The sequence below is a fragment of the Equus caballus genome, chromosome 19 (assembly GCF_041296265.1).
Source record: "Equus caballus isolate H_3958 breed thoroughbred chromosome 19, TB-T2T, whole genome shotgun sequence".
Lineage (NCBI taxonomy): Eukaryota > Metazoa > Chordata > Mammalia > Perissodactyla > Equidae > Equus > Equus caballus.
In genome coordinates this window covers 61,833,940-61,978,118 of record NC_091702.1, presented here as the reverse complement: position 1 = coordinate 61,978,118, position 144,179 = coordinate 61,833,940, and the positions used below count along the sequence as shown (strand labels likewise).

The 144,179-nt window shown below is 36.9% G+C and overlaps 1 long non-coding RNA gene across 1 annotated transcript; it reads left to right on the top strand.

The window, feature by feature from the left end:
• The first annotated feature begins 62,786 nt into the window (after positions 1-62,786).
• LOC138919007 (uncharacterized) lies at positions 62,787-143,167 on the top strand. The gene is made up of 3 exons (XR_011428882.1): positions 62,787-63,048; positions 107,501-107,665; positions 138,465-143,167. It is a non-coding gene; the product is annotated as an uncharacterized lncRNA (long non-coding RNA).
• Positions 143,168-144,179: the final 1,012 nt, after the last annotated feature.

The following is a 144,179-nucleotide window of genomic DNA, read 5'->3' as shown; positions in this document are numbered from 1 at the left end:
TGTAGGGGACCATTGATCACTGAAATAACAGCTGGTCCGTGTGTGTGTGTGTGTGTGTGTATGATGTAGATTGGTGTTTCCACATGTGTGTGTCTGTTCATGCTGTGAGTGTGTGATGGTAAAAACTTCCAGTGCGCTGATACCTCACATCAGACTTTGCAGAAAATGGTAACTGACATAGTCTTGGGCATATTTTAAGTAGATTTGTGGAATTCAGGAACTATGTTTGTTTTAAATTTAAGCCTGATGTGGTAAAAATGTAAGAAAAAATAGATTTGCAAAAGTAATGCTCTAATACAGGAAGCAGGAGAAGATTACTTTTTTGTTTGCATATTATAATTAATAATACAATATTACTAGTAATTTAAATTAATTATAACTCCAGTTATCCTGTTTACTCACTGTATATAGAAAAAGGCAATTTCCATTTGCAAAAATAAATAATTTGTTTCATATTCATTCTCTCTCACGTTGTGGTCATTGTGAGATCGATGAAACTTCCATGTCCAATTCAATTAGCCTTTAATATAGTTATGGTAAAAAATTCCTGATGATAATAACGACCTTACTGGATTGAATATGGTGAGGTTCCGTTGATGGGGTCTAAAACATTATTTTAATCAGGACTGAAATACTTGCCTAGATACTAGAATCAGTCAAGCATATGGACATGGCCATGGCTTTAGTGTATGCTCTTAAAAATATGTTTTAAATGTCCCTTCTGGAGTCTACTGATTTGTAAGTAACAATTTTTAAAAGTGCTATTTTCTAGGCCAATGCTGAAAAGGTGAGCATGCCCATTCCAATAAATACTGCAATAAAATTAGTAAATGGTGTTTTCTTTGGGAACTGCAAGTAGATCTCGAGCAGCATGTTTCTCTTCATACAAAATCCCTGGTGGTGCTTCCAGCCTTCCAGCCTTATTTTAAAACACGCTTCCTGGGCCAGATGCTCTTTGTAAGAGAGACTTTCACAAATTTGTCTATTTCAGGAAAAGCAAGCGTGAGAGAAGTGAGAGGAACAGGTGATGGTGTTCGCTGCGATTTTTCTTGGCAGAAATTATGAGGAATCTAATGTAGTTGAACTAAGTAAGCCCTTTGGAAATTAAAGGAAGGCACATCTTCTGATTCTGCACAAATATTTCTACATGTAAAAAAAAAGCTATCGGAAAATTGCAAACAATTCTTTCTGGTAGAGAAGAGCTGAAGGAAATTTTTCAGAATAATACAAATAATATGAAGAATAATACGGGCAACTGGAATATTTGGGACGGTGAGCTTCTTTTCTCTCGTCACAATGATTTGGGAGAGACGGGCACTTGAGGTCATGGAGGCGGGAGAGGGTTGAAGACTGCAGGTTCCCGTGGGTCTCGGGCGTTCACTTCAGTGAGATGGGAATCAATCTATTGAGAGTTCGAGAATCAAAATTTCATTATCAGTCATTTTTTTGCCGCTTTATTGAGGTATAATTCACAAATAAAATAAGATATTTAAATTGTACAACGTGATGATTTGATACATGTGTACATTGTGAAGGGATTCCCCACACGGAGTTTATTAACTCATCCATCGCCTCACTTCTTTTGTGTGTGTGTGAAAAGTCTAATATTCTTAAAGGATCCACTCTGGCCCTGTGGGAGTAGGCTCTAGGAAGGTGAGGGTAGAAGGTGACCCAGTGACAAAGTCTGCTGTTATATGTTTGCGCATTTCCATGCTTGGAAGTTTTTCTTGCCAGGCGTTGCCGTATGTTGCTCCTTACTTATGGCTGCATGAAATCCTTGTCCACAATTACATCACGTGGTGTTCTGTGGTTTTCTTCTACCTTACAACTGATAAAAGGCATCATTGCCTTGAGGAAAGCTGAATGACAAAGGTGAGTGACAAGGTAATTACAAAGAAGCTCCTTCAGCGTTTTATAAGCTTTAATTGAGTCCTACGGTATCCTTCTGTAAGGCACAAATCCTATTAAATCCATGTTGCAGAGGGTGAAAATGAGGCCCACTGAACACCAACCAATCGACACAGTTCTAAGATCAGAATTATTTTTCTCCATTAAAAAAGAGGTCATACTTTTTCACAGATGAAAAACTGTTTTTATGTGCACCACTTATTTCTTACTATCTTCCTGGTGTTCAGTTTTTGGCTTCTAGATTTTCTCCTCCAGGAGAGAATTGGGATGTAGAGTCCTGTGAGGTGATGAACTGAGCTGGGAAGGTCACGCATGGTGGGTGAACTGTTGGCGATTAATTGCTTGCGGCCGCTGTCACTGCTGAGCGCTCGGGCTGGTTTAGCTTTGCTGGTTCCATTAAGCCTGTAGGAAGAGAAGCATTTGAGCTATTGGAAACTCATTCATGTAGCTGAAGAGAAGGGTAGGGATGTGAAGGAACAAACTGAGTGGCAAACCCAGAGATTATAAGGTAGTTCATCATTGTGAGAGGCAGTTTAAATGATATAAAAGTCACTTGGAAATTGGGAAATATTGCTCACACCCTAAGATACGGTCTTATCTTCTCCCTCTCCCATAAAATGTGCAAACTCTTCCTAGCTTTTCCCACTTTGCACACGCTCCTTCTGCCTTCTGAGTTGCGATTGTTCCTGAACTGCAGCCTTTCTACCTAATCACCTAATATTGATTATTTCAGGATTTTTTTAAATTCATTTTATCAAAAATATTTGAGATTGTCCCTTATATTGAGATCTGTGCTCTGCACATGGGAGTGGAGAAGGTAACACAAGGTCATAGTTAAGGGCACAGGCATGGAAGTCAGACTCTTGTGTTTAAACGTCACCTCTGCCATTCAGTAGTTATATTCCCTTGTAATCATCACTGAACTTCTCTGTGTCTCATTTCTTTAGTTATAAAATGGGAAGAAGAAGAATAACATGTACTTCATTGGGTTTTGTAAGACATAAAATGGATCATACATAAATAGAACATAATATGTGCTCAATAACTATCATAGGATTGTTGTTATTGTCGTGACTATTACTATTATTTTTATTTTTTTTACATAAGGCATGCCCCTGCCTCAAGGAGCTTACAGTCTACCCTGAGTTTAAAAACTAAGCCTCTCAAAGGCAGTGTGACATATGTGGTAGAATCATTAGTTCTGTAGAAGTTCAAAATAGGAAGGGGTGAGTAATGAGCTGCGGTGAGCAGAGAAGAACATGGCAGACTTTAAATGTGGACTAAGTCTTGGAGAATGAACTGTCTTAGAACTGAGGTAGAAAGGCTGCAGTTTAGGAACAATCGCAACTCAGAAGGCAGAAGGAGCGTGTGCAAAGTGGGAAAAGCTAGGAAGAGTTTGCACATTTTATGGGAGAGGGAGAAGATAAGACCATATCTTAGGGTGTGATTAGACTACGAAGAACACCAAAGGCCGCATGGATGACTTTGAACGTGATAGAAAAAATACAGGAGGCCTTGGAAGCTTTTGAGCAGAAGACTCACATAATGAGAGAAGTAGAATAATACGGCGTCAGAGAGTTGGACAGGTGCAGAATTGCATTTTGAGTAAGCAGCTCTGAGGCTGATTCCATAAAAGAGTTCCCAGGTATGAGGACCCAAAGCTACAAGGAAGGCAGAGGTACTAAAGATTAGAAATATTCCGAAACTCCTTTATAGCCATAATGAGTGATCGGATGTAGAGGGGAGAAACCAAAAAAGACTGGGATGAATGAGAGTGGCTCCAAAATTTTGAACAAAGATACCCTGGAAAATGTTGATAAAGACTGGGAAAATTTGAGAAATTACTGGAAGGAGGGGGAGCGGAAGATATGTTGGTGAGTTCAGATATGGAAATGGCAAATTCACTACGACAGAGCAGATTCAAGTGGAAAATGTCATGCATTGGACTGGAGTTCAGGAGAAGTAATAGAGATATGAAATATAATATGGCAAAGGTATACAATTTCTAGCATTTATTCAAACCAAAATATTCGCAACATGTTCAAGATAGTTGTTCCTATTATAACATCCAGAAGAGTATGGAAACCCAGTTAAGGATAATTAAAAGCTATGAACACAATGAAATTGTTTGTATTGTCATATTAAGTCAAGAAGTTTTAAAATACTAAATATTTATTTAATACTAAAAATTGTAAGTATTTTAAAAAATCTCTACTTTAACACACACTTTTCTTCTTTCTCTGCCTAATACCTGTGTATAAACTAACTCGCCACCATAAATACCTTCATACCCAAATTTCTGTTCTGAAAGATGACTCCTGGGGTTTTTCAATCTTTTATGTCTAACTTGAATACCAGATTAAGACGTCCCATTGGCACCTCAAACTCAGTATCTCTTTAAGATTACTTTTCTATGTCCTTCTTTTTCCATGTCCTCTTGCTCCCAGCTCCATGTTCCTTGTATCTGGAGGATACCATCAAATTTGAAATCTGAGAGTCTCCCCTAGTTCCTCCTTCTTTCTCTCATCTCACATCCACTTCATCACCTAGGCAACTGACGCTATTAGCACATATATGCGCTTGTCTCTTTTGCTTCTTGCTTATATTTCTTAACTGGTCTCACTATTTTCCCATTAGCTCCCCTCTAACCCATTTTTCACATTACAATCCACATTGATCTTTATAAAACACAAAAGCAAATTATGGACTATCCCTCCTGAAAACTCTGCAGTAATTTCCCTACCCTATCATGTTGTAATTTCTGCTTATCTTACCCACATTGCACTCTAGATAGTAAAATCTCAAGGTCAAGGCCATGCCTGTCTTATTTCTACTATTTTTCCAAAACTAAACTTAGGACATAGCACAGATTAAATACTCAGCAAATATATACTGAATAAGTGATTGAAGAAATAATAAATGAAAAATCATTCAAGTTAAAATGACTGAGTGAAAGAAATAAAATAAATGTTGAAATCAGCTTAATTGGAAGAAGAGTGTCAGATGATGTCTAAAGTCCCAATGAATTCTAGTTGAACCGAGGAGATTGGTAATAAATGAAAGAAGGTATAAGAAAACCATTTTAAGCGCTGGCCTTGTGGCATGGTTGTTAAGCTCATGTGCTCTTCTTCAGTAGCCAAGAGTTCATGGGTTTGGATCCCAGGTGTGGACCTACACATCACTCATCAAGCCATACTGTGGTGGCTTCCTACACACAAAACAGAGGACGATTGACACAGACATTAGCTCAGGGACACTCTTCCTCAGGAAAAAAAAAAGAAAACAATCTTAATAATGTATATAAAGTTTATTGTTTATTAAAACCAATTACTCTTTCATCTCTTAAAAATCTAAATAGAAACAATTTTATTAAGTAGTTTAGACTGAAAAAATAAAATAATATGAGTCCATCTGGAGAACTGACATGGAAAACTGTGGTTTCACACTGATTATTTCATTCCATTCCTTGGTTCCTATCTCCACAGAGCACTGAAATAAATACATTTGGGTTTTTTTCTGGAAATTAGTCTTGCCCTGTGAGGGTTCAAATCGAAGGCACAGGTGGATGAGCAGATACAGTACTTTATGCTAAATAGACAAAGCCAGTTATGTTTTTCAAGTTCTGGAACTTGCTCTTTACATTCCCTTAAAGAGGTTATATCTGCTCAGGGAAGGTAACGCCAATAATCGAGTTTATTAGATGTGTATATAATTAAAGTTGATAGGCCTTGAGTGGGGTCTGGAGAGCCCTTCAATGAGGAAAGGGCATGAGATTTTAAAGCTTAGACTTCATAAAATTTCTTCTGGTTACTCAGCTACATTTTGTACTTTCTTTTCATTTCAGGGTAAATTCTAGTGTACTTCAAATACATAGAGTGTTACTATAAATGCACTATAAGTTTCTTTTTTATTGCCATGACATATACCTTATGAAAATCTCCTTTAAAATTCTCAAATTTTGTCTAGCACATGTAGAAAAAATGGAAGATTTTTAATATTTAAATTAATACTTAATTTTTTAATAATTTTAAATTTAATTATGGATAATATTATGAATTCAAATACCTAGAATTTAAAAGCACAGTTTAGGACATGCTCTGAAGTATTTAAAATTTTACTAAAATGTATCTTAATCCCATTTTGTAAAGTTAAGAATGAATGAATTCTATTTTATGCTGATAGCAACTGATGAGGTTTCTCATGCAGGAGTGGTCTCTCACTTCAGAAATTCAGTCGTGAAATTTCAAACCCCATCCTGTGAGGTTGCCAGGAAGCATTACCTTCAGACTTCTCAGCCCCACCCCCAGAGACATAGCTTCCTTAGGAATGCGGCTAGATTCTGGGAGGTGCGTGTAGCACCAGTGAAGTATTTGAAGGTGTCTCTGGTGGTAGACTCTCAGGGTACGTCAACAGGATTGCCGTGCTCCTGGGCTATACCTGAGCCAGAAAATCATATTTACAGTACTTCCCCACACTCTGGGAACCACAGACATTCCTGCTTCATTCTCACACCTGGGGTGTGAGAAATTCTGTGAGACTGTCTCTGGTAATACCTGTCTAAGTGCATTACGTTTGACCAGGAGAAGGTTCTGCCTGGGGCAAGGATGACTGGTATTGCTGTGCCATCTCTCACACAGTGCTCTGACCCTTCTACTTCTCCTCCTCTGCCTTGATCAGCACATCCTTATTTATAATGGGATTTGGAGTAGAGAGACAAGCCCTATCATCTCTTGCTTCTTTCAAATATTTTTTTTTTCCTAGGAAGTGAATCCTCTTAGTTTCAGTAAGAGCTTACCAAAACAAAAGTCACAGAAATCAAGCTTCTTTGTGCTCTTTGCCATACAATGTACCCTCCCCTTGGCAGGAACATAGAACCCCGTCCCAATTACCTACCTGTAGTGGAATAGGAAAAAGCGGCACCATGGCGGGAGAGCGGCTGCAGATCATGAAGGTCACACACTGAGAGTAAGGGAGAGTTTTTATGTTTTAATTATGCAAGTAAAATATATTCAGAAACGTTTTGTCCAAATATCATCGGGCTTAAACATATTTTTAGATCAAGCATGTACTTTCTGATTCAACACAATGCTCCAAACCTCTAATTTCTTCAACATAATTACTTTATCTATTTATTTTACGTTTGTCCTTGTATTTTTGTAGTTATTTGGGTCTAAAACATTATCTGTGACATGACTATCATTAGAGAAAATAATATGTAGGGAACTCAGTATGCATAAGAATTATTATGATCATATTTTGCTTGATTCATTTAGAAGCAGAATCTCCATATCAGTGATTCTCTGCCGTGGAGTTTTACCCCACCATGGTGTATCAGAATCTCTGGAGTTCAGGTTCAGAAGGACGTGTGGTAATAAAGCATTGCTGGGCTTCATGGGGATTCCTTTACCATCGCGATATTACTTTTCATTTCCTTAAACTTCCCAATAGAAAAGGCTCAAGAAGTAATAATTAGAAATGATCTGTATCTATATCTATCTATCTACACACTCAATACAAACGTATGTGTATGTGTGTATGTGTCTGTTTATCTGTCCGCCTTTACACAGGAAGCAGTAGGTGATCTGAGATAATCTATGGTTTTATAGGTAGAACGTTACTGATACACAGCTATATATTAAAATGATTCTACAAGATTAGAGAGTAGCAGAAATAAGTGGTCTCACTGTGGTGGAAAGAGTGATACCAACAAAAATTCCAGTTTATTCAAAAAAATCTTGTTTATTCTTTCAAATCTCCTTCTGAAATTAAAGGTGGGAAAACACCAGGTACAATATTTTACTCATTAGCAGTAGAGCCAATTTGGCTTCCGACTGAAATCCAAACTAATAAATTCTTCCTAGACCAGCTTCCCTGCACATACTCACATTTATATTAAACATTATAAATTATGGTCCACAAGGACAAGACTTCTTTCTTTATTCCTTTGCTGATCCCCAGTGCCAAAAATAGTGTCTAGCACATAGTATGCATTTAAAAGTATTCGTTGAATAAATACCTGCATGCATTTTGCTGTAAACATATGGAACACTGTGACACTGTAGGTAGGGATGCAGATGTATAAAAAACTGTAGCTGTGTGTGGGCACACATTTGCGTGTGTGTCTATGAAGGAGTGTAAAGTTGATTTAAAGTTTTTATGTTTTAATTATGCAAGTAAAATATGAAAGCATTTTTCTTCTGTAAACATTGAAACATTATGCTGTGTGTAAATTTGACTCTCCTTCCTTATGAATAGTAGCCACTGGTATCACTTTGTTGTCAATGCCTTTAGTCTTCCTCCAAGCATTTAGAAAATTTGATATGTTCAAATATGACATATATTGTACATAATACACCATAAAGACAATTTTGTAGGAGTTTGGGAGTTATCTATTTTAGGTTAAATATATCATAATATTTTTATCAACCTGTAACTTCTTTTTGCTCTCAATAATATGTCCTAGAGATCCATCAATGACGGTTCACATATCTCTCTAAGTAAATCCACATGGCATGCATAAGTTTGTGTAGTTCTTCTCTAATACAGATGCACACTGATGTCATATCTAACATTATGTCATTGCAAAGAATTAGAATAATGAACCCACTTTCACACAACTTCGTGTGCATAAATTCCTCTAGGAAAAGTTCTGAAAATTATTCTTCTTAGGGTCTATGCATTTTCATTTGTAATCGTACAGTCAGATTGTCTTCCAAAGAGGCTATATCACGTTACTTTTGTAATATATGAGTAACAGTTTCTCCACTCTTGCTAACCATTATTTTTAATCAAAATTTAAATTAAACTGTGCCAGTACAATAGCTTATCTCATTTCAGTTCCTTAATTACCATTAAGGTTAAACATTTGTTTAAATTATTTAAAATGCATATTTATTATTTTTAAACTATTCATAATCCATGTCCCATGTCTTTTTTTTGTTTTCTTGTGACTTTATAGTTTGTTGCACATTCAGGATATTCTTCCTCTATCTATTACATTTGTTAAAAATATTTTCACCCAGTCCATTTCTTTTTCTTTTAAGCTTATGTATGATGACTTTGGAAGTTATAAATTTTAACTTAAAGTTCATAAAAATTTTGTCCAATCTTTTCTTTTTTGAATCTTGTTGAATATGAACTTCCTTATTCCAAATTCGAAAACGTAGCCTCTCTATATTATTGTGTTAATATATATAATACATGTACACAATATATACAATATACATACATAATTGAGGATTAAATCCAAGAGAAATATTTTGATTGTTATTTTATTATTTTGTCCTCTTTGATGTATTTGATTTGATAATTTGTATTCATGGTTTTTGCAGTTATGTTTGTAAGTGAAGATGACTGCATTGTTATTTTCTTAAACTATCTTTATCTAATCTGGGCACTGAGAATACACTATCCTTGTAAAATGACTTGAGTCACCTTCCTTAATTCTTGTAACAGATTGTGTAATGTGTATTTGATCTGCCCCTGGTGGTTTGGTGAAACTTGACTTTAAAACTGCTCCTGCGGTGTCTTCTTTGTTTAATTTATACGTGTTTCGCTCGGGAACATGCAGGTTTTAAATATTGATTCAATTTCTTTAAATAATTTTATTCTATTAAATTTTTTATTTATTCTGATAATTTGAAGATTTATAAAATTTTCTGAGTTTTCATATTTGTTGTTATTACTTGTTCATAGAATTCAATTGTGATTTTTCAATCAATAGTGTATCTACAGTTACGTTCCTTTTGAAAATCATAATACCTCACACTCTGCTTTGCTGTGGACATCAAACAGTGTTTCTGAAAATTTACATTATAAAACTTTTCAAAGAACCAGCTCTTGGTTTTGTTTATCGTAACTAGTTACTTTTACTTTTTGCTATTTTTCATCTGCTAAAGATTTTGTAATTAAGTATAGTGTAATAATTATGCAAGATAATTGATATGAATGTAAATATGTCAATATTGTCTTATTATTTGCTGTGATTTTGCTTGCTATAGTAGAAAGTATATTACTAGCTGTATACTTCCACCTTAAAAATGTATCACAAGTTATTGCAATTTTTTTCTATCTTTCTCATTGAATTTAAAATCTTTGACAGCAGAAATTAAATATTTCTATGCCTAGTATTAGCACACTACCTGAACATTTTAAATTCTCAATATTTCTTTTATGAAGTGAACAAATAACCTTAATAAAGAAATTGTTTAAATTTTACTCAAAACACCCTTTCTTTGAGATTTTAAACAAGTTACCTTGAGTCTCCATCTCACATATGATGGGTGGTCCAAAGTCTTCCTCTAAATATCTGTAAGTTACCAATAGCTCATATCAGCAGGATCAATTCCAGCTCTGGAACTTTTGCCTGATGAAATGTCGCTATTCATGCTTCAGTCCTGCTATTGTCTCTGTCATAAAGAGAATACAACCGTGTTCTGCAATGCCTTTTTTGAGTTGTTACCCCCTCTTCAACTATTCACACAATTCATTTATGTTTATGGTAGATTGTACTGAAAGTTTAGGGGCAATGCAAGGTTTTTACATGCAGCGACATCAACAGCTTTAAATAAATAAAAAACAAACAAAAATAGTAAAACTCAACCCATATGACATCTACTGTGCATCAGCATAAGTGATTCATATATTTTAGCTCATTTGATCTTCACAACAAACCCACGAGATGGATATGATAATGATTCCTACGGCTTTTCATCTGAAGAAACTGAAGCAGACAAAGTTAAAACAGAGGTCTCACAGCTAACAATTGTGGCCCTGGCATGTAAAATGTGCTTTTCGTTAGAAATCTTTGAATACACTGTTTACTTTTGTCACTGCTTAGAACTTTTTACTAGGTGGCTTTTCCCAGAGTGGCAGCCCCCTGCTATGTTCCGTTATCCACTCTCCATTATTCTCCACCCACCTGTCTACTCTCTTCTTTCCCCATCCCTGCGCATTTCTGTTGATTAATTATATAGAGAACTTAACTATCTCTTTTTTTCTGTCTTCTTCCGTACATCAGAGATTAAGTCCACACTCAACAATAGTTGTAGATTTATTTCCTATGCAAGGATGGTCCCCTGCCTATGAGGAATTCAAGCTTAGCTGTTAAAATAACAATAACTTTTTCTTTCACCTACAATATGTAGATACAACTCCCATTGCTTTATTCAGGATCTGGTTAACTATATTGCTTTACATTAGCACGATATAGCTTCCCGAAAAACATTTCTTTTTCTTAACTTCCTGGCAACTTGGGAAATATGGTTGGTTACACAATGAATCTGGTCTTTTCTTTCCCAGATGTCTAACATGAGCACAAAGCATTGGAATTGGTGCAAGTCAGAACCAAGTCCATTCATACTGACACGGCCCTAATGAATAGGAGGATTCTTTGCATTCAGCTGAATACGCTTACAGTTTCTATCCACAAATTCTAAGGCCTCTATAGTGTTAACAGTTTACAATAAAGTGAAGCAAGAAAAATAGCTCTAAGTGGGAATGACAGAAAACAAGATTATGATACTGACACAAATATGTAGATTATCGAGCTATGTGGAAGAAATTGTGGTTTTTATCTCTGTAAGTGGATATTTAGTGAGGTTTTATGATGGATACTATTAAGATTCTACACTGAGCACCCCCCCCCCAAAAAACACCAAGTTTGTGTATAGGATGTTTCAGTTTAAATAACCCTAAACCATACATGGTTGTTAGATGCTAAGTAGAAAGTACCTTAATTTGATCAAGAAATGAAAAAGCAGGTGATCAGAGGGGTGATCAGAAACCAGACCAGAATATGAAACTGAGCAAAGTCTGGATTTACACGTAGTATTTTACAGTCTTATTTTCTGATGTGCGCTCCACACAAATGTTGCTATTACCCTCGAAATGTAGGCGAGGATGGCTAACTCGGCACTCTCTTCACCTGAATGATAACGCTCCCAATTCCCCCAGACGACCCAGGTGAATAACTCAGTGGGTATCCTCCTGAAGTTTCCCCCGTGTTCACAGTGTATAGTGTATATGACATGGATATAGACCTAAAATACAGATAATATAACTACATACATTTTTGTCACAATTTGCTCTTTTCAACATGCGGTTATTTTGTACACACTTTTATGCGTTTTATTCTATTTTTTAAAATTTCTTATTTTTATTTATTTTTAAATTGAGATATAATTGACCTGTCACATCATTTTAGTTTCAGATAGACAAACAATGATTCAATATCTGTATGTACTGTGAAATGTTCACCACAATAAGTCTAGTTAACGTCCGTCACCCGACATAGTTACAAAAACGTTTTTTCTTGTGTTGGGGACTTCTAACATCTATTCTCTTAGCAACTCTCAGATATGCCATACAGTATTATTAACCACAGGTACCGTGGTTTACGTTACATCCCCAGGACTTATTTTATAACTGGAAGTTTGTACATTTTGACCCCCTTCACCCACTTTGCCTGCCCCCTGACTCCCTGCCTCTGGCAACCACCAATCTGTTCTCTGTATCTATCAGCTTATTTTGTTGTTGTTGCTGTTTAATGCCACATATAAGTCTTTGTCTTTCTCTATCTCGCTTATTTCATTTAGCATAATACCCTCAAGATCCATCCGTGTTGTCACAAATGGCAAGATTTCATTCTTTTTTGTGGCTGAGTGATATTCCATTGTATACACATGGCACACTTTCTTTATCCATTCATCCATTGATGGATACTAAGGTTGTTTCCATATCTTGACTATTGTGAATAATGCTGCAATAAACATGCGACTGCAGATGTCTTTTCAAACTAGCGTTTTTGTTTTCTTTGGATAAATACTCAGAAGTGGAATTGCTGGATCATACGGTAGTTCTATTTTAAGTTTTTTGAGGCACTTCCATACTGTTTTCCGTAGTGGCTGCACCAATTTACCTTACCACCAACTGTGCATAAGGGTTCCCTTTTCTCCATATCCTTGGCAAGCCTTGTTATTTCTCGTCTTTTTGATAATAGCTATTCTAACAGGTACGAGTTGATATCTCTTTGTGGTTTTGATTTACATTTCCCTGATGATTAGTGATGTGAGCATCTTTTCATGTTCTTGTTGTCCATCTATATGTCTTTGGAAAAATGTCTATTCAGATCTTCTGCCCATTTTTTAATCAATTTTTTGTCTTTTGCTATTGAGTTGTATGAGTTCTTTATATATTTTGGATATTAACCCCTTATCATATATATGATTTGCAAATATTTTCTGCCATTCAATAGGTGACCTTTTAATTTTGTTAATGAACATTTTACTTTTCTTTGTAAGATCTTACAAAATCTCACCCATCTCTATTCTCAGCCTGTCAACTTGTAGAGTCCTAGTCTTGTTAATAGCTGTATTATTCCATGGTGGGCATATAATACATTTATTTAACCATTTCTCTATTACTGATGTTTATTTCATTTAAGTTTTTGTGCCATACTAGACAAATGTTCTTGAATACCTAACTTTTCCAACTGGTGTATTTATTTCTAAAGGATAGATTTCCAGGAGTAGATTGCGCTGTTGGAGGCATAAGCATGGCTTTTCTCAAAGGATGTTGCATGAATGCTTTCTTGAAAGAATGTAAAACTTTAGTTTTATCGAGTATATATGATACTATACTGTTCCCTACATCACCAACTGCATGTATTGTAAACATATGCTAATCTAAAAGGTATAAAGATAATAGCACATTTTTTCTACTACATTTCCCTTACTTGTAGTAAGTTTATCTTTTTATACTACCTGACCACTTGCTCTTCTGTGATTCAATATTCATAGGTCTTGCCCAATTTCTCATTGGCTTTATGTATGTATTCACAGACTGCAAGTCCTCGTTTTATAATATAGATATCATACATTTGTCTGTCATTTTTGTTGCACTTTTTTTTTCAAATCTGCCCTTTTTATTGACTTTGTATGGTCTGTTTTACCACACAAAGGCTTTTAATGTTTACATTGGGAAATACGTCCTTTCTGTTTTATGGCTTTTGTGTTTTTAGTGTTCTCTACCATGGAGCGTGCTTCACTGATTTTTGTTTTCTGTTTTAATCTATCTGGAACTGATTTTGTAAATAGTTTAAATAGTGTTCCAATTTTACTGCCTTTTAAATGGGTAGCTGGTATCATTTTATTTCCGACTCAACTGTCCTTTTCCCACTGATTTGAAATATCACGTTCTTCGTCTGTTAGAATCTCATTTTGGGGAATCTATTTCTGGATTCCGCAGGTCACTGTCTGTAGAGCTATGTTCTGATAACTGAAAAGGACACTAACCATTCACCACTCTATTTCTTCACACATTTCTTAACTCTTCACCAGCATTTATCCTTCTATGTGACATTTAAAAAGAATGAATGCTGTTTGAAATAGAAGATATTTTAATTACCAAATGTTTTAAATTTGTACAATATATTAAATTTCGCCAAATCTATACTAATGATATTGTTTTCACATCCAAGAAAATGGTACACATAGTGTGCACTAGTCACTTGGTAAGGCTAGCTTCCTACCTTTCAGTAGAACTTATACCTTTCTTTGTAGGTGCTAGGCCCTTGTTAAATTTAATCTTTAAGAGTTATAAATTTTTCACCATTGTGAAAGCAATATTTTCCATTTTATTTTTCAGCACTCAATTTAGTGTAAAGTTCTTAGTTTTCTTTTGCTTCTAGCTTACTTAAGATATAATTGGCATAGAATATTGTATAAGTTTTAGGTGTGCAACGTGATGGTTTGATACACATATACATTGCAAATGATTAGCAAAAAATCTTTATCACCTCACGTAACTTCCAGTTTTGGGGTTTTTGTGTTGGTGGTGAGAAGATTAAGATCTACTTTCTTAGCAACTTTCAACTTCATAATACAGTATTGTTGACTATATTCACCATGCTGTGTATTAGATCTCCAGAACCTATTCATCTTTAACTGGAAGTTTGTCCTCTTTGACCAACATCTCCCCATTTCCCCCACTCCCAGCCCCTGGCAACCACCATTCCACTCTCTGTTTCTATGAGTTCAGTGTTTTTAGATTCCACATGTGAGATCATACTGTCTTTGACTTATTTCATGTAGTATCATGCCCTCAAGGTCCATCTCTATTCATGTTGTCACAAATCACAAATGGCAGAATTTACTTCTTTCTCAGTCTAACATTTATATATGTATATATATAGATAGATATATATATCTCTCGCATCTTCTTTGTCTGTTCCTCTGTTGATGGACACTTAGGCTGTTTCTGTGTCTTGGCTATTGCGAATAGTGGTGCAATGAACATAGGAGTGCAGATACATCTTTGATATCTTTCTTTATTTCCTTTGGATAAATACCCAGAAGTGAGATTGCTGGAACATATGGTAGTTCTATTTTTGATTTTTTAAGCAACCTCCATACTGTTTTCCATAGTGGCTGTATCAATTTACATTCCCACCAACAGTGTACAAGGGTTCCCTTTTCTCTGCATCCTCACCAGCATTTGTTATCTCTTGTCTTTCTGGTAATAGCCATTTTAATAAGTATGAGGTAATATCTCATTGTGGTTTTGATTTCCCTGATGATTTGTGATGTTGAGCATCTTTTCACCTGCCTGTTGGCCGTTTGTATGTTTTCTTTGGGAAAATGTCTATTTAGTTCCTTGGCCCATTTTTAAATGTGATTGTTCTTTTGCTCTTGAGTTGTATGAGTTCCTCATATATTTTGGATGTTAACCTCTCATCAGATAGATGATTTGCAAATATTTTCTCCCATTCCATAGGTTACCTTTCATTTTGTTGATTGTTTCTCTTGCTGTGCAGAAACTTTTTAGTTTGATGTAGTATCACTTGTTTACTTTTTATTTTGTTGCCTGTACTTTCGGGGTCATAGCCAAAAATATTGTTGCCAAAACAAACGTCAAGGAGCTTTTTCTCTGTGTTTTTCTCTAGGAGTTGTGCAGTTTCAGGACTTATGTTTAAGTTTTCAATCCACTTCAAGTTAATTTTTGTGAGTAGTATAAAATATGAGTCCAGTTTTATTCCTTTGCACCTAAATATCCAGTTTTCCCAAGACCATTTATTGAAGAGACTATTCTTTCCCCATTGAGTATTCATGGCTTCTGTGTCAAATATTAGTTGACCACCCATATATGGGTTTATTTCTGGGCTCTCAATTCTGTTTCATTGGTCTATGTGTCTGTTTTCATGCAAGTATCATATTATTTGGATTACTATACCTTTGCAATATAGTTTGAAATTCAGAAGTGTGATGCCTCAAGTTGTGTTCTTTCTCAGAATTACTTTGGTTACTTGGGGTCTTTTGTGGTTCTATGCAAATTTTAGGCTTATTTTTTCTATTTCTGTGAAAAATATCATGGGAATTTTGATATGGATTGCAATAAATCTGTAGATGGCTTTTGGTAGTATGGACATTTTAACAATATTAATTCATCAGATCCATGGACACAGAATATCTTTCTATTTATTTGTGAGTTCTTCAGTTTCTTTTATCAAAAGTTAAACTTTTGTACTTATTTAAGATGCCCAACTTGATTATTTATTAAATTTCTAAAATGACTTGGGATCTATTTATTGGCATATTATTCTGTTCCACTGGTTTGTCTCTTCATGTAGCAAAACTACACTATTTTAATTATAGAGATTTTACTGTCTAACTCCTGTTAGGACTAACTCCTCCACATCATACTTCTCTCAGAAATTTTCTTGAGATCATGATAAATTTGTAAATTAAGTTAAAGGGAATTGACACATTTGCAGTATTGAATCTTTCTAACCACAAACATAATAAGCTTTGTCATTTGTTCAATTCTGTCTTTTTGTCTTTCTAAATATTTTAAAATATCCCTTAAGATAGATTACGTACATTCTCAGGTTTATGACTCTCTCTCTCACACACACATGCCCATGTGTATATATGTATAAACTCTGTAGGCTATGATAAATGGAGTCTTCTTTTCATTTTTTCTTTTCTTAGTTTTATATATAAATATATGTAGTTATATATATTATTTACTGTTATATTCTGAATATTAATTTTATATACTGTTAATTGGCTAAATTATTTTACTTCAAGTAGTTTTTTTTTAATCCTTTGGTGTTTATATTTATATAATTATGTTCAACTGCAAAACAGATAGTTGCACTTTCCTTCTACTTCTTGTTCCTGTCATGTTCCCCTGATTTAACTGTAATACCTTTTACATCACAAATGTTAAAGAGTGCAGCTTTAGTGGACCCCTTGTCTGTTCCTGACTGTCACGAGAAAACTTCTATTACTTTTCTATCAAGTACAAGTTGACTTTTGGGATTTTATGTATTTTTTATATTAAAAAAGTTCCTTTGATTCCAATTTTCCAGTAGCTTTCATAATAACGGATGTTGAATTTTCTCCAATGCTTTGTCAACATCCCTAAAGAGAAGTATATATTTTTTTCTTCATAAATTAATTAATATGACTCACTGTTGACAGATTTCTTCACATCAAATCCCACTTTTCTGGATGCATCTCACATGATCACCATATATTATTTTACAGATAGATTTAATTCTATGTATTAATATTTTACTTGAGATTGTTGTAATAATATTCATATGTGAGATTAAACTACAGTTTTATTATTTTGTGGAACATTTATTAAGTTTTTGCATTAATGTTATAATTGTCTCATAAAAATAAGTTTATAGTTTTCCTTCTTTCTTCATGCTCTAGGCTTTTTAAAGAACATTGAGTTTATCTTTTCTTTAAAAGTTTGGTCAAATTTAACTCTGAAACTAGCAACGCCTAATGCTTTGTTATAGAGAAGCTAATGTAAAACTCTACTTCTATGACAATTTTCTGTTTTGACTTTCTATCTCTAGTGGGTCAATTTTGCAAAACTGTATATTTCTAGAAGACTCTCCATCTCATTTGAGGTTTCAACTATATTCTAACAGCAATGAAGGCAGAATCTCTTTTTATTTAAAAAAGCTTCTTCATCTTGGAGTTTCACTTCCACCTTGCCATTTCTCATTTTCCATATCTGTGCTTTCTCTCTTTTCTCTTGAACTGGGTAAAAATAGTTTGTCCATTTTGTTGATTTTGTAAATGCAGTAGGTTTACAATTTATTCATTAGTTTTACAATTTTTATTTGTTTTCTAACTCAAGATTTTCTTTACTTTATTAATTCCTTACTTTGACTCTCCCTTCTCCTAAGAGAGGGACCTGTTTCCTTTCCTTTCTTTCTTTTCAAAAAGTTTTACTAATTTCTAATTTTATTTCTGTCATGGGGCAGGGGATCATAGATATATATCACTGCTGACATACAATACAGATAGAAGGTAGGGTATGTTGGAAGAAAATGTACAAGGAAAGAAATAGCTGAGCACAAACAGTCCAGTGAGTTCTCATTTCACAGCATGGGCTGAGCACAGCTTTGCTGAATGCACTGTGAACAAGCCTCCAGCTACCTGGGCATCAGATCAGAGGCCTCCAATATCAAATATGAGCCCCAGTCAACATTATGTTTGTGGTTTAGCCTAAGAGAGTCTGGGGGACATTTAGTTTCTCTAAGTAATAAAGGATAGATGAAGGAATCTTGAGGCCCATAGGTAATGCTAGTGTTTCTACATTCAAAGGGCAAAGGCCTTCGTTCCAAGATCCCGGGGGAATAACCTTGCATGCCAGAAATGTGGACATTGACCAATGGTTTTGTCTTTGCACAAATATCCTCATTCAAATTGATGAACTCTCCAGGCCGGCCTTGTGGCACAGTGGTTAATTTCGCAAGTTCCACTTCGGCAGCTCGGGATTTGCTGGTTCAGATGCCGGGTGCAGACCTATGAACCACTTGTCAAGCAATGCTGTGGCAGGTGTCCCACGTAAAATAGAGGAATATGAGCACGGATTTTAGCTCAGGGCCAGTCTTCCTCAGCAAAAAGAGGAGAATTGGCTACAGATGTTAGCTCAGGGCTAATCTTCTTAAAAAAAAAAAAAAAAATTGATGAACTCTCTGCTAAGCCACCAAAAGGAGAAACGAAATAAGCCTCCAATGCCATCCAAATCTGTCTCTTATCAGTTGCAACATAGTCAAAGAAAGCTATTTGTAATATTTATGTTTCTGCAGTTTATTTTTCTTCATCCCCTATCATATGCTCAAATATCATGATCTTGAAGAGAAGGTTTATTCCTCACATTAGATTATAGAGATTGATATGTACTTATGAAATCTACCTAATTATTAATTTCTAGGTGTGAGAGAAGAGCATTAAAATCTGTTCTTTTTTTCCATCTATGTTTATCGTTCATTTCCTTGTAGTCTTTTTTTCATAAAATATGCTGTTTATTTGGTGCACTGATATCAATAACTGTTATATGTCGATGCAAATAATCCATAAACAATCTATAAATGAAAATTTGGAGTGAGTTTATTCTGAGTTAAATGTGAGGACCATATAGCCCAGGGACTTCTTTCCCCAAGGAAATAAGGGCACCAAACAAGTGGAGTGTACAGAGCGCTTATATATCCAAAGAGCATGTTTCACATATGATTGAAATGTCCCTTTTACAATAGTCATGAAATCGTTCTGTTGGCACAGCGATCGATGGACACAGCAGGTAGTAGGTCTGCTGTCTTGGTGGACACAGCAGGAAGCAGGTCTGTTGTTTTTAGCTGGGTGGTCACAGGGTGGGCACAGCAATCAATTCTTAGCCTAGGGAGAGATGCTTATCCTTAAGGAAATGCCAATGTGGGGGAAGTTGCACCTTTATCTTAAGGTCATTTGTTCTTGTCTTTGGGACACAGCAAATGCTTAAAGCAGATAGACAATGCATGCTCAATGGCCATGTCAGGCACTTTAGGGAAAACAAAGTCAGACCAAACTAGTTTTAACCCAAATGGCTTCCTCATATACTCCAAAATATCCTATTGCTTGCCATTTTTATTTGTTAATATAATATAGGGGAAGAGAGAGAATTCCCTCCCCCCCCTTTCCCTTAAGGTTCTGTGGCTGGTCAAATAATTAGAAAGGCAGGTTAGTAGGAGAAAATAAAACAGAGTTTAATAACATGTATACATGGAGAAACCCAGGAAAACTGAGCAACTCACCACAATGGCCAAAGGTGCCCCCTTAAATACCATCTCAACTAAAGGCAAAGAGGATGTTTGGAGTAGTGGTTTGGGACTTCAAAGGGGAATAAGAAGATTCTCATGGAGGTGAAAAGACGAATGTTTGTCAGACAACTGTTTACTGGGTCACATATAGAGAATGTGTCCCCAAAAGAATTTCAATAAGATGGACTTGGTGCCTTTCTTATTACACCTATTTTACATTATACTATAGTTATCTCGTGGTATTAGCTCCTTCCTGGGTCAAGCCTTCTATCTTCAATTCTTTTAGGCAATTTGAGGGAAGGCCAAATGTTCTTCCTGAGTCTTCCGAGCCTTTATTGTCTTCAGCTTGAAATAATCCACATACCAGTGTGGCGCATCTTGGGGCGGCCTGCCCTGAACCCCATCAGTTCCATGGGAATTATAGCTTTTAGTATTATAATGACTTACTTGTCTTATTTAATACCTCCATTTCCTTTAGTGGTTTTCATCTTGTCTGATGTGTTTTTCCCTAGTAGGAGAACCCCTAGGAGAGGGCTCCTGTGCAGGGGGTAGGAATGGGCCAGAGGAGCTTTCCCAGCTTCCCCGATTTTTATTTTCTCTGAGGTAGTTACAGTGAGGAACTCAAAACATGAAATCTTTGTATGACCTTTTCTTAGCCTCTCACAGCTAAGTCAGACTCAGGAGTGTGCTTCCGGCCTCCAGATCTGTGTTTCCTAGAGTCATTCAGGCCTCGTCTTCCAAATCAATTCTTCCGCTTCCGGATGTTTTATTTTACTGTTAGGGTAATTTCTGGGCTTCACTCCCTTGGGCTCCTCATACCTTAAAATCAGAGCCTACCTTCTCTCCTACCTATGGCATTTTTGTTCTGCTCAACTTGTTCCTCTTTCCATTTCTTCTGTAAATTAAGCTCAGTCCTGATGGGGAGTACACTTCTTAAAACCGTAACACTATTTGACCTTCTTATGTTAAATAGTTAAGGCTTTTTTGTTTGTTTGTTTGCCCTCACTTGCAGTTTAGGGCTCATGGGAAAGTAGCCCACATTTGCCTGATGCCCTTGGCCTCACTCAATCAAGTGTCTACTTGAAGCTGATTTTTTTTCCCCTTTTGGAGTTTTATTTTAATTATTATTATTTATTTATTGTGGAGGGGGGGCAACTTTAGAGTTCCACAGCTCAGAAGGCAAATTAGCTCCTCATTCATTCCTATAGGTCCTGCCAACCAACTACTCATTTCATGCTGGTCTTGCTGCTGGTGGTTTGGCCACACAGCCCCCTTCTCCATATCCTGAGGTTCATGAGGAGACCTTGTTTCATAGTTTTTACTGAAGATATTATGTGTGGAAATTACCTTCTGCTAGGCTTTGGTTTCTAGGAGGAGTTTGGTGGAGAGTCCAAAATTATGCTACCACTACGATCCCACCAACCTTGATAAAAATGTTTTTTGTTTTTGTAACTGTGGAGTCTTACAGTGGCAAAAACTAAGAGATTATTTTTGTTCACACAGTATGAAAATTTTCTGGGTTCTGTTTCATGCAATAATTTGTAAATTACACCTCTCATCCCCTTTCTCTTAAGTTGTTCAATATCAATAGAAGGAGCTACAGTCCTCATGTTTTTTCATGACTTTCATGTTGTTCCGCGTTCAGAGTCTCAACCCTCAATAGTAACTGGTTATTTCCTCTTTTTATCTCCAACCAAGTGGAAATTCCCTCTCATTCCTGGTGATCTGTTGTTATAACCATCACTGGTAGCAATTTTTGAAGCAGTGAGTTTCCTTCATTTGAAAGCAAATGAAAGCAACACAATTGCAAGAACTGGTTTATTAAAATGATAGTGAGAAAACTACTTAATTTCTTAAAAGATGAGAAAATCAGACGTGGACGCTCTGTACCCAGGAGCTATGCCCAAATCACGCAGGTTTGTTCAGTGAAGATCTTTGTGCCAATGCACCTGGGGAGAGCTATTGTAGCTTGCCCTGCTGATGTCACTCACACTGGCACTAGAAGCTACTCCTAGAAACAAAGTCACCGGTGCTTCTGAAAACTGATTGAATGTGGAAGCGCTGCTGCTACCCATTGCCTAAATGCATCTTCATGGTCTTCTGCTTCAGCTTCTGGAGTGGGCCATCTCAGTGAGAAGCCTGTGATGTGTACTAATTTTCTAGCTGCAAGTGTAGAGAAAAATTTAAAATCTCATATTTTTAGCTTCTTTAGTGGGAGATGGATTCTGTCAACAATGGCAGTGCATTCACTTTTTGAGCAGAGAAAAATGAAACCATCACTACAGCTACTACAGTAATTTGCCTCTCTCATTTGCCTTTAATGAATATTCTGATTCATTGAAAGAAACATGAACTCTATACGGTCATTATACGTAGAATGACTTTGAAATGAAACTACATGTGTCTTATGTGGGTGTGTGTGTACACGTGTGTATATAGAGAGATATTTATTAGTCAGATTTTATGTTTAAAGACTGTTAAAACAATATAATAAAATTGTAAGCAAATAAATTTTAAATTCTTTTGGAATACAAAAAGCTGTAAGTCAAAGTACATTAAAAAACAAATTTAAATGCATGATTTAACTGTAACCCAAAATGCAATTATTCGTATTTTCATTTTGCATATAGTTAGCACTACGGATAATTGAAAGAAATCCTAAAACAAAAAACGTTATGCCTGTGAAATGCAAAGCCTGTTAGCAGACAGGATAGTTATGAAATTTAATACTGACATGCTGCAAATACATTCATTTTAAAGCATAAATTAGATATTTTCACAGTCAACTTATTTCTAGAAATTTTCTTTCTAAATAAGATAGCACTTTTTCTATTTTGAAAGGCTTATTTTTTACAAGTAAAATATCGTTATATTTTAAAACCTATTGTCATCAATGTAGTAAATTTGGGCTCAAAATAAAATGGGGCAGTATTTATTGTGCTTGTGTTGTAGCTGTTTAGCCAATATTTGATTTTAGCAGCACAGTTTTTCTTAGTGTCTCTTCATTGACATTGTGCTCAATTATGTAATCCCAGACACAAGACGCCACCAACAGTCAGTCCTGCTTGGCTCCTTTTGCCATTGCCCCAATGCCTCCTCCTCACCCTCCTGCCTACTCAGGAGAAGATGGAGAAAAGGTCTCCTCTGGGGTGGCACTTCCTACAGTAGTGTCATACGCTGATTATTATTAAATACTATTTCCTTCATTCATCTTTTTCACTTTGTTTCTCTATGGGCAGAGATTATGAAACAAATAGCTCTCGGATCAGAACCAGGTGAAGAGGACGGAATGGGTCAGTGGCTTAAGAAAACTTACAAAAGTCTGATTGCTTTTGTTATATATAAAGAGAGAATTTACAATCAGCGTGTAAAACAAGAGACCAAATGACAGTTTAGAGTTCATCAGACTTGGTTCATGTTAGTGTGTGTATGTGTGTATATGTGTGTAAATTAGATGCCAAATTTCAAATTATATTGTTAGATAATGGTATTTTTAATCCACATTTTATCTATTAGCCATAAATTGTGTATTTACATTATATAACTCCCAATAGATCTTGGGAAGAGAGATCACAATAAATCTCAAAGAATTCAATATGGAGAAAATTTATCTGCAATACATGTTGCACTTTATTGTGCTTTGCGGTACATTTCTGACATTGGTGTGGAAACACGATCTGTTCTAGTAATTAAATAAGATATATTGCCTTAACTTATCATAAGAATATATTTATTAATTATTTTTATATGCGTATCAGCCTGGTTACAAATGCATGTACTTAAATTCAAATACATATAAATGTATGAGTGAATTATATTTTATGATTTTACAAATCATTAGCCTTTAAACACAATTTATATAAAATGCTTTCTATGAGCACTTCTTTAAGTTCAAAAAGGCATTAGTAATGAAATAGCAGCTTTTACTTACTAGAATCTAAGAAGCTTTTTCATTGTGGCATGCATATGATCAATACTGAAGGCAAACAGCATTTCAATTCTGTTTATTATTAAGTAATTTCACTTTTTGTGAATTTTACAGTCATCCTTAAGTCAGAAAATGAATGTAGGGCTCTGGTGTATGCCTAAGCATGCTTATGCAGACAAACAAATATGCAATCACAGATCACCAGGTCAGCAAATAATCTGTTCCCACTCTCCTTACTAGTTACGGGGAAATCTTGGTTGTAGGCAAGTGTGAAAAGGAGTATTTCCCTGTTCAGACATAATCACATGACTTTATTGAATTTTGGTTAAAATACAGTCAGACAGGATATTTTTTAAGTGTAGTAAAAATTCAAAAGCATCTCTTTTTCAATAATATTTTGCCCATTAGTGTTGCTACTGACAGGACAGAGAATAAACCGTGTCAAAGATGTCTGAAATTCTCTTTGCTATCCCAATTTTATTCCCTAACACAGGTTAGTGTTTTACACTTCACTCCTTATCAAATAATAAAATGATAAAGTAAAAATAAACACCTCAGTTATTCTTAGATTTCGGTTTCCAGTGAAGCCCTACAAAAAAGTAAAATAGAAGGCAACCATGGGTTTTTATTTCTACTTCATAGTTTTTTCGAGGTAATGCCGCATGCAGCTAAAAGATCGCCGGAAAACCATGCTGGCATGATCTATGCTCTGTGGGCCTTAGAGACGTCTAAACACTTTTATCAAATTAATGCATCAGGTAATGGGAGTACTCCAACAGGAACTAAAGAATTAGCGAGAGCAGATCTAACCTCAGGGCTGGCTTCACGGGCATGCAGTATGTGCAGTCACACAGGGCCGCACATTTAGAAGGCCCCACACTTGGTGAATGCTCTTCTGTTCACGTCTTGAAATTCTTAATAATTTTTCTTCTTTTTGAGGAATATTAGCCTTACCTAACATCCATTGCCAATCCTCCTCTTTTTGCTGAGAAAGACTGGCCCTGAGCTAACATCTGTGCCCATCTCCCTCTACTTTATATGTGGGATGCCCGCCACAGCATGGTTTGATAAGCGATTCATAGATCCGAACCTGGGATCTGAACCAGTGAACCCCTGACCACTGAAGCAGAGCGTGAGAACTTAACTGCTGCGCCACTGAGCTGCCCCTAAATTCTTCATAATTTTTGAGCAAGTGGTCACCATCTTTTATATTGTACTGGCCTCTGCAGATTGTGTAGCCAGTCCTGCCAGCATCTATAGAGAATCAGCAACTTTACAGAGAGCCCTTGGTCTGTGGATTGTTCTAAGGACCACTTGATGGAAGTGTCAGTTGTTCTAATTCTCAATTTTTCCCTTTAGCCTTCTTTCATTCCACAGCCTTTGAGCCTCTCCTTTAGGCTGGAACATACGAAGCAAAGAATATCTTAGTTATCTTTATAAACCCGATGTCTGGCACATACATAGTAAGCATTCATTAAACGCTTGCTTAAGTGAATTTAATTGACTTGCTGTAATGTTTAAAGGGCATTTATTAGAATGATAATTGTTCCTTTATAGATTTACTTTTGACACCTTGAAATTATAGTTATAAAGTTTATATAAAATATGCACATTTAATGAATAGATAGCAATTCCACTACCATGATTATTTAAAAATATACATGATAAAATGACAAATACCATTTCTAATTTTTGAGAGTATTTAAACTAAATGGAGACAAAAGAATAAGAAAAATGAAATTTAAAAAATGAATGGCTATTACTTCTCCCATGTGGAGACTAAGAATATATATGCATATCTACAAAAGAATTTTGTAGAACTCAGAACTTGAAGAAATCATCCCGACTCAGAATTGTTGAATTGTTTCCCGTGAGTTTAACCAAGCAGAGAAAATATTCCTGCTCCTTACCATAGTCCTATTCAGACCGCCTGCTTTCCCGCAGTGCTTGAATTGCAAATCTTCCTGAGCTTCCTTCAACACATTTCTTCATAAACAAGCACCTTAATTTCACATCAAAAATAGACATTTTGGGGGCCAGCCCAGTGGCATAGTGGTTAAGTTTGCATGCTCCGCTTTGATGGACCAGAGTTTGCAGGTTTGTATCCCAGGAGCAGATCTGTCACTGCTCATCAAGCCATGCTGTGGCAGCGTCCCACATAAAATAGAGGAAGATTGGCACAGGTGTTAGCTCAGGGCCAATCTTCCTCACCAAAAGACATTTTTGAAGCAACTTTATAGTTGATTTTGCTCGTTCCTTAAATTTTTATATATTTCAGGAAAGTTAATCAACTCTTTTGAAGATTGGTTTATCCAACCAATGGGTAACTTTCTTTAAATGGACCGATGAATAGTATTTTCTTTCCTTTTTTTTTTCAGCTTTATTGAGGTATAGCTGACATAAAAAATTGTAAGATATTTAAAGTGTGCATTCTGATGGCTTGATATAAGTATATATTGTGCAAAGATTCCTCTCATCTAGGTAATTAATCCATTCATCAGCTCATATAACTCACCTTGTTTTTTTTTTTGGAAAGAATTCTCTTAGCAAATTTCAATTATACAGTAGAGTGTTCTCGTCACCATACTATACATTAGATCCTAAGATCTTATTCATCTTATACCTGAAAATTTGTAGCTTTTTACCACCTTCTCCCTAGTTTACCTATCTCCAGCCCCTGGCAATCACTTTTCTACTTGCTGTTTCTACGAGTTTGACTTTTATATTTTTTAAGATTCCACATATGAGTGATACTCTGCAGTACTTGTCTTTCTCTGTGTGGCTTATTTCACTTACCATAATGCCCTCAAGCTCCATCCATGTTGTTGAAAATGGCAGGATTTCCTTCTTTCTCATGGCTGAATAATATTCCATTACATATGCACACATCTTTTTTATCTATAGATGAACACTTAGGTTGTTTCCATATCTTTGCTATTGTGAACAATGCTGCAATCAACATGAGAGTGTAGATATCTCTTCAAGATCTTAATTTCATTTCCTTTGGAAATACCCAGAAGTGGGATTGCTGGGTTATTTGGTAGTTCTATTTTTAACTGTTTTGAGGAAACATACTGTTTTCCTTAGCTTTTCATGCCAGTTTACATTCTCAACAACAGTACACAAGGATCCTCTTTTCTCCACATCCTTGTCAGCATTTGTTGTCTCTTGATTTTTTGATAATAGCCATTCCAAAAGGTGTAAGGTGGTATCTCATGTTTGTTTGCTTGTTTGCTTGTTTGTTTGTTTAAGATTAGCGCTGAGCTAACATCTGGTGCCAACCTTCCTCTTTTTTTCCTTCTTCTTCTCCCCAAAGCCCCCCAGTACATAGTTGTATATTCTAGTTGTAGGTCCTTCTAGTTCTGGTATGTGGGATGCTGCCTCAGCATGGCCTGATGAGTGGTGCTAGGTCCGTGCCCAGGATCAAAACCACTGAAACCCTGAACCACGGAAGCAGAGTGCACGAACTTAATCACTAGGCCACAGGGCCAGCCCCTCATTGTGGTTTTGATTTGCATTTTCCTAATAATTAGTGTCATTGAGCATCTTGTCATGTACCTGTTGGCTGTTTGTATGTCTTTGAAAAATACCTACTCACATCCTCTGCCCATTTTTCAATCTGATTGCTTTTTTGCTTTGAGTTGCATGAGTTCTTCTTATATGTTGGATATTAATCCCTTATCACATATATGATTTGAAAATATTTTCTCTCATTCCATAGGTTGCCTTCTCGTTTTGTTAGTGGTTTTCTTTGCCGTGAGGAAGCTTCTGAGTTTCATGTCGTCCCGCTTGTTTATTTTTGATATCTTGCCTTTGCTGTTGATATCAAATCCAAATAATCATTGCCAAGACCAGTGTCAAGGAGCTTTTTCTCAATCTTTTCCTCTAAGATTTTTAGCTTCAGGTCTGATGCATAAGCCTATTATTTTTCTGGTATGTGTATTTCGTTTAATTCAAAATGAAAATACTATATATTAATGGGATTTAGAAGAAATCTCATAACAAACTGGAACATATCTTCATGTAACCTCCTAATTATCCCTTTTATAGTTACAGTCTTGTGTAATAGGACTTGACAGAATAAGAAGAAAGAGGAAGAGAAGGAGGAGAAAAGAGAAAAAGGAAAGAAGGAAGAGGAAGGAAGAAAGGAAAGAGGAGGGGAGAGAGAGAGAGAGAGAGAAAGAAAGAAAGGAAAAAGACCAAAATCTCCACCAATCATCATATACCTCAGAATGTCCTTAAAATGTTATTTATTATCTATGTGTTAATTATTAACTTTCACTTCCTTTTAATTGCATTCTTCTAAAATTGGTCATTATTAGCTAAAGTTATAAAATGTGCTTCCTGAATGTTTCTTCATGTGAACTGATTTATAGGAAATTATGCTCTTGAGACAAACTATATTTTTAATCATAATTTGTTGAATTAAAAGTTTCATTATGAGCATTAATTTCAATGTGAAATACATGTACATATATATAGTTTTATGATTTTCATACTTCTATAGTAATATTTGTCTCTAAGACTTTTCACAGATCACTTTCCTTAAATCAGAAGGAAGATTAAACTGACCTTGGGCATGATCATGTTTGTCTGAGGAGTCATCTGGAACCATTCTAGTTAGGGAAATAATGGACAAATCATTTGTTTATATCTTCTCTCATCCCAGACTACTCTCTGATCCAAATGAGTCATAAAATATTCTCTGGATTCTGGATTTCTGGAGAGACCAGTTTGGTTCCTGAGAAAACATCAAAATCGCTACTGATAGGAAGTAGATCTCCGTCCAACCACGAAGAAACAAGGGTAATGGGGACGGGGAATTATCACAGAGTCCCTTGCTACGTATGGCACCTAAAACCATCAGAGAAAAGATAAATGCAGACAAATTCAGAATAACGCAGGTCATCCGTGCGAACTCCTACCTTCAGAAAATGATCCGTTGCCAGAAATCTTATCCTAAGAAATCTACATGGAATTTAGACTCCCTAATATACTTCTGACTGTAATTCATGAGTGAAATGTTAGGGAAACTTAATCTGCTTATCAAAATCCTCTACAACTCCTAAAAGAAAATAGATCTTTGTTCTTCTTATCATAAGAAATGAAACTTTCTAATTTGTGTTACCACTGAAGCTCAGTGGGAGTGCCTTCTCACTTATTCTGCCTAAATCACAAAAATATGCTACAGCAAAAAGTGATATCCACGTGGGTTGTTATACGTATAAATATATATGTACTGTATATACTTATATATGTGTATGTGTAGGTGGATAGATAGATAGAGACATGCAATTTTGTTCTTTCAGACTTAAATGTACTCACCTTTTTCCTATCCCAATCCTAGCTCAATTTCTTCCTTTATACTGTTAAAAATAAGCAATTGTTGGTTATGTATTTTTATAGCGACTGGAGTATTTTATATATTACCCTAGAGGTTACAGACTTTGTTAGAGATAAAAGTTTGCCTTATTTCACACCCTACATCTTTTTTTCCACTCCACTTCTGAATTTGGTTTTTAATATCTAATCCTTGATGACTTCATTTTATTAAACTATTCAAAATGAAATACAGATTAGTACATCATTAGAATCACCAAAAAAATAATATCAGACAAAAGCATTCAATGCATCGACAAGAAAAAAACAGAAGGCACCACAAACATTCTTACACTTTTATCCAAGAAATTGGAAAAATTTTCAAGAAGCTTACCACAGGAAGTCGTAAGAGTGCCTAGACTGCAGGTTGCAAGAATTGCAGTAAAGGAAGGTGTCTAAATCCTTCGTGCACGGCTTGTAACATATGTCCTCCAAAACTCTGTTCACAGTCAGCAGCACAACATGATTATCAACAGTAAATAATGTTGCCTATGAAGAAACTTTACTTAGAAATAAGCATTTGCTTCAGAGTAAGAGAGTATATTTCTCATGACATTAAAGATAATCAACTAAAACATGACTTATGTATATGGAACCAGGCGTTACTATGTATGCTCTTGAAGGAATCATGGCTATCCAATAGAACATGTTATTAATGTTTGTGAAGATGATCAATTAATTAACAGCCAGACCAGTCGTCTGAGTATTGATCCATTTTATATATACCTTTTGACTGAAGTTTCCCCCAAAAGAAAACTAATTAACTCACTAGGAATTGAATAAAGTTTAATTCTAAATATTGAATAAAGTTGCAATTTAAAAACAATGAAAAATCTGGAAAAACGTACTCCTTGATTAAAGAGGTTAAGATAAGCTTTTACCCACCCGTCACAGTCAGCCTTCTGCCCTTGCCTTTGTGAAAGATTAGACATTTACAACACCTTTAATTTCCCTTTCTTCATCCATTTTATATGTGATGGGAGGGAAGAGGGCAGATAAAAAAGAGAGAAAATGTAAAAACTTTATCCAAAATGCATAGTACCCTCAAGGGTCTACATACGTGTATATAAGCATTCTTCTGAACAGTTTTCTGAGGTGTGGAGCAGTGTGAAGTTAATTGGATAGACTCAGGCCACACTGAATTCAAAACAGTAGAAGGAGGAGCATCTCCCAAAGCTAGTCTGGGGCTGTGCTCTCACACTGGATCATACGGGTCCCCTGAAATAGGTGGCAGAAACAGTTTCACCCAACCGCTCATTGCATAATGGGCTCATGTTAAAAAACCCACTGGACAACTTGTATGTCAAAAATACAAGATTCAGTTAAATAATAAGCTATTATTGGCAATACTCTGTATCCCCAGTGCTACATTTGGTGCTATGGAACCCCCAAAAAGTAAAATGTAAAGTCATCCTTCCTCCGTTCAAGAAGCTTGAATCTGGATGGACCAAATAAAATAAATGTAATGAACTTCAATAAATTAGGGGCTTAACGAATTTAGAAAATAATTTCAGAGAAGTGAATTAATATCAATACCAAATTTGGTGCTGATTCTGTCCTTGATCATTTAGGGTAATTTTCTTTCTTAGTGGCAGGATGTCAAATACTTCCAAGCAAATATGACACATGTCAAAACCCTGTGTGAGGTTTACATTAGGCAACATTTGTGAGGGGGGTTTGCTTTTCTTTATTTACTTAAGTTTATTTTTACCTTAATAAGTATTAATTAATAATGAAGGAGATAAGAAAACTGCTGCTTTCAGTACCCACCCAGTAAAATTAATACTAACATTAATTTATTCAACAAATTTCAATTCAGCGCTTACTGTGAGCTTATATTAAAGTTGGCATTGGAGAGGTAATAATGAACAGGACAGGCACGCAGACTAGTGTCTTTTCAAGGACAGTGTTTATCAAAAGGCAATAAGTACATGAATTTATGTATTTATTGAAGATAATCATCTTTGTTTTAGAATTTAACCATAGGTTACCATAAAGATGTTCCTAAGAACTTGGAAATAAAAGGATTAAGGCTGCCCTCGGAGCTAAAAGTTAATTCAATATATTCTGGATTAAAGAAAAGACCAACAAAGTCATCTTAAAAATAAAGAATGGCTCCCAAACCTTCAAGTGTAACTTGATTGAACATATTAACGTATCCAGGAAATAATGTGTCATTCAGAAGGAGATTGTCAGTCATGGAAGCAGAGAAAGAGAGACAAGTGCAAAAACATTGGCGGCCCCCATCCAAACACTTTTCTGATCCAGAAGAGAGTGTGTTCTTAAACAATGGATGCTTTCTCAAAACCAGAATTAAGATGTAATGGTGTTAAAGGGCTTTATCTTACTATGCACACCAAGCAGATTTCTGAATGTAATTTGCTTTTGAATGGGATCTGCTTTCATAGAAAGATGTAGTCACGCTGACAAAAGTAAGTCTTATGGTCTGTGTGATGGTTTGAATTCTCATTGTAAAATAAGACATCAGCATTCTGACTTTAGACATCAGTCTCTGTGACTTTAGTGAATGTGAGTCTAACCCTGAAAGCAGCCACGCTCAGTATGCTGAAGCAATCGGGATTCAAATCTGAAAAACTGAAAGCTGGATCATGAAAAATTTATTTTATTAAGGTAAAAAATGCGTTCTATCAAAACACGTCAATTGGCTTTTCCAGGCTACAGTCCAATTTAAAGGTGAATTCCCAGCCATACGTGACATTATTACTCTAAATTTCTACATTTCCTAATGTTTTAGGTTTCTAGGTGAGAAACAGAGCTACAACTACGAGTATCAAGGTGCTGTTTTAAGATGTAAATGCCTAACTTAAACCCCATGGGGTGTGTTGCACGGATCCATATAGGCTGTGGGCATTGACTGTTTGACAGTGACTTCAGCATTCTAGGCAAGAGGCTATAAACTGCAGTGTATTGGTGGAAATGAACGTGGGCAGAGTACAGTGGAAAGACGGTTTCAGAAAAGGAACTCTGAAAACAAGTACATTCGCATGGCACAAAGTATGTTTTAGGACCTCGTGAATCAAAGTGGTCCTGGTAAACCATTGTAAATAACTGTGTTTAATAACAAGTTTTCGTGTTGGAAGCTCACCACGGGCCTTTCTCATTCTAAATGAAGGCTTCTAAAACAACCTTACCTCTTACACAGGTATTTCTCATTTAATTCTTTACTTCTAGAACCTCTCATGTGAACTTTTACTCTGGCTATGGTTCTCAAAATTAGAAGGCAGAGAGGAAAGAATGTTTCTTAAAACAATATATCAAAAACAGTGATAATTAGCCTTCTTGGGGGAGCTGTTTCCTTTTTGTCAGTATTTCTTTCAGGCATCTGTGTTTCCGTTCTTCACAGCTTTTTCCAATAATTTTGATTTATCTTTCTCTGTCATTGTTTTCCTCTTCCTGATCATTCCATCAGTCAAATTATCACGGCGAGAGTTTGTCCTCACAATCTTTCACTCAAAGTTCTAGGAGGAAGCTGTTGCCAGTGTTCGTTGTGTTGCTCTAGTCGGGACTGCGCTGGCAGAAGGCTGAGTGAACCAGAAACATCAAGCGGCTCTGTCGGCAGATTAGCTCCTCCGCGGGGCGAGGGCTGGGGAGAGGGCAGCGCGAGAAAGAAGAGAAGGGCAGATCCCTGGGCTTCCTCCCAGCCAGTGCCGGGGGGGGGGGGGGGGGGGGGGGGGTTCCAAGGGCAGAAGGTGACGTTCTATTTTTGGCCCACAGTAGCCGAAGTGGTATTACTAGCAGGACTAAGAAATTGTGTACTGATTAAGAGTGCAAAAAGTGTTTTCCCACACATTTTTATCAAGGCGTAAATCCAGACCATAAAACTTGGTTCATTTGGCAGAATGTGTTGGAAGCCCAGGATAAAGAAAAGGAGTGTCTCTCTGTTTCTATGTACCTTCTCTAGCTGCTCAACTATTAATCATTGAACAAGCTTTTAAGGTGCAGACCTAACGTCATGAAGAGCATCAGTCTCAAAAAGGCTGAAAAATGAGTAAGCCACTGAGGCAGCGCCGCTATTCCAGCCATACGATGAGATATTTCCAAAAGAGGGTGAGGGGGTCTGGACAGTGTGCAGATCCGAGGCGGTTCGGGCTCCCTCAACCAAGCAAAACGCTGACTGGTTCTGCAGCCTTGTCAGTCAGTCTGTCAAAGTTGAAATAAACCCTGGGCAGCTTATCTTTCACTCAGATTAATTAGCTACTGAGTAACACAATGACAATTAATTAGGAAAACAGTGGGCGAGATAATCCACAATGCTGTCACTGAGAAATGCACAGTCTCCCGCGCGCTGGACCCTAAAGCAGAACCTGTTGCCACATGTCCGGGATAAGCCACTGTGTTTGTGCTTGGGAGTTATTTGCCAGAGGCGTTACCTCAAAGTCACTGACTCCGTCCTGGTGATCTCTAATTTCCTGTGAATAGCTGTCAGTGTGTCTTCTAAACAATCCCCAGCAACTTCGTGTAAGATGTTTTTTGTTTGTTTTCTGCTGTTTTTAGCTAGTCATTTACTAAAAACAAAAACAATTTAAAAATTCATACTTCCCAGATAAATGCTAAATGACAATAAAATACAGGAGTTGGGGTTATAATCACTAAAAATGTTATCTTTCCGCATTAGTTTTCTATGAGAAATGTCAAATATCTCTCCATAATCACTTTTAAAACACATCACGCCATGATATTTTCTTTATGTATCCCCCACTATTATAATGAAGAGTGCAATGATATATTTAGTTTGTAATTATTCATTTTTAATACCTGAAATTATCTCTAGAGATCTCAATTAGATCTAAAGCTCTCACCTAATTCTGTTTGAACACAGCTCGGTTTAACAGATTCTGTTAAGTTTGCGTGATAATTACGGTTCCTAAAATATAACTACACACAGTGAAAGCTGTTGAACGTGGAGCAACAGCTCCAAGCCCTGCTCGCAGCAACAGGGTTTTAAAGAGCTTCCAGCTCCATTTTGCATAATAAGACCCACTGGTTGGCGGGACCCCTGGAAGCTGTACAAACAGCAGCACATCTGTTCCCTAAGAGGCGAAATGCTGCATCTCGGCTGAGATGTTTATTTTCTTTACCAGCAATGTTGTGAGGCAGCAAAGCCTAGAGCTGGCTAGAAGGAATTTTCTTTTATAGGCTTCCATACCCTTATAGGAAGAGAAAATTTGGGCAATGGTAAAGACAGCGAACCCCTGTACTTTGCTTCCTGATACTTAGTGAGTAGCCTCTTTTCATATTGGCAAAGTCAAAGTGTATTCAATATTTTGTATGTGTGAAGTCTTGAGACTGACTACAAGCTTAAGTCCACAGCAGGAAACGGAAATTTTAAAGTTCATTAATTAGTTTGTTTGAACTACTATTTCCAGAGCTAATTATTTGTTTAAATAAGAGATTCAGCCTTGACTCTTAGTGCTTATGAGTAAATGAAATGTTTTTGCACTTCACAAGCATACTTGAATTTCACATCTTGCTTTTATCCAAGCAACAACGTTCAGCCAAGACTTTCATGTAATTATACCTCTTCTGAGACATGACTTAACTTAAAGGAACAAATAATCAGCCTTTACAATAAAAATGCAAACTCCCTTAGAAATTCCATCATTTGTATTTTACAAATACCTCTGTAGTGGAAACTTTCAAGTTTGCATTTACATCCTTACCCTGCTCCTGAGCTCCAGTACTCCATTTCCAAGGGCTTCCTGAATATTTAGATATTTTCCCAGCTATTCAAAGACAACATGTTAAAATCCAAAAGTCTTTACTTTCTATCCCACAATAACTCTTTCCTTCTCCTTCCTGCCTGCATTGCATTTCATTCTTGTTGTTTTTTTAAACAGTACATGTTATTTTAACACTGTTACTCTCTCAGTCATCCAGATAGAAAAACCGATCACTCTGCGACACCCCCATCTAGTCAATCCTACTCATCGCCATCGCTACCTGCCTACTCTGAAGCTTCATTTCCTCTTTTTTACACGGGTGGAGAAATCTTCTATATTGCTTTTCCCAGCCAGTATCTGCCTTTCCAATCTGCTAGGAACAACACAGTTGTTCTACTCAAAGACCCTACTACTTACTGTGCAAAGCACAGAGACTTTAACTCTGTCATCAAGGCGCAACCCCTGCAAAGACTCAGCGTGGATTGTTGAACAAACATGAATCTGAGAGCTTCATTCCATAAGCTGGTGGGTGCCAGGGATAGGCCGTGCGCCAGAGCATCGTGATGGCTATCCTGAAGTGGCCTTTCTCCTTGTAAAGCCTAAGGGGTGCTGGGGAGCTAACCTGTGTTAATATTCTTGCTCCACTCACTCCTAGCTGGGTGACTGAGCACATGACCTACCCTCTCTGTGTCTCCATTGTCTCATCTACAAAATGATGACTAAAGGGGAGAGAAAGCACTTAACCTGATTTGGTTGATGTAAAGATTAGACGAGGCCGTATATGCTGTGTTCCTGGTCTAGGGCATTTGTTTGAGGTTACTCAATGAAGGTAAGTACAACGTTCCAGTGTCTCCAGTTAGCTGCAGACCAGATTTGCCAGCTTATCCAACTTTGAAGGCTCATTCCAACTGTTGTCTCAAGGCAGGGCTCTCTAATCCTGCTGGTTTCACTTTCTCTGACTTCTAAATCTCCATTTATCACATGCTTTACCTTGTGGTTATAATTGATTTTATTATAGTCACTGTTATTATTACGATATTCGCTAACACTCCTTTCACATAACCCCTACTGTCTTATATTAAAGCCTTACTATGACCTAGGCCTCACAGTTATTTAATCCTCATAAAGAAGGGACAATATTACTCTCACTTTACAGTTGAGAAACCTAAAGTTTGAGGGTAAATGGGAAGGTATTAAGTAGCTTGGTAGCTCACACAGTATCATTTGGCTAGTAAGTCATGAAATAAGGATCCAAATCCACATCTGCTCGACTCCAAAACCCACACTCTTAGCCTCAATTACCCTGTGGTGCTCCTGTCTTAGCCAGCCTATTTGAAGACAAATTTGCTAATGCATTACATTTATTAAAAGCATAAATTATGTTTTTATGTAACATCTCTGTAACATCCCCTCACCCAGAGCCTTGTATATGATAGCTGTTGAATACATACTTATTGAACGAATAAATCTATGAGTGAAGGTATGAAGTTAACATTGTGGAATAGAAAAGTCAGGGAGAACGCAATGGGAAGGTTGTCGGGTTTTCTGTGTGCATCATCCTCTCCAAGGAGCATAGGCAAAGAGCAATGGAGGGGGAGAGAGCCACAGACCATGCTGAAGATGATTAAAGAGAGTACAGAGCAGCTGTCAAAGCAAATATCAAGCCACATTAATAACTTTATAGCTCACCATGAGGCTGTCTCAAATATTTTCAAGAAAACAGGATCCTTGCTGTTGCGCAGAGTAAGTGAGACTAATAATCAAGTGCAGATTCAAGGAATTTTTTTCCTTGGATATCTTGAGGTGCAGAATTTTAAAAAAATAAAATAAAAAGACTCTTAAACTAATGGAAAAATACATGACTCAGAGAAAAATATTATTGCATTCCTGGTATTTTAATTTGGGGCAGAGTTGATAAGAAACAAGATCTGCAACATTTGCCACCTATTATCTAAGTTGTTTGAATAGTCAGATAATATCCCCAGACTTCTGATGCTTATCCAAAAATAACTGTGTTGTGAGGCTTATGAGCAAAAGGCTTCAGCACTCCCAAGAATTGATTTTACAAGTATTTCCACCTGTCCGGTAGGTTTGAAAGATGATCTACACGGATAAAGTGAAAATTTGAGGTCAGATGCTAGTTTCTGTACTAAATATGAAATTATTCATTTAAAATAGTTTCTGTTTTTTAAGTGGTAGCGACTTTACATATAAGTTTCTTGTGTATTAGCAACAAATTTCTGCATGATTTCTTGACTATAGTGTCTAGTAAACCTGTTTGCTCATTGATACAGTTTTTCACTGAAATAAGCTTTTGTGGGTTTTGTGCTGTGACATCTGTGCATCCGTGTATGCAGATAACGTGAGCTACAAAGGAAGCAGGAGATTTGGTCTCTGGTCTCATTTAGCTGACATTTACAGTTTGTGAGCATTAGGGATAAAAAAGCAAACACTTTTAATTACATACTGATTTGGTGATGTGAAAAAATAAATATTATCATTGTTCTTCTCAGCTTCCACTGCCCTGTTTGTTTTGGGATAGGAAAGGTAAGAGAATAGGAAGGGGAAAAAAGAAGGGTAAATGATGGGAAAGAACAAAAATTGCTAAGCCAAGTTGGAGTGCAATGACAGGCTTGTGGTTAGAAACGACTGTGATGTGCAGGATGGTGGCCCCTGTGACTCTGTAAATGGTAGAGTAGAATTGCAGTGGCTGTACTTTCAATCATGGCCTAAAATAATCCTATTTATCTGGCTATTCCTTGTACTTCACATCTTAAGTTAAATGTTGCCCTTTTGTGGATACAGGCCCTGCTGAACTTTCTAAAGGGATCCACTTGTAACCACCCACTCAAAGCTGCTGCTACACAAGTCATGATGGGCCTCAGTCTTTCCCACTGAACTTTTTGTCTCAAGAAGCTTCGCATCTGCCTGCTGTATTCATCTCTGTAGCCTTTGGGCCTGGCATGGAAGGTGCTAGGTAAATGTTTGTTGAATGAATAAAGAATGAATAAATTAGCATTCTAGTTATTATTTTCCAAAAGACAATGTCTGTATGTGATGTAGCTAGATTTATTTATTTTTTTCTCTCACACGTGGAGCATATGCTTACATGTTGGGACATGATACTTATTTATTTAAACAACTGCATTTCCAAGGCCCCAAATTTCTTGGGACAGAACCATGCATGCTCATCACTGTAAGGGAGGGCTGTAAAGGTTCTATCTAATCTCTCTATACAGTAGAGTTCTATTTCAGTCATACAGCTATCATATGATACAGTAACTTGATCTTGAGGATTCTATGTGCAATCCACTCCATAGACCTTTGCTTTTATAATGCTCAAATTGACAAAGAAAAAAGTCATAAGTTTATAGAAGGTAGACTCACAGTATGCTCAGAGAGAAAGACTTGGATTAGGTAAAAGAATGTCTGATAGCTCAACCCTGACTCAAACGAGTTTTGAAATCGGTAATCACTTCAACTGGCAGAGTAAATTGTACTTTGGTTTTTTTAATTCCTGCAAATACCAGTAGTAAAAGATTGATGCTATTACTTAGAGTTTATGAGATTGTCAAGCTTAGGGTTGCAAACATTATGTAGGAAAATAAAACTCTCAAGGTCTTTTGCCCACTAGTGAGGACCAAGAGTGAAGGTCAACTGTGGCTTACTGTCACTTGTGTGACCTTGAAGGATGTGTATCTAAAGTAAAATGATAAACTGGACCTTCTAACGTAGGTAAAGACTGTTGCTTATCCCAACGGCATTTCTTTCCCAATCTACATTTTTCTCTTTTACGAAGGATGTGGTAGGAAATGGTTAAGTAAGTGGTTATTGAATTATCTAACCTTAAGTTTATAATAAAATGTTAAAATGCTAATCCCTGGCTCTTTAATCTTTCTATAATCAGGATCACATTAGGGACAGATCTCCTATTTATTACTTTTTAATAAATCATATAATTCAAACATTTGAAATGTCTATCTATGGCCTCTAAAGAAAGAATGAAGTGAAAATGCTCACTTGGTTGGAGAACAAAAAGAGATGAAGAAAGTGTCTGTTACTTACTAAAAATATAAATAAGGGATTGAAAACACATTAATTGCTCTTCCTATTTGCAGGAGGATAGGAAGGATATTTTACATTTTATCAGTTAACTTTGGAATAAAGTAACAAAAGTGTAGATCAGAAAGATGGAACATTTACATGTTTAGAATGCTTTTCCATGAATATACTGCTATCTAGCTAATATTTTATGGTATCCTTTAGGTTAAATGGATTGGTTGCAAAGAATAAATAGATTTGGAAAAGTATCTTATATCATAGAGTTTTGATGAGATTATCCTAAAAAGGATATTTTACACACAGACTGGAGAGAACTCAGATATGTAATGTCTTATTTCCTGTTTCCATTAGAGAGAATTATGTCAGTTCAGAATGGCCAGAATACCTTTCTTTAGTCCCAGAATAAAACAAGAATTTAGGGAGTAACCAAACTGGTATTGGAAAAAAAACTTTCCCTTTTCTAACTTCTCTGATATCAATGAGAACTTTCTTACTGTTGTTATTAGCAGTCCTCGAAACTGATGTTCCTTTTTCCTTCTTATTTCTTCCTCTTAAAATAACAAAAGACTTTTGTGGACCATATTTGATTTACCTCTTTCCAGATAGCCCCCAAATTTGGGGATTTATTTTGTGAATCAATTAGAGCTGCATGGAAATCCTATTCCTTCTGTTCACGTTGTGAGGGATGCCTAAAGCCACAGGCTATGGGGGTTATTAGACATGCTTTTCTGAGGAGGAAATAGTAAAACAAAAACGGCCTGCCTGAAGTTGCAGTTTATAGATTGGAAAAAGGAACAGACAATTAAAAGATGAAGCTACTTAGGGCAAATTACTTGCAATCAAGCTGCAGCTAAATGAGCTTCTTGATGAGGAAGCCAAATTTATGTTGTTTCAAACCAAGGAGAAACATTAAAGAAGTTGAAAGGTGAGCAAAATGTTAGTACAATTGCATCCAGATAGGTTGATAAGAGAAGTTATGGAGGCAATTAAAACACAATGCCTTCTCACACACACACACACACACACACAATCTTACACAAAACACCTCAAAATAGAAGACTGCGTGATGACAGATACTTTTAGCCTTCGTTTACATTTTATGTAGATGCCCCTTCTCCTCATAAAAGCCCTGTGGCTTAAGAAGCTCAGTTGCAGAATATAATCATTTTCCCCCTCCATCTGCAATTTACTATAGACATTTTATTTGAAAATGATGTATTGTTTAAACGCTAAACAACTGTGTTTTCACTTTGTTTCTCCCCACCCTAAATTATCCCTTGGCAGCATTTTGAGTTGATTTTGAAAGAATATATTCGATAATGAATTCAGAACTTACACAAAGCACAAAAGCCATGTGAAATATTACATTTGTTTCTTTGTTGCTCAATATATATTTTTGCATTCAGGGCGGCATGCATTAATTTCACTGAAAGCAGGGTATTGTCTACACATATCTGTCCAAATGGAATGACTTTCAGGATTTCTTAATTTTGAGAAGGCATCAAGTTAGGCTATCCTTCATCCCATTTCTGTTGCATTGGAATGTTAGGCGTAACAAGGGAGACGGAAGGAAGCGATAATATAGATCCTCATTGGCAGTCAGTAGTACAAGTATACGTAGAAAGAGAGAGTTCTCTGCTGACGTTTCTCCTTATCTTGATTTCCTTATCCTTTCATGCATTAAGTTTTGCATGAACAGAATCTCTAAAAAATTAACAGTCCTTGTCTGAAATAGACAAAAAAAGCTTTCTCCTTCAATGATCCCCTTTAGGAAGTAAACACTCTCTGATAGTCAAGAATTAACACGGACAATAAAGAAAATGACCATAGAGAGCAACAAATAAGAAATGTGATTCTGCTGCGAACAAGGCTTTCTTGGAGTTGAAATGTCACACTGTCAGCACTGCCCTGGCCAGCTCTGCCACTGAACAACAGTCCAGGAAAATGCCCAAATGACCACAGTGGAGTTAAGAGGTCCTTTCTCCATCTGATGTCGTCCAGCTACATCTCCCATTTAACAAAATGTAAAGAAAATAAATAAAAAATACTCTATAGGACATTGAGAAAAATTTGGCCCTGAAAATATATTTGTATCTTTTTTATTTCTTTCCAGTGAATTATAAATTTTCAAAGACATATTTTAAGCACTTCTGAAAAGTGTCTCATTACATTGAACATTGGCCAAAGGAGCATTCAGTAACTGAAGTCATACCACCTGAAAGTGGTGGCATTCCCAGGCTCTCCCTATATCAGCCTGGTAAGGAGAGCTTACAGGAAATGGGAGTATTAATATACAGGATAAAGATTGACCAAAAATGGGCATAATGGTGACTTTTCTCTTAATGTTATCCTTAGATGCAAGCCCAATGAGGCAAGTCTGCTTTTAAAGAGTAGTGAGAAGCGTCTGACAAGTATGCCTCACATTTGAGGCAGCTAAATAACCAACAGAAGCAAATCCTAGTAAAAGAATAGAACAGCAATTCGAGTGACCTGGATTCTCCTCTGAGTGCCATCATTACCCAGCTTGGAAACCCTGTGCAGACCAGTCTACTCCTCCTCATCTCCAAAATGAAAGGCGCGAACGAAGTAAGATTCTTAGAACTACGCGACTCTAAAAATGCTTCTGTAACCCTAGGTTGTTTCAGCCTTCAAAATTTGTTTTGGTTAGAGGAAAAGTAAAACATAAAAAGTGAAAATCCTTGCTTCTTTATGAAGAACTTGGGTCTATGTCTACTTTCAGAGTACTTGGCTCAGTGGCGGGTACTCGGGGTCCTGTGTTAAAGGCTGAAGACAGGATAATCTCCTAGCAGTTTGATAAATTACATTTGTCTTCTATACTTAAAATCCTTAGAAGTTATGGCAAATTACTCATTTCACCCATGTTTGTATTACATTGTGTCAAAACATGTTTATTCTTCTCCCCCCACAGTGCTGCTATAACATGCTTCTTTAGGGAAATGACCATGCCTTTTAACTTACATCTCTCCTAGTACCTAATGAAACTCCCATCACAACTTCACTGGGCTTCTTTGGTCCTCCTTGGTTCCTGATGCCTAGTCATGCATACCTCTTTTCACTTCTTTTACTTTCTCAAATTTGTGACTTCCACTCCAGATTATGTTATTTATTCTGCTTTGAATGATATACTATCCTTTCAATCCCCACCCCCAACTCTAACATAATCACCCTTCACCTTGCAAATTCTTACTCATCCTTTGGAACTTAACTTCACCATCTCTTAGATCACCTTGAATAAGATCTTCTTAATAATTCTCCTTTGTAACAAATAATCCAATTTTAATTATCTAATTGATTATGTATATTACTTGCCTACTCTTATATAACAACCCATTCCAGATTCAATGGCTTCAAAATAAACAAAGAAACAAAAAATACATTATTACTCACATTCTATAGGTTGGCTATGTATTTCATCTGCTGGTCTCTCCCAGGCTCACTCAATTAGACAGACCAAAATGGCTTTATTCATGTGTCTGGAAATTGGTGCTGACTCATGAGCTTTCATTCTCCAGTATGTTAGACTTGCTTTCTTACAACATGGCAGTCTCAGGACAGTATTATAAGATGAGAAGAACAGAAAGTGTGAGGCATCTTAAGACCTAGGATCCAGAATTCACGTACTAAACTTCTGTCTCATTCTGTTAACCAAAGTAAATTACAAGGTCAGCCCAGATTCAAGGAGGTGGAGAGACAGACTTCATCTTTTGTTGGAAGGAGCAGAAACATCACATTGCACTGGGCTTGGATGTAAGAAGGCATGACACAGCGGGGACCATTTTATAACTCTCTACCACAGTATGTAAAATTATTCATTTAATTTCTGTCTTTCCCACTAGAATATCAGTATATATGGACAAGGACCATGCATTTTTTAATCTCTGTCATATTGCCAGCATTTAATATAGTCTTTTACATGTTCTAGGCATATTTCAATATTTGTTGAATGAATAATTAAATGAATGAATCAATGAATGAATCAATGGCTGAATTAATAAAAAAGGAAAATAACAGATTTCATGAACTTCTCCCTATCAGGGTGAAGCTTCATCCACAGAAAAAGAGAGCTATTTCTTTCCTTAACCCCGCAGGAAAGTAGAAACCCCACAAACAGAGGCCGAGTTTACTTAAAATTTGTTAAATATCAAGGTACTACAATAGTTTTATATTGCTGCGGTAACAAAAGGCCACAAACAACAAATTAACACAGCATAAATTCTTGAGCTCACAGTTCTGCCAGTCGGAAGTATGGCGTGGCTCAGCTGGAGAAACTGCTGAGGTTCTCACAAGGCAGAAGTCAAAGTATCACCTGACTTGGCTCTTATCTGTAGGGTATGATGAAAAATCAACTTCCAGGATCAGTGAAGATGGATAGAGACCAGTTCCTTGCAACTGTAGGATCAAGGTCCTCCTTTCTTGCTGGCTGATGGCTGGGAGTTGTACTAGCTCTTTCAGGCTGCCCACATTTCTTCTCACACATCCCCCTCCATTTTCTAGCCAGTGACATTCATAAAGTCCTTCGTGTGTTCAAATCTCTGTGACTTCCACTTCTGTCCTCAGCTGGGAGAATGCTTTGCTTTTAAAGATTCCTGTGATTACACACTCGGCCTACCTGGGTAATCCATGCTGATCTCCCTATCTTAAAGTCAATTAATTATTAACTTTAATTACATTTGCAAAGTCATTTTTGCCATGTAATATAATATATTTGCAGGTGTGGCACCAGGGGGCAAAAGTCAGGGGGCCAAAATCTTGTCTATTATAGATGTTAAACAGCAATAAACTTTAAGTTTGAGGCAGCAAGGAGATGATTTGGGAGATGAATTTAGGAAAAGGTGATTTCAGAACTCCAAGTCTGTCATGTCTACTCTCCTTCCCATAATCCCCTGAAAACAACTACTATTTGGTATGTCTACTGTAATCAAATCTACTTATTGATCCCATGACCGCTGAAAATATTTATCCCATTGAATGAATTTAACCTAAGATGTTGTCTCTGATAAGGATATTTTCATTCTAGAACAAACAGAACAAACTGTGATATGAAAAGACAAAAGCAGACACAGTGCTTATAGAATTTGGATTACAGAGTGTTATAGGCTCACTTGTGTCCTTCAAAATTCATACGTTGAAGCCCTAAACCCCAGGACCTCCGTATGTGACTATTTTTGCAGATAGGGCCTTTAAAGAAGAGATTCAGTTTAAAATGAGGCCTTAAGGTGAGCCTTTATCCAGTATGACTGGTGTCCTTATAAGAAGAGGAAATTGGGCACACAGAGAGACAGCAGGGATGTGTGTACGCAGAAGAAAGAACATGTGAAGACACAGTGAGAAGCTGGCTGTCTGTGATTCAAGGAGAGAGACCTCAGAAGAAACCAAATCTGCAGACACTTTATCTTGGACTTCCAACCTCCAAAATTAGGAGAAAATAAATTTCCGTTGTTTAAGCCACCAGTCCTATGTATTCTGTTATGGTGGTCCTAGCAAGCTAATACATAGATGAAGGAACATTAAAAATGAGTATCTCAGGGCTGGCCCCGTGGCTGAGTGGTTAAGTTTGCGGGCTTTGCTTCGGCAGCCCAGGGTTTCGCCAGTTCGAATCCTGGGTGCAGACATGGCACTCCTCATCAAGCCATGCTGAGGCGGCATCCCACATGCCACAACCAGAAGGACCCACAACTGAAAAATATACACAACTACGTATCGGGGAGCTTTGGGGAGAAAAAGGGAAAATAAAATCTTTAAAAAAAAATTAATATCTCACGAGTCGTCAATGGTAAAAATGTATCAGAAAGTTTTATCCACAATTGGATCTTTTTGAAAAAAGAATTTAAAGATTAGGAAGAAAATTCAGATTAGTTAGTCATCACTTTATCATTATTTTAAATTTCCCAGTGTCAGTATAGGAAAGCTGGATGACTAAATAGCTATATAATGTAATCATTGTAATGACTAAGCAAAGTGAAAGACCAAAGTTGCTTGCTTATTCACATACGGTTGTCCTGAATGATCAAATGATGGGACTTTAATTAACAAAGTACAGAGAAATGCTATAATTGCTAAGCTACACGAGATTAGCTACATGTGACATTGGTTATCTATATGTTTAGAGTCATATACTTTATAGTAAGTCTCTAATTGGAAATGCACTAGTACTTAGGATTCATTTACTCGTTCAACTAGTATGTGTTAAGTACTTACTATGTACCAGGCACATGTTTAGGCAATGTTCTTAAGGAGAGTAGATAAAGGCCCTCTTGCGTTCATGTTTAGTAAGGTGGAAATAAACACGAGCAACATGTGCTCTAACAGTAATGATGAAGATAAAACAGGACACAGAGAGCAAATGAGGGAGCTACTGATATACAGTGATCAAGGAGGGACATGGCAGTGCAATACCTGAACACAGACTCGAATAAAGTAAGAAAGCAAGCCATTCAAAGATTTGGAGAGAAAACTTTCCAGACACAGGGACCAGCACGAGCCAGGGCCCTAAGTCAGAAGTATTCGAGATTGTGTACAAGAAATAGCAAAGACAGTAGTTGCTTGAGGAGGTGGGCTGGAAAGTAGTAGGTGAAATCGGAGAGAGAATTTCCAGGACCACTTCATGTGGAGCCATGCAGGCTGTGGGACGGACTTTGGATTTTCTACTTATCATCATAGAAAGCCATTGGAAGGTTATAAGCAGAGGAGCAACATGATCTGACCTGTGTTTTAAAAGGATTTCTCTGGATACTGGTGGAGAATACATTGGAAAGGAAAAAGCACAGAGTAAGGTAGTAGTGGTGGTTGGACATGGGATGTATTTTAAGTTAGAGCTATACCTAAAGAAATCAACTAGTCTCATTGGGTATGAGAAAAGGAGAAGTCAAGGCCAATAGGAATGTATTTGGCCTGAACAAGTAGATGAGTGGTGGTGCCTTTCATGAAATGGGCATCAAGGAAAGAAGACAAATTTGGAAGAAAAAATCGAGTTTGTTTTTGATCATATTAAAGTTGGAGAAAGCTATGAGACATTTAAGAATTGAAGAATTGGAGGTTCAAAATAGAGTCTGGAGTCCAGGGAAGAAGTTTGGAGCTGAAGATAAAAAATGGACAGTTTGATGGTATACATAAGGTAGTCACAGCCATAAGAGCTAATGCAATCACCGAGGAGGGAGTAAAGATGAAGACTTGAAGTTTAAGGATAAAATTCCAGGGAACTCCAAATTTGGAGGATGGGAAGAGGAGGAGGAACCAGACGAAACAGAGAAGGAGAGATCCAGGAAGTAGATGGAACACTAGAAGAACACGGAGTCTTGGCAACCAAGTGGAGGAAAAAAAGTGTTTGAAGAAAGAGAAAGTGACTTACAAACAGAGTCAAAGGCTATTTAAAGGTTGAGTAAGCTGAAGACCACTTTCAAGTAGTCTTGGATAATGAAATTATTTCATTACAGGGAATTAGTAGAACAGCCTGTTTCTCAGGTGTGCAGTGGCTTTCCCAGATGCTCAAGCAACATCTGATAAATTGAAGAATGGATGGGCACACCTAAGCGCTCAAGGCCAAATTTGGTCCATAAAGGACATTAGGACACCTATCCTGGAAATGGCCAATGAAAGTTCTTTAATGAAGAAGGTATAGAGTTTTCATCAAACCGATGTGTCTTTTCATCCCACAATTTTATTCTGTGCCTGGATTATCTAAGGAAACTATAATTTTGTGTTTAAGTCAGCAAAAATCTTGTTATCAAATGAAATCATTAGAATGTGTTTTAAAGAATGCTTCTAGTTTGCATTCCACAGACTTAATCGATTGGAATGTGAGGGAAAAAATCCCAGTTTCGATCTCTCATCTTTTTAAACACCTTTCTGATTTATGCAAACAGCTTTAGAATAATCAATAACTCATGGTAAATTTTCACAGTTTATGATTTCCACTTGCAAAGAATGAATAAATTTCATTTTCAATTTCTTGCTGTTACATCAGTATTACTATCAAGTGTCATCCACACTGCAATAACAAAATAGAAAAGGAAAATCCAACAACTACCCAGGAGTGTAAATGGGAAACTTTTCATTAACTTGTCAAATCTATATGAACTATATTTAAATTTTTTCAAAAAGAAAAGTACTTGGAACATTTGCATGAATCCCAGGATACTGTGTAAGTTTTGACCATCCATGGGATAATTCCATGTGTCAATATCTGCTGTAAGTGTTCAGGTGTGCCTACCTAATCTTCAAGATTATAGAGTTGTTTGAGATTCTTGAAAGGCCTAACCCATACAGGGATCAGAATAATCACTTACTTGGCAGAGTGAGCACGCTTTTATGGAGAGAATTTGCAGTAAACCTGAATTTTTTATTTATGGCTATCCATGTTTTTCTTGGTGGTATAATTTCTCAACTGTAATACCTTATGCATCATTTTGGAACAGAATATTTTCATTTTCCAGTTCTTGAAGCCACTCTTGCACCCTAAGGAATACAGCATTTTCCTAAGCACGGTTGGGTGAATTTGAGAGAGGCCATGAAGTTTTTGTGTGTGTTATATTAAAGAGGAATATCCCTAACTTTCTTCAGTGATCTCATAAAATCCATGACCATGATCATTTCATCCAGGAAAGAAATAAAGTGATTTAATGCAATATCACCAAATCCCTAAAGTGGAATTGTTGTTCGACAAGAGTGTGCAATCATTAAGTTGCACAAGCCTGTTCAATCACTAAATTGCACACACCACTGTTTACTTTCAATACATGTTATTCTGATATAATCGAATAGGTACCTCATTCAACCGCAAAATAGTGTATTCTTTTTTATTTTGAGGGAAAGCAGGAATAAGAAAAAGAATCGCTTGAGGAAAATAATTTTAATATTTAAATGAGTCTTCTCACTTGATTTGATTGAGTACATGTTGAATATATTTTACAAGAAAACAAGCTTGTATTTTTCTTCCTTAGAGGAGATTATATAATTCCTGAGAAAGTTGTCGTGGATTGAAAATGAGAGAGAAGACCAAAAACAGACAATAAAATATATTTTTAAAAGCAGCCAATGTATTAGCATATAGGTAAAAAATGATAAGATGCGTTTTAAATTTTATTTAAAAAGTGGTCTCTTTTAAAACATGAAAGTGAAAGTGGAATGTTTGTGTGCATCATGTTCTTACTATTTATCTTATTCTGCAGAGCTCCGAAAGGAGGTTAAAGTCACCTCTCTGAGGTTGCCCTCCAATATAGTCATTGATTTCCTAAGTGCAATTTCATAACTTAATTTCACTTACTTCAAGTTGAGATTTGGGGGAAAGGGAGGAGAATTTTAAACCCATTAATTACATTTAATAAGATACTTTAGACATGAACAATGCCTCATAGTCCATAATAATTAAAGGTTGCTAGTCAATGTATTTGTGCTCCAACTAGAAGATGTAAATTTACCTAAAGCTCCTTTCAAAATCCTGTTGAATTTAGGTATTTACAGGATGATCTAAGTTTTATAGCCATTACATTAAAAGTAGGCCAAGGACTTATTTTATGACTCCAAAGAGTAGACAATACAACTCATCATTTTGGAAGTAAGCTTTTCTTTAGTCTGAAAATTCTCTCTGCATTTGATTTTTTTTTTAATGTTACCCAAAGCAAGTACTTCTGAATTATGTATTAAAACTAACTCTATTTCAAATCTGATTCAGGACATTATCTAACTTTCTAAATCTAAAATCAATAGAATATTACAGTTTGGTCATTATTTCATATAACTTTTATTTCATTAAGCACACAGAAGGAAAAGGAAGCTTCTTATCTATCAACAAATAAGGTCATATTATGATGTAATATTACAAAGGTGCATGGCAGAAAGATATAAAATAAAGGCTGCTTCATCATTCCTAAAATGGAGTTACAAATGCTTGAAGGCTCCATTTTACTAATTTTTTTAAAAAGTAAGTTCAAGTATATTTAATACATATCACTGTATCATACGTATTTAGAGAAAGATATTGTTAGAGTACATTTCCAACAATATCAATGACCAAGTTGCTGTTTAAAAGATAGGCTTATTTATTTTGGGAACCCAAAGCACGGCTTCCATATTGGAGGCTGCCAGTAGGTGGCAATGTAACTTACAAAGACATTAAGAAAAAGAAACGGGTGTGAAGGAAAACAGCTCTAAAAGTGAGTAGATAAATAAAACATTCTGAAAAGTATATGATGCTGCCAATTCAGATATTTTTAACGAATACATTCAGTTAAATAAAATAAATTGGCTTGATTTATTTTTCTAATTGAATTGACACATCTAACTGCGCTTTGTATAGAATCAACCAACGGCTAGCACTACATCTGTCTTGATATTATATTGATGCTAAATTCTTACTTACACAGAAGTAACTAAATTCCTGACTCAGGAACAGAACAGAGAAGCCAAGACAGAAAGTGAAAGTATCGGAGTAGGAAAATACATGTTACAAGTCAAACAAACAAAAAAGAAAAACAACAAAAATTCAGGTACTGACTTTGGACTTTGACTAACAAATTTAATTATTTTAACTCTAAGCAATTTAGAAGAAGACCACTATAAAGGTAAAGAAAGTATTGAAGACAAGACCACTATTAGCATTGGGGGGAAGACTAACAGGGAAGAGATAAAAAGGCTTGGAAAAATATACTCACACACATACACACACAGATGCACACTCAAATTTAAAATATTCTTGTGAATCAGGTAATTTCATGCAGTCATCAAAACAAGCCTATTTCATACTTTATTTTTTATCTTCATTTTATGAATGAGGAATATAGCTCATGGAATTTAAGAAATGTATGAGTGTTGACACAGTTATTAAAGTGTCAAAATGGGGACTCATAAACCAGACCCGAGTCTAGTGACGCCGCTCCCCCCACGCTGTGCCACGTTAATGATTTGAATGTTGACTTACGTAGAGTGGCACAAACTCTTACGTGAAGCGCCAGTGCACTTGGTCAGATCAGAGTTTTATTATCAATTTGACAAAAGTCTATTTAAATAGACAAGGAGAAAGTTCTGTTACGTATCTAAATGCTACGCTACGTTTTTCTTCTAAGGATACATGGAAGTCATTTGTTTCAATGTGAAGTAACCCAAAAGTACATTTTCTCTGAATTTCCTTTTTTTAAGAAGTTTATGATATTTCTTCGTTAGTTTTTAAATTTCCTGCCAGGTTTTGGGGTTTCACTCTTTTCTATTGTCCCATTGTGACTACTTCTATCAACCTCTTCCTTTTCTACCTAAAATGTAACTTACTAGAACCAAATGGCCTGTCAAACTCACCGGAATTTATATTGTAAAACGTGGAATTTTTTTATTGAATGTCTCTGTTTTTTACTATAAATGAAGTACATGAATTGTGTTCTCTAAATTTTAGGACATCTATTTTGTTTAGAGACATTTTCCTTTTTCCTGAATTCTCAACTATGTTTTGAACATTTGTGTATCCTTCAAAATGAGGATTTCCACTTACTTTTGTAACATACAATGTTTCTAACACCTTGCAACCTTTTCTCAGATGGAATTCATGGGTTAAAAACTGCTGATACTACGTGCGTTCTTACCTCAGCTTTAGGTGTTAGGGTTAAACAGAATTTCTAATGTAAACAATTTCAGGAACCTGTAAAAACTACACAGAATAACTAGTTAAAACACTCCATGCTAATAAATAGTTGTGGAAAGTTCCAATATTTCTTCTTATACTGGCTCCATACATATTCTTCTCTACATGTCTAACTGAAGTTACACATAGCATCAGACTGATAGAAATAAGGAATCGAGAATAATATGGGTATTTTTTAAATCTGTGATTTAACAACAATAATTTGTGCGTACATGGTACTTTCCCCCAAATTACTTTGGAAAAATTTTATAACATCCTCTCCTAGATCCCTATCAATATCCCTTTAAGATGATGACCAATATATTGTATCAATAGGAAACAGATGAATAGATGATACAAAGAAGAATGTAAGATTTAGAGACATTATCTCTAAATTGGCTGTATGCCAATTAAAAATCCAAGTAAATACCTACATTAAAATGTTCCATAAGATCAATGGATGAAATAAATAAGTCCTCTATATAAAGAAGCTATATGTAAACCATAGACGCTGCTCGCAATCCTTACATTGTGCTTTATCCCCTTAAATGTGAAAGCTGATAACTTTTCATCTCTCTTGCTCTGAGCAGGATAGTTGTGAATTATGCAATGCTCTATATGGTTTAGTACATTTATTTTTGCTAGAATAAATAACTACATTAACTTCTTGCAACCACATAATCTGTTATTTAGAAGTTGTGGTAATGTTTTTTGGAGGTTTTTTTGGTGAGGAACATTGGCCCTGAGCTAACTTCTCTTGCCAGTCTTCCTCTTTTTGCATGAGGAAGATTGCCCCTGAGCCGAAGTCCATGCCAATCTTCCTCTCTTTTGTATGTGGGATGCCGCCACAGCATGGCTTGATGAGCGCTGTGTAGGTCCTCTGACTGGGATCCAAACTTGTAAACCCCAGGCGACGGAAGTGGAGCACATAAACCTAACAACTACACCACCCGGCCAGCCCCAGTAGTGCTTTTTAATAGTGTTCTCCCACTCCAAAAATGGTTGGCTGTTATTCTCATTGTTTAGTAAATTAAACCAAACTTTCAGCACTAGGTCATACTCTTTTCATTTCTACCACCGTTCTTTCCTACTTTGAGAACAATAACTTTTCCAAAGCAGACTTACACAGAAAGAGAACAGATAGGAAACAAAATCTTCAATTCTAGACCAGCTTTGCCTTTTATTAGTTCTATGACCTTGGCCAAATCATTTAACCTTTCTGGACCCCACATTTCTAGACTGGAAAGTGAAGGGATTGGAGTAAATTATCTCTTGGCCTCTTCCAGTTCTGCCACTCTCTGATTCTTTGTATAGGATTTCAAAGTCGGTCACTAACTTTAGATCTCCCAGGTGTTCCTGTTTAATCTGTTCTAGGATAGAATTGGTAATATATAGGTTCACAAGAATGAACTGGTAGACTTTTATCTGAGTGAATCACTTGGAGGGTTTTTTAAAATTGGTATTCAAAAATCTATCTTTCATCTTTAATAGATGCCAAGCGATTAATTAGTTGTGGATATGAAATAATTCTGTTTAAACTACCAATCTTGTCATAAGGAAAAGTAATAATGGTTTTACAACTTAAATACTCACATATGGATATGCATGGTCAACATGAATATCGTATTTCATTATCCTTTACATTCTCTTTCCTCCTGCAGTTTTCATTCTGATGCTTTTGTAGATTAGCTACTCCACCTAAGCCAGTAAGAAGATTATTTTTTTTATCTATTAAATCCTATACCTCCCAGCTCCAACTTTCTATGTATAAGGAGAAAAAGAAGTTACCTTAAACTACCATCACTTTCTTTTAAAAAGCAGTCTACCTAAATAAAAATAGCATATTCCACTTGTTGCTACGGTCTTTGGAAGGTACACATTAAATATTTACAAATAGTATACATGATATTGTCAAGTTAGAGATATGATGTTATTAATAAGGCTTTGTCTTCTTCTCTCGATTATGTATGTTACTTTAACAAAAGATGTATATCACAGGTGGTATATTGGGAAGAGCATTGACTTCTAAGAATCAAGGTGACCTTGGTTTCCTTCCCAGTTCTCAGAGTGTGATATCTATATGTGGTTGATCTAGTCATTTGAGATTTCATCTGTCAAATGAGGGACTAAATTATCCTTAAGGTTCCTGCCAGTTCTCATTTCTATATATAATGGAAATATTACTCTTCCATTCTTCTTACTTGGTGCAGTTTATGTCATAAATCATCCTGTTGTAACAAAGGAAGGAGAAAGAGCAAGAGTCACAGAGAGACTCAGACAGATGTCAAAGTTTTCTCACCTCCTTCCCTGTTCATCCCTTAAACTGGCCCTTTAGGGACAATTTACTCATTTAATTACTTTTCTATATTGGATCTGAAAACAAGGCCAAGCAAAAATGTACACTAGTAAGATTCTTATCTTAATTAAATTTAAATAGAAATCATTAACCACTTAGAAAAACATATTCATTTAGCAATCAAAATAATTGTATATCAAAGGAAAACAACAACCAAAACTGGAGTGAATGAGCGAACAGTTGGACCACGACCTGTGAAGGTTGTCAGCTTCTGACAGAAAGGAAGCATATTCTATAAAGTCCTCACAGGAACCGACATCTTTAGAGTTCCAGTCAACAAGGAAATCCAGTCCCCAATAAAGACAGTGATGTTAAGAATGAATCCCTCTTTATGTTGCAAAAGCATTTATGTTAAATTTCATAAGATGTTAAGTGCTGTGTAATTAATCTCAATTTGTTTTTGCAACAAACCAGTAGCCTAAATTCAGAGAAGACATAAAGAAACATAAGGGAAATTGGACTCAATTGATGCCGTGTCCTTAGAATCCAGTAACGTTCCTTATTATTCTAGATAAGAAAAGAAACCTACTATAAAGAAAGAATCAGAAGAATGCTTACATATTGAACATGTGAGCATGAACCATGGCAACTAAAAAAAAGAAAAGAAAAAAATGAGAGAAAATAAATCAGCCAGAAGCCATTTTGCGTTTGACATGAGTTTCCTCTTAATTAGAGTAGATAAGTAAATGGAGAGAAATGTGTGCGTGTGGGAGGGAGTGAAGATCTGTGACAGAAAGACAGCAAAGAATTTCAACTTTTAATTTATGTCAAATTGAGATTTTATATCAGGGTTTTATTTTTTAATGTTATTATTAAAAATGCGGAGTGCTTTCTTTTGTTTGTTTTTCTTGTTAGACATCTTAAGTTTGCAGAGCCAACGGAAATCACAAGTTGGAGAGAGTATAATTGATGAATCAGTCTATTTAGCAGTCAATATGTTGTTGATGACAAAGCCGTAGATTCAGAGTATCTGGATTCTTAATTATTAATGACTTAGGAAAACAATTTGGTTTCTCTGAGCTTTATTCTCCTCATCTGTTCTCTTCAAAGTCCCTGCTTCCACCACAGGTTTGACAAAAGGCACAGTGTGATGGTTAATTGAAGTACATTGTACAGTAGAAAGCATGAGACATACGTAGAATAGTATTGTTATCAGAAGGTCCTAAATTTTGCCAATGATCTGATGTAGAATCTGCATTCTCCAGATAATGAGTGTGAGACTCACCTGTCATTGGATATGCAGATGTTCAAAATATAGTTAACGATTCATAAGGTGTGGTGTTGATTAAATCTCTAATTAAGTGTTTTCTAATTTTAGGCTAGTGACGACTCTTCTAGCCCTTAGGTCTTTTTGCTCTCTGATTTTGGTTTCACCAATTTCAGAACTGACTTAAAATTAAATACATGAAAATCAGTGAAGTCATTTTAGTTTATGTATATTTTTAGTTTATGTTGATAGAGTCTTAAATAAACATCTCCTGCATCATTAACAATTATAATTAATAAGTACATTTTTGTCCATTAGAAATAAAGAAAACGTTGACACATGAGGATTTTTTTTAATACTTTAAATACAGAAATTACCATCTGTTTTAATCCGGCATTTTTGAAACAAAAGTAGTGCGTTGCCAGACTTTTTACATTGCTTCTTATCATGTCCACAAACAGGAAATGTGTCCCAATTAATTTTGTTAGACATTTATACCTAATAAAGAAATACAATTTGACTTTGCTTGGTTCTAATTGTAGAATGGGGCAGACAACCGCTGATGGAAAAGCTATGATTTAGCTTTATAGACTTCTAAAAACACTAGTTAAAACGTCAGATTTTAAAGAGTAAGAAGAAAAGCTTTTTTAGAGCACACCAAGAACACCACCTCCAAGAGCCCAGCTTGACCCTGGAGGTGAGTCCTCCAACCTTTACAGTGTCGTTCATTGCATTGTTAAGTGATGTGGGCATGTAATATGTTTACAGAGACTAGGTAAATGCTTAGTTTTTACACAGGTCTGGATTTCATATTGCAGATCTCAGAGCTACAAATAAATAAATTTTGATCATGATATGTAATTAAATTAATTTCAGCTCATATACCTTTCCCCTCATTTCTATATCAGGATAGAAACTTTTAAGAAGTCTTATTGCAATATTAATTACAAAGGCAGTAAAATACTCCACAGCTTCTTCCCTGTATACGTACTCTGATTACACATTTATACCCATCATGTATAAGGGTATTAAAAAATGGACCATGGTTTTTGAACTTGAAAAAAAATACAAATTAAGATTATTTGTAGGTTGTGGAGTTTTTTCAATTTGATTTCAGATAATATAGATTTTTGTATTTATATTATTGAAAAATTTTTCATAGCCACAAGTCTACTGTATGAGATAAGAGAAATAAAATAAATAACAAACCATACTGACCAGTCTGCTGACACTTTTATTCTAAATGTAGAGATATTTTTAAATTTTCCTCCAATATTAAATGATTCTTTTGTGTGCAAGGTGTTAGGAATGTAGATGAACAGACAGGTTTGAAAGGAGTTCTTTTGCACATAGTAGATATACTTAATATACCTTGAAAAGGGAAGTAGTGTTTCTTAAGCAACTTTTGGCCTTCCCCATTAATCTTGCTTCCTATCCTCTTAGTGAATCTTTCTATAATGCTTTGGGTTTTTATAGGCTACAGAGCAATCCCAAACATGCCCCTTCCTTTCATAGCTGAAGGTACCATCATCTCCTGTCATTGAAGAACCTGCTCACTTGAATGCCACTGATGCCTTACCCTTTCATTATCTAAGCTCTTTTAGTCTTCCCTACATTTTATTACAGCCTTTTTTAAATGATTCAGGCATTAATCCATCAGCATGATGCCAGAGAACAATGAGAATGACCTAGAGCATATTGTACATCACACTATACCCTCCTTGTGATTCTCTGTGAATCAAAAGCATGTGCCAGACTCTCCTCTTAGGATGAATTCTTTTCCAGGAAGCTCCCAGAGCTCTCACGTAAATAGAACCACTAAAGGACTTGCCACAGCATCCTTCCAGCCATACTCACATGTGCCTGAATCCTTGAATAAATAAAGCATGAGTTCAGTGTAGGGCCCAAGTGGAAGTGAATATTCAGTTGATAAAGAGCTACAGTTATCGATAGCCATTATGCTGAGCAGCCTCATCTATAAGACTTTCAAGAAGTTATTCTTTGTCAAGATTTAAATTATCTTTCTGAGCTTCTACTCATTTTCTGTAGTGTGCCCTTTCATATACACACAGTGAATTAGACAAACAGAATAATAAACACTTTATAATTCCAAGTTAAGTATACTTTAAAATCTAGTTTGATTTTCTCCAAATATAGATGAGATTTGCTCTCTTGTTGTCCATTTTGCAAGTTTTTCAAAGTATTTTGAAACAAAGATTTAAAAACAACACCATCAAAAACAACAACAAGGGATGCTAAAATGAAGAAAACTAGCAACCCAGAAAATATTAGATAAGAAGAATAGATCTTATTCTTCCATGGAATTCTGCTTTCAGCTTTACTATGCCAATTTAGTGATTACATACCTATTCAAACTTTAATATATTGATTTCTTAAGTCCTTTACCTGTTTATATATATATATATGTCTTTTGGAGAATAATCAGCATAAATAGGTAAAAACTTACCGAGTAAAATAGGATAGCCCCCATAACTAGACAATGAAATAGGCACTTTGATGGACCTAATTGAGATTGGAAAATGTAGTAACCTTTTTACTTAATGAGGAATATTGGCCCTGAGCTAACATGTGTTGCCAATCTTCCTCTACTTTGTATGTGGGATGCCACCACAGCATGGCTTGATAAGCAGTATGTAGGTCCACACCTGGGATCCGAAGTTGCAAACCCTGGGCTGCCAAAACGGAGCATGCAAACTTAACCACTGCACCACTGGGCCAGTCCCATGTAGTAAATTTCTTATTTAGTTTAAAATATACTTGTAAATCTGTTCATGTTCTTAAGTTTCTGTGATTGAGAATTGGAGTATTGAATAATCTCATTATATGCTATGATTGCTCTATCTTTCTGGGAAATCTATTCCTATGACTTCAGAAATACATGTTTATTACAGGATGACAAATAATTTTCTATTGGACTTGTGGGTTTTGGCTCAGGAAGGAGTGAAAGTCAAAAAAAATTTAAAAAATTAACATTATAATTGTCTTTGAACTTGAATAACAACAGATCAAGGGGACTAAACAATGTGTTTGCTTTTTTAACCCAGAAAACCGAGGCAGAGTGTAATCAAATGAACTAATGAAAGATACAAAATTCATCTAAATCAAAACCTGAACTGAAATGATCAGAATCAATGTGCCTGACCTGTTCTACCCTAGTAAGAAAGCTTAGAAAATGTATTTGAAAGAATTACTAGACTGGTTGACAAGGGAAATGCATTAAACATATTGGCATTTGACAAGATGTTTTCATGAGATTAAAGCCCAAGTAGGGTTAGATGATATTTCAATTAGGTGGATTGCAAACTGATTGAATGGTGGTGTTCAAAGAATGTTGGGTAGGGCATGAATGTCAGTCCGTGATGGAGTTTCATGGAATCCTGTCCTTGAATACGTTCTGTTCACTATCGGTAAAATGGATGGAGAATGGCATCAATCAAGGGAAGAATGACTGGATATATAGTATGATGAAATCAGTGTCCAAAAGCGTTTTGAAAGCTCAGAATGGTGGGCCAAATCCTGAAAGACTACATGCAATAATACTCATATCTAAACACCCAAGTGCAGTAGAATTGTATGCTATAAGATAAAAAGTAAAGAAATTCAATATAAGCTACAAAATGTCAATGTAATGATATATTACTTTACGTTATAATACTATGATCTCTTGATTGAAGGAGGAGATGGACCTTCTGTTGGTTGCTCCAAGCCCTCCCAGACTGATTTGTTCAATTTTGGTAAGAACATATGAAAATATAAACCTAAGCAACTGGAAATGTACTATAAAGGGCAAGGATGGTCCAATTATACAAAAAATGTTATCTGGGGAAGATAGAATTACAGAAACTGGGAATATTGAGTTAGGATTAAGAATTTTCACACTGAAGAACAGAAGATAAAATATCTCTTTTCAAATATTTGAAGCACTGTGATACGAAAGAACACAAATTAAAAAAAAAAAAAAGTATGATGTTAGTGAAAAGAACTAGGGCCAAAATGCAAATCTACATTGAGACAGATTTTCACTCAATATAGAGGGAAGATTAAAATTGATTGGCTAATCTGTATTTGGTTATCCGTGTCTAAACGATTATTTGTTTGGGATGTTGTAGAGATTTGATATTAGATGATAAAATGAGCTAAGTGACATTTAAAATCACTCTGAGTTCTGATTTAATGATGCTAGTCATTATTTAACCAGGTTTCAAATTCACCTTTATTTTGATCCTCTCTCTCCACACTATATTTTGAGTATTTTATATTTTCAACACTTACTCCAGTATAATAGATATTCTAAGAAATTTCAAAATCCTCACATGGATGTCAGGTCCTTAGTTGTATATGATTCTGCTCTAATAAATATGTTAATAAATGGAAACATAATTTTTTGTCACCTGCATGGTACTTTCTTTGAGGATCATGCTTATGTACGTATCATAGATAATGAAGGAATATTCCAGGAAACAATAGACCAAGACTGACAACAGAAGACCCTTAATGGACATGGCCACAAAAGCAAAGTAAAAAGACTAACATTGAAGCTGAAAGAATGATAAGAGTAAAAAACTCACAAAACATTTCATCAATGACAAAAGAGAGCCACTAAAGAAAATACTATCAGAGAGGAAGAGAGGATTAACATTGAAAAAGGAAGAAACCATCAAAAGAGGGAAAATATGGCACAAAAGGTAAATGCATCTCACATCAAATGACTGGAGCATGTCCAAAAACAACTGCAAATGAGAGCGAGAAGAGGATGTATGTTACGTTGGAATTTGCATTAAAATTAAGCCAGTCACCACAAAAAGGAAAGAATTTTAACAGGGAAAAGGAGCCCAGACAAAGGAAAGGGCAGCCTCAATGGGAACAGACAACAGGAGCTCCAAAGATTTGTGATACAGATAATGTGTCCACACACAAAGGGAAGCTGCACAAAACATGAAAAGGAAGGGCCAGTCCCAGGCAAAGAGAAAGAAGAACAGGGTTGGGTACAAAAAGGGCCCTGTGGGAACAGTGATAATAAAGAAAAGAGGAGGAAGATTGAGTTGGAAAGAGATTGAGAGAAATTGATGAGATAGAAAGTGTTTATAAAGAATACAAAGAAACACACCTGAGTGAGTGAATAGTTTTCTTCCTCTCTCTCTCACACACACACACAGAGACACTGAACTATTACCATCCTATTTAAACTGCATACTGAATTCTGAACTATCACTTATCACCTAACTAATAGACAAAATCATGTTCTCATCATCATCAAGGCAAGTTCTGCTGTGGAACCTTACACTTGGGAAGTGATTCCAACTCCCCAAGCAAGTTTGATGCTGTATATGAGTGTAATCTATCCATCAATTATTAGAACAAGTCTAAAATTACTACTCTGTTTCTGTTAACATGGGCTTCTACAGAAATCTTGAGACAAAAAGTGAGTGTTTAGAAAAATATGTGATGGAGCTTTCCTTTACAAGTCTTTACAATATAGAATAAATGCCATTTTCTGCTTATAACTGTGTCCCATTCTTCCAGATAGGGTGCAAAATGTAAAAACTAAATATGTATCCTTTAATACATAAACTTCCTATTAGTATATATATAAACATCAACAAGCAAAATTATAACATTCCTTAGCCATGAGCTTACTAATATTAATGAGAATATGGGGAAAAAGGCATTTGCTCACACTACTGGCAGGAAAATAATTGGTACAAGTATTCTGGTGGACAATTTAGCAATATGAATACAAAATTAGAAATGCTTAAATTGTCCAACTCAGCAATCCCTCTTTCAGAGATTTACGCATAAGACAATGAGTTAGGTACACTGAGACATAGGTAAGGGAGATTCATTGCAGGGCAGTTTATATTAGCAACATAATGGGAACAACCTAAACCTCAATCAAAGGGGATGAGTTCAATAAATCATGATATATTTGCAAATGGAATAGTGTTTAATCATTCAAAATGACGGAATTGAAGCAAAGTAATTGCCATAGAGTGATGTCTATGAAAATGTATTGGGAGAAAAATGTATGCTGTGAAACAGTTTTAGACAATAACCTTATTTTTTTCTTTGCGATTAAAGAGATTATTATTAAGTAAATACAAAGGAAAAGTATGAAAGACAATGCATCCATGTTAACAGTATACTTTTAAATATTTTCTAAACTTTTAAAAATGATTATCATACTTTTGTAGTCAGAAAAAAATATTTTTGTCATATACATTTTATAAAATATGAAAATGCCATTGCAGTTTGGTTTGTTTTGACAAAGGGAAGTAAATAATTTAAAGAGGGATGCAGGATATTTTAGATCAATTCTAAAATGGAAATCTAGGACGAACATGTGTTTTTAACTTTATAATGAGGGGTAGGAGTGGAGGCAGAGCAGAACACGTACTGAAAGCAATAACGAGACCACAGCCTCAGTGGCTTACCTAAAGCCATGTTTTATAGCATACAGCAAGGATGAACTGGGTACACATGGATACCATTTTAACTGTGTTTCAATAAATGCTTAGAAATAATGCTGGGAAAACTCTGTCAGAAGCTATTAGTGGTTTTACTAAGGCAAATGCTGAAAACCTATTCCAGATGCTAGGACAGGTTGAATACATTATCAGTCCCTAACTCAAATTGTTCAGATATTTACTTTTGGATTCCAATGTCCATCATCCTACATTTGCCCATGTTGTAACTGCTATTATCATTATTAGCTTTTCAAATTATAAGATAATTCACTTTTAAAATTAAATAATTGTAATTGTAATATTAGGTTATAGCGGATAAATATGTATCAGGATGTAACTTTAATTCAGTGAACTTGTAATTTGTAAATGATCTCTGAAATCATGACTGTCACAATCTCTCCTACTCAGATTTTAGAAGAGATGATCCTCACTTAGTTGAGGTTACAGGCAAAGTAGAGGAAATGTCCTCAAGCACTTATGAAAGATTTATTTTTGAATTTGACTGAAAAGAACCTGCTAAATTATGAACTGATTTCCTCCTTTATTGAGAGTCTCTTATAAGTTTTTATTTTAATTTTCAAAAGTGGGGATTATTACCCCAATTACATAAAAAGAGAGTGAAGATTCTTTTTAAATGAGTGCACAGTAGCACACAGTGGAAGCCTTGATGGCTTTTCTGCCTTTATAAAGACTTTCTTCTCTTATACATATAAGTGGAAGAAATATTCAGATCTTTCATCTAAGTGGATATAAATAAATATTGAATGTCTAGCACCAAAAATAATTGATCCCAGGTTATGTGGTCCTTGGAAAATGAGATCTATAGGAAAAGTGGAAATAGAAATTTAGGTAACACATTAGCAGAAGAGTAAATAGGTCAAAAGTAGGGCAAAAAAACCGGAGTAAATTATTAAGACAAATAGGAGATGGTTCAGAGTAACAATAAATAATAACACGAGAGGTCCTAAAACCGCCTGTGCTGAATTAAAGGTGCCCTTCTGGATTCCACTTGAAAGTGCTAGGGATCTAAGGCCAAATCCACTTTCAGGTAACTTTTTCCCCTTTGGTCTCCTTAAACAGGACCAACCGGTATCAACCAGTGTTCTTTCTTATCTTTGATCATTAGTCTTTGACATCTTCTTTATTTAACTTGGAATATCCAGGTGGTTTTGGTCTTCATCAGATCTTGGAGGGGGAGAAGAACACCAACAACGCTCTTAATGCCAAGATGTCAAGTTATACACAGTTCCATCGAAGCTTCCAGTGTTCACTTGTGGGCACCAGGCATAATGGGAAACATTCATAGACAAGATATAAGGCCAGGCCTCAAGGTCTGAACTGGGGACAAGGACATACTCTTTGTGTGTGTGCATATGTATGTATATGGGTGTGAGTGGGTGTTTGTGTCGGTGTGCTTTTCTGTGAAATGAGTTGCTGTGGTATGAAAAAGGGTTGTCACAGGGAAAGAATTACAATGTGTTGAAATGGGAAACAGCTCTTTTCTTTCCTCATGACTTTATTATTCTTGTTTAAACTATTCCCTTTAACCTGAGTTTGGATTGTTGACAACATTGCTCCATATTACCGGCATTAATTAGCATAAACAAACTCTCACACAATTCTACATCATCTTCAAATCCCCAGTACCCATGGGGTTCACAAAAAAGAGAGCCCCGAGTGTTATTAAGATGCCATTTAAACTGTGACTGCTCTGGGGCAGGCGTTATCATCTGTTCTTGTCTTTAGGAAAATGAGAATTAAAGGGATCAAGTTCCTGCCTGAAGTAACACTCTTCCTTCCGGTAAGCAGCAGAACCAAGACGAGCGATACAAAAATGGTAGCAGTTTGTGAGTCTTCCCATTAGCAATTAACCAAACTACAGTACCCTGTGCACTGCTCTAGCCGATGTGAGCAAAGAGCCTCTGGTCTAGATTTCCTGGTTTAAATTCAGTCAGAATCATAGGGACTTAAGAATGCAGGGTCATTAGACATCATCAGCTCAAGCCACTGTTTTCTTTTACAGATGTGAAGCTGCAGTCCAGAAACCTTAAGTCGGTCTTTCGGAGATGACCAACGTGGCCAGACAGTGGCAGAGCTAAGAGCTTAAGTCAGCTCTCTAGGCTTCTAAGTTGCTGTCCATTTCCGGATGCCAGCTTGCCTTTCTAAGCCAAAGCAGTGTAATTCTCAGTCATCCAGCAGGTGGAGTTAAGTCACTAAATCTCCACAGTGATCAAGAAAATGCTGAGAAGGTGCTGATCCAGTTTAACAGCCAGCTGGCCTACACAGATAGAAATGTCAGTGTTTCCCTATAGGGTGAGTTTATATCGTTCTGTTTCTTCTTTCTTATGCTGATTGAAAATCTATAATATAATAACTTTGACCATTAGCACTAAGATATTTTTTTTCAAGGCTTTCTAAATCAGTCCATATCTGGCTACTTTGTTAGAGCAGAGAACAGAGAAAGAGAGGGATTTCTCGTCTCTGCTAATTCCTGAATTCTTCCTTTCTTTTTCTTTCTCTTTTTTTCTGAGAATCCAATGTGTATCTGCTTAAAAAATAATGTCACCATAGACGCCTAGATCCAGGGATGTCTGAATGCGAATAGAATCGTACTCGCTCAGAAGACAGCAGCAAAGCTGAGCCCAGCATTCAGCCCTATCACTAATCAGCACTTATCTTCCACATGGAGCCCAGCACAGCCTGGAGTTTCCATGACCACTCAACACAAAGGCCGCTGATGTAAGGGGTGTGCACATGGTGGCGTTGGTGGCTGGAGGTAAGATGTTTCAAGTCAAAGAAAATATTGGAACTCAAGTGCATTATGAAGCAAATGCCATATAGGTTTCTGCTAAGGGTCCAATTCTATAAACAGCTCTTGGATAAAAACAGTATCTCCTAAATTTTCCTTAAGGAGGAAATAACTAAAATCCCCCTGGTTTAGAGGATTCTAATTACTGCCTCTGCTCATCTTGAGGCTCCTGTGCAGGATGACGTGTTAAATATGCTCATGGGACCTAAGCAGTGATCTGGTACAGGCCTGGAGGAGAAGAGAAAGGAAGAAAAGGGATTTAATTACAGAAGACAGATAATCTTGCTTCTAATGCCTCTAGCTGCTTTCTTAGAAGCTGCTTCGTACATAATAATGGCTTATCCTGTTCTTCCCACTGAGGGGGGCAGGGGAGAATAAAGTTAATGCATCATCCTCCCGTCAGGCACATTACATCAAATCCTTTTATTTTGAACTCTTATTCCTTATGTGTGCGGAGCTGGGGGTTAGGTGTAGAATAGAGAGGAAGTGGGGAGGGAGGGAATAATTAATATTGCATTAAAAAAGAATTTATTCACACAAATATATTTCTGTAAACATAAGATGTGTAGTGTATGTTTGGCCGAGAATCTATTGTTCCAATGTGATTCATCCTTCAGCCTAAGGCATTTCATTTATGTCATGGGAAGCCACGGTTCCCCCAGATTGGTTGGACTAAGAGCTGGTGTTCCAGTGCTAGCATGAGGAAGCTCAGTGATAGGGACAAACGTGACTGACGGACCATGGCAGCATCTGGGAGAAAGCTAAGCTGCAAAGACAACTCCAGTCATGGGGATTTTCATTCAGAAAAACCATATACAATCTAAAACCTAGACTCTTGGGCAGGGTTTAGAGGGAGGGAAAAAAGTTCCCGTCCCAATGCTTTAAAAGATGTGAGAAATGATTTGATTGTGTTCTTTTCTATCTTAATCTTTATACATAAGTAAGCTTTATATGTAGCAGTTTAATATTTATAGTAATTCAAAAAAAAAACAGAATGAACGTAAAGCATTGAACAGGAATAGAAATGGTGTTCACATATAGTCAATAGTTTAAATAGAATTTAAGCAAGAGCTACCAATAAATGTTCTTGTCAGCAGACTGTCCTGAAACTTCTTGGCACAGATCCTCATTTTCTCTTCCAGCTCCCTCCTATCAGATAGCTTCTTTTTTTTCTTTTTCTTTTTTGTTAGCCAGGCAACTATTCCCTAGAGCCTCTTTCTTTCTTCCATCGCACATTGGATGGTGAGAATTTTTCCCAAGAGATTCCCTTGCAACCTTATTTCAGTCACCTTCTGGGCACACGACATGACTTCCACCTTTAGCAGACTTTCATAGTGCTTTTAGCTATGGAAAGCCATATTCAACAAACTAATTTATGTCTAGGAAGCAAATAGATTAACTGAATGTCCTGCAAAGGACACTAAAGGATATTCAAAGGCATTCTTCAGCAATACTAGGAGGAAAATGAAAAATGAGTTTTTCCATTCCAGGCAAGATTATGATCTGAATCAAATGAGACTTGGTACATTCTGTATCCAATGGAAGACTCCAGGATTTGGAACTGCATGCTTAGTCTTAACCTTCATTTAATGAAAATCAGCCAATGTGGGAAGTGGGACAATAGGGGTGCGTTTTCCACAATGTCATCTGTTGTGTTAGAGGACAGTGTTTTCGGTCAACAGGTGTGGTCTTCTTGGTCTGTCCTTACAAGAACTTCTGGCTGTCGTCCAGGTTACTCATAAGCTGCACCTGTCAGACTCCAAAGCCTTCCCTCTACCCCTCAGAGAGAGAATAAGTAAGAATGTTTTGACTCTTTTATGAGTTTCAATTTAAAATGTTTGTTTTATCCACAAAGAGGCCCAGACTTCATTCAGAGAACAAACTCATTACCTGTGTCGGAACTCATGAAACCTGCTGTTGGGTCTGGAACACACACAAGCTTACCTATCAGCTTCCACCCCCTCCCTACACCCACCCACTTTCAACCTGTTTCCAATACACACCCAAGCGTCTCACAGAGATTTGGCAGGGACTTGCTTTAGATATTGCTGTAGATCAAACAGAGCAGAACAACAAACAAAGAATCTCTTTTTTCCACACATAACCATCAGTGAGGAAAATCACTCACCTAATAGGCACACCCCAAAACCATAGGTAAAGAAGGTAAAATAAAGAGAATGGCTCACTGCTTACAAGCCCACACTCCCTACCACATTTAAACCTCCCCTCTCTTGCTGGGTAGCTTCTTTCATTATTGAAGCCTTTCTTTTGTCAGTAAATTTTCTCAAGCACTTTTCATGCATGCGTCTCTGAAGAAGAAACGCTATAAGATATAAGGAATTAAGGGGATAGTTTTAAAAAATGCATTTTTATGAGCAAAAGTCTTTAATTCTGCCTTTAATGCATGACCTCAAAGAAGCCATCCACAGTTGCACAGAGAACAGATGTCCCACATACTATGTAGCTCTTTTTCCAATCCCAAACAGATCAACAAGAGTGGGATTTATTCTTACAGCCCTTGGACAGACTTGATCAGTCCAGTTTTTTCCTTCGGGTGATCCCATCTTATAAAAAATCTCTAGCTTCTGACAAGTGTTCTGCATTCAAGTGGATAGTAGCTCCAGGCGAATTCACCTGTCATAGACACCGCAAGACATTTTTGGGTCTTGTCTTCGGTAAAATATGATGCCAGGGTGGTGGCTCCATGTCAAGGTTTCTGGCTTTTGTCTTCAAGTCCCTACCTTTGGTCATACTCTAATTGGAGCAGGTAGGTGATTTAGCAGGAATTAGGTCTACCGTTCTCTTGTTGTGAGTGGATCAGGCAACAAGCCATGCAATTATCTCTCCAGCAAACAAGCTCAGTCATTATAACTAAGCACTCTAAAGGATTTAGATAACACCTTTCATCTAGAGAAGGAAAAGTCCCAAGAAATTTTTAGATGGGGTCAGACCTTGTATTTATATATCATACTAAATGAATGGAAAGATGTAATTACAGTTGATGCTTGTTATGAAGCTAATCTACATCAACTAGCCTTGCTTTGAAATCGGGGTACACAAATGACCTTTACGTGGGAGATTTAGATACAATGTCTTCTTCAAATTAGAGACAAGGCTTTCATTAAATTCCTGGCACAGAAAGCTTGTCTATGCATTGTTTGGGCATTTCAAGCCTGTGAGGTCATTGTAGACAAAACCAGGTCTTTTCGGAACAGAAATGGTTTTGTAAAAATCAAGTGTCACAAATCAAAGAGAAAAGGTAGCTCTCTGAATCTCTAGAAATGTCAAAGAAAATCTGGTTAATGATTTCTTCTCATCAAGAAGATTAAGAGAGGGATGATTATATCAGGGCCACTAGGAAATGCCTTCCAGAAATTAAAATATACCAGTTTGGTTAAAGACCAATTCTGTGCTTACTAAATATTAACGGCAAAGTTAAACTGAGTGCATTTTTATAACAAAAACTTAATGATCCGGCTGGGGAGATGTGGAGGTGTGGGAAGGTAGAGAGCTCTGGAGGGGAAAAGGAAGGCTGGCAGAGGTGGGTGTAGAAAGAAGTTAATAGATGCGTGCACAGCAACACCTGTTGTAAACCCCAGCACATTCGTAAAATTACAGTCAGAAACGTCGATGCTTTTTTGTTCTTTCATTGCACTTATTTTAAAAACATTTCAAGTCTAATTACTTAACTTTACCAAACAGAGTTCTCTACTTATCAACAAGAGGAGAATATAGTAATGATCACGGTAGGCCTAATATCACAAATATTAGGCCAAATGTTTTTCTTTTCAAAAACATGAAAAGTTTTCATCTGTTTTTCCGAACATATAAAAATATAATATCAGATAACAAGGGTCATTCGTGGAATGAAAAACCTCAATATATAGATTATATACATATATAGTTGCTTGGTATCACCTTTCTTTTCATTTCTGAGCCTGTCAGCTCATGCTCATCTATGCAGCTGAATTATAATACACAGCCTCTCACCATCCAACATCCTTGTCTGGCTCAGAGAGCCCTCACCTCCCTAGTGGCTCAATGAAATCTTATTTGTCTCATCTAATGAAAGGATTTCAAGCCACAAAATGTGAAAGTTCTCTCTGAGCTCTGGGTGTTTCAGGACAATAATTCCTTTAGTAAGGACAGGAAGAAAGGAAGCACCTCCTCCCTATTCCAGTTTTCGCTTTGCTGCTGATCAAAGCCAGGAAGCTGTGAGCCCAGGAATGCCTTCAGAGGATGGAGTAATGACAAAGACTTTCCCCTTGTTTTGGTTATGAGAATTTTGAGCTCAAAGTCTACAGAAGCATCATCATCATCTTGTACATACTATTAATAGATACACAATACATAACACAATGCATAATAATATTTTACATCTTACAGTTTCTGGTTGAATTTGTATAAAGATGCTAGATGGCAAATTCATCAATTTATAAACAAATAGTACATTTCTACATTTCCCAATATATTCTTTAAGACATAATAAGATAATATTATAGAAAGAAGAAAGGCAGGGGGAAGAAAAGAAACATTTCTTTCCGAACTACTTTTAGTCTTCTTGGATTACTTGTCATTTGTAAAACTACATAAAAATATATATATTTCTTACCAGTTGGGGCCCTGAGATAAATACACTCCACTGTTATGTTGTTCTGTCCCCTAGTAGCCATGGATTTACCTGACACGAAAAGTTCCTGTGGAGTTTGCCACTGGGAATTTTTGCCAAGAGGTGCAGCATGATGGTACTACCAGTGAGGAGGCCAGAAGCAAAAATGACAAAATGCTACCCATTTCTCTCCAAAGAAGTGAAAGAAAGAGAAAGAACTGATCTATGATAACCTCTTAATGCCACTGGTTTATCCTCTGTGAGTTCCCTTCATTCCAAGCATGAGCCAAATCCCTTCAAGGTGGGACGCTCTTTGCGGGGAAAAGAGAGAGAACAAATACCTCCTTTGTCCCACCCTTGCATTCTCCCATAAAACCTGTTGCCTTTTCACATAAGGAGAGTCTTGGAAACATTTCCTGCAAGCCAGCATAGTCACTCCTAGTTCTTTTATGTAACCATGTACCTGTGCTGAATGGCATCAGAGCTCTTCTTCCTTTCACTGCGATATATTCATAATGTCTATGGCAGTGAAAATTTGAACAAAATGAGACTTATTAACCAAGTGAGTTACTGGATTTTTAAATTATAGCAATAAATTAAAAGAGCGTCTACATCAGTATTCCATTAGATTGGGATTAACATAAATAACACTGTGAAGTTAGGTGGATGATAGATGTTAGATAGATGATAGATAGATAGATAGATAGATACATGATAGGTAGATGGATAAAAAGATGATAGATTAGATAGATACCTTGTGCTTCTGTACACAATCACTCAATCATCTAGCTCTGCTAAATGCTGGAGATACCGCAATAAATGAAGACGAGGACTGCATCTTAAAGAATTTTCGGTCAACTCAATGCATGATGTCTTTGAGCCCTTCAGGAAACTGTAAATGTATCATTGGCGATGCAGATATTTTCTCAAACCTTCAGATCACAGTAGAGCAGAAGTCAAAGCAAGTTTTATATCAAATTTCCTTGCTTTTTATTTTCTGTAAAAATGTTCTTTCAGTAAGACTTTCCTTTGATAATTTGGCAAAGTTTTGGAAACTATAAACATTAAAACAGCAATTCTCTGGCGAAAACTTCAAATTATGTTAACTGGCTTTGTTTGCTGTCTCTTCATCCAATCCCTCCCTCTACCTCTTCCACTTATTCCTACTGCTATATGTATATATATAAAATATATAAATATATATTATAGAAAATATATATAACATATAAATAGATAATATATATTTATATATAAAATATATAAGTATATTTTATATATAAATGTGTAAAATAAAATATATATTTTATATATTATAAATTTATTTATAAATTATAAATAATAAACTATTTTAGAATAACTATTTAGAATAAATTATTTTAGAATAGGCCAAAGATATAGTTTTCTTGTCGTCATGCTGTGGCCTGATATATATAGGTACATATATTATATGTACCTATATATATATAAGTATATATATGTATATATTTTTATTTTGGTGGGGAATATTGGCCCTGAGCTAACATCTGTTGGGAATCTTCCTCTTTTTGTTTGAGAAAGACTGTCCCTGAGCTGACGTCTGTGCCAATCTTCCTCCATTTTGTATGTGGGACACCACCACAGCACAGCCTGATAAGCAGTGTGTATGTCCATATGCAGGATCTGAATCTGTGAACCCTGGGCCACCAAAGCAGAGGGCACAAACTTAACCACTACGCCACCAGGCCGGCCTCGCTACAACTATATTCTTGAATTCAAGATCCCCAGTTTCTTTTAAACTTTTGTGGTAAGTCCCCACCCCATTCATCCTTTGAAACTCTATGACAGGAAAACTATATTTTTGATTTATTTTAAAATAATTTATTAAAGGATCCACAAATTCTTAATGAAATTAAATAGTAAGGAAGCTGAAGTCGTTTGCCTATTTCCTTACCTGTAGACATACGTTAATAAAATAATTTACTTGGGAAAGCTTCTAATACCTCAATTTTGTTCCAACCACCAACGAGTTTATTAATTGTCTAATAAGAATTGAAGAAAATAAAGAAGAAACAATAAGCAGAAAGCATTAGGCTCCCATTATTTTTCTCTTTTGTTCTTTCTGTTCTGATGTTTTAGAATGAGGTGGGTGTGTGATAACTGAATACACACAAATCAAAGGCCATTTCATTGGGGTAATTCCATTACTTGGCTACCTTTTGAGAACGGTGCTCGCTACTCCTCTGGGTAAGTTTCTGGGTGGCTTGCCTGGATTTTGGAGAAAGAATGACAGATCTAGGAGACTGTGGTTTACCCTGAAGCTTAAAATCTAATGCTCAGAGCAAGGCAGTAACTTGAAACAAGAAAGCAGGAAATCAAAGTACGTACAAAGTTTACTGCTGACACAGTGACCACAGTAATCATCCATCAGAATAAGAGCCAGTTAAGCCAAATATAGCAACAAAATTTAGAAGGGAGGGGCCCAGAACTTCAGAAGAATCTGTGCTAACTTGTTTTTGCTTTGGCTTTGTGTCTGTCTAATCTGTGAAGCTTTCCTTTACTTCACCTCTGGCTTCATCAGGAGGAATATAAGCAGACTGAGACGGTCTCTGTACCACCACTTGCTCCTGGTTGTGTTCAGGCCACTTACCTTAGATTTCAGGGCTGAGTTTTCACTACTATGAATTCTGTTAAAAGTCTGGGCTTTGATGTCAGACAGGTATGCTGGAGACTTGCTTCTCCATATACTGTGCTACCTGGGCACTTTAGTGAATGTTTTGAAATCTTGGTTTCATTGTCTGTGATACAGAAATAATAACAATAGCATCTGCCTCACAGGTGATTATAAGAAACACATCTGGTAATCACTCATTTGTACGTTCAATCAATGCGTAGTGGGTGCTAGCTTTATACAAGGCATTGTTCTATGTGCTGTGAGCAAAACAAGACTCTTACCTTTTCAGCGTTTACATCTTAGCGGGTAAAGGGGAAAGTAGAGCAGTAAACATAAAGAAATGTAAAAAACATAATACCTAGTCTGGTAGCCATAAGAGACAAAGGTTTGAATGTAAGTAGTACATTTGGAAGGCAATATCAGGAAATACTCTTAAGCAAGTAGGGAAATGAGATCACAAAGGGAAATCAGCCAGCATAAAGTGTGTGTTGTCAAGTAAGTTACCGCTGTGGGTAACCAGAGCTTAATCCCTCTGGGAAACCATGGGCGTCAGTGAAGAGCATTATGTCTCAAGAGCAAGCCTACATAGGGCTTAAGGGAGCAGGAGTATTTTCACACCAACTCCCATCAGTCCTTGGTTGGGGGATGCTGAGGGTGGGGTGAGGTGAGTTAATTAAAACCCACTGTGCCCATGAGCAGTTCAAAAGGACAGAGAAAGGAGATGGAGAGAAATGGAGTATGTGTAGGGGTAGATGGTGCTATTTTGGATGGGGAGAGCAGGAAAGGACTATATGAGGAAGTGGCAGTGGAGAGGGCCCTGAATAAAGTCAAGAGGTAGCCCACTAAAGGTCTCAGGAGGATCCAGGCAGAGAACCAGAAAATTCTAAGATCTTGAGGTGCAATTATGCTTGCTATACTTGTAGCAGTAATGATGGCACTCTGGCTCAAGCATATCTATTGGTAAAGATAAGACTGAGAAGGTAATAGGAGAGGGGACATGTAGGACATTATAGGTCATGATGAGGGCTATAAGATTTGTTCTAACTCAGAGAGAGTTAAAAGTTTTTTAAATAGGATTGTGGTATGATCTGACTTACAGTTTTAAAAGGTTGCTCTGGTTAATAATGTATGAAGGCAGACCATCAGGGAGACAGAATAAAAACATCAAAGCCAATTAAAATATTCTTGTTTATATTAGGACGGGGGCTATCAAACAAAAATTAAACTCAAAAATTATTTAGAATTACAGAGTTTTTTTTTAATATGAGTTTTATCCTCTACCACATGAGAAATCCAGACTGAAAAAAAAATTAAGCTTTATTAAAAAGAAGCCTTTATTGAGATTTATTCCACATACCATAAAATTTGCCCATTTAAAGTACACAGTTAAGTGCTTCTTGAATATTCAGAGTTGTAAAGTCATTACACCTAATTTTTAAATATTTTCATCACCCCCAAAATAAACCTACATCCATTATCAGTCACTCCTCATCCCTCTCACTCAACTCTAGGCAAACACTAATATACGTTTGTCTTTACAAATTTGGCTCTTCTGGATATCTGGATATTTTATGTAAGCTGAGTCATATAATGTATGATCTTTTGTGATTGGCTTCTTTCACTTAAAATGTTTCACGGTTCATCCATGTAGTAGCATGCACAATACCTTGTTTTTTTATTGCTAAATAATATTCCATTGTATGGATATACCACCACATTTAGTGTATCCACTCATCAGTTGGTGGACATTTGGGGTGTTTCCACATTTGGCTATCATGAATAATGTTGCTGTGAACATCCGTGTACATGTTTTTGCAGACCAAAAAAATAAAACCAGGAGTAAAATTTGAGGGTCATATGATAACTTTATTTATTTATTTTCTTGGTGAGGAAGATTGACCCTGAGTTAACATCTATAGCCAACTTCCTCTGTTTTGCTTGAGGAAGATTGTCACTGAGCTGACGTCTGTGCCAATTTTCATCCATTTTATGTGGGATGCTGCCACAGCACGGCTTGACAAGCAGTGTGTAGGTTAGTGCCTGGGATCTGAACCCGCAAACCCTGGGCCACTGAAGCAGAGAGAACAAACTTAAGCGCTATGCCACCAGCCTGGCCCCTGATAACTTTATTTTCACCTTTAAAGAAATGTCTGATTCTCTTCCATTTATCACTCAAAACTAATAAATTTTTAAAATACAATAATACATAAGCATGTATTCCATTAACTGCAAAAGCAATACTGTGTTGTTTTCCATATGGCCTCTGGAAAACTCCACTATGCAACTTTTAGAGAAAAGACATGATTAAGACAAATGACATCTTAGTCCAATTGTGAAAATAATGTGCAAAGAGTAAGGTAATTTTCTTCCCTGTGGAATTCTGGGAGTGGAATAGGATGGGAGTCAGTTTAGAGGTGGAAAGATTACATTTGTGCTACCTATTGTATTAAAATGAAGAGAAGAGGATAGGATTCCTGAGATGTTAAGAAGGCAGAAGGATTGCAGAATAGGGAGGAGCCTTGATATGTAAATTTGGAACTATTAGCATATATGTGGCATTGAAGTCATGGGAAAAAATAATATGAATATTATTACCTAGAGAGTGAATATAGATTGAGAAGACAAGCGGTCCAAGGACTGAGCCTCATAACATGCCAAGAGTTTGAGAAATGATGAGGATCTAAATTCAGAGAGTTAAAAGCAGTAACCAATGAGACTTGAAGAAAAGTAGACGAAGGTGGAGTCTTAGACGTCAATTGAATAAAGAGTTTCACAGAGTTACCGACTATGTTAAATGTTGTTGAAAGGTTGAGTAAGAGCATAGATCATGAGCTTTCTTCTGCCATACAGAGGTCATGAGTGACCTTGGGTGGTTTCAGCAGAGTGGTGATGAAAGCCTGATTGATGTGGTTTCAAGAGAAAATGGAACCGAAGGGATTGGACACAACTTCCATGAGTTTTCCTCCAAAGGGAAGCAGAGAAATGGATTATGACCTAGAGGGGAAGTGGTCAAGAAAGCTTTTTGTTTTCATTTGTTTAATTAAAGAGATTTTTCCGTGATTTTGTAATGAAGGAAAGGATAAACTATAGAAGTAATAATCGAGCAAATTAAAACAGGGAATAATGACCAAAGTCCTTGAAAAATAAAAGGGAATGGGATCCAGGGCACAGGTGCAAAGGTTACTGTTAAATTAGATCGTGGACAGACAAGTCGTCCATAGTAAAAATCAGGAAGGCAGAGTGTGGGGGCACAAGTGCAAGGAAGTCAGTAGATCCAATGGGGGAAGTAAGAGGAATTTTACTTCTGATTGCTCCCATTTTCTTGTTAATAGAAGGAACAAGATGTTCAGTTATGAGTCAGAGGAGAAAGGATATATTAAAAGTCTGAGGCATGAGGACATGTGAAATACTCAGAGAATGGAAGAGTGAATGTACTTAGGAAATACAGAGGGTTTGCAATCAACCAAAGTAAATGCATAAGCCCAATGCCTGGTACGTTACAAGGACTCAGTATTTGTGAAAAGTTTATTATTACCTAAACGCACAGTTTTTGCAGCCACTCTGGTATATACCTCCCATTCATACTAGACATCTAGATAGCCACATGTTTCTATGGCTTTGCTTACACATTTCTTCAAAGCTGTATGGCATTTTCTTCCTTTTATTTGCCTACTGAACTCTTACACCTTCCTCAAGTTGCTACTCAACATCCATCCACAGTAAAACATTCTCTGTTCCCTCCAAGCAACAATTAATTTTTATTTTCTTTTCATTCTTCATTGCAGGCAAAGTGAAACTCATTAACATAAATTCTTTCATAGCACTACTTTGCTTAAAATCCAAAAGCTCTCATGGAACACAAAACTGATTCCAAGTTTCTATCACTGTCTACAAAGGACATACATGGCCCCCTCTTTTTGTGCCTTTCTTCACCTTCCTCACGGGCTACTTTTCTCTCCTCTGGACACATAGGAACTTGTTCCTACCTTAGATTTTTGAACTTGATGTCCCTTTTACCTCTCCCCAGGTCTTTGCATATACAGCACTTTCTCATGATTCAGGCCTCAGTTCAAATGTCTTTTTTTGCTTTTTCTTCAGAGGCCTTCTCCCTGACTATCTTATCAAAAGGTGCGTAGTAAGTCACTTGCTATGAAGATACTCTTACATTCTTACAATTATTTATTTTTGGTCCATCTACCCCACTAGTATGTAAGCTTCACAAGAGTGGGCACCACGTCTACCTTGTTCACAGCCATACACAAAGGACACAGAACAGTTCCTAGGACAAAATCGGTTCTCAAATTAATTGTTTAAAAAAATGACTCTTGCATGAACCCCTAATGTATTTAATTTGCTTTGTATATGTATGTATCATCAGCAAGTTTTTGCTAGTAGTAATGGGTACTATTAAGCATAATCAATCTTTACTCCTCCACAGTAGGTGAACATTAGCACAACCTCCAGCAGATCAGCAGGGACCTCTGGACTGATGTTCTTTCCTAGATAACAATGAACTCTGGACTGTAAGGGAGAAGTTTCATTGCAAACTTTTCTAAAGACAACTCAATTTTTAATTCAATCTCAATGTGATGCTAAGTCGGTAGTCAGGCTAGGAAAGAGCCTCAAACATCTCGGTAGTTCAAACCCTCTGTTGGGGAGACCACCCCCAAGGATGCTGAGCCCCCAAATAGACTATTGTTCTGAATCCAGACACTTGAAGCATCTACTGGGGTTTGCTATCCATTACCTCCCAGCACCAGTGCCTAGTGTTCTCTTAGGGATTCCCAGGACCAGATTTGGAAACTGCTCCTGGTCTGACTGTCTCTCCTGGTTACTCTCAATGCAATAATCTTGATGAGTATAAACACAAACATGTCCGGAGGCCAACAGAGTCTCTCTCGACTCCCTGTTCCTCTCTGGCTCCATGCCCAAAGAGCTCCCAGTGTAGACCTCAAACTCAGCGTGTCACCTGGCTTCACCTTTTCTTCATGATTATCTGAGGAAAGCTCTGTTTATCTCTAAACACATTTCATTTTCATAGCCTCATCATTTGGAACACCTGGCTGACGATTACAAAACCCACAAGTAAGTTACAAGGGGGTATTTGTCTCTGAGACGTCTGTTTCCTTTCCTTTCTCTCATGTCCCTTCCCTTCGCTTCTCACATATTCACTCAGCCCCTACTATGTACTGGGAATAGCAAGAAGCATTTGAACAGAGATGATTATGTGAGAATCTTGCCTTTCAGTTTATGGTTGAAAGAAGAGAAATATACACAGACAATACTAAATGAGACCATGTTTTCTCTAAAAGCAATATGAACAGGGGCTCAGTGGGGACTAACTCTGCATGGGCAAAGCCTTCAGTGGGATTTCCCACCCGAGCTGGGTGTGAGCGTGACCTGGCTTTGACTCACATCTCTAATTGATTAGAGGTAGTAGAGCTCTGAAAGATCTTCACACTTCAGCTGCACCTCCGCTAAACACATTTCTTTCTGAGAACTTAAAACCAAGCTCTTGACACCTTTTTGTAGGGAAATTAATAGGAATCTGTTTTCCAGCAGTATGGCCAGTCTTTATGCAAATGGTCGAAATTCTGAAAGGATGCCTTACCCAAGTAAAGTAAAAAAGTCACTTTGACTTGAGCATGGCTCCTTCCTGTGACACATGGCTTTGAAAAAGTTAGGGCCCACATTGAGAGATTCCTTATTTGCCTTGCTAAGGAATCTGGAATTTCTCCTTTAAAAAGCATAAAGCTAACAGAGATCAAACACATTTTTGTTATTGTTGGTGCCATCTAGATTACAGCTCCTGGCACCCCTGTGGACAGCAGAGCGGAACCACACCCGGTCTTTTGCGCCATCCTCTCACCTTCCAGCGCTCTATGAGACAATGCTCTTCTGTTATTCACAGGGTTTTCATGGCGAATCTTCTCAGAAGTGGATGACCGGGTCCCTCTTCCTGGTCTGTCTTAGTCTGGAAGCTCCACTGAAACCTGTCCACCATGGGTGACTCTGCAGGTATTTGAAATGCCAGTGGCAGAGTTGTAAGCATCACAGCAACACACAGGACCACATATGACAACCGACAGACAGTGGTATGGTTCCCTCATCAGGAAACGACCTGGGCCATGGCAGTGAGAGCACCAAATTGTAACCACTAGAACCCCAGGGCTGGCCATAACTCAGATCGATACGTAGGTTTTTTTCAGTTGTTCCTTTGGTAACGGATAGCAAATGTCAATACCTGTCTTGTCACTAACTGGTAATTTCAGTAGATTCCTAGCACATGGTAGGAACTCAATATACAAATATTTGTTGAACTAATAAACAATCACATAATATTTATATGCCACCTCTTGTTAGCCAAATATTGGTTGTATGCTTTGTCTTTTATTTCACATAAATTTGCTTTGTTCACTGCTGTCAATCAAGATTTCTAAAATTCATTTCTTTTAATATCTCCCAACACGATTAGTGATGTGAACTTCATCTTTCAAGCTTAGTAAACATTATTCAATACTACTACTAATAATAAATATCTTAGATGTATATTGTGCTTGGGCCCAGCCCGGTGGCATGGTGGTTAAGTTCGCACATTCCGCTTCTTGGCGGCCCAGGGTTCTCCAGTTCGGATCCCTGGAGTGGACATGGTACCCCTTGGCAAGCCATGCTGTGGCAGGCATCCCACATATAAAGTAGAGGAAGATTGGCATGGATGTTAGCTCAGGGCCAGGCTTCCTCAGCAAAAAGAGGAGGATGGGCAATAGTTAGCTCAGGGCTAATCTTCCTCAAAAAAATGAAAAATTGTATATTGTGCTTTATGGCTTTCAAAATATTTTGATTTTCTTTATCTCGTTTTATCCTTACAGTGAGTGATCTTGTGGAATTACTATTCCTATTTTACCAGGGAAGAATCTGAGTTTAAAACAGGTTGAGTCCTAAACAAGTTAGACAGCTAGTCAGTGGCTAAGACAAGACTAAAATCAGTCTCAACTCATAGAAATTTGTTGATTACCTTGACTTTATTCTTTATCCAGAATTTTTACCATTTTTAAAGACTGAATCTGATAGGAAAAAAAGTTTATTTTGAAGCAAAGATCACTCGGTTTTCATAGAGGCCTGGTCGAGGCCAGTGGATCTCAAAGTGATAGTGGGGTATTGGGGTTAGAGAGATTTTGGAGAGAGTCATCACAATAATGTGGATCCTATTCCAGCCCCACCCAAAGGAAAATCTCTGGGTGGCCCTGATATCTCTGTTTTTACATCTCCTGGGGGATGCTGATGATCGACATGTTTCAGAATCCCTGGACTTGCTGATGTCTACGACAATTTACTTCACTAAAATTCTTTGAGTTTCTGTTCTCTTCAGGAGTGGCTATTTTTCTTTACTAATCTCAGAACCCTTTCGTAAATTCTTTCTTGGTCCATATGTAGTCTCACAATGTGTGAGACAAATAGGAAGTCATATGACCTCTTCTGGGCCAAAAGCAGATATTGTCAAATTTCACAGACATGCGGTCCAGGAGTTAGGCACTAAAAAGTATAAAAGAGGAAATCATCAGAGTGCATTAATCTAAGACATATGAATGTGAATCAATTGCCCCAGCAATCTGAGCTGGTGTCCCATGAACAAGGGGGCTTTCCACCGGTGTGTCGAAGGTAGTACTGAAACACATGCTTTGGTTGTAGAAACAATAGGGGTGAACAAATGATTTGTGCCAGCCAAACCTGGGTCAACTCCCTCCTTCTGACTTGGCCCGTATCAGACTGTCATGATGCCAAGCCCTCCTGCATCCCATAGGAGAGCTGGAATTTACAGCACTGAGAGGCTGCAGCTGGATCAGCAGATTGAGCAAATATTTCACAGGTGGTCAGCATATCTGGCAAAGGTTGGAAGTTACCTCAAAGCCAAACACAAAAGCTGGCTCAGAGTCAGGTGCAATTTTTGTAACTCCAACACCTGGATATTTATTCCTGCCTGCAAGGGAATAACAACTGAACCAACTTATATTCCAAGTCAAGTGTCTGTGACAGTAGGAGATAAATGGAAATTTTTAAACTTGATTCCTATGCTAAAACTAACTTTTCCCCACAGTAAATCATCAGATAAGAAAATATCATTGAGAATAAAACCTTGATTATCTGCATTAGCTAAATCTACCAGATATACTTTTTTCCAAAAAATTCATTCCATCAGGTATGAGCAGATGTATCATGAGAACATCAGATAGGAGTTGGGTTTAGAGCAGTACTTCTCAGAGCGCTGTCTCGGGGCTAGTAGGCAGAATGAGTATCACCATGCCCAGGAACAGATCAGAAATGCAAATTAACTTCCAGCCCCACCACAGTGCTTCTCAAACATTCATGTCCTTCACCCAGAGGGTTTGATAAAAGACAGCGCACAGGCCCTATCCCCAGAGTTTCTGATTTATTAGGTCTAGGGTGAGACCCTAGAATTTGCATTTCTAAGAAGTTCCCAGGTGATGCTGAGGCTACAGGGACCACACTTTGAGAGTCAGTGTTTCAGAATGGCTGATTTCAACCTTGGCTAAACATGAGATTTATTAGGGGAGCTTTTATAATTCCTCATGCCTACTTTTCACCCTAGACCAATTGTGATGGTTAATTTTATGGGTCAAATTGACTGGAGCTAGATTAAACATTATTTCTGGGTGTGTCCGTGAGGGTGTTTCTGGATGAGATTAGCATTTGAGTCCGTGGACTCAGTGAAGTAGATTGCCCTACCCCGTGCAAGTGGGCATCATCTAGTCTGTTGAGGCCTGTATAGAACACAAGGCAAGGGGAGGATTCCTTCCCTTCCTGCCCGCTTGTTCAGCTGGGAAGTGACTCTTCTCCTACGCTTGCACTGGGATTTACACTCTTGCCTCCCCTGGTTCTTAGGACCTTCAGACTTAGACTGGAATTATACCAGTGGGGTCTCCAGCTTGCAGACGGCAGATCATGGGACTTCTCAGTCTCCATAATCATTCAGCCAATTCCTCATGATAAATCTACACAACACACACACACATGCACATCCTGTTGGTTCTGTTTCTCCAGAGAACCCTGACTAATACACCAATTAACTTAAATTTTCAGGATGGTGGGTGTTAGCCTCAAGAATCTGTAACTTTTAAATCTCCCCAGGAGATTCCAATGTGTAGCCATAGTTGAGAGTCACTGAAGTATGAGAGAAATACAATCATAAAAATGGAGTGTAAAGAATATTAGATCTGATAAGGAGGAAGAAAATCCAGTTTTTACTGAACCTGATATTATTTGACATATATTTTGTCTTTAAATGCAATTTTTATTATTTAGTTACACGTAGCTACAAATTCTATCATTATTGAATAAAACTCCTTGAATCTCCCCCGGGTTGACATATCCATATGTACATACACACACAAGCTAAAACAAACCTAACAAAAAGGAGCCTCAAAGAAGTATAAAATGGTTCAATTCTAAAGCTGGTAAAGTTATTGTCAAAGGAGGTAGAGAGGTGTCTTTAAATGTAGGAAAATGAAGCATATGTTCTCTTCTGGTTCTCTGTTGTGTACCTCAGAACAGGACATGGTACACAGTAATCTTGCAATAAATATTTTTTTTTAAATAAATGAGTGAATAAATCCATCTGAAATGCATTAGATCTTGAGTAGATGTTTCCAGACCTTTTGTACGATGATTTAATATTTTTAAAAGCTAGTTTTTTCTGGCTGTATGCTCTCCTACGTTCAACTTAAGACATCAACAATGCTTGGAATGGTACCTTTGTTATTTTATTGCCTTTCAGAAATATCCTTGCTTCTGTGGAACACAAATATCAGAAAGGCTCATGTTTCTCTCTCCTCCTTTTCATCCTGGGAAGTCAGTCTTTGATTTCCTTTTTAGGCCACTATCTGTGAAAACAATCAAACGTTTATCATCTGCCATCTAACTCAAAAACATGGAACCTAAATTGCTGAAAGGAGCTCTTTATGTTACATTTTTCCTGTCTCAACAAAAACCAGCCCACCCTAAACCTTAAACACATGCTAATCTAAAATGGTTATTTGAAATCTAAATGGATAGACTACAGTAGAGGACCAAACTGTTACCACCAGGTTCTCCCTTGAGTTAGGAATACACAATTAGAAAAATAATTCTCTACGAGTGGCTACAGGCTTTCTCCCCACAATTTCCAGAAACTGCTTTTATTATGGCACTTGCTGCCTGTTTGGTAATTTCAGTGGAGGTTCACATTGCCACTAACGTAAAAGGTTAGATTTTGTCAGATTTTCCGTTGTGAACTTCATTGTGTTGAGCGTTTAAACATTTCCAACTGTGTCAGCCTCAATTTCTTTCCTGCAAGTTTCCACCTGGAATGTTTTTCAAAATATCAGAAATGGTCAACAAATCAGTTTAGCATATTTCCCTAGAAGTTCAGGAATCAACTAAAAAATATAAATCCAAGCAATTGTCTTGTTAGCCTCATCCACCAATGCACATAAACTCATGCATGAATGTACACGCACAAATAGATACATTCCACCTAAAGCTAAGAGAAAAAAAGGGAGGGAGAGATTTTTCCGATAAAGAAGAAAACATTGCTTAAATTTTTCAGGGAACTCAGTTATCTCACAGACCGTGGGAGCCATGAAAATGTCTGCTAGGTGACAATAATGTTTTTACTGAGAACAAGTCACCAAAAAAGACCAATAAAATCTACTGCTGTAAATATTTCTTAACAATTTGCTCTCTACTACAATTTCTCTCTCAATTATGTAGTGTTCCATCAGAGACTCTCATGACAAGGAGTCCGACAGAGCACTGCTTCTTTACAATGAACACAGTCCTTTCTTAGGGTGTTGCCTAATCGCGGCTTCCCGGAATCCCAACCTCTTCCCAGCCCCTCCTCACCTGCGGCGGGGTTAGTGTTGAGCTTCCTGCCTATACACAGATTTCATCTAGAAAATGATAAAGCGATGTAATATGTTGTTGTGACATATTGAAATATATTAAAGGCAGAGGAGAAAAAAGAAATTGTTTTTTTGAAGGTACTTAAATTTAGCACTCTCAAAAGACAGTAAGATGGAAATCTCTAAGACCTCTCTCTGTCCTTGAATGTACCAGTAATAGCAACTTACCATAGCTTAAATTCATGAGCAATAGCTTAAATTCAGCACTGATTCTTTTCTCTTAACTAATTACTCTTTTGACATAATGTATTAAGCATGTTGTTTTGTTCTGATGTTTTGACATCCAGGACATTACTGACTCTGGGAAGACTGGACTGCCAGGGCTAGCCAATTCTTAGAGATAGTAGGGGCATGTGTGCCTTTCATAAGCAAACCAACCGATCTGAACCCTATGGCCCAACTGCCTCCTTTGTTGGGTTCTCACAGTGTTCTGACACTCAGGGGTACTATCCCCTGACCTGATCACCCCAGGACAAGTACCAGATAACTAGGGCCAGCCTCTATGGCCCAGAGCCTGCCCAAATTATTCAAGCTACCCACTCCTAAGCCTGCTTGCCCTGCCTTCCAGTGAAAACCACAATAAAGCTTCTTGGCCCTGATTATCCCTCACTCCTGCCTCCTCCTGACTGACCCCAGAGGGGGAAGGGGGGCTTCCCCATGTGGGCCCCTCTTCTTGGTAGCTGTGAGTAACATGCTATCTTTTCACTGGCAGTGTCCTCCTAATCTGTTGGCTTCACCATACCTGAATAATAACAAAATCTACATTTTAAAACACATGGTATGAAAGAAGTATAATTTAGGGTCAGAAACATAGCTAATCCTTTCTAGTCAAGCAATCTTGGACATTTATTCATTCAGCAGCCTTTTAAACCAGGATGTTTCTACTGAGGAGAAAATGGTAAACAGGGAAGACATAATTTGAGTCTTTGAAAACTGTACACTCAACTGAGATATGCAGGGGAATAATAAGACAATTATAATGTAGGGCTTGCCAAAGCTCCACTGCTAAAGAAGTCTTTTTTTAAGGAAGTTATATTTGAACCCATAAGAGGAAGTGTAGGAAATGGGTATCAACAATACTCTGTGCACATCTCCTTTTTCGAGATAGTCCCTGAATATCGGTTAATCCCTGAACATCAGCTTCCTCATTTGCAAGACTGGGATAAAAATAATATCTGTAGGACTGTACTAAGGAATGCGGAGGTATTGTGTTTAAAGTCCCTGGAACATGACAGCCATCTATATTTGCACCCACCAAGCCCATGTCCTTCTCTTACTGACTTCTTTTCTCACCCTTCGCTTCCCTATAAGTCTTGCATTTCACACCAATCTAGCCAATGTAGAAGCAACTTCCCCTGCACTTTTCACTGAGAATTCAATTTGGCTGATGCTACAGCTCCAGACTGGATACCCTTGGGTTGAAGAACATGTGTTAAGTATTCTCTTAGCAGTCTGCCAAATTGATTCAATTGTGTGTTTTGGAACACTAGATTTCTATTTACCTAAAGTAAAACAGATCAGCAAATCATCTCTAATCAACTTGATGTGTGTGTAGCAAATACACTTAGAAACTTAACTAGATGACCAAAAGTGACAGCCAACATTCGTGATCAAACACAACCATTAGGCAAATTGGTAGGTGACCCCTTTAGCTTACACAGCACATTCCCCAGATTCTACCGTCTGCGCACACACACACATATTTTGCTAGACTTTAGGAGCCCCATTCTGTTGAAGAAAAGGGCATTTTTACAAATTGGATAAACTATCCTCGAGGAAGGACTTCTTAAAAAAATTCCAAGATAGTAACTCACAAGTCTTTTTTGTTGTGTGTGTGTGAGGAAGATTGTCGCTGAGCTAACATCTGTTGCCAATCTTGCTCTTTTTGCTTGAGGAAGATTGTTGCTGAGCTAACATCTGTGCCAGTCTCCCCCTACTTTACGTGGGATGCCACCACAGTGTAGCTTGACGAGCTGTGCTAGGTCTGTGCCCAGAATCCAAACCCTCAAACCCTGGGCTGCCAAAGCAGAGTGCACGAACTTAACCACTATGCCACTGGGATGGCCTCTCTCAAGTCTTTTAAATACATCTTGCTTGTACAGAAAAATTATCAATAACAGTACCTTTCAAACTTCATTAACTCATTAGCAAATATACGTTGAGTGTCAGAAGCCAAGGACTGTGCTAAGTACCAGAGACTCCACGGTGAAAGAGGTAAAAAATATCCTTAGTGCCATAGAGCTTACAGTATAATGGGAGAGAACAAATAACCACGGAAATATGTGAAATTGCCATTACTATAAGTATAGTTAATAGGTAATAAGAGCTAATCGTGGAGGTCTGGAAAGATTTCCTTAGGATAAGGCAATTGAACTGAAATATTAAGAGTGATTAGAGGTTACCTGGGAAAAGAAGAAATTGTGTCTGCCACTTGAAAGGATTTGGCAGAAAGGCACATGGTATATGTAAGAAACTTAGAGAAAGACAGTGCAGCATACATAGACCAAGAACAGGGGAGCATATTGTGAGATGAGGCTGGAGAGGTCGGACCAGACCAACACAGCTTCATACGCCTCTATCTTATTCTTATCTTATGAGCAATGGAAAAACACTGACCAGACTTAAGCAAGTACATGACTTAATCAGATTTGCATTTTTAAAAGATCACTGGCTTCTGCGGTTGATTTGATAAGGAGATGGCAAGACTAGATGAAGCTACCCTGGTCAAGAAGCTATTGTGATGGCCCAGGATTTGTATGGTGGCAGCTTACATTAAGGTAGTAGTGGGACGATTAGAGAGAAATGGACAGAGCTGAGAGATATTTAGGAAGTAAAATTGGCAAAGCTTGTTTTAGTTTGGATAAAGATGGTGAGAAAGGGGAAGTTCAAGGATGACTGCGAGATTTCAGACTTGTGCAACTGTACAGAATCATTGAAAGTGGAAATTATATTATCTGAAATCGGCAATATTATATATGACTAGATTTGAAGGGTGAGACAGATGATTGTTTGATTTTGAACATGTTGACTTGGGGATGACTTTGAGTCATTCCAGTGAAGATATCTAGAGAACATTCAGATCTGACGCTCACAGGAGGCATCTGGTCTGAAGACATAAATTTGTGAATCACCTGTGCATAGGAGGTACCTGAAAAGTAAATGTCAATATGAATGTCTACTAAGAGAGTCTAGAGTATAAAGTGAGATGGGACTAGGCCCAAACCTTGGAGAATTCCAAAATTTGGTGGCTGGATAAAGGAAGTTAAAGAGAAAAAATGTCCAAAGAGAAAGGAAAATCCTAGGGCAATACCACTTAGAAACCCATGGATGAGTCACCATTTCTTTCCAGGAGAGTGCTCCAGCTGTTGAATGCTGTTGAGTTAGTCTCATCAGCTCAGGGGTCGATGCGGTGAAGCTAATGAATCCTAAGCCTACGCACCCTTCACATGCCAACTTGGGCTCAATGAGCCCTGGAAGATGCAGGAAAATTACAGAGTGTTCTAGCGAGGGAAGATAGCCAGGTTAAAATCAGGAAACATTTTTTTAAAGATAGAGTTCATTTTACGGAGCAATTTTAGGTGCACAACAAAGTGGAGCAGAAGGTACAGAGATTCCCCACATACCCCCTGCCTTCAACATTATTTTTAATGTAAGAATTCTGATAAATTGCCTAAAAAATTCCCAGAAAACAAGAATCTGAATCTCCAAAGGCTCAATAGTTTGTTGAGATTTCTTTTCTCATTCTAAGTAAATAATCATATTTTTATCTATTTTTGTATTTGTCATTTGGATTCTTTTCTTTGAAAAAAATTGTCGTTTTTTCCTTCCCCAAAATTATATAGCTTCATGCTAAAATCTGACTCTATCCCTACACCACCCACTTCGAAGTTGCTAGTATTTGGCCAAGGACACAAAGCTGTCAAATGACCTGTTCCTTCCCTGTTACAATATAAATGACAACTTCCTCCTAATAGCAAATAAGTTTCTAAAATGAGCCCTGTCATTCCTTGCTGCCTTTGTCCTACCCTCCTGCCCTAAGTGTCTTGGGTAGAGGCTTGTAGATACATATAGGGTGGGCATCAAATGTGAAGATATTGTAGCACATGGTAATGCCAAACATTACAAGTAGACACAAGCAAGTAGACACATGCTCTTAGTCAGGTGACGTAAGCCAGGCTTTGTCAAAACTAGCACAAAGTGCCCACGAACAGAGTTGCTCCGAAGGCAGACGGAGATTACACATGGGTCCAACCGTGTGGGCTCCCACTTGCCAACACGAATCTAGTTCTGGCTCCTTCTGAATATCCAATCCATCAGAACAGAGACCAGTGGTGAGTCACCAATATTGGCACTATCCCCTGAGAAGACTAAATGGCCACTTGGTGAAAAGTTGATTCTATCAGGTCATTTTTATCCCGGTCCAGTGGTCTAATGGTTGTCTTTACAGGGATAGATACTTATTTTGGATGTATGTTGTGTCAGCCAGCATCAAGCATCCAGGGCTTGGGACTAGCCTTACACAGGTGCAGCTGAAGGACCAGCTCCAGCAAAGAGCAAGCACTCTAAAAGGATGGGGTACCATCTCTTAGGACGCAACAGATCTACTAAATCAGCCATCTCTGGGTGCTCTGCCCCCAGAGGAAAAACACATAGCCAGGGATCCAAGATATAGAAGGAGACATGTCTCCATTTATCCACAGTGTTGATAGGTCCCAAGCCCTAAAAGGGGCAAACTCTCACCAAGAAAGAAACACAGCCAGAGTTGCAGTTAAGTACAAGTTACAGCACTTTGTGCCCAAGGGCAAGCAGGCAAAAATAGGAATCATCATATTGTCAGGGGTAGTTGACCCCAGTCAGCAGGAGATAAGGCTGCTTTTACACAATGGGAATAGGGAGGAATATTTGTGTAACGCAGGTGATCCACTTGGGCACCTCCTGCTGCTCTCTTGTCCCATTATAATTGTGAACAAACATGTGAAGTAACAACAAACTGAGAAGGGTGTGACTATCAAGTGCTCTGTCCCTTTAGGTGTGAAGGCTTGGCCCACAAGCCACCAAGACCTGGTAGCTGAAGTTTCGAGGAATTTAGACTGGACAGTGGAGGAGGGAGTTGAGCGCCACAGCCAGATGTCAACTGCAAGGATTGGGGTTGTAGTGCACCCCACTAATTTTATTCAGTGTTTCCTCTTAGAAAAAAGTCTCACAGGAACAATGGAGTTGCTGCTCTGGCGAAGGAGCAGGGAAAGGCTCAGAGAGAGCCTCAGACTGTGATAGAAATTTGATACAGAGCGAAGGAGGAAGTGAGATGAGCTTGGATGGAAGTGTCCTGGATTGTCAAGCAGTTAAAGGAGGTTTCAGCAAAATTTTGGGGAGTCCTTGATCCAAAGTTGTCTGTCAGAGTGGTCTTGTATCTCCCAAGAATGGGTCTGCCTTAGAATTCTTGTGGCACCAAATCATTGGCTGAGGGCAGCTGTGGGGTGGGGGGGGGGGGGGGTGGCCTCAGGATTTCAAAGCAGCACAGCTGAGGCCAGTCAATTAGTTTTGTTCCCCGTAGTCGGATATCTGCAAGCACCTTCTCATGGCCTGCACAGTCATTATTTATTTAAATCATAATGATCATTCGACATAAAATCTACCTGACTACCATGTGAGAATTCCTAGGTGAAACATATAAGAATTATTATCTCTGGGAGTCTACCTGTAACCCCATAATACTCTCTCTCCACATCACCTCCTAGATTCATTCAAACATCAGTTCTTACTGTGGCCTACAAAATACTCTTGATTTCTTCCTTGTCTTTCATCAACTCTTAACCGAACTTCAGAAATAGACTTCTAATAGGTATCCTAAATCTGGTCTCACCTTTAACACATTTGGCCAACAGCCGTTGGTCTAATCTCTCTAATAAATCAACATTATCTTTTCACTACTCTGCCAGAAAATCTTAAATATTCCCCAACTTTAGCCTAACATACAATGTGTAACATTCTGGCTTCATCTCTTTACACTTCCCCATGCTGAAGCAATGATAAAATTCCCAATATTCTCTATACATATTTTATTTCATCCCCCTCCAAGGTTGGGCCATTCAAGGCCTGTCACAACTCTCAATTTCTGTGGGTAGTTTCTCAGGAAGAGTTGGCTGTTCCAACTATTTGCTCCCATGCATTGTATAAATAACTGTCCTCAATCCCTTAAAATAGTATATTAGCACTATTTGTTTATGGATCTGTCTCATCTTTGGAGGCAATGGTACAAATAGAGACCTGGGTTTGAGTTTCAGCCTTCCAACTTATCATCTAAGTTCCTTGAAATTTGCTTTCATCATTTGTCACATGAGAAAACAATAGCCTCCATGTATGGCTCTCACATGATTAAATGTTATAATGCCTCAAGAGACTGGCAAATGACAGCTATTATTGCCAGTGGCTAACAATTGTAGAGAGCTTCCTCAATACCGGGCACTGTTATAAATATCTTCTCAATTCTTAAAAAAAATCCTAGAGGTTTTGCGATCTTCTTTTAGAGATGAGGCCTTGGAGCAAAAAGAGGTTAAATAATTTGCTCACATCACATTTACAAAGTGTTGGTGTCAGGATTTAAGCCCAAGCAGTCTGACTGAAGAGCACACACTCATCTACTGAACTCTTAAATGTTGGCTCTTCAATTTATGTTGCCTTTCCCTCATTTCCAAACCTTTCTGTTTTTTTCAGTTATGCTGTTTTGTTTTGCTTTAAGGACAAGAACTGAGCTCATCCCTATATACCCAGCAGCTAACACAGTGACTAGAACAGAGCAAGTACTAAATACACGGGATTTGGATGTGCACATGGGAGCGCATTGTTTAAGGAAGCCAGTCTTAGCAGCAACATAGGCAGGCAAGCTTAGTGGGGGTCTGCTATGGACTGAATTGTGTCCCCCTAAAATTCATATGTTGAAACCCTAAACCTCAATGTGGTGGTATTTGGAGATGGGGCCTTTGGTGGTGATTAGGGTTAGATGAAGTCATGAAGATGGGGCTCTCATCATGGGATTATAAGAAGAGTAAGAGAGAGAGAACTATTGCTCTCTTTCCACCATGCAAGGACACAGCAAGAAGGAGGCCATCTGCAAGCTGATTTAGCAACTGAATCAGCCCACACCTTGATCTTGGACTTCCGTAGCCTCCAGACTTGTGATAAATAAATGTCCATTGTTTAAGCCATTTAGCCTATAGTATCTTATTTTAGCAGCCCCTACTGACTGATATAAGGCCTAAGCCTAAGAAACAATTGCAAAGGACCAATTTGTGTCAGGACATCCTTTTGGCAGGATTTTTAGTGAAGTGTGGTTAGACAGGCAGAGATCAGGGTCAGCCAGGATCATGGGCGTAGCTGATACCGAAGTTTATCAGCAACAAGGTACTTGGCAGACTGACATGTAGTCAGGAATAGGGGTCAAGGCCACATCAACAGAATAGACAGGTTGATGTTTAGTAAATGAATGATGTCAAGACCAGAGTACCAGACTAGAACAGCTATGGAACCAGGGTCAAGACAGCAACAGAAACAGTTCCTAAGGGTCCTTGTGCTCTGACTGGTACTTTTCTCTAAAGACAGATGCTCCTTTATTTGTGACTCATCACACTTTCTTTTATCTTCTCCACTTTGGGAAGGGGAAGGGAGGGAAGGATTAAACTGAGGGCTAGGATTTGGGTCACCTCTGATGTCATATGTCAGGCTAAGAAGAATGTGATCTCAGCTAGAGACCAGCTATTATATGATCCCATGGGAAAGCTTTAGAGGACAAATAGTACCATAGAGTTAGTCCCCACTTGAAGCAAGTCTACCATCTATGTCAGGTAGTCTTGAATGGAAGGCTATCCTTAGCATGAAAGTGGGTGGAGCATAACTTCCTGGACTAAGTAGCTCTTAGCAGCGTAGAGCAATATTTGGAGAAGAGGCGCAGCTTTGAGCAAAGCAGCCAACATTCTGAGGCTGAAGGGTGGGAGCTCTGGCTTGGCAAAGAGAACAAAGATTAGGGGGAGAGAGGGACTGTCACTAAGGTGTCCACCGCATCTCACATGAAAAGAGGCACAGTCACTCATTATCTTCATTTAGAATCCCAAACCCCCCTCAAAGCACATCAATAGTTACATGTTCCACCATTCAATTCTACGTTTTTAGTTTCTTTTATTTCCCCCTTGTCTTAATAGCCAATTTCATAACCTTTGGCCAGGCCCTGATCCTCTCTATCATGTTCCATTGTAATAGAAATACTGCTGACAGAATATTATTCTAAAACGCAAGGCATATTTTAGTGCCAGTGACTTCAAGTATTCCCCTTAAATTTCAGGATAATATATTTTGCAATAAAACAAGTCGAACATCAGTATCATCATTATTAGATTTAATGTGATTAGAAAGTGTTTTACCAAAATATATGTCCTTAATGATTTGGAGTTATTATTAGCTATTCCATCTTTACCTTCACTTTGCCCCACCTTCCACTTTATATCCAAGCAATATCAAGTTATCTATGACTCTCCAACCACGACTTCTTCTCTCCTGCTTTTGGACTCTTTGAACTCGATCTGGAATTCTCTCTGTCCACCTGTGCATCTTACAAACTCTTCCTTAGATGTTATGTTTCATGTTGAAGCTTATCCCATCTGTGTAGCCTTCTTTGATGCCCTCAGGCAAATTTAGGAGTTTATTCTTCTGTGGTTCCATTGCATTTTCAGAATACCTTATAGCTCTTAGTATACAGAGTTATAATTTTGCTGGCATGTTGTCTTCCTCGTTAGACTATGCTATGGACTGCATGTTCGTGTCCCTCCCACCAAAGTTCAGATGTGAACTCCTAATCCCAATGTGACGGTATTTGGAGATGGTGCCTTTGGGAGGTAGTTATGTCATGAGGGTGGAGCTCTCATGATGGGATTTGTGCCCCTGCAATTAGAGCCAGGAGGGCTTGCTGCCTCTCTCTCTGCTCTCCGCCATGGGAGGAAACAGCAAGAAGACCACCATCCACAAGCCAGGAAGCAGGTTCTCACCTAGATCTGCTGGTGCCTTCATCTTGGACTTCCCAGCCTCCAGAACTGTGAGAAATAAATGCTTGTTGGCTCAGCCACCCAGTCTGTGGTATTTTTGTTACAGTAGCCCAAACTAAGACAGACTTAGATAGATGACTAAAATAGGCTATAAACATCTACATGGCAGGGACAATCTTCTTGTCTTTGGGTAAGCAATGCTAAACACAGTCCTTGTCACATAGTAAACTCTCCATACACATCTTTAAGGAGTGAACTAATAAATGAAAGACGATTGAGTTAGAGCCTTCTCCTTGTCACTCATTACTCTGATTCTATAGATCACCTTTTGTTGTGGTTGTTGTTAACTTAGCATTTTTCCAAACCTGTACTTCTCTCCTCATCAGATGAATTTTGTCTAGCACAGAAAGGGAGTACAACGGTATACAACTGAAGTGGTGGCTTGCACACCACCGATGGATACTGGAGGAAAGATGCTCTGGAAAAAAGGGGTAGGATATCCCTTAAGTCATACTAAGGAGAGATTTTTCTGCTGTCTTTACACACGGGTCTCTCTTAGTGGGACAGGCACCCACAGGAAGCAGTGCTCATGAGGCATTCCTGCTCACTGTGGAGTGGATAGTATTCTTAGACCCCGAGGGGTCCACAGGTATTCACTCATTCTTTAGGACTTTATTTTCTGAGCTCCTGCTGTGTATGCTAAAAAGATAAAAAGAAATCACCAAAACGTATATAAAGGAAAGTTTAACAAATTCTAGATATCCTGATAAATAACGCTTTTTCGCTTGAGATTAGAAGCCAACACTATTTTGCCTTAATCAGTCTTTGGCAGTAAGCACAAAACCTTTGGGATAACAGAGACCTGGGATTCAGATCCATTTCTGTCATTTACAAGCTGAGTGACCTTTCAAAATCACTTATTATTTTTTTGAACCTCAATTTACTTACTCATTCATAAATTCAGATCCCTTTGAGACTAAATAACAAAACAGATTTAGGGTGTCAAGTGAATGGACTATGTAACAAGCACTCAATAAATGTCGGTGATCATAATTATGATTGCTTCCATACTGAAGAGTGTAAAGCTATGGGCCAGGGACCAAAACAGAGAAAATGCCCTAAGATGATGACAACGATGTATTTTCTCAATGTGTGTTGTTTTCTTTCCCTCTTTGCTAACTATCTCAAGAGATTAAAATGGTTTGAACTAGTGTCTACTAAACACAGACAACAAGGAACAAAGCAAACTAACATCCCGTTCCCCAGCCAGTGACGTGGAGGCAGAAATCACAAGAGATGGAGTTGATAGTGCAGACACGAAAGCAGGGGGAGCAGGTTGAAAGCTGGGACTGCTACAAAGAAGGAAAACGTACTATGGGAGATTTTGCAGTTCTTGTGAATATATTAAGAGGTCTCACTTCTCCCCACCCTTTTATAGTAAGTCTTAGAGAATTTTCTTTGGAAATTCAATCCCAGAATGATTCATCTGTTAATCATTTATGATGTACTCATTTTTTCCTCCTTTCAGTTAAGAGATAGTCATTGAACAACTATTTTTGTGCATGGCACAAAATACTGATACTGATCCAAGAAAGGCATCGAGACCCTTTTAATAAATATTTTATTCATTCCTGCAATAAATGGCTGGCATATTCCACAACCTGGTACTGTAACAGGGGATAGAGATACAGTAGCAAAAAAAGACAAGTATGGCCCACACATATATGGAAATTATAGCCTCTTAGTGGAGACAAACACTAAACAGAAAAACCACACAAATCTTCAATTATTCATCCTAGTAGGGCTGTGGGAGTCAAATGGGAGGGAGTGAGAACCAATTACAAAAGAGGGAAGGTGCACAGCAACACTTAACCCACTTCACAATTTTGCCAAAGGCTGACCTTTGACAACGCTAATACAAGGCTCTCATTTTACTCTTAGTGCAAACTTTCCAATGTATTCCTGTGATGAACTCAGAGGAGAGACACTATCCCAAGAATGTCTGCCGTTGAAAGTCTTCTGACACCTCTCTGGAACAAGTGGTTTTTGGGTAAAAGTGACATAAAGAGTCAGTGGGGACTTCTCCTCAAGAAAGGGGAGACATTTTCAGTTGCAGGAGTTCTGTGATGTGGGGGGAGGGGTCAGCCCCTTCAGGTTGGTGTAGCCTTCAGGCTCCAGGTCCCAAGAGCACAGCCGTCCTTACCTGAAGCATATCGGGGATCTACCTTCCACTTTGTGGTTTATAAAGAGATTATGTGAGAGGCCACCCAGGGGAGTGATTAAGAGCATAGCTCTCATGGTGCATTGCCTGGGTTTGAGCTTGGCTCCACCATTTCCTGGCTGTGCACTCTTGGGCAAGTCGCTTAACTTTTCTTTGCCTTACTTCAAGTGAACAAAAGGAATCGTAACAGGACTTCCTCATGAGGTTGTTGTGAGGGTTAAATGAGAGAATACATGTAAAACATGAAGATATCCTCATGTACACAGAAAATGCCTGGTAAATATTAGGTGTTTCATCGTGTGTGTGTGTTAAGTGCATATAGTATTTCTATTACTTATAATACTTATGAATATTTTTCATTGTATAGGAACACTGCATTGGGTAGGAATTTCTACAAATTGTCTATGCACCCCTTCCCAACCATAAAGATAATGATTGTCACAAATAACATTTATCTGAAATATATAAAACATTGGTCTCAAAATTTCAGGATGTAATTATATATGTTGCATAAAATTATGAAAAGAGTTTAACAATAAGCTATTTTAAAGGGGAATTTATATAGGAAAAGAAGAAAAAATATTTGTCCCATTGAATTTCATTTGTTTCTGATAACCATGGCATTGTCCAGACTTTAGCAATGCCTAATTTTAACATGGCTGTCACTAAAGCCTTTCTTTCTAATTCAGAAATAAGAGTATTCTGAAATCAGGTAGATAGTATACCTTTTATAATGGAAGAGCAGGGAATTGAGTCTGCTGTTTGATTTATCTCAATAGTCTGTCTATTGCATGTTGAAAATTCAAAACTGGTTTAGTACTTTTAAGATAAGAATTGCTGTTTGCCTGTCCCCCAAATAAATTTATAAAGCTTCGCATTTCTAAAACAACACTAAATTAAACACATTGATCTCCTTTCATATCCTAGTTTTTTTGGTAACATTTTGCGTCTTTATAAATCATTTTTATTTCTAAAAAATGTTAAACATTTATTATCTGTCGATTTTCACATGAACTGTGAAGTGGACAGGTCAGATCTTAACATTCCTATTTTACAGATCAGGAACCTGAGGTTATAAAACTTTTCCAAAGTTAACAAAATCAGAGAGTTGCTTCATTATGAGTAGAATTCCCATCTCATCAGCCTATTTTTCTTGAATTGTAGTCCATCTTTTGCGTTTTATATCATTCTCTATTTTATTGTTTGATATTAAGTTATATGCTTAAGCCTGTCAGTATCACTCTCAGAGAGGTCCTAAACATTAGATATTTGAGAACAAAAAAATCTTCTTCATCATAAAATATAACTGATTACAATCTTCTTCCATGTCTACCAGTAATACCTTAGTTAAAAAGCCAGGTATAGAAAGAATATTTGAAAAATCTCCCTAATTAACCAGTGTCATTCATATAACATGTTTCCATAAAATGTCTTTTCTTAACTTCTCATATTTTTAAACATCTGTGGATTTCTTTCTACATAGAATGAACCAAAAAGTACTGATTTTCTGATGTTCAATCAAGAATATGGACTTTGGGGGCCGGCACGGTGGCGCAGCAGTTAAGTGTGTACGTTCCGCTTCTTGGTGGCCCGGGGTTCACCGGTTTGGATCCCGGGTGCGGACATGGTACTGCTTGGCAAGCCATGCTGTGGTAGGCATCCCACATAGAAAGCAGAGGAAGATGGGCATGGATTTTAGCTCAGGACCAGTCTTCCTCAGCAAAATGAGGAGGATTGGCAGATGTTAGCTCAGGGCTAATCTTCCTCAAATAAATAAATAAATAAATAATAAATAAATAAAAATAAATAAAAAAATAAGAAAAAAGAAAAAGAATATGGACCTTGGTCATTCATACAGAACTGAAGTATTCTCTCTTTCTATCTCACTCATGCCAGCACACAAGTTTCTTTTCATCTTACATAAAGAAATCACTGATTGAAATTGAGAGGGAAAATTAGCTTTGTTCTGCACTATGCTTGATAATATTCACCTAATGGGTTCATAACACAGTAGGTAGCAGGCAGGTAGTTTTCCAGCTGTGAGTCTGGCCTCTGGACTTGCTGACTCGCACAGGCATCTCCCAAGGGGCCATGTGTTTATACCTCAAATCTGAGAACTGATGATGTGCGTTCTTGGAAGACACTGCTCTCTGCTCTGCACTTATAATGTGGATGGGATTAGAGTAGGTTAAGACAGGACAAAAGTGATCCTTGTGCTTTATAAGATTTGAGAAGCACTAAATAGAACAATATGGGAGTCTGAACATTTAAGAGTTACAGAAAGAAATGAGAATAAATTTAAATACAGAAATCTCCCTTCCCCGAGCCTATTGGTTGCTCTTTTCTCCAAATTAATTCCTTGGTACCCTGCGCCCAACCCTAAACCACAGCGCTTCCCTATATCTATGTTCTCTCATATTTTCTTATCTTCTTGATAATTTCAAAATCCTTTAAATGCTGTTTCTCTGCCCTTACCCAAACAAGCTGCCCACCGGGAAGTGCATAAAGTCCACCCAGAGCATTTCAGCAGATCCACCCAATAGTGGGCTGACGTTAATAACTGCCAATCCCACTTTGTCTGGCGTCAGGGAACTTTTGTATTAAAAAGCGCTGTCGCATAATTTTAATTTCCCCAGTGAGTCAGCTCCCCCTCCAGGCTGCCCCATCCAAGAGCTGGATAATATCGAGATGTGAAAGAAGACCGTGCTGTTCCGGAATTTACGTTCTTTGTTCTTCTTGATTCAAGAGCAAATTTGCGAACACTGGATATTGTGTCGCATGAGCAAACGAATTAGATTAACAAAGAATTAAGAACACAGTATTATATTCACAGTTAGACCACTTTCATGTAGACCGAATTGTACATAACCCTTCTAACGTGATTGAATCAGGAAGAGTAAAGCGCTGAAGCTAAATCCGTGTAATCCTTTTTGTTCTTCTTGAAGCAGTTACTTTGTATATTTGAGCATTGTCTTTTCCTGACCTGCTTGACCCAAATTTAGTCAGAGTCAATGGGATTTTCTACTCCTAGAAATACGTTTTAGTACTTTAAGGGTTTTTTTTTTAAGGAAAAATTTGAAGTCAATCAGCATAGTAAACTAAGTATAAGATAGGCTAAGAATAGATGTTTCTATTGGAGAAAACATTAATTAAAATGAGTCAGTGTTTTTAATACAGTTACACTAGAGTCAGATCAACTTCACGATTAATTTCTTCACTTTAACAAGAAGTAGTTTCTGAGATTGCCAGGTTACTGAGGAAGGAGAACGGAACGATGCCATCCAGCCTCTTCTTGGGCTTCACTCTCTAACTTTTTTAGATGTGCCTTCTCCAGCTCTGCTGTGATTGCGCTATTGATCTCTTAACTGGCAAAATCTGCTCTGACCCAATTTTCAAGCCAATTTAATGTTGTATTAGAATGAGTATATTCAATCTCACTGCCTGCATTATCATCAGTTCCCTTTCTTCCCACACTACCACTAACACAGGCACAACAACAGGGCTTAAAATCATGGGGAGTGAGTTAAATTTGATCTTGAGACTTCTGCGTTATACTCGAAGATACAACTCAACTCTGCAGGGGCTCCTATGACTGAGTTTCCAAACATGTTTTCCTCAATTTCTGTGTCCTACTTATTCAGATAGACTGTCATTCTGCTTCTTGTTCTGAGTTCTTGGTTTACCATTCTAATTATTATGTGTGGTAAATAATTCCTGGTATCCATTGGATTTTGGCATCATTTTAATCCTATCTATATTTTCTTTTCCATAAATTGCTCAAAGATATGGTCAGTTGAAAACTTCCTAGAATGTTGGCATTGCCAAGGATTTATTTACTTGTTATTTTTTGTTTGTTATTTTTGGTCTTAAATATCTATTGTTGGCTTGGCCCTGTGGGGCAGTGGTTAAGTTAGGCATGCTCTGCTTCTGTGGCCTGGGTTCGGGAGTTCAGATCCCAGGTATGGACATACACCACTCATCAGCCCTGCTGTGACTGTGACCCACACATAAAGTGGAGAAAGATTGGCACAGCTGTTAGCTCAGGGCTAATCTTCCTCAGGAAAGAAAAAAAATATATCGTCAATTTAGTGGGATTTTGGAGAGAGAAGTCACCATTTTGCATTTGTTACCTCTGGTTTGTTTACTTATAGAATCACACACCATGGCTGAGAGCAGTGGTTCTCAAGCTTCAGCCTGTCAGAATCAGCTGAGTTTCTGGTCTGACACTAGTAGGTGGGGCCTGAGAATCTGGGTTTCTAACAAGTCCCCAGATGATGCCAGTGATGCTGGTCAGGGAGCCACATTTTGAAGGTCACTCTTAAAGTACCCTTTTGAGTAGGTCTAGATGCACGGATACCCTCAAATCAAACTGGTGAAATCGAATTACTTGGTTGAACCATTTATTCTCACATGAGGAAAATTAGACTCAGTGAAATTAAGGGACTCGCACAAAGCTGGTTGACTGGTTGATTCAGGAAAACCCAAGTAACACATTTGAGGCAGGAGATAAATTAAGTGACCCAGTTTTCTTCTTTAAATGTAGGATTTAGCAATAAATAAGTGTTCAGACTTTCCATTTAGGAGGATAATCTTGAAGTTTAGCAGAAAATTCTTTAGAATTTGAAATCAATGCTGTCTTCTGACAGCCAAGTGACTGCTGTTGTGTTTGCTGGTGCATCTGTCTTTCCCTTTAGTGTCAGCACAGTTAGATACTATGCTTAACAGTATCCACAACCATCCTCTTCCTCTTGCTCTTTTGATCCTTTGGCTTATTTCCTTCTCCATTTCAGAAAAGATTACTTTATAATTTCTGTCCCGGTCATAGGACTTGTCCTTTTTCACTGCTGTCACTTAATTGACAGTTTAAACTAGATTATATTTAAATATTACCCATATTACTTACCATTAAGTTATAATTGCAGCGAAATTTAAGCTAGAATCAATATCAAGTGTTCACCGAAACCATTGCATTCAACCTGATTAATGATTGCAATTGATTGATGTGGATTAAGAATGGCAGAGCATTTACAAGCATTACAATGATCAGCTGCATTTCATTTTCACAGCAACACCCTCTTAGAATACTTCACATGCTAATGGTGCTGGAGTTCAGAATTGTATAGTAGGTTCTAAAAATATTAAGTAGAGATTTAGGACAACACTGATCTCCCTATTGCTTAAAACATCCAAATATAGGAAACCTAACTTCCCTAATTTACTATGGATATTTTGGCTTTATTAACTAAATTACACAAGTGTTTCTTCACCTCTACAAATTTCCCCCTGATGTTTTTGGATGATAGTGCTTCATTAGAATGTCCATAAAAGAAAGGAGTAGACACAGGGTATGTTAAAACTACCATATTTCAACCGTTCAGGGGGAAAGTTCATGTTTTACTAAAGTTGTCCATAAATAAAATCAGAAGACAATAATTTATAGCCATGCTTTCAAATTTGGGCTGCACTTAACTTGTCTAATAAATTGAGGCCAAGGATGAGTGCAAGCACACTCGGCCTCAAGAGCTGACACTGGCATCACGAGGTGATATACAGCTTTGTGTATGCGTGACACTTAGAATTACATTTGATCTTCGTTTCTCAAATACCAATAGAAAGATTGCTTGCTTGATTAGTGTGGGTAAACTAAACTGATTTTTATATTTATAGTGAATTGAACAGCTTTTCAAGGAACAAAAAAAAGATAATCCAATTTCTATCTTAAAATGAAATTAAATTGAAGGGTCGATAGAGCGAACAATATAACCAAATTTTTCTCCAAGAGATATGTATTTTTTTCTTACCTTACCAGAGTTGAAAAGAATTCTGGTTTCTCAACTAACTTTTGTCTTGGCTTTCATCATATCAAAAATGGAAAATAGCCAGTTGTGGAGAAAATGTTGATGGTTTTGCAAGGTACAGGAATGTAGTTTAAAGCTCAGCTATGTATAGAGTCAGCCTTTTTTTCCTGCCAAAATGAATAAACCTCTCCGTGAACCTCTGAAGTTCACCTTGAAGTTCATGGTGAAGTCAAGAGAACATTTAAGCACAAAGGGAGAGCAGAGTAGAAGTAAACAGATTACCACCAATTGCAAGATACGGTGGAACATTATTAATTGTAATTCACTGAATTCAGACCTTGCAATGTCAGTGTAAGTGTGTTCTTGGGATGGGAGTGGAGGAGAAGCATATGTTTGTTATCGGAGAATATTGCCTGGACATGTAAAAATGTTTATATAGCACGTTTTCTGGCTTAGATTACTGAGGAAATCAAATATTTTCAAACACTTACTATAGTATCAATCTGCATTTGAGAAATGAGGTTGTCCTAGATCATTATTTTTTATCAATTAAAAACAGTCTAAAATGGTTTGCTATAGAGAGCTTCATCTAAGTTCTAGATATTCAAAGCTTAAAAATGCCTACAGACTCTACAATTATCTAATTATCTGTCTTCAAACACATTTTCCAAAAATATATTAAATATAATTATATTTAACTCAAGAGGCATTTCTAAAAAATTATGTGTATTTTGAAATAGTATGTGATTTTTCTTATTGGCTTCTGTTATAAAAAATTTAAATTCATTCTGTTATGTATGACAAAAAGTAATGAAATTTGAAACGTATTTTATATATGGCAAGAAGAATACAGTAATTTACTGTTTCTGTTTTATTATCCTTTTTGAACATCTATACGTTGAGGCTGTTGAATTTTAGGATACAGCGATTTTACAGTAATTTGGTTTTGTAAAGGACTTTGGTTGATATGTGCTTATTTCTGCCTGATTAGTGTTACTTCAACACAAATCTTGTTGATATGAGAATGAGACCCTACATCAAAAACATGAATATAAGTTGCAGTATAAATCCACTCTTAAAGATAATAAGTTGTTCATTAATTATAAAAATAAGTTCAATGAGGAAAACATAAAGATGAGAAAAATTCTCCATAATCCATCCAAAAAAGATAATTATTTCTAACATGGAAGTTATTTATTACTGTTAAAATATGTATACACTTCAGTAGATTCTGTGCTTACAATGGTATCTTTCAAATATGTCTTATGAAATACGCACCTAATAAAATGCTGAGAAAACTTTTTTTAAAAAGTAAAATAAAATTGGATCCGTACTTACTACAACACACCAGAAAACTTGTAAGGAAATTAAATACTTCTGTTGAAAACTGCAAAAGACAAATACATTTGTATTTCACGTTTGTTTTTGCCAATCACATTGGTATTTACCAGACAGCAATCAACAGAAAGATACAGTACCAGAACTACTTTCTCTTTCCTAGAGCTTCAAGAAATAGAAGACATTTAGATATAAATATAGTAGCAGATAATATTGCAGAAGCAAAGATCTATTGTGTTTGCAAAATAAATAAGCTGGAGGACCCAGTGATGGTGTCCGTGTTCTCCAGTGTGTGGCAATCCTAGCGCAGAAATGCTGACCCGGGAGAAGCTGGCCTCGCCTCGGAGCCAGCAGCGCGTGAGGCTCGCAGCGCGGTGTGAGGCGGTGGAGTGCCCAGCTCGTCACGGCCATCAGCGCCCAGCAGCATCAGAGCTCAGCAAAAGTTCACGCGAGGGTGCCAAGCACTAGGTGTTTCAAATGGATTTTTTCCCAATATAAATGCCAAATTAAGTTCTCAAAAATGGAGTCATCTGTAATTCTCACAGTGTGCACATACGTAGTTCATTAAAATTTGCTTTATGCAATAATGTTCTTAATTTAGTAAAAATATCTGAACATATTTAGGCTATTAATTAAGACTGAAATCATGTTTCCATCTGGTAATGAAACATATATACATATGTTAAACCTAATTTGGGTAACAATATGTATTATAGCCCGTTCTTTTACTCATTTACTGTAAATAAGTATTTTAGGAATTGTTTGCTATCATCTGTTACCCTCAGTTTCCATGACAAGCACAGAGATGTTGTGCTTGCATATACTCATGATGCAATCTTTTCTGTAGACTAGAATATTGACTATTTAAGTACATTAACATTAAATTTTTTTTTCATAATCGCTATCATTAAAATCATTTCCCCATGTTTACTTATGGACCACAAATTACTCTTGTTCATAAAGAAGAAAATTGCTTTCTAGGACAGATTAATATTTCAATGTCACTATAACAGGACACCTAGTGGTCTCATATGAATAACAACATGATGTTATTTCTTGGGCTCAAATAACAAATACTTATAGATTGCAATATGTTTAGTGTCTTGCTTGTTTAGTAATGTGTATTCTTTTCCCATTATTTGGTTTTCACAGTGGTATTTTGCTGATTCAACTTACATTTATTAAATAACCTTTAAACCTAAGAATTAGAGTTAAACATTAGTTTTCTTTGTTATAAATTCTAGCAGGGTTGGAAAAATCTGTCTATTCCATAGAGTAAGAAGAAAATTTGCCACTCCCACTACTATTGTGGGACTTACAGATTTTCAGCCAAAAATTGAGTTTAGTTATATGATTGATTGTGTGATAATTCTAAGTAAATTCAAATACACTGGTATGATAGGCTAATGACATCAAATTATTCATTTACTTAGCACTTCCATGTTCACCTTAGCTGCAAAAGGACAATCAGTAACTGAGTAACGTTTAACTGCAGTAATCTGAAAAACGATCTTTTCCTAAAGTTGGTTGAATTCTTAAAGTATTTGTTTTCCTGTGAGGAAAAAGCATTTTCTACAATCTTTTTGTTTATATCACTCAATGGGGCATCAAAATGGAGTAAATGGAAATTGACACAATGATTAAGAGACTATAAATCATGTTCAGAAAGAGAAGAAAAGGGTAGATCTATCATTTGATAAAGAGATAAAAATCTCACTTATTACTGTTAATAAGTAAGCAAAAGTAGAAAGAACTGTGTAATAAATTTTACTTCCCTTTTCTCCATTACAAAAACTAGAAAGAGCAGAATAAATAAAGTGGAGATAAAAGTTGGTTGAAGACAGTATAAGAACACATGTAATGGTTTAAGTGAGATTAGGATAGTTAACTCCCTAAAATTTACCCTACAATGTCAAATGAATTCATAGATGTAATTTCAGAACACCTATCAGTAATCATAACAAACTCATAATAAAAGGAAAATATGCCATAAGACTAATGATTGATAAATGCTTTCAAAATAAAGAGAAGAATAGAAACTAGAAATGACAGGCAGATTCTGAGAAAATTCTAGACTAGATTGTGTTTATGAAAGTTTCATTAGCGTAACTTGAGAGTTATGATTTCGGAAGAAGAAAAAATATTAGATATTCAGATTCCATGGGATGTCATGAAAATGAATATAGAATTGCTGCCTAAAGCTAAGGAAATGCAGATTCCACTGAGAAATCAATGAAGTTGCTAAATCTGAATAGCTGTGAAGATTTTCATCTAATCGTGTCGGATTAAAGTGTACAATTGAAGAATGTGCAGACTTGGAGTCCTTTTTGTCCCTAGAAAAAGAAGTGTCCAAATGTCTATCTGTGGGTGGGGAAACTCAAGGAGAAGCTGTGCATCGCCCCTGGATCCTGTGTTCCGTCTTCAGTCTTGGATACACAATGCCAAGTCTTCGAGATGGTCAGAGTTAACATCCACAAATTATCACCCTGGTAGTCTCCATTTGCCCGAGATGCTAACATTTCTCCCAGAATTGACAAATTATCTTCTCAACCCCCACAATATCTTTAAATTAAGTATAAAAATAAAGTAAATTAAATTCAGAGGACTAATTCAGTAGTTTAGAGGTTTGTAATTGTCAGAATTAATATTACTAGGTAATCTATCAGATTTTAATTTGAATTAACATATATACTTATTGGACTTAGTATGCCAGCCAAAGAGTATAAGGTATTTGATGAAATTTGTAAATGGCACTGGGATGTTTAAGAAATCTGAATTGATAATATGTATTCTTTTAATTTGTGAGATTTACATAAGTTACTTAATACTTAAGTATTTGGAAGGGTTTTCTTATAGTGTTGTAAGTTATCCCCATCCAGCACTTCAAGTTACTATTGTAAAATTGGATATATTAAAGTTTAAATGTATTAAAACATGTTTATAGATGTTTGATGAACTAGGTAAATACATGAGACTAAGTCTTTTAAAAGGGAGTTTAGTTTGCTCAACAAAAGTTAATTTAATATTAATAAGATATAGTAAAGATAATTGTTCCTATTTTACTTTACCTAAACATAGAATAATAAATTAGGTAATTTAGGGATTTTCTCCAGCTTCATGAGGTATAATTGATAAGTAAAATTGTAAGATATTTAAGGTGTACAACGTGGTGACTTGATATACATAGGCATTGTGAAAGGATTCCCCTCATGTAGTTGATTAACACTTCCATTGCCTCATATATTTACTGTGTTTTTGGTGAGAACATTTAAGTTTTACTTTCATAGCAAGTTTCCCAGACAATACAGTGTTATCAACTCTTGCCAACATGTTGCACGTTAGATCCTCAGAGCTTCGTCACTTTATAACTGAATGTTTGTACCCTTTTCCCAACCTCTCCCTATTTCCCCTGCCGCCCAGCCCCTGGAGACCACTTTTCCACTCTTGTTTCCATGAGTGCAACTTTTTCTTTTTTAGATTTCAACACCATGCAGTCTCTCCTTTATGTGTTTGGCTTATTTCACTTAGCATAAATGCTCTTCAGTTTCACCTATGTTGTGGCAAATAACTGGATTTCCTTCTTTTTGAAAGCTGAGTAATATTATATTGTGCATATATATATGTGTACAATATATATAGTAATACATATTATATTGTGTGCATGTATATATATATTTTCTTGATCCATTCACCTGTCAATGGACACCTGGGTCATTTTCCTACTTTGGCTGTTATGATTAGTGCTGCCATGAACACAGTAGTACAGATATCTCTTTGAGATAATGATTAGTTTCCTTTGGATATACACCCAGAAGTGGAATTGCTGGATCATATGGTTATTCTATTTTTAATTTACTAAAATTGAAATTTAACCTCCATACTGTTTTCCATAGTGATTGAACCAATATTTCGACCAACAGTGTATAGGAATTCCCTTTTCTTTACATCTTTGCCAACTCTTGTTACTTCTTGTCTTTTTGATAATTGCCATTCCAACAGGTGTGAGATGATATCTAATTGTGGTTCAATTTGCCTTTCCCTGATGATTAGTGATGTTAAGAACTTTTTCATGTACCTGTTGGCCATCTGTATGTCTTCTTTGGAAAAATGTCTATTCAGGTCCTTTGCCATTTTTTTAATTGGGTTTTTGGGTTTTTTTGGTATCAATTTGTATGAGTTCCTTGTATATTTGGATATTAACCCCTTATCAGATATGTGGCTTGCAAATATTTTTCCCACTTCACAGATTGCCTTTTCATTTTGTTGATGGTTTCCCTTGCTGAGCAAAAGCTTTTTAATTTGATGTAGTCCCACTTATTTGTTATTGCTGTTGTTGCCTTTGTTTTTGGTGTCAAATCCAAAAAATCGTTGCTAAGTTTAATGTCAAGGAGGTTATCTCCTATGGTTTTTCTTTTTCTTTTTATTTCTTTCTTTCTTGCTTTCTTTTTCTTTTAGTGAGAAGATTGGCCCTGAGCTAACATCTGTGCCAATCTTCCTCTATTTTTTGTATGTGGCATGCCACCACAGCATGGCTTGATGAGTGGTGTGTAGGTCCATCCCCAGGATCTGAATCCATGAACCCCAGGCCGCTGAAGCAGAGGATGCAAACTTAACCACTATGCCACACGGCTGGCCCCATCTCCTATGTTTTCTTCTAGGAGTTTTATGGTTTCAGGTCTTACATTCAAGTCTTTAATCCATTTTGAGTTGGTTTTTGTTTTTCATGGCTAAGATAAAATATGTAACTTGAACCAAAGTTTAAACAACTAGACTCCACATTATTAAATTAAAAAAATTAATGTTCATTCATGACCTGGATAATTATTAATACTTCTCCTTGACATAAAGCCATTTTTTAGAACTGTAGAAGTTCATGTAGAAAGAATGTTTCAGAATTGCTCTCTCATCATAAACAATTAAAACATCTGACAATAAAAAATCAGAAAAAATACATGAAACAGTCATTTTCAGACATTGACAAACAGGCATCACTGGGCTGTGATCCCTGAGAGAAGAGAAATGAGTCCTACAGCGCCCCAGTTTATTGCCTGTAGGCAGTTTCCAGCAGAAAGCCTGGTTGTCTCACTTAGTGGAGGATACAGCAATTAGAGTTTGGGAAGATCAAGGCAGCTAGAATTTATGGGGCAGAACACAGGAGAGGAAAGAACTGCACATAGAAAGAACACTGGAGAACTTAAGAAGGCAACCCTCAAGGCACTGGTTGAATATTGACGTGTGAACGTATTAAAGGAGACTCCCATAGTCCAAGAAAAGAACCAGTGGGAAGGAATAGGCTGATCACTACTCGGAGCTCACATCAACTGGGAATATTTGTGTTCCTATTGCCCATAGTAGAAAGACCTCATAATATAAAGAACACTGAGTAGAGTCTTCAGATGTGTCATACCTTAGCAGTTGGGATTAAATTAGTCCCAGAGAGAAAGTCTATACTGGACGTCTCCAAACAAAGCTTAATACTGGGCTTGAATGGATCCAACTCCCACTTGCTATTTATCTATGCACCAGAATAAAATCCAACACCCTTTAAAGGAATTCAATGAAATCCGGAAACAAACAACATAAAATCAAAATTATCCAACATCTAATAAGACATTATCAAGTATGTAGAGAAGCAGGAGGATATAGACCAAACCAGGGGAAAAGTCAAGCAACAGAAACAGACTCAAAAATAACAGAGGATGGAATTTATAGAACAGGATGTTAAAATAGCTATTATAAATATTGTAAACATGATCTAGGATGTAAATGTAAATAGGAACATACAAAGCAGAGAAATGGAAGATACCAGAATGACACAAATGGAATTTGTAGAGATAAAATGCAGCATCTTAAATGAAAAATACACTGAATGAGATTACAAGCAGATTAGTCACCAAAGAACAAATATCAGTGAATAGGAAGCTACACTAATGGAAACTCCCCAAAATGAAGCACAGAGAGAAATAAGACTGAAAGCAAAAAGGACCATGGCTTGGTGTGCTGTTGAAATACGTCAAGTTGTCTACATGTGTTATTGGAGTCCCAGAAGGAGGGAGGGAGGGCAGAAAAAGAATATTTAAAGACCAATGGCCAAATTGTTCCAAAATTGATGAAAATCTAGAGATCCAAGAAATTTAACAAGCCCAAAGGTAAAAAAACCAATAAACAAAAAGGCAAAACTCTGTCCTAACAAATGGTTAAAGACCAATGATAAAGAGATAAATTTTAAAAGAAAGAGAAGAAAACAGACACACTATATATGGAAGAGCAAAATAAGAATCACAGTAGCAGGATTACATCAAAGTAAAAAGCTTCTGCACAACAGAGGAAACCGTCAACAGGACGAAAAGGCAACCTACTGAAGGGGAGGAAATATTTGCAAATTATATAACCGATAAGGGGTTAATGTCCAAAATATATAAAGAACTCATACAACTCAATAGCAAAAAAACCAAATAGCCTGATCTAAAGACAGAGAATCTGAATAGTCATTTTTCCAAAAAAGACATACAGATGGCCAACAGGTACATGAAACGTGCTCAACATCACTAATCATCAGGGAAATGCAAGTCAAAACCACAGTGAGATATCACCTCATGCCTGTTAGAATGGCTATTACCAAAAAGACAAAAAATAACAAGTGTTGACAGGGAAACTCTTGTACACTTGGTAGAAATGTAAGTTGGTGCAATCACTATAAAAAACAGTATGGAGGTTAAATTTTAATTTTAAAAAATTAAAAATAGAACAACCTTATTATCCAGCAATTCCACTTCTGAGTATTTATCCGAAGGAAATGAAAACACTAACTCAAAAAGATATCTGCACCCTCATGTCATTGCAGCATTATTCACACTAGCCAAGACATAGAAGCAATGTGTGTGTCCATCAGTGGATGAATGGATAACGAAAATGTGGTATATATGTACAATGGAATATCATTCAACCATAAAAAAGAGTGTAATCTTGCCATTTGTGCCAATATGGACGGACCTTGAGGGCATTACGTTAAATGAAATAAATCAGATACAGAAAGACAGACACTGTATCATCTCACTTCTATGTGGAGTCTAAAAAACAAAAACAAAACAAACTCATAGCTACAGAGGACGGATGAATGGTTGCCAGATGTGGGGGGTGGGGAGTGGGCAAAATGGGTGGAAGTGATTGAATAGTACAAACTTCTAATTATAAATTAAATAAGTCGGGAGGGTGTGATGTAAAAAGAAAGAATCGCAGCTGCAAACTTATTATCAGAAGCTGCGCAAACTAGAAGACAATGAAAAATATCTATAAAGTACTAAAAAAAGAAAGAAAAGATATATCAACCAAAAATTCTATCTTTACCAGAATTATCTTACAAAGATGAAAACCAAATGAAGACTTTTTCATACCAAGAAGAGCAGAGATAAAAACTTAAAGAAAATTTAAAGGGAGTTCTTCAAACAGAAGAAAAATGATACCAGAGAGAAAGCTGAATCCAGAACAAGAAATAATCTCAGAGATGGAAAATATGTGAGTAAAGAGAAAAGAACTTTTTCTCATTTTTAATCCCTTTAAAGGATAATTGGCTGTTTAAATAAATATTAACAATGTATAGAATTTAATTATATGGAAACCATGGCACAAATAAGGGGAGGAGGGAAATTAAAGTGTAGGATTTTTAGGTCCTTCTGCCACATATAAAGAAGTACAGTGTAATATTATTTGAAGGTAGATAATGATAAGTTCAACATGTATGTTGTAAATTCTAGATCAATCACCAAAAAAATTATTTTAAAAAGTACAGTTAATAAGTCAATAGTAGACATAAATGAAATCATAATAATGGTTCAATTAATCCAAAAGAAGTAGAAGAAGTTGAAAAAATATTAAAGAATAGATGGTCAAATACCAAGATACCTATAATTGGAGATATTATCAGACCCATAGATTGTTCTCTCTAAGAAACCCACTTTGGCTCAGTTGTTCTGGCCCAAATCTTGAGATGTGGAAGAAGCCTCAAGAGCATTGCCGAGTGGGTTCACTGGCTCAATTTGTTCTCAAGAGATGTGTCACGGAGTAGTTTTGGGGTCCCATCATGTTCAAACGTTTTATCAACGACTTGGGTGAAGACATAAGTAACAATTTAAAAAAATGTGCAGTGGCACAATGTCAAGCTGCTTAGCTAATGCCATATATAACAGAATCAAGATTAAAAATATAGGAATATATAGGAACACTAAACACAAACTAAGGTAAAATACAAGAATAAAAATGAAATCCTGAAATAGGTGCAGGGCAAATAAAAACTGGCTTATCAGTAGAATGTCACTAAAGATCTTGGAATCTGCATTAAAAAAAATTAATATATGCTGAATGTAACATGGTGTCCTGAATCAAATCTTGGAAGAGAAAAAGTATGTTAGTGGAATATGGTGACATCTGAACAAAATCTTTAGTGTAGCTAATAGTATTATACCAATGTTAATTTCTTAATTTGATAAATGCACCATGATTATATAAGACGCCAGCATTAGAAAAAGCATAGTGTAGGGCACATGAGAACTCTGTACTATATTTACGACTCTTCTTGTAAATCTAAAATTATTTCCAAATATAAAGTAAAAAAAATAATGTGTTTCAATAAAGCACAGTGGCACGTAAAACATTTAGGAGAACAGTTATTTCACAATACGGGAGTAAATTCTCCTTGGTGAAGGAGCAAGTAAATGGAGGAATTGGTAAAGATAATTGAGTACTTACTAGGTACTGGGGTTTTACATGGATTATTACATTTTATTTTCATAATAACCATTATAGTTGACATATTACTGTCATCATTTTACAGATGAAGTTAAGTCAATTGCTCAGAGCCAGTAAGTTGCAAATCTGGGATATAAAACTAAGTTTGTATAACTGTAAAAAGCAGGATTTTTCTACAATGCCATAGTAGCCTCTAGTGTTAGAATTTAACTGTCATCTGTGTTAACCTTAAGTTTTATTTTCATTTTATGTTAATTTTAAGAGGGATGTTAAAAAGTAGAGTGCATTAGGAGAATAAAATGAATTATAAGGGGGTCAAGTAACAATGAAGCTTAGCCCAAAGGTTTAAAAAAAAAAAGAAGAAAAGTAGATATATGAATACTTGATAACTGTTGTCAATAAGCAAGATTCTTATTTCTTCAGAAGGGATCCATAGAGATTTTATGGGGTGGGGAATATTTCATTTTAAGGGAAAATATTCTTCAGCATTAGGTTGTTTAATAATAGAATAAGCTCTTTTGAAATCTTGTGAGTGGTGTTAAGTAAAGGCAGGGCCTTCTCCAGGGAAGGGCTGTAATTGTACAGAAGAAATAATTCATGCGAAGTCATAGTGGTATGAAATGCACTGAATGTATGGGAAAGAGAAAAACACTGACGGGTCACAGGATCACATATTCTGGTACCAATGGAAATCACTCAGGGATTTTGCTGTCACAATGAAAGACAGAAATATATTAGCATTCCAACTAAATCCTATTATTATGACTTGGAGAGCCATTATAGATCCCCTAAGAAGTAACTTAAAATCATTCTAGGCGGTGACAAAATTTGGTGATAGTTTCGTAAAGTCGAAATTAAGGACTAGTAGCGGTTAGCTCCCTTGTAAAAGAAGAAAGGACGAAAACACTACAATTAAAATTAACTAAGCACTTATATACCAAGTGTTATTTTTGATATGTGTTATGTAATTTATGGATTCTGCTTAAAAAGAGTGAAAATTAAGCTCGAAATCTGGGAGAAACACATAAATTTCCTGAAACAATTCTACCTCAAGATTTCAATTCTATCTCCTGTCTGGCACAAAGTCATACCATGCTTCATCTTTTGAGCCAAAATTCATACAAAATACAAATATTTTCCTAGGAAAACCATCAAAATCACAGGGAAGCAACAATATTTAGTTCTTTTAACATTTATTTATTTATTTATTAGATCTTTTTGTTTAAAGATTGGCACCTAAGGTAACATCTGTTGCCAATCCTCTTATTGTTGATTTGTTCTTTTTCTCCCCAAAGCTGCCCCAGTACATTGTTGTATATTCCAGTTGTAGGTCCTTCTGGTTGTGTTATGTGGGACATCATGTCAGCATGGCCTGATGAGCAGATCTGAACCAGAGAAACCCTGGGCCGCCGAAGCGGAGCGCACTAACTTAGCCGCTCAGCCACGGGGCTGGTCCCAATACTGATTTATTTTTAATAACTCATTCCTTTAACTTAAGACTCTCATTTCTCATACCATGGAAGGACACAACCCACTAAGTGTCTACTGTAAGTAACCTTTTAGTGTAAATGAAGGCTCTGAAAACAAATTTTGATAAAGGAGGCTGGGGAGAAAGTTAATGTTGCTGGGTGGCTGAATTGGAGGAAAAAATGGGAATCCACGGGTGGAAGGATGGATGTGGGAAGGAGAGGAGAGCCAAGGGAGGCGTGTGTAAATTGTCTTAAGTATTTGCCTTGAGTGTCCCTGTTCATTATTTTTCAATTATCTGTATGACATCCTATGAAATTACAATCATGTATTTTGAGTTAAGATTATTCTTAAGGGAAACATGACTATGGTAGCCCCTAATTCTTCCTCCCTAGGATGAGTTGGATATGTGATTATAGGATGCACATATACCACACATTGTTCCTATAAAAAGTAAATCCAGTAGCAAGAAGTTGTATACTTTTTAAAGGTGCTTTTAAAATAAGGATTAATTCTTGACTAATTTTGTTTATAATTAAATAGAAGAACGTCAAGATTTTCTTCTAAAATAAATACACATCTTCAAGTAATCTCAATAGTGGATGAGATTAATAGGGGTGTTGTGGTCTGTATTATACCTGTGATGGTTCGTTTTGTCTCAACTTGGCTGGGCTGTGGTGCTCAGCTATTTGGTCAAACATCCGTCTAGATGTTGCCATGAAGGTATTTTTTAGATGTGATAAACATTGAAATCAGTACCCTTTGAGTAAAGCTGCTTACCTTCCTTAATGTGGATGGGCCTCATCCACTCAGTTGAAGGCCCTAAAAAAAAACAAGCCTGAGTTTCCCCCTGGAAGAAGGAATTCTGCCTCCAGACTGCCTTTGAACTTGATACTGCAGAGTCAGGTCCTCCCTGTATCCCCAGGCTGCCAGCCTGTCCTGCAGATTCCAGACAGGCCAGTGCCCACAACAGCACAAGCCAACTGCTTCAAATCTCCATCTTGATAGATGATGATGATAATGATGGTGATGATAGATAGATAGATAGATGGATAGATGGATAGATAGATAGATAGATAGATGAAAGAAAGAGATCAATCTGGAGAAACCTGACTAATCCAGTACCTCTACTAGAAAATGCATCATTGGTTTTGTGGTACCCATTGCTTTGGCCATCTGCATGCATATTACCATTGTACAAACATCTGGGTACAGTGAACCTGGACTATGTGTCGAGCGGTCACAGAACGCAATCTCTGGCAACTGAATCCTTTTTATTAAGTGACAGTCACAGCTTTCTTTTGTTTGTTTTGGTCCCTGTGGAAATGCTCATTTCCATTCTATATAATATTAGAATGAGTATTTAGTGGTGGTGTCTGTATTCCTATGGCAGAGCAGTAGCAAGGAGACACCAGCTGAGAAGCGTATCAAGTTAGCCTTCTAACTTAGATAAAATCGTTCTAACTTTGTTAAACTTAACTTAGTTAAACTGTTGAGGTAAGCTCTCTCCATACACTTTGTTAAAATAACTAAGTAGGACGAGGTTTGCAAAATAGTAGCAAGATCTGCCTTAAGTATCTCAGGTGTGCATGAGGACAGTGGGGCCGGGGCCATACTGTAGGGAGGTGTTTTCTCTTGCTGTTGCTGTGGTGATCACAGTCATCTTTTCCAGCCGATGTGAAAAGCCTGTTTCAGATTAATCCCACCAGCAAACTGTTCTCTCCCTCCAGATGAGGTGAGATCTTCAGACCCAAGTCCCAGCTGTGTAGTGAGAAATTGTGGACAAAGCTATCTGGGATTTCAGGACTTTTTCTATGTGAAGTCTTTAAGGAGACAATAGATGCTATGCATGGTTATTTTTAAATTTTCTGTCAAACACTTTCAAAAATAAGTCCCAAAGTTGCCTCTCTTGTCTCTAAATATATCTACCTTACCTATTACCTTTGTTAGATAATAAAATGGAGTTCGTGTTCCTTTTCCTCTGCAAAAACGAGGACAAGCCAAAAGTTACCTTAAAACTTACTTGTGGTGAAGAAAATGAAACTTCATGCAAACTGTCAGGGTAATAACGCAGTTTGCTCAGGCTGACGGAGTTCTTACAGAGCTGAGCGGCCTCCCCGGCCTCTCCTCTCACGCATGAAGTCTGCAGGTGGCTCAGAGGAGGGGACGAAACCGAGCATTTTGCCAATTATTGCTTTCCATGTTTCATTTAATTACTACCAGATTTAATAAAGGACTGCAGGTTATTCTTCAATCTGAAATTTTAAAGCCAGTAATTGTACCTTATATTAAAAACCTTGATAAATTGAATATTAAATGTACTACCCTTTCTCAGCATTCTCCAACTTTTCCTTCTCTGAACATGTATTACTTTTCTAATTAGAAACACGCACCACCTCACAAATATTTCAAAGTGTTTTTTTTTAAAGTGGTGTGTCCCAAAGTTAATAAATAGTTCTTAGAATCTCTATTTTTGCCAAGTAAACAGCTATGGAGTCTCTAACATGTATTTTGATTTTGATATTAAATCTAGTACACATACCCTGTAAGTATAGTCCAAAGCTAGAAAAAATGGTAGTTTTGTTTTTATTTTTAAAGTGTTCTGATAATAAAGGCTGTTACTGTGAAAGATATACTACTGTTCCTTCTACTTCCACTGTCGTAGCTGTGGATAATCTCGCCTGTTGATGACAGATAAAAAATTTATAATGGGTTAAGAAAATTCTTTATCCAATTTTTACATGTTCTTGAACTTTCTGAATGCTATACATTTCTGTGAGAAATTTAAATAACAGATAAAATACATGTTAATGGTACACTTTCCCTTTCCAACGACTGTCTCTAAAAAGGGAACATAAGACTTTCAAAGAAATGACATTTTACCAAAAAGCTTGATCTTTCATGACATGTCATCTAACTCTCATAGTGGGTGTAATTTACTAAATTGGTCTGAAGGCATTTCAGGAAAGTGCAGGAGCCGTGGTCTGCATCACTGATACATTAATCCAAGTACTTGATAGTCCATTAGGAGGATGATTCATCTGAAAGCAAGCAGACCAACATGCACACAGGGCTCCAAACACACAACCAATCTAAGAAGCAACCAGAGAGCTGTTGGCCCACGCAAGGTCTGCCTGGGACCACATCAGTAAGGCCTTGGCTCCCACTTCTGACAAGATTATATTTGCTACTTAACAAATTGCTGTTTTCTCTTGAATGGATGAATGGCACAGATCCTGTAATTGGAAGGCAGCTAAAGGATATCTAATTCAGTGAAAAAGGGTGTGGAGGGGAGAGAAAGATCTTTAACACAAATAGGGATTTTTTTTTCTTAAGATTGGCCCTGAGCTAACAACTGCTGCCAATCTTTTTTCTTCTTCTTCTTCTTCTCCCCAAAGCCCCCCAGGACATAGTTGTATATTCCAGCTGTAGGTCCTTCTGTCTGTGCTATGTGGGATGCCACTTCAGCATGGCCTGACAAGTGGTGCCATGTCCACATCCAGGATCCGAACCGGCGAAACCCTGGGCCACCAAAGCAGAGCGCACAAACTTAGCCACTCAGCCACGGGGCTGGTCCCCAAATAGGGATATTTGAACTAATGAATCACAATTGTCTAAAAAGTCTTAGGTGCTATTGTTATGTATCTTAAATTACAATATTCTAAATCTCTGTGCCTTCTTTTTTCCTGCTCCCCTGTCGTCTGATTTCCCTGGTGATTTCACACAGAGACTCAAACTTTCACTTTTATAATATCCTGAAATTAATATTCACTAGCTCTGTATCTTGTAAACTTTATGTACAGGCGGATATGGACTCACTTCCCATAATTCTTCCTCAAGTAATCACAAATGGCTGGACTACTTACTGTCGGCGAAACACTGGCCACTGTGTTGCACAATTTCAACACGGGCATTCATGCAGGCTGTGTGGACAGTCCCCCTGGAGTTTTGCAAGGCACAGTCTTTCACGTGAACTACAATGGAAATGCGCCTTCTGGAATCATGCACTGCAGTGGCATGGCTAGACACATCGCAACTTTTTCATGTCTGCTACTTTACTTCCATTATATATTCTGTGCCGGTAACCCACGCCCAACCTCCAGGCTACCTAAAGGAAGTTAAACCCTCCTCATATTTCAACGTTGGATGTAAAGGTCACCATGTCTGGGAGCCCACCTGATGAAGTTGAAGTTGACATGTCCCCCTCTGCACTCCCTCGGCCATTTGTTCTTACGGGAGGTCAGTGTTCCCACTACTGCCATGTGTATGTGTGTGCGCACATGTGTGTGTGTGTTGCCCTTCCTGCTTGAGAATGAGGTATTTCAGGACTGGGATCATGACTTCCTAATCTTTGAACAAGTGTGTCACGGTGCCTGCTACATGGTTGTGCTAGAAATTGTCTGCTGACCTGCTTTCCATAAACTGAGAATTCTTACATAACTCAAGAAAGTACTTCAGAAAACCTATTAGTCTTCAGAGTTAAAAAAATACCCCAAACCACCTACCCATAATTTTAATCTTAAAAATCATTCTGAAAATCATTTAGAAAAATTCTATTTCATGTTTTACTGAAGTCACTCCTTGCACAATATCAAATGCAGAATTACCGGCCTCATAAACAGGTTCCCTGGAGCAATACCTTCCTGCTTCCCGGCTCGGTTATTCCTCCAGTGGTCACAGCAACACGAAGCTAAACCCATGAAACTTACGAGATTCTTTTTCCATAACCCCTCCTAAGCCTAAACCTGCTCCTTACAAGACAAATTAAAACCTGCACACCAGAAATTCAGAGCATTATCTTGAACACCAAGAAAGAGTCCTCTTCCATTAAATACAGACATTGGCCCCTGTTTTAAATAATTCTCTGTGATCAACTGTAAGGCGTGTGGCTACCACTTTCCTGCTGTACACAGGAATTTCACCATAGGAAGGGCAAATAAAGGAGGTAACTGGCCATTTTTAAATAAATCATACACCAAAGAAGGCTAAGAATGGCTCTAAGAAAAAACATGACAATACAAACAGCTAATGAATCTTTAATCAGTGGACATCTGGGAACATCTTAGAAGGCCATATCGGTACCCTTTAGGCAGCCCACTCCATAACTCTGATACACAGAGAAATATATAGAATAAAAAGAAAGCCAGTTCTGAAACACGTAGGCAGGTTTGATTTAAAAGATATTTATTGAGAACCTATTATTTGCCAGGTTGTGTTACAGACTGCAGTTAAAAGTGAAGAAAATACACAAAATGGCTTCCTTCATGGAGTTGACAGTCTAGAAGGAAGAGAAATTAACCCTGGGGAAACAGGTTGGGGCTTGATTATAAGATGTGCTATAGGTTACATGTAATTCTGTTCCTTCTCAACCATCCACAGTCCCATCTTTTTAACAGAACTTGACATTTATCTTGTTCTAAGGAGCTGTCAACCAGTAATAGCTCAGGTGCCCATGCTTCCTGGCTCAACAACATTACATCTGGCTGTGCAGCTCCAAGTGCAGCTGTAGCTTCTGCCTCATCATGTGACAGCATGTAAGGGAAGTGCCAATTGACCCTGATAGATTGTGTACACTTTGGAAGCCAATTCCAACATTTAGAAGCTGATCTGGCAAAAAAATTCTTCCCTAAAGACCTCTTCTAACATCTGAACGTGCAGTTTTCTAGATGCCTGCACCTTGTCACACTATAAACACAAGCTTTCTGTCAAACGCTGATGTTAAATAATCAGCATCCTTCCCCAGCCAACACTTACTTGTATAGCGGAACATGCCTATGAATCTTCCAACGCCGATTACCAGCCAAGCCATTTCCAAAGAAAACAGGGATGTTAACCCTTAGAATTCACTAGTTGTCTCTTATTCTGAGTAAACTCTAAACAGAATATAAGAATTGGGATTCAGATTTAAAGTCACCATCATTAAGGTACAAAAACTTCTTGGGTTATAATTTCACCCTTTTAAAAAAAAAATATCTAGTCACTTTCTTAACAACAACCTTAGTGAAATTGCTTCAGGGTCTGTTTCTGCATGTGCAAAACCAAAGAGAAGAAAAGATTCGTTTGTCAAGAAAGTGTGAGCTAAACTGATGTAAGTGTTTCTGAGGACATTGAAAGATTCATTGATATAAGATACAATAAACAAAAGTGATGACAAAGCTCCAAAGATCTGGATACTATTCCAGAAGTTTGCATGACTGCTTAAACTTGCTGTGTCTCAGAAGCCCTTGTTACCTACTTTTGGAACAGAGTTAAGACTAAATTATCTTGATTTATCTAGAAATTTTTCTTCCTCTTACTAGATTTTAATCTCCTAGAGTAACATTGACTATTAGAAATATAATGCAAACCATAAGCACAGTTTTAGAAATTCTAGTAGCTACAATAAAAAACAGGTGAAATTAATTTTAAGATGTATTTTATTTAGCCCAATATGTCCAAAACATTACCATTTCAACAAGTGTTCATTACTTTTAAAATCATTAATGAAATTTGTTTTTGATACTGCCTTTTCAAATTCCAGTGTCAATTTTATACTAACAGCACATCTAAATTCAGACTAGCCACATGTGACTGGTGGCTACCATATGGGACAGCATAGTCTTATAGGGTGAGACTCTATCTGTGTCACTGGTTGGTACTATGTGCTGGACAAGTCTGTGTGCATACTGGCGCCTAAAAATAGCATATTATTATGATGAGAAATGTTTGTAAACTAATATATAATTTAGAAGCATGTTATGTGGTAATTGATCACATCATCCCCCCGTGTTTGAAAGTATTGATTCACATTCCAATAGCATGCAATTGACTCCCTACTTACTGGTTGAGGAAGCCAATAGTTATTAACACGAAGAACTGTTTAGGAAAAAGACGTTTTAAAACATCAATACTTCTCAATTTGCTTTTCTCTTTCATGAAACTTACAAACATCTGAGGCAACACATGTCAGAGTTTTGGAACCTCGCTCCTCATTAAGAACTAAAACTGAAGGAAAATAGCAAGAGACTAGTCAACTTTTTCAGAATCACCGTTGCTTAAGACAGATGTGGTCACTTTTTTGGGACTCTCCTGCTCTAAAATTCAAGATTTGTCTTTTCTGAAAATTTTTCTCTGGAAAATTCCTCTTTGCTTTCCCTTACATGCAATCCAAATGCCCTCGGCCTCCTGACGCTGTGGCTCTAAGTGATTAGTCATAAGCGGGTTTTGTGGCTCTGGCTCACGCTAGAGCTTTGGTTTCCTGCAAATTCTCCTTTAAAAGTGATTTTATGAGTCACAGGGTATGCCTCATCCGTGCTCAAAACCAGCATGCAGTCTCCGTCATGCTCTGCGGCAAGTCCAGCTTCCCTCTGGGGTGTCTTGCTTTCCTCAATAGATTGTTATGAAGGTGACTTGCCCCTTCTGTGAGCTTATCTATAGGATATATTTAGCAGCTTAATTTTGGGGCATATTTAGCGGTATAATTGCTGTATCCTCCAGTGGTCAACCAGGCAACACGGCTGTCTGATAACTTACGTTGCCAAAACTATTTCTTAACAGTTCAAAGAAAATGGTCTTCTCCCTAATGTGATGTTATCCTAAGTGGGCCCTAAAGTGACATGGGATATGCCTTGTTTCTAATACAGTTCCCATCAAAATGGCCACTCTACCTTCTGCTCACAGCCTCTCTGTAGTGGGTCAGATCAGGTTCCTGGAGTCAAACCAGCTATCACAGACTCTCCTGTCTTCATTTTCCCATAACCCCAGCCTTCATCCTACCATGCACTGTGTGCTATATCAGTGCCAACAAGGGGCCAAATTTAGAGTAGGCACTTAAAACTTTGCATGAGTAACTGTTTTACTTTTCATATTTCCATTTTCATATTCTCTATATAATATGATATTTATTTAAAATTTCAGAATTATTTTAAAGTATTTTTAAATATTATCTTGCCTAAGTGGTTGTGACGATTTGTTATTTTAAAATAGAAACAATTTTATTATTTATTCTACCTATAAAAGTAATAGAAATTCATGGTAGAAAATAAATCAAGCTAAAAGGACTTCTATAAAATTTCTTGTAATGCCTAAAAGTGAATATTTCTGCAGTGGTTGGTTTCAAATCCTTTCAAAATTCTTTGTACGTTCTCTTTCTCACAAAGATCATATGATACAAGTTGTATAACATAACTTTCAATTTATTTGTATATAGTGGATATAACATATATCTCAAATTTTTTATTAGATGCATAATATTCCCTTGCATGTATGTATTATGAGTAATTGTTGAACTCCTCCTAATGGTGAATAATTTGTTTCAAACTGTTTTTCCTTAAAACCTTGCTGTAAGAGATGCCTTTTATATATAAGTTAGAGTTTGTTGCCAATTGAATCCTCTCGAAAATTCCTTCAATGCAAAACCCTTGTGTCAAAAGCTATCGCATTGTATTTATCTACTCATTCCTTTTAAATATGTTGCTTGACAAAATGTTAAAATAATACATAGATTTTTTTAATTCAAAATGGCAAGTATAGAGTATGTGTTTATGCCTACTGGTATCTTAAGAAAATAAAAGGCTTCAAAATAACAATAAAAAAGACATTATACTCAGTAAGTCAAAGAAATTTCTAAAGCATTCGAATAATGTTATATATCATATTCTTCTTTAAAAAAATAATGCTTTAGATTGGTCATCTCTCAATATGGACATATATAGATCTACCTAATTCTTTCCAATGACTTCATAATTTTCCATTACATACATCTAATATGTTATCTCCTAATAATTGACTTTGAAAATGTTTCCACTTTATTTTCTATCAAATATCATAATAAATATCTTGATGTATATATCTTTATTACTTTGAATGTAACTATAGGATATAGATTTAGCAATACAAAGGTTATATCAAGGAGATTATGCTTTTTCAGTAATTATTTACTTTTCACATAAAATTAGAGGAGAGAGCAGAGACAAGATAAGTTAAATGACCAGTAAAGGGTCAAACTCATACTATGTTGTGTAGCCAGAATATTAAGTCCAGATGAGTTTGATTCCAAATTGTTGTCCTCATCACATGCTATAATCGACGTGGGAGCAAAATCATAACGTATAATACAAAAGTTCTCTGTTGTACAAGTGTTATGGCCCAAAAATGAATTTGAAGCTACTTCAATTCTATAAATTCAATATTAGATTTGATAAATACTTGTGAAGTAAGAAATGCTTGTAATCACAAACACATTCTATTTTCTGGTCTGAGTTCAGGAAAAATTTGATAAGGTGCATAGAGTATTTCTATATGGACTTCTAAGCTCTGAGAAAGAATGATGCTTGTTTATAGAATGTTTTTGTTAGGTATTAGAAGTAAGAATTTAAGAGAGGGCGTCAAAATAGTGGCATAGGTGGACTCTGAACTCACCTCCTCCAGCAAACACAAACAAGTTACAACTGTCTTTGGAACACTTACCCCTGAGAGAGAACTGAAAACTGGATAAAAAGAATCTCCACAACAAGGGACAGTCCTGACTGAGGTAGAAGAGGCAGAAATTCCTTTCTGGAGAGAAAAATGCCACCTTTGTGAGCCACGGAGCTTCATGGCTGGCCAGCCAAGAGAAATTCTAAGGTACACAGTCTTCCCTGGAGGAGTGGGGGACCTGAGCGGGTGAGTGTTGCTGCTATAAGCATCCTTTGGACTCAGCACAACTGAGATGATTCTCATAATATCTGGCTTTACTGGCTACTAACAACAATGCGGGATACCCTCAGGAAAGCTATCAGACATAAGTGGAAAAATCCAGTTCTTAAAGGGCCCACCCACAAATTCACCCATCTCAGAAAGCAACCTAAACTCACCAGAAAGAAAGGTGCACAGTCCTTTGGTGAAAAGAGACTCATTTGGTGGTCTCTGAGTGCATCTCAGTGAGATGCGAGACCTCTCTGGGGGCTGAGACAGTGGCAGCAGCCATTGTAGTGACCTAGTACAGACATGCCAACCCAAAGGCTTGCAGACATCATTGGAGTTCTTCCCCTGGCCTGTTAGCCCAGTGTCTGCCCTGCCAACTAGAGCGCTGATTTAATCTGGCTCAGATGGGGCAGGCAGCGCACCCTAGGGACTGGCCCCACCCAATAGCAAGCCCTCAGGCAACTTTTTGGCATGCACAGATTTGGTGCCTGGATCCTCTGCAGACAGGCAAGTGGGTTCAACTCTGTGGGGCAGGGGGCATGTGTGAGGAGTGGGTGGAGAGTGTGGGCTATTTTTGGAGTGTGTGGGGGCCTCTGCAGTGGGGCAACTTGGTATGCTCCAAGGGGTCAGGAAGTATGCACAGGCAAGGACTGTGTTGATGGTGTGTGTGGACCTGTGGGCCATGGGGCTTATAAGCAACAGAAAACCTGTGCTTCTCAAACAGCCACAAGGGGGATTGGCCCCACCTTCCATAGCCTGAAACAATGGGGACTCTGGTGACTGGGGCAAGCCCCACTCAGCTGAAAACCTGAGAGAAATGAGAATAGCCTTGCAGGCTGGAGGCTTACACCAACTGTAAGCCCCTGAGCCTCACAACCAGCCATGCTTGGGACCGGCTCACTTAATGGAAAAACTGAAACAGGAATGTGCTATTAGACCCTGCAGCCAACTGTGCCAGGGCTCCCCAAACCCAATAAACTGAGGGAAGGGTCCATAGTAGCCAGACACAGCTGAGCACGACGACCAACTGTTCAGGAGGACAGACTAGATTCCCTGGGTACCTGCTTCAAGAGCAACCCTGCCACAACAGAAGGACACATGTAGCCCACACAGGGGTCACTCCTGGGACATTTGGAACTGGTGACAAGAGGGAAGCACACTGCTGGGCCTCAAAAGGTATCTCCTACATAAGGCCACTTCTCCAAGATCAGGAGATGTAGCTAACCCACCTAATACATAGATATAAGCACAGAGAAAGATGCAAAATGAGGAGGCAAAGGAATATATTCCAAGCAAGGGAACTGTACAAAACCCCAGAAAAAGAACTAAATGAGACAGAAATAAACAATCTACCTGACAAAGAGTTCAAACAAAAAGTCATAAGAATGCTCACTGATCTTGGGAGAAGACTGGATGAACACAGTGAGAAAGTCAACAAAGAATTTGAAGATATAAAAAAGAACCAATCAGGAATGAAGAATATAATACTGGAAATGAAAAATTCACTAGAGGGACTCAATAGCACGGTAGATGATACAGAAAAATGGATCAGCAAGCTGGACAAAAGACTAGAGGAAATCACCCAAGCTGAACAGATAAAAGAAAAAAAAGAATCAAAAAGAATGAGAGCAGTCTCAGGGAATTCTGGGACAATATCAAGTGTACTAACATTTCTATTACAGGTATCCCAGAAAGAGAAGAGAGAGACAAAGGGGCAGAGAACCTATTTGAAGAAATAATAGCTAATAGCTGAAAACTTTCCTAACCTAAGGAAGGAAACAGACATCCAAGTACAGGAAGCACAAAGAGCACCAAACAAGAGAAACCCAAAGAGGCCCATGTCAAGGCACATTATAATTAAAATGTCCAAAATTAAAGATAAAGAGAGAATCCTAAAAGCTGCAAGAGAAAGGCATCAAGTGATGTAGAAATGAAACTCCATAAGTCTATCAGCTGGCTTCTCAGCAGAAACCTTACAGGCTAGAAGGAAGTGGCACAATATATTTAACGTGCTGAAAGGAAAAAAACCTACAGCCATGAATACTGTATCCGGCAAAGTTATCATGCAGAAAGGAAGGAGAGATAAAGAGTTTCCCAGACAAGCAAAAATTAAAAGAGTTTATCATCAAGAAACAAATTCTACAAGAAATGCTAAACGGACTTATTTAACTGGGAAAGAGAAGACTACAAATAGGAATAAGAAAATTATAAAACACAAAAGGCAATAAAACTCCTATAAAGGCAAAAATACAGTAAAGGTAGTAGATCAACCACCTATGAAGATAATATGAAGGTCAAAAGACTAAAGTACTAAAATTACCTATTTCAATGATAAGAGGGTAATGGATACATACACAAAATAAGAGGTTAGATATGATATAGAAAATACAAAATGTGGGAGGAGAGGAGTAAAAGAGTAGAGCCTTTAGAAAGAGATCAAACTAAAGAGAACGTCAACTCAACATAGATTGCTATATACAGAGATTATTATATATGAACCTCATGGTAATCACAAATCAGAAACCTATAATAAATACACAAATATTAAAGAGAAAGTAACCCAAACATAATACCAAAGAAAGCCATCAAACCACAAGGGAAAAGAGCAAGAGAAGAAGACAGCAATAGAGAAGAATTACTAAAACACTGAGAAAATAAGTAACAAAATAACAATAAGTACATACTTACCAATAGTTACTTTAAATGTCAATGTACTAAATGCTCCAATCAAAAGGCATAGGGTAGCCTATTGAATAAAAAAACGAGACCCATATATATGCTGCATAGAACAGACACACTTCAGACCTAAAGACACTCACAAACTGAAAGTGAAAGGATGGGAAAAGATACTCCATGCAAATGGCAAAGAAAAGAAAGCTAGGGCAGCAATACTTATCTCAGACAAAATAGACTTTAAAACAAAAACTATAACAAGAGACGAAGAACAGCACTATGTAATGATAAAGGGAACAATCCAACAAGAGGATATAACACCTGTAAATATCTATGCACCCAACATAGGAGCATCTAAATTGATAAAGCAATTATGAACAGATCTAAAAGGAGAAATAGACAGTAACACAAAATAGTAGGGTACTTTAACACTCCACTTACACCAATGGATAGATCATCCAAACAAAAGATCAATAAGGAAACATTGGCCTTAAACCATACATTAGACCAGATGGACTTAGTAGATATATATACACAACATTCCATCCAAAAACCATGAAATACACATTCTTTTCAAATGCACGTGGAACGTGGAACATTCTCCAGGATTGATCACATATTTGGCCACAAAACAGCTCTCAATAAATTTAAGAAGATTGAAATAATACCAAACATCTTTTCTGACCACAAAGATATGAAACTAGAAATCAACTGCAGGAAGAAAATCAGAAAAGCCACAAAGATGTGGAGATTAAACAAAATGCTACTTAACAAAATTGAGTTAATGAAGAAATCAAAGGAGAAATCAAAAAATACCTGGAGACAAATGAAAATGAAAATACAACATGACAAAATCTATTGGATGCAGCAAAAGCGATTCTAAGAGTGAAGTTTATAGCAATACAGGCCTACCTCAACAAACAAGAAAAATCCCAAATAAACAATCTAACAGTGCAATTAAAGGAAGTGGAAAAAAAAAAATGAACAAACCCCCAAATCAGTAGAAAGAAGGCAATAATAAAAATCAGAGCAGAAATAAATGAAATAGAGACTAAAAAAAATAGAGAAAAAGTCAATGAAACCAAGAGCCAGTTCTTTGAAAAGATAAACAAAACTGACAAACCTTTAGCTAGACTTTCCAAGAAAAAGAGAGAGCAGTCTCAAGTAAATAAAATCAGAAATGAAAGAGGAGAAATTACAACAGACACCTCAGAAATAGATTATAAGAGAATATCACAAAAAGCTATATGCCAACAAATTGGATAATCTAGAAGAAATGGATAAATTATTTGAATCATCTAGCCTTCCAAAGCTGAATTAAGAAGAAATAGAGAGTTTGAATAAATGAATCACCAGTAAGGAGATGAAAACAGTAACCAAAATCCTCCCAAAAAATAAAAGTCCAGGACCAGACAGCTTCCCTGGTGAATTCTACCAAACATTCAAAGAAGATTTACTACCTATCCTTCTTAAATTCTTCCAAAAAATTAAAGAGGAGGGTAAGCTTCCTGACTCATTCTATGAAGTCAACATTACCCTGATACCGAAACCAGACAAGGACAATACAAAAAAAGAAAATTACAGGCCAGTGTCACTGATGGACATCGATGCAAAAAGCCTCAACAAAATACCAGCAAGTTCAATACAACAATACATTAAAAATATCACACACCATGGTCAAGTGGGATTTATTCCAGGTTTGCAGGGGTGGCTCAACATCCAAAAATCAACCAATGTGACACGCCACATTAACAAAATGAACAAAAATCACATGATCATGTCAACAGATGCAGAAAAAACATTTGACAAGATACAGCATCCATTTGTGAAAAAACCTCTAATAAAATGGGTATAGAAGGAAAATACCTCAACATAATAAAGGGCATATTTGACAAACCCAGAGCTAATATTATTCTCAGTGGAGAAAAACTGAAAGCTATCCCTCTAAGAACAGGAACCAGACGAGGATGCCCACTTTCACCACTCTTATTTAACATAGTATTGGAAGTCCTAGCCAGAGAAATCAGGCGAGAAAAAGAAATAAAAGGGATACAGATTGGAAAGGAAGAAGTGAAACTGTTATTATTTGCAGATGATATGATTTTATATATAGAAAACCCTGAAGAATCCACCAAAAAACTTTTAGGAATAATAAATATGGTCAGTTAGCAGTATACAAAATCAACATACAAAAATCAGTTGCATTTCTATACACTAACAGCAAAGTAGAAGAAAGAGAAATTAAGAATACAATCCTATTTACAATTGAAACAAAAAGAATAAAATATCTAGGAATAAACTTAACCAAAGAGGTGAAAGATCTGCACACTGAAAACTATAAAACATTGTTGAAAGAAATTGAAGGAGACACAAAGAAATGGAAAGATATTCCATGCTCCTGGATTGGAAGAATTAACACAGTAAATATCCATTCTTCCTAAAGCAATCTACAGATTCCACGCAATCCCTACCAAAGTTCCAATAACATTTTTCACAGAAATAGAACAAAGAATCCTAAACTTTATGTGGAACAACAAAAGACGCCAAATAGTCAAAGGAATCCTGAGAAAAAAGAACAAAGCTGGAGGCATCACACTCCCTGGTTTCGAAATATACTACAAACCTATAGTAATCAAAAGAGCATGGGACTGGCATGAAAACAGACACACAGATCAGTGGAACAGAATCAAGAGCCCAGAAATAAACCCACAGGTCTATGAACAGCTAATTTTCGACAAGGAAGCCAAGAATATACAATGGAGAAAGAAAAGTCTCTTCAGTTAATTGTGTTGGGAAAACTGGATAGCCACATGCAAAAGAATGAAACTAGACCACTATCTCACACTATACACAAAAATTAACTCAAAATGGATTAAAGGCTTGAATGTGACACCTGGAACCATTAAATGTCTAGAAGAAAACCTAGGCAGTACACTCTTTGACATCGATCCTAGCAGCATATTTTCAAGTACCATGTCTGACCAGGCAAGAGAAACAATAAAAACAATAAACAAATTGCACTACATCAAACTGAAAAACTTCTGCACAGTAAAGGAAACCATCAACAGGACAGAAAGACAGCTTAACAACTGGGAGAAGATATTTTCAAACCATATACCTGATAATGGGTTAATACCCAAAATATATAAAGAACTCATACATATCAACAACAAAATAACTAACAATCCAATTAAAAAATGGGCAAAAGATCTGAACAGACATTTCTCCAAAGAAGATATACAGATGGCCAACAGGCACATCAAAAGATGTTTAACATCACTATGAGGGAAATGCAAATCAAAACTACAATGAGATATCACCTCACTCCCATTAGAATGGCCATAATTAACAAGACAGGAAACAATAAGTTTTGTAGAGGATGTGGAGAGAAGGGAACTCTCATACACTGCTGGTGGCAGTGCAAACTGGTGCAGCCACTTTCTAAAGAGTTTGTAGATTCCTCAAAAAATTAGAAATAGATCTACCATGTTACTCAGCTATTCCACTACTGGATATTATTCCAAAGAACATGAAAACACAAATGCATAAAGATATATGCACCTCTATGTTCATTGTAGCATTATTCACAATAGCCAAGACCTAAAAGCAACCTAGGTGCCCATCAAGGGACGGATGGATAAAGAAGATGTGGTATATATACACAATGGAATACTACTCAGCCATAAGAAACGTGTAACCTGGCCATTTGTGACAACATGGATGGACCTCGAGGGCCTTATGTTAAGCAAAATAAGTCAGAGGGAGAAAGTCAAATATCATATGATCTCACTCCTAAGTAGAGGATAAAAACAATGACAATCACCTAGAGACAGATTGGGTTGGTGGTTACCAGAGGGGAACGGGGGAAGGAGGAGGGCCAAAGGGATGATTAGGCACACGTGTGTGATGATGGATTGTAATTAGCCTTTGGATGGTGAACATGTAATCTACGCAGAATTCAGAATATATTATGATGTACACCTGAAATTTATATGATGTTATAAACCACCGTTACCACAATAAAAAAAGAATAAAAAGTCAAAAAAAAATAATTAAGAATCTGAAGCCTAAATATTGTATTACAATTAAAGACCTCTGTGATACGTCTTTTTTAATATAGTAGAAAATTCAAGTGAGAATAAATTATCTTAATGCAATAATGAGGAAAGAAATCATTTTCTGTTTCCAATTAATTGTATATAAGAAAAAAAGCTAAAATGAAATCTGTTAGATTTAATTTAATCTTGTTGATTAAGTTTAAACACACTTAAAATTCCTTCTTCTTCGTTTAGTAGCAACTTGAGAAAGTCACTATACATGTTGTTAAATGTGCCATTAGATATACAGGAGACGTCAGAGAGAGAAATCAATGATGTCGCCATAAACTTTGCTGGGGAAGTTCTTGGGTTCAGTTAATATGATTTGTCCTCTGTAACACTCAAATTACTTTTCTTTGCTAGAGCCTATGGTCATGCATTAAAATTTATTTAAAAGATAAATGGCTTATCAAATTTATTATTAGTAAGCCCCAGAGGATACGATTTATTTATTGAGGTTAAGTGTTTGACAGTAATAAAAATAATCCCACAAAATTTCTTCTCAAGTTCACTAAAAACAGAAAGCTAAACAAGAGCATCTCTCACACAAGAGTGAACTCTTTTTCCACTATTTAGTAGACTATAAAGGGCGAGTTTTATTTCGTTGGCACCAGAAAGCTCTGAAATGAAATGACTCTATGTGCCTTAATAATTTCTTGGCACAGGGCAGTAGTTCCTTGCCATCTGTACAGCAGACCAATACTATATAAATCAGCCATCACAGATTCAAATGCCTCTGGGTCCTGGCCTACAACACCAAGGAAGAAGCTCCAGGTGTGAGACCAAGAGGTATTTGAGCCTACTGCACACTTCAAGTGCCCTGTTTCCAGGGGCCTGCCACTGTTCAGCCCAAGCAGATGGTTATCATGCAGAAATGTGGGTCCAGTGTTGTCAGACCTTGTCAATCTTCCAAAAAAGTTGCTAACTCGAAAATTGTTATGCAATATCCAATTTTGAAAATGTTCTCTTGAACAAGTATGACACCTCCATGGGTTGCATAATACTTATGTGGCCTTTGTATGTATCATATTTCAAATGTAAATTCTTTACCTGAGAACAAGAGAGTGAAGAAAAGAGAATATAAGAAGAGAGAGGAAGAAAACTGCTTTCGTATAGAGGAGTTGGTCCCAATGACTAAATATTTGTACTGACAAGGAAAAGCAGGAATGGAATTTTTGGGAGAAGACATAAAGTAGCAGATAAAGGTGGAATTCTTGAAATTATATTTGGGTGGATTTCAGGGTCTAATAATTCTGGTTTCTGCCACTTACTGGGCTCTTTTTTGGGGGGCATATTAGTTCAATCTCTTGAGTCTCAATTTCCTGATTTGTAAAATGAGAATAATTACTACAACTTTGTAGGATTTGTGAGATTATGAAAGTGAAAATGAAATGTTATTAATATCTAAAAGTAACAACAAACATGTCTGCTAGAGAAGGTAGACTTTATGGTTGTTAATTTACCTTTCTCCTCTTTTTCTTGTTTGCTATTATTGGGAGTATAGCTGGGACTATGGAAGGTGGTTTTCAAAGGGAATATAAATTGACAATTTAGGTTGTATTCAAAAAAGAATAAGAGTTTAGGAGACTTAGTAAGATAATATTCATATCTAATCATACTATTTTTTCCCCTGAACAACTATTCAAATAAAGAAAGAAGAAACAGATATTGAAATGATGCACTCAGTGGGTAAATATCTGGGCAACAGCAGTGAGATAGTAGATAGGAAAACAGTGTGAATTTTACCTATTTCAGAAGCTTATTTCAAGCTTGTAGTGCTATTTTCACTAATATAAAATTGAACATGGTTTAATTCATAGTATGCTTTTTATCTGGATTCTCCTTTTTAACGATGTGTGAGAGGAAAAGCAGGCCAGGTAACACCTGAACACACAATAAATTGCATTATAGGAATGGGAAGCCCACATTTATGGAACCCAAATCTTTTATAGTGTGCAGTAACCTCCCTGACTTTTACCCCAAAGGGAGACATTATCTTTCTTATACTAGAGATCAAACAAACTTACCCTTTGATCAGAGGGAGATAGTTCCTCTGTCTTCCAAAGCTGTTTGCTATGCAAACATGCTTGAAAATACAGTCAAAACAAAGGCAGTCAGTGCCTCAGAAGATGTGCAGAAACACAACAGAAACTGTGAACAAAACATGTGTAAACTGTGGAGAATTGCCTCCCAATGTTCTCTAATAAATAACTCAATCATCCTAGATAAATGTACCCAATTCTCAATATTTATAGTCTTTTGAATTTCTCAATAGCCATTTTTCTCTCTCCACTATGAGAAATAAAAATCACATAGGTTTTATGGATGTAAACCCATTTAGCAACATTTCTTTAGTCCCTACTTTTCTGACTCACGCATAACATTGAGGATTGAATATTAAACTAAGCAAAGGCCTTGGCCCACAGGGCCTCCCAGTCAAGTAAAGGGGCTATATGTGAACATCAGTCATCAGTTGTATTAAAAGAGAAGTGCATACAAGGTTCAAGTAGTAGATAGGAAGAAGTGCTTGGTTTTGTTCGAGAGATCTCTACCTAAGTGGACCTTTACCCAAGAACACATACTCTAAGTTTCCCAGAGGAGGCGAATTTTAAACTATGTTTTGAAGATAAGTAATTTTTTAATAATTAGAGATAGGAGGGGATGGGAGACGACGCAGGCAATGGAAATAGAGAAGTCATCAGTAAGAGAAACCATGGCATTCTAAGGGATTTGCAAGTATTTGTTGTATCTAGAACATAGGCTACAGGTGAGAGGATAGAAAATGATTCTGGAAAAATACACAGGGTAGATCATGAATGACATTTCATTCTAAGGATTTGAGCTTTGCCTTAAGATAGTATGAACCAAGGAGGATTTTATGAAAGTCTATTAATTTGGTATTACACTAAAATTTTCTTGTTCCAGGGAGAGTGACGCTGATTCCTTATTCTCTATATGAATGGCCCTTTACCCAGAAACATGCTCTTTAATAAAAACTACAAGTGAGTTTTCGTATTCTTCTTGAGATCGACTCCAGCTGAGTTACAGTGAATTCTGATAACAAAGAAGGAGAATGAAAGGTTTGCTTGCAGTTGTCTTCAAAAAGCTGATTCATTCACACATGGGCAGAAAAGGCACATTCCTTCAGATTTCTGATAATGCAATAGCAGTAGCACTGCCTTGGGATGGGGGTAGGAGAGGGGGCAAAGAACAGAGTTGAATTTCTTCATACGGTTAAAGAGACTGTACAGTCAGCTCCTTCTTCCTATAGGGTTAGCTGAGTGCATTTTTTGACTCCCATATTGGAGTGACCAGGAAAGTAGTAAAGAGCATGGTATCAAGAGTAACAAGATATTTAGAGGCTGCTTTGCCCAAGCACATCAAATGTAGGCAAACATTCAGGGTCTGAGGTTTCTCAGGGCAAAAAAATGAAAAAGAAAAAAAAAAACAAAACAACTCATCCATCCTTTAATGTGAATCCTTAGAAAAATACTAGTTAGTATTTTTGAGCACATACAATGTTCCAGACACTGGCATAAGGGTTGCACATATATTAAATTTAATTATCAAAATGAGGCAACACAGTAGGTATGATTTTTTATTTCTTTGTTTACAAATGAGGACACGGAGACACAGACTTAAGTAACTTCTTCAAGGTCGTACACAGGCAAAATTAAGATTCACAAAAGCCAGTTGTCCTCCAGAGGTCATGCTCTAAAAAGCAATTCCGTACTTACATAGAAGACAATGACCCCGTCAGAATTTCAAACGGAGTTGATAGCTATGTTACGATTAAGTTGATCAGACACTTTATTTCTAGGGTTTACTGTCTTTAACTTTTCTAAGGCAGAGTGTAAGAAAAAAACGTCATTTAAAAGAGGGTTTGCTTGGGGATTACACAGGGCCCATTACCAAGATGAGCAGAGACATAGCAAGCTGTTTGGTTTGGAGAAGGTGTCCCAGCTGCGTCGTGGAAGGTTTAGTGATGATGAGAAATGTTAGACACCAGGAGATTGGATACTGTCAACTGAATCAAAGTTAATATGTATTTAAACGAGTGGTAATGAAAACAGAAAGGGAAAGATTATAACTGGCATTTTGGAGGTAAAAACCAGAAGACTTAGTGATCCATTAATCAAGTTATAAACAGAGTAGGTAGATCCTACAATGACTCGAGAAATTATGTCTTCAATTTAGATGAGTTTACTCAAAAGAAAGAACAATCTTTAGGGAGAAAGTTTTAAGTATGCTGAATCCTGTTACCCGTTGGAATCCAGGTAGAAATGTCCAGTAGGTCTTTTTTAAACACGTCTGGAGTTTAGGAGTCAAGACTAGGAAAGATCTGGAATGGGAGGTTGTAAGCCTGTCTTGAATATTAGAAGTCATATGAATGGGAAGATGACACAGCAAGAGGGATATAGTAGGAAGCAGAATAGTTCTGAGGAGCCCTGGGGAGGACGAAGTGGTCAGAGGAAGACAGAGAACGAACATTCATAAAGAAAGGAATTGAGAGAGTAGTCTCGTTGAGACCGGAGGAGTTTCGAAAGGCAAGATGTTTTCAACAGAGTTTGACTCTGATAGATGAGAAGCAATATTCTTCTGCGAATTGTGGTCAAATAGAAGTTTTTTAGTGATCTTAGTAAGAGCCATTTTAAAGGAGTATTAGGAGATGCACTCAATGTGTGTAAACGTGAATTAAGAAAGTAGGAAGAAATTAAATTACTTTTCAAGAAATAAAGCTATAAAGTGAAAGAGTGATAAAGAGGTAGACAACTGGTGGGACACAAGGTCAAGGAGGATTTTTTGGTAATTTTATATACAAAAATATCTTGAAAAAAATTTAAAGAGATGGTGAGAAACTAGTATAAAGTGATAGTTTCAAGTTAGGAAATAGGTGATAATTTTGGGGGCACAAAGAAGTTTAAGGATAGAACTAGAACACTAGTATTCCATTTTTTAAGCCTGTTCACAAATTATTATTTTTAGTTTAAAAATGGGAAAATAGAGATATGGAGCAAAAAACTAAAGAATTTTAAAAAAACAGTAAGAGAGAAACCAAGTATGAACTAAATCGTCAAGCTTTGTTTTTCCATCGTACAATGTGGCTTCAATGAAAAGACAGGGTTGTGTGAATCAAGATTCCTATACAGCCATATTTACACACACATGTCACACTGCCAATATGAAAGCTCCCTTCAGTAAAGAGTATTTTCTTGGAGCCATACTTCAAGAAGAATCGATTGTTCCTCTCACCTCTCCCTTTTTTGGAGAGCCCTGTATGCTTTAAATTTTCAATGAGCTATATTCCCTCAAATTCACTCCTTTGATATTTAAATATATTTAAGTGAATTTGCATTTGTGCACTCAAAAAAATGTAGGTTCTAAAGTGATCACTATTTATTTTAGTTTATTTGAAGTAGAGATATTTGTACCGTATTATAGTCATTCATCCAACAACAAAAGCATGCAGATGTGTATAATACTACATTAGTGGATGTAAGGGACATGAAGAGTAGAATACACATCCTCTCCTCAGATGGCTTGTAAACTACTTTGAAAAAAAATTACACTCAGCATTTGCAGGACATTCTTTTCATCCTATTTTGCTTGCAAATAACTTTATCTGGGTGACTTATTCAATGCCAGGTGTAAACATGGCTGATGGATTTGCATCGATTTATTTAAAGTACCTTTCCTTGTGATCAGATGCAGATATTTGCAAGAAGGCCAGCTGAGATGAAAAATCTATTTGTAGCCATGGAGCAAAGTGAGGGAAGCCCACATCCATGACTTTGACATTATTAGCATTGTGTTCCAAGCAACTTCACTAACCAGCCTCCAAGGAGATATTGATAAATATGCACATATATAAAGACAGGCTACCTAATACATCATGTTTTACTCATACACTCAGATTCACATCATGTTTTACTCACACACTCAGATTCTCCTTTGAAACAATTTGCATTTCCTAAAATACATGAATCTATTCATTTTTTTTCAGAATTGGTAAGAAGAGACTTTAAAAGCACCCCTCTTAACGTTCTACCTACTTAATAACAGTGCAAATGCAAATAAAGTAGAGATTTGAAATACAGTAATCTATATTCTTTGTTTAGGTAAGATTTTATCTGTACTATAAAACACAAACATCAGGGGCTGGCCCCGTGGCCGAGTGGTTAAGTTCGCATGCTCTGCTGCAGGCGGCCCAGTGTTTCGTTGGTTCAAATCCTGGGCGCGGACATGGCACTGCTCATCAGACCACGGTGAGGCAGCGTCCCACATGCCACAACTAGAAGGACCCACAACGAAGAATATACAACTATGTACTGGGGGGTTTTGGGAGATAAAGGGAAAAAATAAAAATCCTAAAAAAAAAAACACAAACATCAGATTTCTAGTGAATTATTTAAATCAACTGATCAATACAATGGTCTGAGTTTTAGATTCTGTCCATTCAAAACACCAAAGTGATAAATGATATCAGGCACAGTTGGGGAGGAGAATGAGTTGCGTCTCCCTTAGGCTCCCATATCACTTGGTTCCCATGTGTGCTGGTAAAATTTCCATGTTGCATTATAATTTATCTGCTTACTTTTCACTTCATCAGGCATGAGTCCTGAATAGCAGTATCATATATTTGTCATCTTGATATTTCTGTCATTAAACAGAGTTCCTGGACACAGTGCATTTTCAAGTAATGTTTATTTCATAAGCAATGGGTTAAGTTTTTTGTTTTGGTTTGGTTTTTGTGAGGAAGATTGGCCCTGAGCTAACATCTGTTGCCAATTTTCCTCTTATTGCTTGAGGAGGATGGTCTCTGAGCTAACATCTGTGCCAGTCTTCCTCTAAGGTTTCATTGTTAAGATTTTTCTGATTGTTGTTTTTGTTTCCTTTTTGTTTTTTGTTTTATTGGCCTGAAAATGATGTAGTAACATCGATCAAACAGAAATACACAAATATTGACATTTGCCTAACTAGTTAGGGCAGAGAAAACACAAACACTTTTGTCTTACTCTAGAGATTGGAGACACTGAAAAGAGAACAAAGCTTATTTAATTTGATTTTTGTTAGGAATTGGAACCGCTTACTCCTGAAGACCACAAAATTAAGTATCGTAGCAGGATTATCACATTGTCCTGGAATATGTCAGAATAATTCTGTTCTATGCCACAAATGATAGAAGATCTCTTAGATTTATTTTAATTATTTTATGCACATACAATCCTTATGCTGTTAGCACACGGAAGACTAAAAATGAGGAACAAAACTGAAGATAGAAGTATAAAAATAAATCAGTGCAATTATTTGCATCACCATGAAATCCTAGCATTTCCTGGGCTTGCAGCGTCCCTGTAATGAACAAAGGAATTAAAGTAATTCTCTAAATAAGCTCATTTGTCAAAGAAGTCAGTTGACTCCACCCCCAGCCCAATTATCTCGCTTTGGCTTCCAGAGCTGATGATCAGCTAATTAAATTGCCTTTGAAAGATCAACAAGAAAACTGCTTCCATCACATTTATTCACCTCTTTTCCAGCAACAGTAATGCTTCATGACTTAATTGTCAACATCATTGACCTAATGGAAGGACCGGAGAAAAGCCCTGTAAAGGTCTCCACTCAAAGGTCATTACTATAGATTTTTTCTTTTTTCAGTGCCCCTGAAGTAAGGATAACAATGGTTTGTCAGAGCCCACATGAACCTGGGGCCAGCAGGAGAGGGCTTACAGAAGGAAGGAAGTCATCCCATCTGAAAGGCCATCTTTGACCTGTGAGGGGGAAGTAAAAGCATACTGCTCATATTTGCTCATTTTAGGAACTGATGGGAAGGGGAAATAGAACAGTTGATTTTGTCCTTCTGCATAGATAGTGATAGGGCACTAGTCACGACTTAAATCCTCTCCCTGAGTCAAAGACACAACTAGGAATCTATGCCTCGTAACACTCTAAGTCCTGTACTTTTGGTTGCTTTCTTTCTTTTCATTTTTAGGTATTTTCATCATCCTAATTATCATCATCATCATCAATCCCAAATATAGTATTTATTGAGTATCTGTTGTGTGACAAACTATGCTAAATAATTCAAATTTACTATCTGACTTAGTTCTTAATTAACCACTGGTTTCTCCATTTTTAAGCCTGAGAAAATTGACACACACGGAGAATAAGTCATGAATCTAGAAAACGGTGGAACACCACCTTGAACTCAGATCTGTCCAACATCCTGCTCTTAACCACTTCACTATAAATAGTGTAAATGGCTAGGCCGTATCATGAGATGAGAAAGGACATTGCAATTACATAGAAGCAAGTGTGCTGTCTTCGTACATGAGAACTTATCAGTTAGGAAAGGCACAGTAACCAAATCCATTCTGTTTGTCTTTGTTTTAACCTATTTAATGGCGCTATGCATCTGTCACTTTTGGCCAATTCTAATGAGAAGTTCAGACGATCTGCAATAATAAGGAGTCACTCGTTAACACAGTTAGATTTCTTTTAACTACAGAAAATAGAACTCTCTAATACTTTACATTATTATAACGTGTATCCATATGTTATCCTAAAGAGCTTTAAAGGATAAAAACTGATCTGCTGGGGAAAAGTATATAAAAATTGCCAAACAGGACACACGTGCCTTGACTCTAGAAGAGAGCGTTTCCCAAGTTATGTTTCTACTTTTTAGCTAAGTGCTAAATATTCTCTGCATATTCCTCCCAAAGTGGGAGATTTAAAGCAGTAATTAATGCCTATTCTAGATCACGCAGTGTGGTCTACAGCTCCCAGGTGATAACTAGGAAACGCAAAATTTATTTCTGCAGACCAAGAACACACTGAAGATACACTGATGACCGCAAATTTGTTTAAGGGATAGAATGCAGCTAGTTGTTTAGACCATAGCAGGCCTGGGAAGTGGAGGGGTATCTGGGAAACTCCTCTCAGTGGAAAGGTCATGTTTCTCTAGAGTGGAGCCTGGGTAACTCTCGAGAATAACCAAGAAACCTACCGGAGATTATTAAATCTAACAGAGAAATCAATATGCAAATCCATGTTCATGTAGAATGTTGTTCATCTGCATTGATAATTAGTTTAATTCTAATTATTTATGATGCTCTTTTCATAATATAGTAATATAGGTCCAGCAGAATATTATGTGAATTGAAAGAACTCTCAAAAATCAGAGTAACTTATTTCAGAATTGTATCTGAAACTAAGGATCTGTTGGCAAACAAACAAAACACTTCACATGCATTTCATGTGCATTACCTTGCAACGGCTTCCACATATGCACGCACACAAACACACGCACACTCTCAAACTCACTTATATTCACATGTACGTGCCCAGACAGTAAGGTAAGAAATGCATACATAATTCTCATTTTCCAGTTTAAGATATTAAAACATACGAATGCAAATAAATAGACTGCTATTTGGTACAAAGTCAGTACTACTATGATCCTGGGTATACCCTGTTCTTTGGTCTATGTGATTGAACTACATTTCTTCCCTTTTTTTTTACCTTCAACCATTGCATCTTTCTAGAAGGCAAGAATCGTGTGTGTGTGTGTATATATTTATATTTATTTATTTATTTATTTATTTTGCTGAAGAAGATTCACCTTGAGCTAACATAGGCTGTCAATCTTCCTCTTTTTTTTGAATGTGAGCTTCCAGCAGAGCATGGCCACTGACAGATGGGAGGCGTACGTCCACGCCCAGGAACGGAATCCGGGCTACTGAAGCAGAGGGCACTGAACTTAACCACTAGGCCACCAGGGCGGGCCCTGAAGATATATTTTTAGATGAGATGGTACTATTTTGTTTAGAAGAGTGAAAGTTAGGAGATTTTATAATGCAGAATAAAAAAAAGATTTGAAATTTAAGAGGAAGTTAGTGAAGAACTCTGTTTTAGACAAACTTATGCTAAAAGAGTGCACACAAAATGATGCAGTATCTTTCTCATTATATGTAGCATATTTTCCTTTTTGTTATTTCCATCTTTAAGAATTCTTAGTGTTTCTAAAATATCAAATGTAGTAATTGAGAAGATTTTCAGTTATATAATGTGCTTCTCAAGGAAAAGAATATCATTTAAGATAAGGAAAGAGTTAGAGAAAGTATAAAGATAAATAAAATATAGCAAATAAAATATTTCTTAATCTAGCGGCATTCCTACTCTATAATAATTCCCCCTAATTTTCCTTTTTTCCAATGATTTATGTGGCATTAACTGAATTATGCTTGGAAAACCATTTTCTCCAGGCATTCCAGGGGCATACTTATGCATCTATAATCAGAAACGATACAATATAATACAATATAATATTGTATGTTTGCCTGTAAACTTAGCAAATTCTCATTATTCCTGTAGTCTCCAGAAAAAAAACTAAAGGAAAGAAAGGCTGGCTATTGATCTGAACAGCTGTCAAACCCCTCAAGAAATGCTCAACTATCCTATAAGGAGTTGAATTTTTAATCCGAAGAACACGAAGGAAACCAAGTTGAATGTGCAGTCAACAGGAGGATAGAGTCTGCTCTGTGACAGGATGCACACCCATAAGTACTTGTGGACGCCAAAAGTAAATCTTGGTTCTGAGTATTTCTCCTTAAAATTATCTCAGGCTCTAGCAATAATAGAAAGTAATAGAACTTTTCACACTAACAAAAATTAAGGCCAAAATTTTAGACACCAAATTAGAATTCACACCCAGACACACCCAAACATCAGAAAACTTGATCAATTATGTCACTAATTACTTAGAATTGATTACTCTTTATTCATAAATCAGACTTATAGACTATCTGACCCAGAAGGATCATCAAATAAATCATGCATCTTTTTTTCACTTACTGTCAATTTGCCCTTACCTTTAAAAAAGACATTTCCCAAACATCCTTTTTTATCCTTTCCAGTTTTTACTGATTAGTTGCAAATTATCTTTCATTCAAAAGTTCTTTCTCTTATATTTATTCTAAAAAAAATCATGGGTAGAATGTGTAGTGCTCTCCTCCACAGAGAGAAGGTGACCTTGAGGAAATTCCACGCACCTCAGCAGGAGCAGCTGAGTTCGAACAAGTACAGGCTGAAGCCCAAGACTCCACTGGTTATTAAGAAGGAGGTCTCAGCCCAACGTCATGCCATTTCCCATCTTTCATTTCTTCATAATGTTTCTTCCAGAAAAATCACAGTTGCTCAGAAAACTGTTCTACTTCTCCATCTATAGTAATTGCTAGATGAATCAAAAAAGAGTGATATGCTATCGATTATAGCCTGAATTCTCAACTTTTTATGAGAGCCTGAAACTTACATTTACTTCAAACCTTCCATGTCGAATGAATGTACTAAGACGAAAACTTATACATTTTATGTTATTTTTAGGTTATGGCAAATATAGAACTGGTTATGCCTGCAAATTGACTCTAAGATGACTTCCAAGGACTTGCATGTCTTTTAATTTATATTTCATAAGGTATATTCTATGGTAGTTTATCCTTTATAAACATTGACAAGTGTTATATAGTAACTCAAGGATGTTCTCCTTATCTGATGACATAAAATGTACATAGATTGATAAATAGATATGAGTATCATGAGTTTTCTTTTGTTCTCCACATAGTTTATAATTTATTATATTTATTTATTTATTTATTTATTTTATTTTTTCCCAGGAAGATTAGCCCTGAGCTAACATCTGCTGCCAATCCTCCTCTGTTTCCTGAGGAAGACTGGCCCTGAGCTAACATCTGTGACCATCTTCCTCTACTTTATATGTGGGAAGCCTGCCACAGCATGGCTTGCCGAGCGGTGCCATGTCCACACCTGGGATCCAAACCGGTGAACCCCGGGCTGCCGAAGCGAAACGTGTGAACTTAACAACTGCGCCACGAGGCTGGCCCCTAAATTATTTTTTAAAGTGTAGCAACAGAATGGAAATAAACTAGTTTGGTCTTTTCCAACCAAATGCCAGTTTGGAGAGAATTTGCATTCTCCGTAATAAAGACAATGGCATTCATTTATGGTTTTAAAAGTAAGTCGAATAAACTTGAGATATCAATTAGTTCTCCTTGAAATTTACTGAATTTATCATGCTTACTTCTGAGCTATTTTATTAACAAAACAATAAGTATACTAATACTGAATTATTTTTCTTTTATTGATGTATTTCAAAGCGCTTAGGAAACATAAAGATATTTCTCTTTTTGTAAAATATATACAAATAAATAAATCAATGTGTTGACCTATTGAGAATAAGACACAGAGGCAAAGGTCACTAAAATGGATTATTCCTTAACTTGACATTCAAGACCACCCATTTACTTCTCTGTTGACCTGCTGTCTCTGTGGCAACAAGAGCGGTAGCACAGCATCTCCATCAAATACCCAGTAAGAAAAATGCTTCTCGCAGAACAAAGCATTCTGACTCTTATACATATTCTGATAGAAGAGACCTCAAATGCTTCTAAAAGATTGCCTTGTTTCCAGGAAATGAAACCATCGTTAAAGTATGTTTACCAAATGCAATAGGCTACTTGTGCCCAGATATGGAAAGTTTGCACCTTTTGAAAAGTGTGTCTAGGGCCTGATAAAGTACAGCCCCATATGAAGATGGCTCACTTGTATTCCCGTGGACAATTAAGATTGAACTTTAATGAATATTGCAAAGATAACCAGTAAAAGCTTTCATTGACGGTTTCTGCTATCCTGAAGAACACATAATCTTTCAGGAGATGGGTCAAATGACTACCAGCAAAAGGAATACTTAGAATCAGCCCAACCAGAATCATTAAAAATACATGTTCTCAGAGTTTCAATTAAGAAAAAATTAAAACTGTAGCAAATATTTCACATCTAAAAATAAAGGAAAGCACAATTAACCTGTTGCCCACAGAGTAAGCTACACATTACCAGAAACATTTTTTTATGCTCTAAATTTGAGAGCTTAATATAGGATAATTATATTTAAGGACTGTCACGTTGTGCGTTTTTCAAAAACCCAGCAACACAGCAAAATTTACTGTTGTATAAATCAACAAGAATATATTTTAGTATTATGTGGACTATCGACGGTGAGACCCTATCTTACTCTCGTATCTTCAAACTATTATTTTCTCTGTTTAAATAAACAATAAATTTTATTTCAGTCAATGAGTTCAAATGTAAAACACACACATAGCTTCAGAATGTTATAGTGAGTTTATTTTTTAAATGCTGGTCTCATAAGAGTGAAATATGGTGATTTTTACAGAAAATACACTCAACATTTTCCAGCGCATTCTTAAAATTCTTAAAATTTGTATAAAATCTTGCCTAAATAAAAGGCATCCAAATTTGTTTGAAGCTGTAGGTGGTATTGAAGAACCTCAATGGAACAGGATGGATGTATAAGCCTAATTTTAAATGACCAAAATTATTATATATGTATTTGTAAGATGCAGGTATTGGTTTGATGTCTAGGTAGCCATGTAAAAGTATGTCAGAGAGATGCTCACAGTACTTAAAGTCATAAAAACATGTTACAAAGGGCCATGTGCAGATGATCTTCCATGATTTAAAATATTCAGCATATGTAAAGACTAAGCACAGGGATAATATTTTGAAATATTTTTTTAAAGAGCAGTTCTTGATTATCTAATTCAATCCCATCTCTTCCCCCTAAAAACAGCAAAACTGGCTGTTGATGCTGAGATATTGCAGAGAAAAGAGGATAAATGTGATGTACTAGTGTGAAATAAGCTAATTTGTGGTATTTAAATTCTAGGTAGGCTTTGAAATTCTTAGTTATTTTTGAGAGAAAAAAATTTTTGTGTTGCAAAACCCTGGGTTTTTTTTTTTTTTGGTGAGGAAGATTGGCTCTGAGCTAACATCTGTGCCAGTCTTCCTCTATTTTGTATGTGGGATGCCACCACAGCATGGCTTGATGAGTGGTGTCGATCCACAGCTGGAATCCAAATGCATAAAACCAGGCTGCTGAAGCAGAGTGTGCTGAACTTAACCATTATGCTACCAGGCCGGCCCCGCAAAATCTGAATTTTTTAAGTTGACTTTTAAGTGTTAATATGTTGCAAAGTAGACTGTAAAGTCCATGGGAAGAAGTAGTATATCCTACTAGATAAAGATTTTTTTTAATCTGGGGTTGGGAGGGGAAAAGAATGAACCAAGAGTCCTTAGACTCTGTCCTCATTCCTCACCCCGACCTCCCTGCAGACGTCAACCGGGTGGATGGGTTTGGATGTCTGAGCACAGGAGGGATGTACATCTTGCTTCCTTAGGGAAGTCATGGAATAATAGTATCTGGAACAACAATCCCCTAAAAAGAGTACTCAACATCCTAGTGCAATATTCTCGGAGTATAACGACATAGTAGCATGGGGTGAGTAGATAATTGGGTCAAAAATAGTCCCTCCTGTTTTTTTAGGGTCCCAGATAACATAGGTCAGAATCTAAACTTTACATCCTCAAGAATGAATGGAAAGCTCAAGACAGAAATGAGTCCCTGATATGGGAAAATACTGAAAGCTAGAGTTGTTGTCCTCTTCAGCTTGTGACGTGAGAAATTTATGTTCCTTGAGTGTGTGTGTGCATGTGTGTATGTGTGTGTGTGTATCATTAGAAACCTAGAAAGGCTCCTGAAAGTCAAACCCTGAAATAATAACAGTGCTAGTCTCCGGGTAGGCGATCATGTAGGCTTTTTATTTTCTACTTGTTTATATGGCTATATTTCCGTATATTTCCTTTGTAAAAATTGTAAATTGACACAAAGCTAAAGGGATAGCTGCAAAGATGGCATGCTTTGTGCTCCTTGCTGTCGTATATTTCTTTTTTTATAAATATAAATTAACAAGAGGAAAAGTTGCAATTGACATCAGGAATTATAGGATTACAGAAAGAATAGGCTTCTTTTCTTATAATAACTCATTAGAGCTTAGATAAGATCATTCTTTTTTATTGGGTTGGGAAAAATAAAAACAGCATAACTTTCTGCAATGTGTCATTAATTAGAGTTAATCAGGAAAAAAATAGGAGTTCACCCAATGGACTGTTCTTTGGGACAATCTATAGAAAATTGTCAATGAAGAGAGTAACAAGTATGGATGATAATGCAATAACACCAATATTTTAAGGATAAGGACCTAAACAAGTTTATAAGTTAATGCAGGTGACAAAACATTTAAACAAACATTGCCTTCAGTCCAAGAGTAATAACTTACATGTTCCTAGACTTTTAATGTTATTACGCAACTTTCTATATCAGTAATGTCCAGACTTTACCAGGTTAGACAATACACACACATGCAGCATCAATATATTTTCATGTATTTTTAAAAGATGAGACGTCCTTCATTCCTATCCTTCCCCGGTGTCAGATTATTCTCCCAAATATCATTTCCATAGAAAATAAGAAAGCATTCTTCCTGTCTAAACATATAATGTTGAATTTTTTATGGTATCTATTATTCTTCTTTAAACTCAATTATCTTTTTTGGTAATTCCTGAGAAGTTCATGCTTTCTCTGAGGAAAGAGGTTAATCTTCCTCTATATTAAAGTAGGAAACGTCAAAAAATCATAGGGAACACATGGTTTATATAAGATCACGGCTGAACAAAAGCAAAAGCATTAAAAATGCACGACTTTTATTTCAAGTCTCCTGATTACAGAGCACCGCTCTATGTAGTCAGGATATAAATCAGAGCGCTCATATATCTTTGGTGGAAATAGTTCAAATGAACTTGTGAAGATAAACACAGATGTAATAAGCGAGTCAATAGGAAAAGTATGGAATTTAAGGTTTTGCACTTTGTGAATATAACTTGATTTCTCTTCTCTTTCAGATGTAATGTAAATCACAAAAATGTTGGTGTCCTTAAAGACCCCCTTAAATTTAATCCACAGCAATAAATTTGGATAACTTAATAGAAATACACAGCCTCTGACTACAAAATGATCTCCACTCTGAAATGCAGAAACTGTTTGCTGAAACAGTGAATGAAATCCTTTGAGAGCCAAAAATAGCAATCTTTAATTCTCTTTTATTTTTATCATGCCACTCTGCACTTGTTCTTTGCAGAAAAGACACAGAAAACTGTCTTTAGACTATCCGAAAGTCATGAGGAAACAAGAACCAGAAATCTCACTAGAATGTCTGCGTTTTGAGGCTGTGGGGCCCAGTTTTTCTCACTTGACAGCTTTGTGGTAAATACACTTTAACTAAGTTATCCAACATTTTATTTGGCTGAACTGAACTTAACCCAATGTATAGATTGCTATGTGCTACTTGAAGTTTATTTATCTAGCAGACAAACTTTAAGCAGAGAATATATAAAGAAAAACATCAATTAAGAAGTTGGTGAGAATTATCTATCTCAAGGTAGAATGTGTGCCATATGGCTGCTTTGTTCTGAGCTGCTGTGTTAGGATTGAATTATTTCCTTGCCTGAAGAAACTGGAAGTCAAGATTATATATATATATATTTTTAAGCATTAGGCTTGTGTAGAATTATTATATGGTGGAGTGGGAGAAAGAATAGTGACAGTCTAAATCACACTGTTTTCTTTCAAGAATAATGGTAGAAACCCAATCTGAGATTGTAAAGCAAATCAATGTAGTTTATTTTAATGTCATTCCTTAAGAGCACCTACACATATTTGAGAATTCTCCCCACCCGATAAAAATCACTATTTGCATCCAAACTAAATATGTAGTTTGAATATAGGAACACATAAAATGGAAGGTCAGTGCTAGGACATAGGATGAAATCCCTTACGAGATCAAGGTCATTCCTCAGAATCACAGAGAAAATTATATGATTGGGTACATCTGTTGACAGTGAATAAACAGCTATCTTCACTAATATCACCATAGACATAATGGTGGTTGATATGAATTTTGTTTCATAGACTACGGCTCTTAAATTTTAGGAAATTTAGAGATCAAGTCATTAAATCTCTTGGAACATAGCTATACACATCTCCAAAGTGAAAAACTAAATAGAATAGTTATTCAGGCAACTTTCTACTATCATAGAAGAGCCTCTGGGCTTAAGGTGTATGTAAGTGAAATACGCTCTATTTTATCGGACTAAACCAGGCAAGCTAATATGGTGCTGGGTCAGTAAGTAACCCACCGGGACTCCTGTTTTCTCTTCTGCCAATTTCATAAGCAAAACACCATCCACCGGGTAATCTAGACACATATCTTAAAGTAAGCCGATGTAAAACTGAACTCATATTCCACCCAAACCTGCTTGTGACAGTTAATTTTCTGTGTGAACTTGAGGGCTGTGGGGTGCTCAGATTAAGCATTATTTCTGGGAGAGTGTTTCTGGATGAGATTGGCATTTAAATTGGTGGGCTCAGTAAAGTAGACTGCCCTCCCCAGTGTGGG